General features: G+C 38.3%; 1 protein-coding gene across 2 annotated transcripts; it reads left to right on the forward strand.

The window, feature by feature from the left end:
- The first annotated feature begins 1,799 nt into the window (after positions 1-1,799).
- PTPN4 (protein tyrosine phosphatase non-receptor type 4) lies at positions 1,800-114,201 on the forward strand. 2 transcript variants are annotated; one of them, XM_064717783.1, is made up of 27 exons: positions 1,800-2,540; positions 41,517-41,671; positions 48,747-48,854; positions 51,701-51,743; positions 51,840-51,918; positions 55,581-55,625; positions 55,867-55,919; positions 57,910-58,030; positions 59,099-59,186; positions 59,935-60,023; positions 65,256-65,319; positions 71,319-71,491; positions 75,131-75,199; positions 81,861-81,995; positions 83,319-83,477; positions 89,097-89,256; positions 92,156-92,239; positions 92,325-92,381; positions 93,671-93,827; positions 95,304-95,470; positions 96,922-97,012; positions 97,099-97,160; positions 97,914-98,060; positions 100,360-100,488; positions 101,928-102,076; positions 105,045-105,180; positions 107,643-114,201. In XM_064717783.1, the coding sequence occupies exons 1-27, from the start codon at positions 2,528-2,530 to the stop codon at positions 107,727-107,729; spliced, it is 2,820 nt and encodes a 939-aa protein (XP_064573853.1). In that variant the 5' UTR covers positions 1,800-2,527; the 3' UTR covers positions 107,730-114,201. The 2 variants fall into 2 exon arrangements, 1 of the variants encoding a protein (XP_064573853.1); XR_010440941.1 differs by lacking the exons at positions 101,928-102,076; positions 105,045-105,180; positions 107,643-114,201 and adding an exon at positions 99,634-99,752.
- The last annotated feature ends 2,215 nt before the right edge of the window (positions 114,202-116,416 follow it).

The raw sequence follows: 116,416 nt of genomic DNA on the forward strand, positions 1-116,416 counted from the left end.
GTGGTTTGGGTTGCTCCTCCATCACACACTCTGTTGAAAGCAATGTATTAATTATTGTTCTTCTCAGATGGAACATAACTGTATGTCTGACACAAACCATGCACAAGAAAATTATATGAAAATGTGAGAGGCAGAATTGGAATCTTAAGTGCAAATGGATTGAAATGTACGTGTGCAATTTGTGCCTAAATTTGACATGAACTTTTGAAAAAGAATTATCAGGCAACCAAGCCAACTCTGCAGCCAAGGATGCCTTTAATGCCCAGAGGAACACATGCCCTGCTCGAGAGGCTGGCAGCAGCTCACAAATGCAGGATACGGCGGTGGGATGTTTCTGCTTGCACCACAATCAGTCTGTCAACTACAGGGATGTTCAGGAAGAGCTGGAAGAACAGGAGTGCAACAAGGAATGACATTACTGATGCTGTGTGTATTATTTTGGGGCTTTATGAAATCATCAGTCTAGGAATTGTTCAATCTAGGGGAATCATTCACATTTCAAGCTTTGTCATCTTTTAGATTTTTGTTAATAAAATGTAAATCTCAACAATTTATGAGTGTTTTCTATTCATTATCATTAAGAAGTCTATTATTTAAAAGAGCTCCAGAGATTGTGATCTGAAATTTCTGCTTGACTGCTTTCCCCAAATTCAGTCTCACCCCTGATTCACATTATTCCTGAAAGAAGTCATATGGAATATCCTGTATTATCATAATATTCACTTACTACTATTACTTGTAATAAGGTTACAAGTCCTTGGATTATTTAGCCCATTATCATGGAAGGGGTATGACTGCTTTATTAAAAGCAATTGAGGGAAAACACTGCTAAGAGGGAAGGAGTATTTAAACAAAAGAACAAAACTGGCACAAGAACAATTTAGGCTGGAAATGTATATAAAGTTCGCAAACATCAAACAAATGAGATTTTAGAAAGCTTCCTAGTTAGAGGAGAACATGCAAACTCCTTCAGTACTATTCTACATCTTGCTATGGTTAGGAATTTAATTGTGAAATCCAAGAACTCATTCCCAAACACTGAACTCAGTAATCTTAAGGGTCTTTCCCAGCCACAATGATTCTATATATTCTATGTGTCTGTTACTCAGTAAACAGCTTGTGAGAGGTTGTATTTTAATAAGTGGACATTAAAGACATTTTTAACCAAACCCTTTCATACATAATGTAAGTACATCAAAGGACCGGGTTGTGTTAAACCACGTCTTTGAACGCAAACCTTCCCATGGGCCACATATGACAATGTTTATGTGGCCAGCGTGCACAAACACCTCATGCTCTGGAAAGCTCCGGCAAGGACCTACAGGCAGTAATGACCCTCTGGGACATTTGCAGGGTGAGGCTGGGCGACCATGTGACCAAGACGGAGGGTTACGACATTAACACATCCCCACTGCTCCTCTGTGGCTCATTTTTCCCTCGGAACGGAGCGGGCCAGAAAAGCAGCGTGCAGCTCCCACGGGCACAAGGGTCCCTCAGAGCACCCCGTCCCCCGGGCGAGCTGACGGTGGCGTGAACCAAGCCGAGCCACCGAGCGCAGCTCAGCGCCTCCTGCCCCACAGCACCGCCACAGGTGTGAGTGACGGATCACCTGACCAATCAGTGCTCACCGCCGGCTTCAGCCGTGGTAAACCCAGCCAATCAGACAGCCAGCTGCACTCTCGGTCCTGCCCCCTCCCTTTTACGGACACATGACGGACCAATAGAATGGGGAGCACAGCGCCCGCCCCCATCGGCTCTCGCGAGCTCTCGGGGGCCGCCTCCCGCCCTCCGCCGGGTGACTGCGCAGCCGCCATGTTGGTTGCTATGCTGCCCGCGTGAGGCGGGCAGGAGGGCGGCGATGAGGGGAGGAGGCTGCAGGTCCTCCCCCCTCCTCCCCCACGGGCGCTCGCTCGCTCGCCGGCAGGGAAGGCGCCTCCGCAGCGCCCCGGCGCTCCACCTCCCCCCGATCCCCTTTGCCTCCCGGCCGGGGCTGCGTGCGGGGCAGCCGCCGGTCCGTGCGAGGCAGTGCCGCGCCCCGTGAGGGACAGCCCCGGCCCGTGCCGCCCCTCCGGCCGGTCGCTGTGAGGAGAGGGGGGAAGGAGAGGCCGGAGGGTGGGGGTGTCCTCCGCCTTCCCCCCGGGGCTCCTCCGTCCTCTTCTCCCCCAGCTTTTTTTCCCTCTCCTCCCTCCCGCTCCCTCGGCCCAGTCGCTGCAGTACGATGCGGCGCTCGCCGCTGCGGCGGGGCGCGGGGCGGCTGCTGTCGCTGCTCCCGAGGCTGCGGCTCGGGCGGGCGCTGCGGGAAGACTGAGGAGGGGGGGGCGGCGAGCGGCGCCTCCGCTCCCGGTCTCGATCCCGATCCCGCGGGGGGGTGCGGGCGCTGCGCGTGCCCGAGCCTCTGCGGCGCGCGTGCCCGTGCGCGCGCCCGCGGAGGCGGGTTGGGGGTCGCGCGGGGCGGCAGCGGCGCGAGCGCGCAGCCCCCGCGCCTCTCGCCTCGGCGCTCCCCGCTCCATCTGGAACCAGGACGTGGATGGTACATGAAGGTAAAGGCGGCCGCCGGCGCGCTCGGGGCTCCGGGCTGGGGGCACGAGGGGTGCTGCGAGCCGCGGCCGTGTGTGTGCTGTGACCCCCCCGCTCCCCCTCCCGCAACTTCGCGCTCAGCTCGCCGCGGGCGGAGAGCGACTGCCCTGAGCCCTTTGGGGAGGGGGGGTGGCCGTGTGTGTGCGCTCTCCCTCCGCTTCCCCCTCCGAAAAAGCAGCAGAGCCGGCTCCCCTCGGCCAAGGGGGTGTGTGGGGGTGGGGGGGAAATAGCCTCGAGGGGAACGAGCTGCGGGGACAGGTCGGGGTCTCCAAAATGCACTGAACTCCGCCGAACGCCCGAAACGGATTTTTATTTTAGCGTGTTTAATAAAAAACTTTGCGATCCTGTGCTTTCTAGGCACATGTGCGCGTTGCCCTGGTTATGGGCAGGGAAAATAGGTTTGAGTGCTGTCGCTGCATTCCTCTGGTACATTTTTAGTGTCTCCCTCGAGCAGAAGGCTTGTATAATCGCTGTGTCTATATGCGACAGAGGCTTTTCGTCTACCTGGTGATGGGTTAACTCGTGCATGCTGTTGCAGCACCGGCTGGAAGAAGCATAGCGTCTTTTTCCTTTCAAAAATCTCCAAGAGCTAGTAGCTAAAACTAGATAGCTGCCGGTGTACGTGAGATGTTCCCACCTCTGGTCTGTTCGAAGGATATACATCGTTCGGATGTAAAATACACGTGAGCGAACTTTATGCTGTTATTTACAGCCATCCAGGACTTCCGTGTGGCCAAGCTGTTCCAATTTTTGAAACTGTGAGGTAGAAAATATTTGTGTGACTTGGTGTGTTACAGAAGTGCTAATGGATCTCAGCTGAAGGATAATTTTTAGGCTGCGGTGTGCACATACATTTGCTCACCCACGGGGCATTTCTCTTGCCCTGAGCTAAACTCAGAGTTCAGTGGTGAGGGGGTTTTGTGAGTGCACGTTTGCCTGCTTGTTTTGGCAAATAAGTGCTCTGTAATGTTGGGAGCCACCGACGTGTTCACACGCATGCAGACATGGTGTGCTCGTCACATTGGAAATGTGCGTTGCAGGAGTACAGGAACGAGTTACATTAGAATTGGTAAAACCATTTTTTGTTAGCTATGTATATTGTAGGAAAGTTTTCCAGTTCATTGCTTGAACATAATATATTCACTATTGTAATCTTATGGGTGCCATTTTCTTGACAATGGATTTCTTGCTTCACTGACCTAAAAAGTTGTTTTTACATATTGGCACGACTCTGGCTTGCACCATGTTGATAAAAAATGATTCTGGGTGATAAGCTTACAAATATGTACGTGTGTGTCAATATGTTTCCCAGGCAAGTTTATACTTTGTAAACTCAGAAGTGTACTGTTGGTCCGATTTTTTTGCTATAATTTTGTTGTCATTACAGTTTCTTTGTCTTTTTAGATGATGTGTGTGTTTTTAATTTTAGTTTTTCAGAGTCAGATAAAACATTGAAATACAAATGCATATTCTTCACAAGCTGAAATGTATTAAGTAATTTTACCTTTCAGTATGTTTTCCTTACGTTTGCAGTTAAATTTGTTTGGAATCAAATTTACCTGTTTAGAAATTACTTCGATGGTTACTTCTTGTTCAGCAAAATTGTCCGTGGAATGTATTGTTTGTTGCCATGCTTTACAGTTCTCATGTCCTGTTAATGTCTAATTTAGGATGTACATAGCAGTATTGATTGAACACCCTTGCTAAAAATACTTCCAGGGTTGGGTACACTTACACCATAGTAGCAGGAAAGTTCAGCCAATACTGTTTTTCTGTGACTAGAATTAATTCATTATTAGCAGCTATACTTTTAAAACATGAATAAAACCCAAAATCCTATAATCTTAGAAGTAATGCTAATGGCTCTGTGGAGTGGATGAGCTCTCTGTTAATGAGCAGGGTTCATGCAGTGCTATTTACATGTCACTGCCATTAGCATATTTGAAATATATGGTAAGTTAATACTCAGGGTACATCATTTTGGCTCAGATCCTGCAGTGGCCCCTCTGTGGGCAGATGGATCCACCTGCACAGAAGTTGCTGTAGGAACTTGAGCTCCAGCACTGGTTCAGGAGGCATCAGGCCTGTGTTTGTGCTGGGCATTGCTGTGTGTGAGTGCTTGGTGTTTGTGTGGTGGGCATGCAGAGCTCCGGGGCTGGCAGCCTCATACAGCAGTGTGTGACATGATTGTGGGGATAAAGGCACTTGTAAAAGATTGCTTTCATACTGTAACAGCACTGCTGAAACAGCTCCCTTTCAGCATCTGGGGGCTCCATTTCACTGGGCCGTTATTTATGGTTGCTGCTTTGTAAGGATTTTGCTGAGCGTACATGGGAGCTGTGTGCCTTGGTTGGTGTGCGCATGTAGAAGGTGGGATGCACACCAAAGGCAGCCAGGATGGGTCAGCCCTCAGCTCACCTGTGTGGGAACAGGAGCAGCTTGCTTGGGGCAGTTTAGCTTTGGATGTAGTCAGTGGGTTGGGTAAATGTCTTCTTAAAATTACAGTGGATTAATAGTCTGTTCTAACTTTTCATCTGGTCAAATCTTTAATTAAAACAAGCAGTAGACATGTGCATGGCTTTTTTTGGTGTTGGTATCAATGTTAGACTATTTTCCCTAAACTGATAAATAGTGCATTCCTATGGTTTGTCTTCTTGGGTCTTCTCACTACCAGTAGTTTGATTCTCTGATTGCTCATGATTGTGCCTTGCTTCTCCCCTCCCCCAGTTTGTGTTTAAATTTGGTGCAAGATCATATGAATCCCATGCCTTCACATCCTGTTTCTGTGTCACCTCACTTCCATTCTCACCAATTAAAAAATGGCCAAACAAGAGAATCTTTCAGCAGATGGTTGACTGTGCTTTTTTTTTTTTTTTAAATACAACACTTTCACTCTGGTGCTGTCACTTTTCATTAAATGCCCAGACAAAATTCTCATGGGTATTAATGTCCTCCAACCTAAATAACTGTAAAAATGGTTTGTGTATGTATATAATATGGAATTGTTCATGGGGGAAGGTAGGAACTGTGAAGGTGGAAGAGCAGAGGGAGGGGAGAATGGCCTGGGCAGGAGACAAAACCCAAGGAGCTCAGCAGAGTGCTGGTAATACAACAGCAGGTCTTTACTGGCTGCACCAGCTGTTCATATATGCTTGTTTGGGAACAGAGGCTGTTTTTCCTTCAGGACTTGTAATCCCCTGAAGTAGCACAAAAACAATTTTTTCTAGGCTTTTGAAAACCTTCACTTTCTAAAAATTTTGGAGCTCCTTCTAAGTCTATATATATACACACACACATATATATATAATTATTACAGTGTTATATATGCAGGTACACATTCAAAATCTCCATCTTTATTTTGGAGAATTCCAGAATTAGAAAACTATTGCTGTTTGCTATTCACAAAATAAATTACTTCAAGTTTATAGCAGTTAAAGTGTTCAGAGAAGTTTTATTGATGTGCTGACATACTAGAATCAGGGTCCAGATGTGTGGGTTAAAAGAATCTGGTTAACAGCACACTGAAGTGTGTGCTGGTTGTGTGCAGTGTCCCAGTACATGCACAGAATGTTACAGCTGGTGGTCACAGAGATTCTTAGTGGGTCACACAAACATAACTTGATGAATTTCTCTTTGAAATGTGAGAATTGAGGCAGCTCCTCCTTTCTCAGCTGATGCACCTTCAAACAAAGGCTTGGTAGGGTGATGCAATTGGGCCTCTCTTGGCACCCTGCTTTGTCTGACACTGCAGTTACTCTTGGACAAGTTTCCTGTGACTATTGGATGATAAATGCAATTCCAGTTGTGTGGTTTATGGGACACTGCCATCTCTACAGTTACACGAGGAAGGGGAAATGGCTAATATCCATTTTAAAATAAACAGTCTTTTGATTATGAGTATTTATGACCTGTAATGAAGAATGCTCTGGGAAATATTTTTCCTGATTGGAGTGTGAAGTGAGCTCTTCATTGCCACTTGGCAGTTTTCAGTCTGACCCTAAGATTGATGAGGGAGAAATAGACAATCCACTTCTTATGGCACATGCATTCTTACATTGCCTTTCTGGGTATTTCTTATCTTTTTCAGGGTAACTAGATTAGAGAATTATAACTGAATTATTTTGCATGACCAAAAGCCCAGATCTTCAATGACAATCAAATGTAGTGCTGCTAGAGATTAACATTTTCATACTTGGAATTTTTACTTTTTTAAAATTAGAGTGGTGTAGATAAGCTTTAAGGAGGATGTATTCAGTTCTCTTATTAGCCTGGATTTTGGACTTTAATTTAAAAATTGCTCAATATCTGCTAGTCAGAACCTTGTTCTACTGGTGCTTTTTCTTGGAAAACATCAGTTAAACTCTGAAGGTATTGAGTTCTATATGATTTTGGTATTTTGTTTGATAGTTTTAATAAGCCAATTGAAAAAACAATTAAATATAAGCTCTTTTCTGGTGTTTGTGAGAAGTAACAATTTTAATTGGTTTGGTTTTGTGCTGTTAACTGTGCTTGGATTAAGCAGATGATCCTCATTTTGTCTCCAGAAGGATATTCACTTTTATGACAGCTGAGTGTATTTTAGCTTTTCCTGAGTCCTTTGGCCAGTTTTTTGTGTTTGTGTACCAACATCTCTCTGACCTACAAATCCCCCACTCTCCCAAAAACCCACCCACCCAACCAAACCTCCAAGGAGTGTTTTGTGTCTGCTGCAAAAGACAGAAATGAGAAACAAATGATATCAGTAGTGCTCTGAAGCTTGTGTCAGTTACTGAGTGCAATGAAAGTTATGTAAGTGGTGTTTTCTTCAATGAGAAAACGATTCTTAGTTAAGTTGTTTGCTTTTTTATGTCAGGTTTGAAACCAGCAATTGAAACTGTATCTGCAGCAGATCCTGGCCATGCAGCAGCTGCTGGCAGAGCCTGCTGTGGCTCCTTTGTCCCAGAGATGGGCTGGCATGCTTTGGCTGGGAGGAGGTGAACAAGCGAGATTTCTGTGGTTTCTGGCCACAGTGGAAGGTGCATGTGCAGAAGAGTCCAAGTGGGTTTGATAACCCTGCAGAGCTGTGCTTTTCAAAGGAGAAATTCAGTGTGACACCCCAGAGCTTGTGCTCTCTTGTATGTGCCAGCAGAGATGCAGGGCTGAAGTAACTCCATGCTTAGTTCAGGCTTGACTAGAACTGGAAATGTTGTTCATTCCTGTCCTTCAGGTAGAGAAATTACCACACAGTCAGTAAGAGCACCTGGGAAATACACCTGTAACTGGAAGAACAGTTATTGCTGCTGATGCTCTCTGAAATTCCAACTTAGCACAGTTTTGTATCCAGGCCAAGAGAGAATTTCTTGATGGTGCTTTCCCTTATATTTTCCTAGGCCATGAAGTTGCAAAATATATTAATTGTAATTAAAGTTCTTATAACTGATTTGAACAAAAAAAAAAAAAAAATCAAAAATGTAATGTATTTCTTTTGGTACTGAAAAAAAAATGCTTCTCAGATTTTACAGCTTTGATCCAATGCTTTTGCTTTTAAAAATGACCATTTATGAGGAAGATCACATAATAAAACTGAGTTTGTTTTGTTTCTATTAGACTTGTCATTGAATTCAGAGATGTTTTTGGGGAAAAAACCTGCAGTCTTCCCATGAAAAAATTGCTTTGGAGAGAGTTAAAATTAACATATGTCACTTTGCATTTGTCTGTCTTGATACGTGCAACAAGCTTGTGGTGTCATCTGAAAAAGTGAGACATATTTTTGTCTTTTGATGTGTAAATAGGCTTAAAGATGGCCAGTGCTGATGTCCAGTGATGTGTTGCATTGTAAGTTGTTTTTTCCCATACAAATTGTGTGTGTGCACTGCATATGCCAGTTTTGCATTGTCTCTGAGCTGCACAGAGCCTCAGTACTGCTCTTGAAATGTTTTTCTGAGTTTATTGAGTGCCCGTATTTAGAAAAGCTTTACTTTGGGAGAAGGGATGTGTATCAATTTGTTTGACTTAAAAATAAAATTTTATGGAACTTGGCATTTGAGTTTGAAATCTGTGGCCTGTAAGCTCCAAAGTGTGAGCTGCTATTAAGGCTTGCCTTGGAAGAGGCCCTTGCCTTTCTGCAGTTGGGATTGGTGCCACAGGCTGCTTTTAGTGCTTGGGTGCACATGAGGCTGTGGATGGGAATCCTCACCTACCAGTCATTCCCCACTTGCTCTGTTTTAGGCTTGTGTGTTGGTTCTGTAAGGAGAGAGTGCATCCTGTCAGCTCGTCCAAGTGCACCTGCTTTCCAGGGAGCAGATCTCTTGAATATTTGCAAGGGTGTAGTATTTATGAAAAGAAGGTTTTGAAAGACTGAAATGTGTCTGCCTCTAAAACTGAAGGGGTGTATCATCTTTGTCTAAGTTGGGATAGAAAAGAGGGAAAAGAGAAGGGCAGCTGCCCTGCAACAATTTTAAAGTGTGTTGGGTTTTGGTAAACATAATGAAGAAGGAGAGGTAATTTTTTTTTAATTGTCCTTGAATCTCATGACCTGTTGTGAAGCTTGTGCTGAAATAACTGTGGCATGCACCACCACAGGAGGGAGAAACTGAAATGCAGAAGCTGTGTTACAATGGAACAAACACACCAGATGGTTACATTGTGGGGTCTTACCTCCAAGTGATTTGAATTTTTTTTTGGGCTTATTTGTTTGCTGTGGGCTTAAGTGAGAATACTGATTCAGATTCTCCAGTACTGAGAGCTGGTGCAGTTGCTGCTGGTTATGGTTCTGTCACCTGTTCTCAAGTTTGCTACACATGCAGCTGGGTGAGGAGGGACAGAACATTAAGGGTGGCAAAAGCTTCTTACCTTTCTTAACCCTTCCCTAATTAACATTTTACTTCTCCTTTCATTGTATGATATATTAAGATATACCATATAAGTCAGATGTGTAAACTACTCAGGCTGGAAGTGGCCTTAGATATTCAAATTTGGACTAAGGAAGTAATTTTGGAGTTTGTTGTTGGGAAAAGGTTATTTTTGCTTTGCTTTTCTGGGTGGTGTAATGTGGCTACAATTTTTTGGCACCTTCACCTAATAGGTTTACTGTTACTTAAGAGAATTATGGTATTGGTGATACTGTCTCTTCCCTTTTCTCCTAGTATAGATTTGAGTATTTTGTTCTGCAGTTCCTGCATCTGTCTGGGGAAGTGACCATGTGAGTGTGCCTGGGGAGGGATGCACTGTGGTGGATGTTCCCTGGGTTCTTCTGGTAATGCTGGTTTTGACTTTCCACAATCCCCATGCTTGCAGAAACTCTGGATTATGTTCAAGCTTTTCAATAGTTAAGTAAATTGTATAGGATTGAATAACAGACAAAGATATTAATTAAAATCTCTCTGCTTTCAAAGACATGCCACTTGAAGGATGGAGAGCTGTGCAGTAAGAAAATGAGGTGTGAGTAACCACTAAGGATGTGTACATACAGTTACACTTAGAACAGAATTCCTCAGCAGAGGGCTAGAAAATAGATTGAAAATGAACATCTGACAAAAAGTCCTCCAAGAGGAAATTCCTGCAGGAGAACTTCATTCTTGAGATTAATTAAATGCAAGATTAGAAATTCTCTAGATAGCTGTAAGCTATTTAATAAAACTGAAGTGAGCAATTAAAAGGCTCAGTTGTAGTTATTGCAGAAGCATTGCCTCCCTTCAGTGATCGTGCTGCTGTCCCTCCCCAGTTCCAGATGCTCTCCCTCCTTTTGCAGGAAAGCTGCATGGGAGCTCATTAATGCTGGCTGCTTTCTGCAGCATTTTCATAAAAAGCATCCTTCTCTGAATAAGGGTCATGTGGATAATAACTTCTTTGGCATTGGAAACACATACACAGTCCTGAGAAAACAGAAATAAAAGTGCTTTGTAGAAATTATACTAATGAAATGTATGTGAGAGAGTAGCTTGAAAGAGAAACCTGATTAACATCTGAAACTTCAGCTCGTGTTCAGCCACCTTTGAATAGAACTTATGTTGCCAGTGAAGCTGCTTTGTCAAATCTCTGTTTTCTATTTCTAAGTTACATTGATGTAAGCATTTTCCAATCCACCTCTCTACAGTATTTTTTCCCTTTGTTTGCCAGACAAACAGATTCATTCTAACTGTTGTGGGAAATGATTGTAGCTGCTCTGGTATCTGCAAAAGCCTTTCTCCACTGTAGTCTTTGATATTCATTTGAATATATTTTGTGTTGTGGTGTGCCATGATAACTGTGTGTGCTCCAGCAGCTGTGTGCAATAACCTGGGATGTGTTACATGACCAGAGATCCATCCCTCATCAGATACTAGTGGGTGATAGCAAATGATGTAATTGTGTTAGGGACAAAGATGTGTAACTGCAGATTCAAAGAAGTTGCTGTAGTTCAGCAGAATGAGTGTGCCATGAGTAATTAGGAAAAATAGAAAAAAAATTAATATATGTATTGAGTAATGCTGTAATAATAATAATTTTAAATTGCTTCAAAATAAGATACTACTTAAGTTGTTGAAGAGCACTCTGTGGTAAGATTATTTTAGAGGTGCTCATTACTTTCAATGAGAAAACAAAGGTGGTTTCTATTAAAAGTAGGCTGATACAGAAGTTCTGAAGATAAACTTATTAATATTACTATTTTTCTGCTGTACACAGAAAGCTACATTCTAAAAATCTGCTTTCCAGACTTAAATGTCTCTTGTTAGTACTCAGAAAAACCCACAGTGAAACCTTTTCTTTTGGCATTTTATAAATATCCTTATTTTCTTAGCATAATTAACATAATATACACTTTGGATATATCTGTATGCATAGTAAGTAAAATATCATCATATTGGTGGTGGATATAAAGATAGAGTGATTGCATTTTAAAATTCTGTAAAATAAAACTATGTTTTACTATAGATTATATTTCAAGATTATAGCAAGTAATTTAGAAATAATGTCTGAGAAGCAAATACCAGTGTTTATGCTTCCTCTTCAGGAGTGATGGGGAAATGTATTTTGAATATTGTTTTTGTATTACACTTATTTTCTCTCAAGCCATGTCATACATGCTCGCACTTCAAAAAACGTTGAAATGTTCTGTTGACTTTTTGAAACTTTTTGGCAATGTGACACTCTCCATTTATTTTGTCCCTTGTTTAAGAGTTTTTGTGTGTGTTTTCAAAAGCACTTCCATTCACCATTCAAGGAATTCAATAGAATTCTAATAGGAACTGCACATAAATAACTACAGAAATCAATGCTTCAATTCAGCCAAGAGTTTTTTTGTGACTTCAAAAGCCACAAGAGCATTTATTATTAGAAACACACAATTGACTTTTCTTGTATTATCATTTTGCATAGTGATTTGGTTTTTACCACCACAACAAGATGTTTGACAGTTTCATTTGAAAATGATGTATTTACATTCAGCATTCCAAAACAGTGTAATTTTTATCTTTTCTCTCGAGCTCTATTCATGTTATTTTGCATGTTGAGCTCTGTGCTAAGGTTGTGAGTGAAATATTCACTGGTGGGTTTTTCCTCAGAGATCAACCAAATGTTAGGCACAATCTCCTGTTCTTATATTGTGATGAAAATGTAAAAATTGTCTTCAAAGAGCAGAGTTTGATTAATTTTCATCTGTTCAACTCATGCAGTGTAAAGCATATCCTCTCCTCCAAAACACTCAATTTTCTGATGCTGGCAATCACAGAAGTGACCAACCTGTGGTCAGGCAGGGTTATGCTGGAGCTGCTTCCAGGCTCTAGTTAGTGTTCATGCTACACCTCAGGCTGTGTCATCTGGAACAGTTCCTTTGATCCTGAAGGTTTTAGGTGGGTTCTAGGAAGGGAGATTACCTTCAGGGACGTGGTTTGAGCACACCAGAAGCTTTAGAAAATTGATGTTTGTCTTTTGAGGTAGTCCAAAGATGATGTGATGTGAAATACAGCACTCTGTGTTCAGTAATGCTTTACTTTTCTAAAGGAGCCCTTTGAGGGGTGTTGCTCTTGGGCAGCTGGTGCAGTTCCCCTCAGTAATGGTGCAGTGTCACACCTGGGGTGGGGAGCACATCTGCAAGGGAGGAGTTTTGTTCTGGTTGTCAGCAGGCTACTCAGATTAATGGATTTTTCTGTGTTCTGGTTTTACTTTTCACTGTTGCTGATAATTCAGAGAGCCAAGGCAAGGTACCAGCAGGACCTTTTAGATGATAGCTGCCTTTCCCCACCCTCCCCATCTCCTAATTCCTGCTCCCCAGACAGTCTGGATCTGTGTGAGGAGAAGGTGTTAAGAGCTTCTTTGTGGAATTGCATCTTGAGAACCAACTCATGCTGAGGCTTGCTGCCACCAGCACAGTCACCTTGAGGTGCAGCCCCCCAGTCCCCTCCTCAGCTCCCTTGCTGCAGGAGCAGCTGCATGGTTTGGTGCTTGGGAAGCATTTCAGCTCAGTGGGGATGGAGGGAAGCACGGCCTGTCTCTGGTCCTTCCCTCTCCTGACTCCTGGAGTGGAAACTCTTCAGGTGAAATTTCCACTGCACCCTGACAAGTGTTTTGCTGGTGATGAGGGAAAGAGGGGCAGGGTAGAGTATGGTGAGGAGCAAGATTGGTACCACAGACAATATCACAGCTGCAGAGCCACTGGTGTTCAGTGTTCTCGTTTGGAATGATATGCATTTGGGATTTAATCCTGTCATGGTGTTACCTTAAAAAAATAATAAAGTGAAATGAAATTAGATCTTCTGTTGGTTCCTCAAAGTTCTTCCCCATTTCCTTTTCCATTTCTAATTCAGATTGCATTTGAGTCAGCTGCTTTCATCTTGACACTTATGTCATTCAAGGATCCACAAAGTTAGTATGTTAATGTCTGCATTTCAGCTGACTGATAGGTACACCAAAACCTATCTTAATTTTGTCACTGCAACATGAAGCTTCTTTTAATTTCCCAGGCTGTTCTGCATTTATCAAAACAAGATAATGGAACGTTGCTGGCACAATTTGTAATCTTAATGTTTAAAGTTTATTAAACATGACTTTTTTTCTTAAAACACATTCTTGCCCTTCCTCTGTTCTTCTAGGTGCTTTGAATGTAACAAATTTATAAGCTGGAAGAAATAATCATGAGCATTTAAAAATAGTTTAGTTAGGGAAACTTGGTTTTGCTAAAGGGCAAAAAATAATTTTAAATCTCTCTAAAAGTAAGCATCACTCGGTATTTTTAGGTTTATCTGTGTTCTGTTTCTTTATGAAAAACAGTTCATGGCAGTAAGCAAGATAAACCCAGTACCTCATGTTTTATTTGACATGGGTCAAAAATTTGTGGGTATTATCAGTCTTCTTTGGCAGTGCTGTTCTTAAACAGCCAACCTCAAATATATCAGAAAACATTTTGATACATTTTGCATGAAATGTTTATAATTTGTTTTGAATGCAAGAAGAAGAAACAGAAGTGGAAAAACCAGAGAATGCCAGAAGTGGTAGGAGATGAGGATGACTTGGAAAGCAGCAATCTATCCAGCTCATGCAAGTAGGTGCCAGAAAACCTGAAACAGGGATATAATAAAATGTAGTACTGGTATGGAGCAAGAAAGAAGTTATTATTTGAAACAGCATAGTGTATTTCATAGCTTCCCACTGTCAGGTAATCCCTTTTATTGAACTTTGTTTAGAAGTATATACAAGTGTACACCTTGTTTGTGGAACAGGTAGTTAAAAATGTATCTCAGGGACAAAAATACGGTCCTAAATTTGAGCTAAATCCTTCCCTGACCACTTTACTGTGTTTTGTACTTGTCATCCCTTTTCCAGAAGTGCTTTCTTCTGCTAGGGCAGGGTTTGTGAGTGTGTTGCACTCCTCCTTACCATAATAAAAGAACTGAATCTAATATCTAATTGATATATCATTGAATGTCTTAGTAAGCATTCTATCAGCTATATATGGATAACAATTGTTTCAAAGTGTTTGAAAGCTGTGATACATTCAATTCCTGTGGTATTGTATGAAGTAACTGGACTGTTGTTATTTGAGCTGCATCTGGGTTAGGAAGCTTCAAACCAGGTCCCTTTGAGGTTTTGCAGTGCTGAGAGTCAGGAGGGAGGGCCTTGATCTGTGCCGTGGGCTGGGCGCCTGACTGCATCCTCAAATGAGGAATTCCCTCTCTACAACAGCATGGCACAGTTGGTTTATGTTTGTGTCTTATGACCTACTAAAAATATTCTCTTGCCTTCCCACTTACCTTCTAGGATCCTTTTCAGCAGAATTGGTGTACAACCACCTTGTATGCAATTCCGGTATTTTGTAGTGAATTGTGCCTGCTTGACAGAGTAAAGAAATTCTCCAAACTTATGAAGGAAATGTATGTTTTCAGAAAATAGTTTTCTTTTATTATTCTGGATTGAAAGCTGAACATCTGAAGCCACTTGCCTTGATCTTTTTTATTTTTATTTCTTGAGGAAAAAGATTTTGTGGAGTCTTTTTATGCATCTTAAACATCTCATGTATAAAAATAGAGGGAAGCAGAAAATATCAATACATATGGAACATAATATTTGAACAAGTAAGAAATAAATTAATGTCATGTGACAGTTAAAAACTTCTAATTCTTGACATCGATTCCTAAGCACTTGCAATTTGTTATGGAAAGTAAATTTAAAATATTATTTCAGTGTCAGTCTCTGTTTTAGAAAGAAAACATTGATCTCTGCAAATCATCTTTCAATTTGTAACCTGTAGCTAACTAAGCTGTCTAATAGACAAGTACACCTAAAAATATATGGGGATATTTCTTCTCCTTTCCCTATGCCAGTTAAACATTGGCCTCTGTGTATAAATATTTTTCTTCTGCAGCAATTGCAGTTCCATGCCAGGTAGCCCCTTTGCAGAAGATGTTAGCTCAGCCATGCATGGTTAAGCCCATGTCCCCTCAGCTCTTCTCACTGCTGCATTGCCTGCCATTGACTCTAGCAGTAATACATCCCTTGAGCACTGCAGATCCTGTGAAACACAGTTATCTATGGCTATGCAGATTCCAACATGCACTTAAAAAATAGAATTATTCTAAATATTACGCATACTTTGGCTTCTCAAGGGAATGTGTACATTCACTGGCAGCTAATGAGTTGTATTTGTACATCAGAAGCTCAAGAGCGTGTGTACAGGTGGGGCTGCTCCCCACACCTGTGGGAGCCTGCAGCGCTCCTGGAGGGAGGTTGTGTCATCCAGCTGCCTTTGCCTTTGTAAGTCCAGTGCCACCATCTCAGTAATGTCGTGATCTTCTGTCACCAGGGTGTGACAGGGCTGTGTGCTCATTGCTGATGTGGATTGATAGGTTTTTGATTGGCATGGTGCAGCAGAAACAACCATGCAGGGGCTCAAGCTACATTTAAATATCTGTTTGAAATAATGACAGATGTTTGGAAAGGAAGGAGCAGATTATGTTTTCTCTCTTCCTTCAGCTGCTGGTGGTTTTCTGCTTTACCCACAATAGGTCTTTGGAGTGTGTCCCTGTACAGTTACATAGCATTTTCAGGTGGGAGAAGATGTATCAAGCAGCCACATAATCAACTTGGCCTTGCCTACTCACCCTCTGTTGCCTGAGCTGAGAGCTGTAAGCCAGTTCTGTTGAATGCACTGGTATGAAACTCTTCATAGCACAACCTCTGTTATTCCATACATCAGAATAGCATTCTTTGTTTTTCATTGGCAAAAGTGGCAATCATTATGTCCAATATGAGTTTATCTATTTGGACTTGGACCTGTGCAGGATAAGAAAAATTGTGAATTAAAAGTCTCGACTCCATCAGTGTTCTGGCAAGTGGTAAAACTGAATGCACAGTAAGAAACTTGAGTGAAAGTTCTGCTGCAGAGACTAGTTGTGGGAAAATGTATTAGCACCAATTACAACAGTCTTCCTTTTTGGAAAGGTCTCCAAAGTCATTGATGAAGATAAAATGCAATCATTCCCGTGGTTGTGTGCCAAAGATGATATGCTAAAGGGATCATAGAACTGATGCCAAGTTCTGTGGGTTTTAAGAATTGCTTGTTAACTAGAGGAGATTTTTTTTTCTTTGAGTTGCATAAATTAACCTTTTTTCTAACAATTCATCTTTTGTTTATGTGTTACTGTTCCTTGTTCATTTGTACTGTCATCGTCATTCTCCCCCCACCCCTCATGCTCTAGTCACTTTTCATACCACAGGGGGAAAAATGTTGCATCCAAAGGGCTGGCACAGTTATCAGCACGTGCTGCAGATAAGAATGGGAGTGCACTCTGGGATCAGATAAAAGATCCGGAACTCAGGAATCCTGACAGTGATGAATAACATCAGACTCGTGTCCTGTATACAGAGAATCTTCCTTGGTGTAACCACATACAACTGATTGTAAATCCATTCCTAGGTTTGTGTGGTTTGAACATGTAGCTACTCATAGCTATAACTTTTATTCTGTGGAATATTTAACTATTTTTAAATGTTCATTGTAAACCCAAACACAAAAGCATTTCTGGTATCTTTCAGTTAAAGAAATACTGGGCTGAAAAAAGAAGGCACTAATGTGTTATCTTTTAAATAGAGTGCATTGTATAAGCTTAGTGTTCATTTTCTGAGCAAAAGAAAGAACGAGCATAAATTTGAAATTGTGAGGATCATGTTGTTGATACATATGGATGTAACTATTATAAAAGACCTTATTCTAATGCCAGTACCTGATAAGAACAGCAAGAGATGTATGACCAGTGTGGGCTGCTGCCACTGACTCACTGTGTAATGACAGGCAAATTACTTGGTTTTCTGCATCTTGTTCTATTCCTTTATAAATGAGAAATAGTTTCCCAGTAAAACTCTGAGATCATTGGATAAAAGGAGATATTTTTTGTACGCCTACTGAGTGTATAAATTTGAAGATAGAAAGTGCAGCAAATACCAGGTTCTGTGCAAGTCTTTTTACCAGTACAGACACAGTAGGGTGAGTCTTGCTGCTCATTATGGATTGTATTAAGCCACGTTGTACTTTTGAAGACCCCTTAATGCACAAACAAAACTAGGGGTTTAGGTCAGATTCAGCACTTCAGGGCATATTCTGTTCAGAGTTAAGTACAGCTTCAGTAAAGCTTCTCTGCTGTCTGCATGGGTAACTCCCATTCCATTTCCTGGGATACGCCAGACGTTGCACCGCCTTCACATGAAGCAGTACAGGGAGCCCTTTGACAGTGAGCTACTCTAATCTCCATCACCTCTGTCATGTTATGTCTTTGGCTGCAATTTCATTTTGGGTCCCTTCATTTTCATAATGTTTTGGAGAACTTGACCTTTTCAGAATTGTCTGTATTAATACTATAGTCTTAATCTTTCCCCTGGCACCTCCTGAAACAAATTAGTGATTCAGACACCACAAAACAAATCACATGCCACTTGTTTCTTCCCAATGATTCTTCATTGTCATTGTTTGCTGTATTGTATGCAAGTCCTTGTGTGGTCTGTGGTGAAGGGGACCTAAATAAGGCAGGAAATTTTAAGGGAGGTCTGTAGCAGATAAGTAGGGAAATGATGCAACAGTTTCAGGTATATATATAAAAGATTATTTGGATAAACATGAAAGGAAAGGCATTATTTCAGCACTGACATATGGAAATTAACAGGTTTGATGTGTGCTTTGTTTTTTTAATAAAGTTGTACTTTTATTGTGATAGTCCATAGGTACCTATGGAAAAAGTGGGAAATACGTGAAATTTCTGGTCTCCAGTGCTGTTTTTGCATCCTCATCTCCTTCCATTCTGTTTGTCATCATTCTTAATTCCTTTTTAATTTGCTCACTTTCTTAGATTTTTTTTTCATCACACGAAATGCTTGCTTTGGCTTCATAACTTAAAAAAAAATCCTGTAGATGATTCCAGTTATCACCCCATTTTATCTGGTTGTGTTCTACCCCAGATTCAGGAAACGCACAGTCAAAAGCTTCAGTTTTGAGTTTATCTTCACATTTTCCTCACCTTTTCAACATTTTCCACCCTTTTGTTCTTTTCTTGAAAAGGCTTTTAACTAAATGGAGGAGTGAATGATACAGATTTGGCTGGATGCTCATACCATTACTCTTTGCCTTGTTTTGACCATGAAGGAAGCCTTCCTCTCCTCATGGCCACCTGCTGCCCTCCTTGTGCTGCTGTTGCTGCTGCACAGTGAGTCAGATTGGGGAATTGCTCTGACTGAAGAATAATTTTGCCAAAATTGTGTTGCTTCTTATTTCCCCACTCTGGTTTACCATATGGCTGTACAAATGGCTATGTCAGCAGTAGGGAGAGGATGATGCAAGGCTGGAAGCAAGAGGCCAAACTCAGGAGTGGGTCAGGGATGCTGTGTTAGCTAACACTGCCAGGTTATGTCAAAATAAAAAGAGTTTGTCAGAGTAAAGTCTAGTTGTCAGTGATACTGTCACATCCTACTTCTAGAATTCCTGTACTCTGCTGCTTTTTTCCTTAACCTCTCACCCTTAGTGTTTGACATATTTTCCAAAGCTCCTTGTTTATCTCTTTCTTAGAGTAAGTGATCAATAACAGCATTAATAGAAAGCCTCCATTTCTCAGTGTGCACAGGAGGTGGAGCCTGTTGCCCTCAGTAGAGGTTGAAAACCTCCTATTTGAATAATTTGTGTGGACATCATTAGTTAAACCTGTACTGTCATTTGTACATACCCATAAAATAATTACAGTGAGGTTTAGACTGATAAGCTGTTTGAGTTAGACATGTGTAAGTTAAAAAAAATTATTTAAATCAGTGGTTCTCCAAATCAGTACAGTATGGTACCTGCTTATTGTGAAATTTGAAAAACTTTAGCCATGGTGGTAGAAGCATTGGTAACAAAAAAAATGTAATGCAACCTAACCTGCTTTCCTAGTGTCTTTCCAGCAGTGACTGGATATCTTGACAACAAAATATTTCATGTCCCTGAAATTAATCACAAGCAAACCAACGCACTAAATAATCCCTTCCTTTTCCTAAGTCTGCAGAGATGCACTTCATTACTTTGCAGTCAATTTTTTAACAAGCAGCATGAAAGTGTTTGGTGTTTTTTCTCGTTTCTATGTTTGTTGGGGGATGTTAGTTTTACTCCACAGATATTAAACTGATGCTGAAATGATCTGAATATAAGTTACCTGCAAATATGATAATTTTCCTGAACTTAGGTTAAAGTGCAGGAAAAAATATGAATTCCCCTCTAAATGCAATTCTGCATGCTCCCATGTAAATAGACTTGTTCCAAACCTGTAAGTAATGGTGTGGCTACAAGTGTTGAAGTCTCAAAATGGCTCAGCTGATGTAAGAGTTTTTCCTAAAAATTAATGTATATTATGTTCCCTCTATTCTAATACTTTTTTGGAAAAGAATAACAGAAAAAGTGGCATTGTTTAACAGTGTGATGCACACCATGGAGACAATTTCTGCAGCTTGGTGTGTACAACTTTCCAGAAAGAAGTGATATTAGTTAACCTCTGGTCAGTCATATGATCTATAGTCCATTGTCTTGTCCATGCCTTCTTTCTGGCTATCATAATCCCAATTATTGACTTTGTAAATTTCCATTTGTTTCTATACAAACAAATCCATGTTTGGTTCTTTCAAAGACTGAGTAAAACAAGAATCTGAGCTTAATGCACCGAAACAGACATGAGCTCGCTCGGGCTACACACAATCATTCAGTATGGGGTTTTTTTAGTAAATAGGTCATTTTCCCAAGTTTAATACCAGGAATGGATGCATGTGATGAAAGTGAACCACCAAATTCCAGTGTCTTGAAGTATAATCCCAAATTGGAAATAGAAAGCAAACTGTCTGTGGCACAGAAGGTGTAAATAAATATGACGTTTTGTGGGTTCCTCTCTAGGTCTTCTCCCAAAATATCCTCTGGCCTTGTTATGTGCACACTTGGGGATCTGATGCTCAGATCATCAGGCTGGCAGCACTCCTGTGGGAGCTCTTTCCATCACCTCCCTCCTGTTCTCAGTAGTTGTGTAATGTCTTTTTAGCCTGTGTCAGTTCTGTATTGCTCTTGCCTGCTGATAACATAGATCCTACTGCCTGCTCTTTTCCATAAGCCCTTGAACCCTGTACTTTTTTCCCAGCTGAAAGGAAGGCATGATCTTCATTCAGGAGTTGCTCTCAGATTTCTCAGGTAATACTTTGCTGGATCTGCTGCCAGTGGAGACAATGGTTGTGTTCTCTTTACCTTAATGTGACTGACAAATTTTCAGCTATTTGTCTCCTGTTGCTTTGTCTGGATTTCATATAGCTCCCATAGATGTTGTGGTTTTGTGTTTTTATTGGTAATTGTTCTGAAAACAGCAGTTAAGTAATAGCTCTCTGATCATCTCTAACTCTGATATAGTTACTCTGGAAAGCAATTTTTTATTCGCTTAAACTCTCAACCACATTCAATAGAAAATTGAAAGAAACTTCTTAGTGAAGCCAACAAAACAGGAAAACAAGCTAACTACAACAGTGAATTTTAGATAAATGTTCAAACACCTACAATTTTAACACTTTTCTCATCCCTTGTGGTTGAGACTAAAAATTCACCAGTCCATGGAACTGCAAGATGAGATGTAAGAACCAGATTTGTAGTGGTATTAAAACTTGCTATGTAATGGTGGCATGGCTGCTCCTACTCCAGCTGCCAGCATCTACCTATATCATTTTTCAGAGGGGTATTACAGTCATCTTATAAAGTGGCTTAATAGAATATATTGTGGCAAAAATATCAGTGGCCAGTTGTAGATTTTTTGAGTTATTTTGCCATCGTGACCACCATGTGACAGAGATGTCCAGGTAGTGTAGCCTCTCTATCTGTTAAAAAACAAAGCCTACCACAAAGTATGCATAAGCTGTAGGTTTGGGTGTATGTGTTCTTGAGTTACTTATTTTGGATTTCTTGAGAGCTAGATGAGATTTTTCTGCACTTTCATGAGCTCTGTCAGCACTTGTTCAGTCTAGTTGGCACCTTTTCATTTCTCTCTGTTTTTTTCAGCAGATTTTCTTACAGAAAGGCGGATGATCTAAGACTGTGAAGAAATTCTAATTTGTGTTTCTCTTTATATACTTCCAGAGGACAGATGGACACGTCTGTTATTTAATAATGCTTATGTTACATCCTTCATGAGGAATCAGAATAGCTTGTAGCAGTCTGCCTGCCTGTCAGTAGCAGACAGAAGCTTCTTGCTGATTTTGTGTTAAATAACAGGGATTTCTGCTCTCTGGGCTCTAGGTTTCAGAATTTGAGAACAGAAAATTCTCAGATGGGCATTGTAGATTGTTCATACTCTTAGCTGCTGAGAAGCTCCCTCAGATATTTTTGGGTGACCTGGTAAATAGGCATGCTGTGCTGGTTCTTGGAGGGTGGGAGCTACTTTTCATAAGGATAATGTGGTGATGGTATTAGGCTCTTTACCATTGCCTCTCTCTGTGATGTACATAACATCATGCTCATCATTCTTAACAAGTTGCCAGAGCACCCTGACACCAGTTTCTGCATCTGGAAAGGACAAACCTTGATACGTTTCTCTCCTGAATAGTCAGAACTGAAGAACTCTTCAGATACTCTTCAGCTTGAGGCACCCTGCCATCGAGTAATGCTGAAGGAGTCACTGCCTGGCACTGGCCACCCGCTGTTCCATGGGCAGTGCATGTTCCTGGCAGCCTCAGTCCAGTAATTGTGGGATCCATCTGGAGCTGCATCACTTCTCCCTTGGCTTCACAGACTCCAGCTTTGGACCCACTAACACTGACTTTGGAGGAGAGGACCTGTTACGGCAGTGGACAGAGCCAAAACTTGGCAAACCTTTACTGGACTGTAAAGGGGCTCATTCACCTGTTGGTTTTTACTCTCTTTGCAACTTCCTGCAGCTACCAAAACATTTCCAGTCATGGGTCATCAGGATCTGCTTCCTGTGATCTAGGGAACAAATTGTGTCTTGTCACGTCTTTCCACAGAAGGTATTAACAATTTCATGGTACATTGTCATTGGTGCTAGTGTGCTGACAGTTCTGAGACTCTTGAATTCTCCTGTCATCCCATTTCAACAACTGCATGGTTGTACCTAGGTAACTATTCCATATGTGTTTATCCATGGCAACAGACACTTGCTCAAGTGTACTTGTTCTGTAGTCAGTATTGCTGATGCTGCTGGTGGTGATGCCTGGAGTTCAGAAGGATTGATTCAATCTGGACTTTGTCAGACAGAGTGCTCTGCATAATCATAATGCAAATATGGTGGCTTCAGATGTCATTTTTTATTCTGTTTAAAAATGTTGTTTCTATGTCTGTTCCCAGGTTTAACCTGTAATGGGAAAAGAATACTTTCCTTTTTGTGGGCTGAAGATTTTTGCTTTTTCATAATATGGCAAACTTGTTCATCTCTGTCACTGAACCACTGATTGTGTCAGAGAAGACATAACTGGGAAAACTGAACTAAGAAGCCAGTGGTTTTGGTTTGGTGTTCTGCACTTGGTGAGCCTTGCTATTCTGGGCTGTCCTGTACATCTTTGTGAAGAGGAAGCTTGTTGCTAACTGAGTTTACAAATGCAGTTTTGAAAGTACTGAATTTCCTAAGGTCCCAATTTAAAGTACTTGTTGCAGTGAAAGGCCCGAGTCCCCAGAAGAACTGACTCTGATCTCGGATACTCTGATGAGTCTGTCTTGCTGTTTAGAGAGAAAGTGACTGTGTCTCACTGGTGAGTGTGGTGGCTATGGCTAGTGGCTTTATTTTTGGAAAATAGCTCTTCTGAGCATTTCTGGGAGCATGGGGAAGAGCTTTGTGTCCTCAGAGGAGCATAGTGCCACTGTTCAGAGAGACCATTCCTGCTGCTTCCACCTGTGGCTCCTGCAGCTGTTTCTAGGGGACCTGGGCTGTGCTGCAGAGCTGCCAGCAGGGAAAAGTGCATGTGAATAGACTTGGGAAATAGCAGAAATGTGTTGCTTGGTTTTCTTTGTTAATGTGCACATTCCATATCCTGCCATATGTCGCTCTTCTGTAGCCTTGTAATTCTGGGATGCTATAGATGGAAAGAGTTTGGGGAAGCTGAGTTTAATTACAAAAGAGTGCCTAAAGAGGCAGGTGTGAGAAAGCCATTTTGGGCTGACTGCAGGGGCACATGGATGAACAGAGTTCTTAAACACAGTGCCCAAGAGGAGCAGTGTGGATGTGCTGACTCAGCTTGTTGCCTTTTAATGCCATGTCCATTTGTATGTTGGTAGACTGCTCCTTCTCAGTGCACTTTGTACAATATTTTCACTGTAAAGATAGGTGAGTGTTATCTTTTGTCAGTCTGTGTGTCTCTTCACACTTAGAATCTTGGAATTGTTTAGGTTGGAAAGATCTCTAAAGATCAAGTCCAATGGTTAGATATCTAAGTCCAGCTTGATAGGTAAAAAGCTTTGTTTTTAGGTATCAGAAAACTTAGCAGCTTTACTCATGTCACCATCAACGTGTTTGTGCATGTTGAGCATAAACGTGTACTTAATCAGTTTTCCTTCTGGGTCTTCTGTTTTGAAAGTCTTTTTTTTTTTTTGAAGGAGGTTATCCCTAAGCATTACAGGCTTGACTTAATTTTGTTGGTGAAAATGATAGAAAAATAAAACAGAGATTTAAGTAAAAATGTATGTATGTAGGAGACTGCTAGGGTGAAATAACTTTGCTGCATGTTCTTCATGGATTTTTGTAATGGTTTGGAAAACTTTCTGTACTGCATGTTAAAATGTGTGAAATTTAACAGCCTTTTAATGATTTTTGGTAATGCTGCCTATTTGATTAGGTTGCCATTTATCCCTTCCATTCATAACCACATGGAAAGCGTGTCAGGAGAATGCATCAGACGTCTGTGCTGCTACTCTGACTTTAGATGTACCTGGCAGCTCTGTGTTAACCTTGGGAGTGGACTTGCCATGGCTCTTGTCTCTTGGCTACAGTTTTTCTTATTGCCTTCAGGCAGACCTTGTTTGATTTTCTGTGCATTTTTGGGACATTCTTGTGATTTCTGTTGCTGTTCCATCTTCTGTACCCACCCCAAAGGAGGAGGGCATTGACTAAGCCAGAGGAAGATTGAAATGTGGTTAGGGAAATGGACAAAATGTAGGAAAGGATTTGAGTGAGGAAGGAAACTGAACAGTTAGAAGGGGGACTGTTATAGCCTTGGGAAGGAAAGAACATACATGGAACAGATCTGGAGTATTTGCAGGAAGTGAATGGTAGAGAACTGATGGTTGAAGTCCTGAATTATTACCCCTGTGGTTTCAGCATGGCTACCTCAGCAACCTGGCAATCAGTAACCATCAACCTGTGAATGTGACCCATGTTTGTACCTGCCTATCCAGGGAAAACAACAGGAGCAAAAGCCAGCCTATTTTAAGATTACTTAATATATTGTTTAAATTGCCTAATAATGTCTAATGACTTTTAAAGGACCCCATTGAAATGTCCAAAAATCTAAACTTAACAGTTTATGTTTTATGTTCAGCTTAACAGTGCTATCTCCATTGTCCATTGTTATCTGTTATTTCTGTCAGGAATCACAACGTACTTGCTAAGACAAAAAATCTTGCTTTTCATGTCAAATATTTATAGAAGAATGATTCTCCCAAGGGACACCATGTGTCATTATAAAACAAGAAAGTATATAGGAAAAAATTGTATTTTTTATATTATCAACTCAGTAGGCTGGTTTTTGACCATAATGGTATTCATAAAAATAACTTAAATATTCATTGTTGTAACTTGTTTTCATTTCTGTGCAAGTCTGTGTTGATACCTTTGAGCTTTTTATTGTGACTTTACAAACTCTGGATGTAAGCTAGAATTGTAGTGGGAAATATTAGAACTGCACTGTCCTTTATATAAAACAAAAATGTCTTGAGAAAGCTCTTTTAGAGCTTTTGGAAAGCTAAGCCAGAATTTTGTCAGAACTTGCTCCGCTCATTATTTTTGATGTTTGCTTATTGAATTGTTCTTGCAGGTAAGATTTCTCATTTTTTCAAGGTAGCACTAGTGGTGAATAACCACACCTGATGTAGTGGTGACATTTCTTCTAAGGACTGCTGGGAATTTGGGGCTGGCCCAGGCTGACCCGGGTGGAATTGAAGCTGTTCCTTCCTTTGACCATCAACAGCCTCTGCACTGGTGTTATTCAGAGGGCAGCCCTGGACAGAGTCATTTGTGCTCTGTGCTTTGAGAGGTGGAGGCTTTTTTTCCTTTTTCTCCCACAGCAGCTTCTGTTCCCTTTTAGAAAAGAGAAATGAATCTGTCCCAGAGTGTTGACTGCTTGGCAGTTAAGCAGAAGAAAAAGTGTTTAATGGTGGATTTAAAGGAAAGGTATTTAAGGAAGTGGTGATTGTACTTGCTGGCAGCTTCCCTTCCACTGCTTTTGTAGACAACAGCTAAAAATCTTTATTCTCACCTTTACCAAAAGGATAAGAAGCTGGGAAACTTGGGTGCATTCTGCAAATCTTTTTCTCTGTAGGGACACTTACATTTATAATTTCTGTAAAGAGTTTTGAAGTTTTTTGGCTTTGCAGGCTTGGAGGAACTTCAGAGTTCATTTGTCAGAGATTTGTATCTTCACAAAGCAGTTCACACTGCAAGTATGGGTCATGGAGATCCTTGAGAACTGTAATGCTGGGCAGAAACTTATCTACTGATGTAAGTCCACTGCTGTGTTTGGCTGTACCACAATTACACCTGAGGATGTAGTTGTGTCCCAGATTTAAGGACTGCAGCACCGTTTCTGTGCTTAGTTCTGACCAAGGAGTTACTGCCATCTTTCATAGTAATTTAACATCAGCATGTCTGCATAAAGCTCGTATGAATTACCAAATGTTGAAGGTCTACTATCATGAAAGTACATTGACTTGTGTAACTGAGATGCTTCTCAAGTAGCTTTGGAGTCAGGATGTTGCCCCGTGTATAAAAATAACAAACATGATACCAGGGTGAGTTTCACACTCTGACAGTTTCTTGTGCTGTCATTGCCAGCAGTAGATCGGCTGCTTGAAGTGTGTTCCTTGCAGGCTTTTGGAAATTGTGGGATGTTTGTTTTTCCTTGCAGATTTACATTACCTTTTTCCTTGGACTATGAAATTCCTTTCTGGTATTTATAGTGTGCCCACTTCACTGCAGACAGGCTCACTAAGCCTTGCTTTGGGTCTCTGCTGTCAGGGTTTTGTAGGCTGCCACATGCTTCCAGTCATTGTTAGGAATTTGAAACGGAGAGAGACGTGCAACATAATCACACGTTCTTAGCAACTTTGTCAGTAGAATGAAAGAACTGAGAGCCCTCGGTTCAAATCTGGCATTCAGAGCTGCTGCCTTGCAGAGCCCCTGGCTCAGCAGGGCTGGGGCTGGGAGTTGAGCACTTGCCTGAGGCAGCAGAGAACTCAGTGCAGGGAAAATGGGACAGCCCTGCAAAGTTCTGGGTTCTGACAGCCTGGGGACTGGAACTGCTTCTCTTGTCTTAGAATCTCTCTTACCTGCAATATAGTGGAACAGACTATCCAAATGGGTTTTTTCTAAGCATTTTGTAAAGCTGCTGTGTGTTGAAAGGTGAATTAGCTTGCATACAGGGCTTCTAAATCAAGTTTACAAGTTTAGTCCTTTGATTTAAAAAAGAGTGCTATGTCCTTAGTTTTATTATAGTGGGAAAAAATTGTTGAAGACTAAAACATGGCAATCTCTCCTGTATACAGATGAACAGTAAAGTTCATTTTTGACAGTAATTTTCTGTGCAAGTACAACGATTCTCTGGCATAGAAAGCTAAATTAATCACTGGATTAAGACTTCTTCTGAGAGTAACTATTGTGCTTGGATTACTTTATTCTGAAGAAGTAGATGTCAGTTATAGGCACTATAGTATAAAAGTTCATTTGTGTTACACTTACTCAGAGTTTAGTGACTAGATATATAATCTTCCCTGACAGCATGATTTTCTTAGGATTAGGCTTTATTGAGAAGAAAAAAAAAAAATTGGTCAGGTCTTTCATACCACAAGTTGGAGAAAATTTGAAGTGGTTACGTGGACTTCTGTATTGGGCTATGGTTACAATCAAGTTGGCATTTAGAACTCTTCTAGGGGAAAAAATCAAAACCCAAACTTGCCCCCAGCCTCTTGGCAGAGACATAACTGTGTGCTCTCAGCTGCAGCACATGAAAAGGCTCGAGGTGAGGATTTGAACCATACTGCAGTTTTAGTGACAGAAAACATGTTTTTACAGGATCCTTCCAGCCCTCTGGTTGTCTTACAAGGAAGAATAAGAGGTGATGTGATCGCTGCCACGAATGATCAGTGCCAGTGAGCCCTCCCCACACTGGTGTGTGGCAGGAGCTGTGTGCTTGTGTCCTAGCAGGGAATCACCTTGGCCAGATGAAAGGGAGGTCTTGGGAGCAGCAGAGAAGTAAATGCAATTGAAGGCCCTGTGACATGCAGGTGAATAAACTGCATTTGGGATTTTGTTCTTGCTTAGAGTTGGTAAATGCATGAGAGAAAACATAAATAGCAGTGTGATTAAATAGTAGCATGACATGAGGCCTATAAATAGCCTTTTATAATTTTGTAGTACTTTCTCCTTTTAATAGCTTTTTGCTCTTTAACTTCAGCACACACAAACTCTGCATGTGTGGGTTCAATTGCCCTTATTGGTAATGTTTTATTCCACTGGAGTTGTGATGTTTCTTTTATTGCTTTGTTTTCAGTTGAATAACTGGTCTGTACCATGGTTATGTGCTGTTTTCTCAGCGGATGTGAAACTTGATACTGAACTGAGTCAATATCATAAACAAGCATTAAAGCCTCTGTGTCTTCCTGAACATGAATGCATTAGAGGAGATGGTAGAAGTTGTTTTCCTTCTAAAAATAAACTCAGTAAATAATAGAATAATTCGCTTCAATTAATCTCGGACCAACCAAATTGGAAGTTTCTTGCTGGTTCTGAATGGCAGCCGATTGTAGAAGTTTCCAGCTCCAAGCAAAATGGTCAGGTAATTTTTCTCAGTGGGTATTTTATTAAATTCAAATACTAGATGGCTCTTACTAGATGGCTTTTTCTTTATAGAACATGTATACTCTATACCTGGAAAATGATTTGCTAATATGCTAGTAAAAGAAATCTAACTTCTAATAAAAGGTTTGAGGTTGAATAGATGAGAGGTATAATGAAGAAAAAAAAAATATATATATATGCAGTCAGTGAATTTTGTTTGTCAGTGAATTTTAGTTTCACTGGGGTATCATGGTGTCTTCAGTCTGCAGCTATAGTGCATTATAAACTTTGTGGTTTTAGCTCTTCCTCCTTTTCCAATCGTATACCTTCAACTTTGTGCCTTTACTTTTTGGATTAATGTAGGGATTTCTGCTCCCCCTCTCCCCACAGTATATTCATAGTTAGCCATGACAGGGTTATGTTCCTTTTCACACCATTAATAGCGTCTGCTATTTTTGTTAAGTTAATTTTGTGAAAACTGTCAAGTATTACTGTGTAATTCTATAAAGAACAAAAGCTAAAAGGAAGAAAACAGTCATATTCAGAAACAAAAAAATTAAACTTTAAGCGGGTTTTTGAAGTTTGGTTTGATGAACCCTGGTAAGAATTACCAACTTTTATGTAATTTTGGATCTTGTCTTTCCTCTTGCATTATTCCCATTTTTCTTTACAGATGTTTCTGTAAATTTGTCAATTTATTTTCAAGAGAAGGAATACATCCAAAATGAAAAGTATTTTTAGATACTCTTAGAAATATGCATGAAGATCATTTATCTTCTTACTTATGTCCAAATTTGAGAGTAGTTTAACAATTTTCAAACCTCTGAATGCATGAAGATGAGTGCAGGGGGCCTGCAGTCTGCCCTTAATGTGTAAGGGTGTCATAACCCCTGACAAGGCTGAGCCTGTTGAGGTCAGTATGCCACAATTTTGGGAAACTTTTGATTTGGCTCAGAACTTCACTTTGTAAGAAGTACAGATACAATTATTATTAAATGGATTTGTACAATTTACAAATCTGTGGAGTACAGACATCTTTAAGATACTTTGCTAAAGAAACTAAACACACAAAAATGTGATTTTATATTTCCTGTTCAAAATTCCATTGCATGTGAATGATCATAAGATTTGATTGCTTGAACATCATATGACAATGATATTTTCATTGTCAGATTCATTCAGGTAATTTTGAATTTCTAATCTTGATCTGGCTTGAAAATGGAAATTTCCTCTTTAGAAAGTCCTTTGAGAAGAGGTGGAAGTCAGAAGAAAAACTGAGGTGAAGTTGTGAAATGTAGTAAATAAATAAATAAATAAATAAAAGGAGGCCTTAACATTTGGGATGATGTAAAATAGGATGGTTCTTTTGCAGCTGTGCAGGTGCCTCAGCTAAACTGATGTTGCCTCGTGTGGGGAGCTCGTTGTTGCAGTCCCTGTTTGCTCTGGGGTCTCTGCAGAGCCCATCCCACAGCCAGCCAGAGGTGCCCTTGTGTGGGGAGCTCGTTGTTGCAGTCGCTGTTTGCTCTGGGGTCTCTGCAGAGCCCATCCCACAGCCAGCCAGAGGTGCCCTTGTGTGGGGAGCTCGTTGTTCCAGTCCCTGTTTGCTCTGGGGTCTCTGCAGTGCCCATCCCACAGCCAGCCAGCGGTGCCCCTGTGCTGCCTCGGCAGCCGCAGCGCTGGGGAGGGGCCGAGTGCCCGCGGTGCCGGCAGGGTGGCTGAGGCAGGGCCAGGATGGGCTGAGGTCACTTTGCTGGGCAGCCCTGCCAGAAGCCATCCCTTGGTTTGGTTTCTGCTGGAGGAAGAAGTGGAGTTGACAAGCGTTTTCCAGGCAGGTAGCCAGACAGGCATTATTTCAATGTTTCCTGCAGAAAATCGGTGGGCTTTGGCAAAACTGAAAATTTCCACGTGAAAATTTCTATTTTATGGAAATGGTGTTTCTGATTAAAAGCTAATCTTGATGGAAAGTGTCCAATTGGTTACACTGAGCCATAGAATTAGCATCTGCTGTGTTTAAATCTATTGAAGATAATTTGGCTTAGGTTTAGCAACTCTGAACAAAATATACACAGACAACTTTTCCTCCCCCTGTCTAATACCTCAGTTTTAGTGCCAGCCAAAATTCAACTTGAAGTTGGCTATGAGTAGAATACAAGCTTTTTCTGAGTTTTGCCAGTTTGTTTTCAGTTCAGACTGCCTTTAACTTCAAAGGCTTCACAGCACAGGTGCCACAGCTGGAACTGCAGCTGCTGTTCCACTGGCTGCTCTGGACTTGCAGCTCCTTCAGCGTGCAGCAGTATTGATCTGTGGGTGCTCAAGTGCCTCATGGCAAGCCCACGGATTTTCTCCATCATATATTTTCTGTCAGTGTTGTTTTCAGATCATTGTGGTTGAGGCTTGTACCACGTACAGGATGCAGTGGGACTTGGTGTTCATTTACAGTTGCACCAAATTAGAATGTGTAATTTTGCATCATTTGGTGTTTTACCTGTCTTATCTGCTTAATTGTGTACAACTGTTGAGGACCATCAGTTGCTATTTGCATGTAACTTTTCTCTTTTTGATTTCTTAAATTGTGTTAAAAAACCCCTCTTATTTGTTGATGGAAAAGCTGAAATCAAAACCTAATTTTCACTTGCTATATTTCCTCGATTCAGGGTGTGTAGTTGGGTTGTTGCTCAAATTTAGAGCTGTTAATAATTAGTGTCATGAAAGGACTGTACTTGGTTATTCTAGCTACAGGCAGTTGTGCATTGTCATTAAAAGCTCAAAAATTTAAAAGACTCCTTTTATATATTGAGGAGCTTTAGCTTTCTACTAGGTCTGTGGAGAACTGTAAAGTCTTTTCTTTAATAGGTGGAGAATTTTTTTAAAAGTCATATTGCAAAAAGGAATCAAATTTAATTATGCTTTGAAACCTTTGAGGAAAACTGACGGAAGAAATTTGGATTTGGGGAGTTTTGAGGTGGGGGTCTATATTCTCCCTCCCCTTAAGCAAGACATTAAATACTAAGTTGTTATCACCTGGTGCTTCTGAACTTACTGATTTCAGCCCTTTTTTCTTTTGATAGGTAATATTTAGGCTTCCTGATCTTAGAGTTGTATCAGAGCCAGATTTCCCTTTAATGAAAGATCTATTTAAATCTATTTAACCTAGATTAAGAACACGTTTTAAAAAGTACTGGGGATTTATTTTGAGAAGTCTCTATCAAGATATTTTAGTAATGTTTCGTTATAGTCTTCATTTACTACATCTTATTATAGCTTTGAGTCATAAAAGCAAGAATAAGAGATCCAGCTCCAGGAATGGGAAGAGAGAGATGTACTGATCATCTGTGTGAAGGTCATGGATTACCATTTGTAATGCTACCTTCAAACAAGGGCAGGTTATGGATAGAATCAAGTTTAAAATAATGGAGGTGGAACTCACCTCCAAATATCATGAACTGACTGCTGCATACTGGCAAACAAGGAGGTTTTATGTCTTATAAATGCATTTGCATATTGGTTTAATTTAGACAAATTTTTGAATATAGGAGGATAGTTGAAATCACCATTTAGTGATATTTAAACACTGCTCCTCTTCCTGTTCTTGTTTTTCCTGGCAGACAAATCCTTTACTGACTGCTTCAGCTATCTGCCCTTCCCACAGGGTTTGGTTGGCTTTTTCAAAAATCAAGTTAGATTTAATCTTGTCCCCTGCTAGCTTTGCTGTTTGCACCCTCAGTGGCTCGTTGGGAGTGCGGGTTGCTGCTGCCGTGGTGTCTGTGCGTGTTTGCTGCCTCCCTGAAGCGGCCACAGCTGTGCCCCGGGGCTCTTCCCTCTCTGTGGGCTCGCTGCCTCACAGGCTGGCCCTGCTCGAGCTGCTGCTCGCCATCAACTTGTGTTTGCATGGAACAGGCCTTACATGATACCAGTGTTGTTACATAAAGGCATTTCTAGCCTCAGCTGCCTTCTCTCTGTTTCTTCACACCAAGGTATGACTCCCTAACCCATTCTGTAAAGCAGTCTCACTGTGATCAGGTGATTCCTGAAGATCAGCTACAGGCCATCGCTTAATAGGGGGATAGATGTGCTCTTTTTTCTGGTCCTTAAGGTGTGTAGGGGTGTATTGCATATTACAGAGAAATTTTCTGTGGTTTTGCTCAAAGTAATCTCTGAAACCTCATGTGAGGTTCTTCACACATCTTGTTCACATGCATGTGTGACTTGTTCTGTAAAACCTCCCTAACCCTGAATAGCACCTAGAAATGAAAAGTCTCCAGGTCAGAAACAAAAGAGCTGCACAAATTCATGTGATGTTTCCACTCTGATTGTGGCTTCAGTGTGTCACTTGCAGGACAGATGGGTTTGTGTTGCTTGTGAATAACCGCAGGTGCTCCCTGGGAAGCTTTGCCTAAAGGCATGTGCACTCCAGGCATTTTTCTTGTGTTGTGTGAAAGGTCTTGTCTCTTCTGCAGTATTGTTATCATCAGGGCAGTGAGTACTGAGCCATGAGCTGGCAGGAATAGCTGGAAGGAGGCTTTCTGTTGTCTTTGCATTTGTTCACACTCTGGCCCCTAAAACTGATGCAGTGAAAAAGGAGATGGGGGCCCTGATGAAGTAGGATGGGGTGGGGGGGAAAGGTCTGACTGTTTTAATCCTAACTTTTTCCTGGTTGCAGACTTTTAGTCTATTGGTTGAGTTTCTTCAGCCTCTCTGACAATCCAAAGCTGTAATGTATTTGGACAGGTGTTCACTAAGACTAAATTTGAAGCTTAAAAATGGGTTTGAACCATATTGAGCTGTTTGGAATGTATAAGTCTATTTGCCTGTTTTATTTTTCCACTTCTTTTTTCTTTGCTAAAGAAATTTTAATCTTCTCAGGCTGTTATCTCATCTAGAGTCCTGGATAGTGAGGATGGAAAGGTTATTGTCTGCATGTGAAACATGACTGATCACAGAAAGTGCTCAAATAAGTTCAAAAGTTCAAAATAATGGTCAGTGTTGATGGTGTGGTTTCTAAGAACTCTTATTTATTAATATTGCTCCTAAACTGGCAGTAGGTGTTGTAATCTCTAACTAATGGATTTTATCTTGCTGTTATGTGTTTCCTGAAATGTTGCATACAGGAGCAAAGCAGATACCAGTCTTCTGTACTCTCCTGCTTCCAACTCAAACCAGAGAAAGGGATCAGCTGAATTTGAGAGGCTTTGTTGTGAGTGTGGTGCATGCAGTTCAAGCATAGTGAGTATTGACATTTAATTAGATAGGAGTGTCATTTATAATAGGCTTCTCTGTTAGCTGTGCCCTTCTTCTTGGGGGCAGGGAGGAGCAAGGGAGGGAGTTGTCAAATTGTCCAAATAGTTTATTTCTCAGAGAAGACAGTAGTGCCACCATACTGTCTCACTAATTTGCTGTGTTCTGGTGTACAGCCTCCAGCTGTCGCTAACAGATCCTGTGTAGAGTGATTGAACACTCATTAATTATTATTTTTATGTTAGAAAGTATGAAAATCTGGGCGTGACAGAGCAAGGTATTTCATCTTTAACCTTTGTCTCTATCAGTAATTATGTGATTATAACAGTGAGCATCTTGCTGATATCACACAGCAGTTGTTCAAATTTGAAATTTCATTCCAGAGAAGTAGATAAAAAGCATTACTCAAGGAGGTCTTAGTTTAAGTAAAATCCTTGAGTAATTTTTTAACTGAGAATGCTTATTAATTTAGGCACCAAGACTGCACTGAAATCCACAGCCAACCCTATGAAACCCTCATGTTCATGAGATGCATTAACAGTCTTAGAAATTTATCTGAGTAAGTGGCTAGAATATTAAATCAGTTCTCTGCTATTGGCTCATGTATAGGAGAAGCTGATGGTGGAGGAGAGGGGCTAAATTCAACTTCTTTCCTCTCAGCTGTTGAAGTTTTGGCCCAATATTTTCAGAAACTGTCATATAAACTAAGAATTAATGCTTTTTTTGTTAGATTTGGCTCTTCTCATGACTGAGGATGTGGGAAAGGAGGATGTCAGAGTAGCTTATGCATTGAAATGCAGGTGAGATAATGGATGTTCTGAAGAGAACATGGTATGTTTTTCTTGGTGACTTTGGGACGTGAAGTAGGACTTTCCTTTACTGTTCTATACTTCTGGCATCCATGAGGGATTTTCTCAAGCAGCTCAGTGTCTGCAGATAGCAGAGATCTTGGAGGAATGTGTAGAAGCAGCTGCAGGTGAGCTCACCTTGTGTGCTGTTTTTGCACAGGAAGCGTGGAGACTGCTCAGTGGCAGGCTGTGAGGGAGGATGCAGGAATGCCTGAGCCAGGAGCAGCAGAGTTTGGAGCTGGCAGCTGCCAGCCCATGCAGGTACAGGCTAAAGAGCACGGTCTGGTTACCCACCAGTGCAGAGAAGCACTGGGGGTTTGGGAGCTTGAGCTCCATAGCTCCCAAAGGCATTTCTTCTTGTATCCACTGCCCTTCCCACCACTGTTTGGGAGCACAGTAGCACTGAAGGACCAGTGGCTGTAGTTACTTTGTATGGTCAGAGTAATAGCTGGTCAACAGTAAAGATGTGATATCCCTCTCTTTCAGTGAAGCTTTAGGAAAAGTTTAATGAGTGGCCATATGATAACTTTTCAGAAGTATATTATCTTCTGTCGGGTTTTCGGCTGTTTGAAGGGCCTGGAAAGGCCCGGAGTGGCCTTGGGGCAGCCCGCGTATCAAAGGACGAGACGAGGCTTCAGTTCTTCTTTCGGTCTTTATGTTTATTAATTGTTTATCTAAAAGATTTTCTCTCGGCCCGACAGAGCTCTGCTCAGCAGCCAGCCATGAGCACACTGTGCCGCCCTCCGGGCGGTCACCTCTCTTTATACCCAAAGTTACGTGTACAATATTTATCATTTTTCCCCAATACCTTTCACCCTTATTGCCCGGTGCACTTTTAGTAATGACCAATCCCAAAGTGCCACCATCACCACAGAAGATGGAGGAGAAGAAGAAGAAGGACAGGACACGCCCCAGTTCCTCCATCTTACTTCTCTAAACCCCCCTGTACATAAATCCTAAACCCTGTGTCTCACCCTCTAATTAACCAATCCCTTCACCATTCACCCCGGTGAAACCCTCCTATCCTCATACAGGTGTCATCTCCTGTGTAGGATCAAAGTCCAGCCCCCAGACACTTCTGGAACATTCCAGGACTCCCGAGCCCCCCAAGGGTGGTCTCGGTGGCCCGGCACCTCAGTCCTGAGGTGCTGAGATCCCACAATCTTCCTTATGTAGAATGATATATAACTGATATTAAATAAACTAGAAATAAAACAAAAGGGTTTGATAGAGCCTGGAATCATTAATGATGCTGTTGCCTGGCTAGAAGTCTTCCTGGAATCCTTGCACCTGTGACTGCAAAGTGAAATAAGTCAGTGTTTACATATCAACTTTAATGATACTTTCCATTATTTGGTCAGCATAAAGCAGGAAGGAATCACAGAATCTTAGACTATCCTGAGTTGGGAAGGACCCACAAGGATCATCAAGTCCAACTCTTGTTGGAACAGTTTCAGGATTGTAGTGCATGGGTTGATTCACTTAAATGAAAATGCATTTCTGCTCTGCTTTCATTTATAAGCAATGTCCTGAAGCTGTGTACTGCATCAGAATGGCTGAAAGCTTTCAAAACAAATTTTTTAAAGACAAAAAACAAGTCAAGAACATTTTCTTTGAACTTGATGTGGAATTCCCTCAGAAAGTGCATGACCAGCTAATGTTTAGCATTTTCAAACTAGTTTGGATTGAAGCATTTAATGTAGTGTCACTAATGTGTTTTCAATAAACCTCTGTGAAGATGGGCTCTAGGTGTATCTCAGTGTTTATCTGAATTGCAGTATGTTGTATTATTCTGTTTAAACCTTCATAATTGTCCTTGTATGTCCAGTACTTTTAAAAGGATTTTTTTTTGTTATATATATGTATATATATAATTAAGTTGTCTGGATAATTTTAGTAACAATGGGGTCTGCATTTTACTTAATATATTCAGCTGCATCATGTTTAAGGATGTGGGTCTTCTTTGAGTCTGACCTACTTTTCTACTTCTTGTAGGAAATTGATGTACTGTGTTAGACCCAAATGAGCAGGTGGGCCACAGTGCAAATCTGTGCCTTCTGGGTTGCTAAAATACAGACTCCTAAACAAATGGAAATCTGACAATGCGTGAGCTTCTTTAGCTGCTTTAGATGAGCCATGAAAAATGAAATTTCTCATGTCCTTGCATGCACATGTGCATACAGTAATGTGTTAAGGTGGTTGTTTTTCTGTGCATTACATCAAGAGTTCTTTTAAAGAAAGTTCGCATCAAGTCAGCAAATTGGCTGCGCTCTTGGATAAATTAAATTTCAGTTAATTACCTGCTTAACCAACTGCTTATTTATTAAGCTGCTTAAAATCAGTTAGTTTATTGTATGCCCAAGCAAATTGTCCTTATACTGTATGCATTTACATAAAAGAATAAAGGAGGCTGAAAATTCATTGTGAAGCTTCTGTGTGCTCTTTAGTGCCCTAACCAAGCCAGTATTGCAGGAATGTTCTGCCCTTTGATAGGGAACACTCCCTGGAATTGCTTCACCACTTGAAACCTGAGCTCAGGCAGGAAATGTCCAACGTACTCCCTCCACAGACCTGAGAGGTAAGTGGAGTTACTTTGCACAGTTCTGTCCTTCTCCAGTTGCTGTAGCAGCATGTTCTTTAGATTGTTCATTCACATAAATATTACATGCTTACCAGAAGATGCTGAAAAATTATAAGCAGAAAATCATTGTATGCAAAGATTAAGTCTGGTTTAAATAATCCACTTACATGTATAAAAATATTTTAGCATTAAGTGGTGGTGGCACTGCCCACAACATGGATATGCCCACACAGTAGTACCTTGCTTAAGTTAGCCTGCTGTCTAAGCCAGATGTTCTCAAACTGGGTTTTTTTTGTTAAATCTCAGCTTTTTTTTTTACTCTTATTTCTTTTGGGAATGCAGATTTTACTTTGGAGTTTAAAGCAATCCTCTGGTCTGTACTAACATTAGCTATAATATTTTTATCGCAGAACTATGCAATGAGTGTAGCTGAATTTCCATCAGATTTTCTCATTTTATATATTAATATTTGTTAGGAAATCAGCTGTAATTTGTAACCTTATGAGCAAGAACTAGCCATTTCACTATTAGTAAGTTTTCAAAATACATAGCAAGAATGGCTATATGTGTTTGGGAGACATAATACTGTCTGTGTTCTTGGTGTATGTGTTTCTGAAAGAAAGAAGTCACAAAGATGATATGGGTACAGTTTGGGGCCAATTATGTTGTAAAACAAGTGTGTCAGTAAAACAAGTGTGTCAGTAAAACAAGTGTGTCAGTAAAACCAGTAATTGCAGGGTCTATCTGTGCTTAACAACCATGTCCTTTTTGTTAAGTGTACATGGGCTGATAGAGGTTTAAATATGGGTTGTGTGCACATGATTGGCCACAGAGCAGTTCTGTGTAATAACCCTGGCAGGTCTTAGAAGGAGGAGTATTTTTGAAAGTGCATGTGATGGTGAAGGTGTTTTAACATATTCCCTACATTCTTCCATAGTTTCTTTGCTGACATAAAGGACAAGATTAACTTGGAATGTGGCTTGCAGAAGACAGTCAGTCTTTTGTCACCCTCCTCTCTATTAGTTTCATGGCTGTTTATTTGCATTTTGTAGGTGCATTTCAGGATTTGAGTCATTCTACTTGTAAAACTGTGCTCTGTATTTGCAAAACCTCTTAGTTTCATGCAAGAAACTTGTCTGCTATGAGATGGTGGTTCCTATTACTGTGTATTTTACATGGGACATAGAATATAATGTTTTATTGCATAATCTGAAAGTACAAACCAAAATTTCATAAATCCATGAAGAAAATGTTCATGAATGACTGATGTCCAGCATGGTGGGACTATGAGCTTCACACCAGGAAGATGCTAAACTCTAGACTGGAACAGCATGAGAAATGTGTGTGTCCTATTTGTTTCCTTAAAGAGAGTGGAGAAGGCATTGCCCTTCCAGTCTGCAAGCTACATCAGCTGTTGTTCTGGCCCAATATAGCTGCTCCTGTTTCCATAGCAAACTCATAATACAGTGCCTCATTCTTGAATTTGATCATTTCACTTATGTACATTGAGAAAAATCCAGTCATTGTCTGTAACTATGCAATATTTCTTTGTTTGGCTGGAGCAAAGATGATCTGTGTTACAGCAAGCACCTTGGTAGATCTGCAGGTTGGGTCTGTTGAAGGGACAGAGTGAATGGTTTCATGGTGATAATGGATTTTGAGGGTCACTAAGGGATGATTTTCTCTTTGCTCACTCGGATTTGTTGCTGTGTCTGAAACCCAGTTTTCTGTCTAGTTTAGGGCAATGATGAGGAAGGAAAAGGTATTGCTGGTTTTGATCAGCAAATATGACAAAAATAGAGGAAATAACAGGAGAAAAATTGAGACTTACCTTTTTCTTCTCTTAAAACATGGTGCTTTTAAGATTGTTTTCTAGTTTTAAACAAGTCCTTTTTTCCCCTCTGCTGCAAAACTATGCTTTGTTGAGTTAGACTCTCCTAGTTCACTACCAAATGCGTTTGTGAGTACTGCAGTACTTAAATTTGAAAGTTGAACAGTCCTTTGTGCACTAGTGTTTGTATTTGTGGAAAAGCACTCTGAAGATGACACTCACTGTTTCTTGGTTCATTTGTTACTTTTTCAAATCCTGGTATATTACACTTATCAAGGGGTTGTTTCTTTGGTATGGAGAAACTGGTTTTAATCAAATTGTGTGTTTTCCTGAAACCTGCTCAGTTTCAGCTCAGCAGCAGATACTGTCCTAACATTTTGGCTGTAGTTATCAGTTGTGTAGCTGCACTGATAATGCCAACCTTTATGCCATTATGACTAGTGAGGCTTGTAGATTGTGTCTGTGGCAAAACACTGTTTGGGAAATGTTACATGATTGGCTTGGATCAGTGGTATGGAGGTTCAATTCCTATTTGATGTTTAAAGGTTTTCTCCTGCTTTTTATTATTGAGGTCTGGAGAAGGTAGAGCAGAAGCAGCCTCTCATTGAGGAGTTGTCAGATGGACTTTGTTTGTAGGGTATACTTGAGAGTTTTAATGTTTTGACACAATTTTTCATAAATTTTTAATTAAGACATAGTCATAAATTTAGCAGCTGGTGACTTTATCTGGTGTCTGTATCATTCAGTTTGTCTTGTTGGTTTAGCAAAACAAAAATAAACTTGCTGTAGTTCTACATGAATACAGCATTTCAGTTCTGAAGCCAGTGACTGAGTAGCCAAAATAAAAAAGCTGTCTGGTGAGGAAGCAAGGTACTAGTTAATCTGAAAATGCTGAGTAAGTCAAAACAAGCATTTTGCAAGGATGGATGGCCATCAAGCAGATTTTTGTGTGTCTCAGGTGTGTGGTCATACTTAAAGAGCTGAAGGTGTGATCTAGAGAAGCGAAATACCTCAGGGATTTTGAGGGCAGGTGCTGAGGAGGTGTCTGCAGGCAGTGGGAAGAGGATTGAACCGCCAAGTCCCCGCTTGGTTCTTGGTATTCCACTTTCCCATGAGAGCCTATGTATCTGAGTTACCAACTATTTAGGAGGGATTGATCTTTCATTTCTTGCCCCTCCCTCTTCATTTATGTACATTGGAACAGAGATACCTCTTATGATCCATGCAAGCTCTCTAATCACTGCTGGAATGTTTGCTGTCCTCTGCTGAATTGTCCTTTTTTTTTTTTTTTTTGTCATCATATGCTCCTGTCCCCCTCCACAAATGTGAAGTTAATATGTAGATGTGTTTGAAGAGTTCATAATCTTATGCAAGATCAGGAAAATCAATCACTTTATATTCAGTTTTGAATGTACCTGTGTTCTTTTGCTACTCTTAGGGTATTTTAATTTTATGTCTCAGTATATTCTTTGCTTAAGTTATGAAACTTTCTGTTTGCTTACGCCCTTGTCAAAGGATGTAGAAATAGTTTGCTGAGTGTGTAATTAAGTGAATCACAGGCCCTGATCCTGTGAGGCACTTGAGAAAGTAGCTGGTATCATTGGATAGAGCTGATAGCTTCAGGTGGGCCCATAAGGACTTTGCTGGGCTGGGGCTGGATGATAATCACAAGAATCTTAGATTAGAAAAGTGGAAGTCAATTCTTGCATTCCATTTATCGGCTCTCAGCACAGGGTGTACACTTGTGATGGTCATGGTTGTTTGATGAGAGGATGAGAATTGTTTGTGCTCCCAAACTAAATGTGTAAATCCAATCAAATTGACAAAGACAGAAGATTGGGTAGTTTGACAAACATTAAACTATTCGTGTTGTAATTTAAAAAAAGGGAGGGCGAAAGAAACGGTGCTAATGTTTTTGTTACCACTATACATTCTCATATTTTGTGATTTTACAGTAAATGCACAGGCCTTGCAGAATAATGCATCAAAGTCTGGTTTGTTTGCTGTTTTCTTTTTCTCCATAAAGCTTTTCATGTAAGCATTTTTTGCTGTTTAGCACTGAAATTAGTTACTTAATTGCATCTAATATCAGGAAGCTAGTAGCCATAATGCCTAGCAATTACAAAGCTTTGTGAATTGAAAAGGTTGTTGTGAATCTTTAAAAACAAACAAAAAACCCAACGAGAAAACAGCAAACCCACAAAACAACCTTAAAATAGAGAGGGTGTGGACAATGGGCAGAAAGTAAAGGACTGAGTATTTTGGTATAAGGTTGTGTTGTAGCATGTAAGGCATTGCCTTCTTATTGGCTACTGTGAATTTTGTATTCACTTTTCTTCTGTCTCTAATGGACTTTTTAAATAATGGACTTGCTGTCTTTTCACCTTTCTTTGAAGCGAGACATTGTTGCATTTGCATGTTTTGGCTCTTTGTAACCGTTGTGTTGGTTTTGCCCGCAGCCCCTGTGTGGACAGTAATGACCGCACGTTTCCGATTGCCTGCTGGCAGAACCTACAATGTCCGAGCGTCTGAGCTGGCACGAGACAGGCAGCATACGGAGGTGCTCTGCAACGTTCTTCTCCTGGACAGCACTGTGCAAGCGTTCAGAGTCAATGTAAGTCCTGCTCTTACTGCACACCAATAGCTGCCTTATTGCAGATCAGTATCTGCCCGGTTTTCGGCTGTTTGGATGGCCTGGAAAGGCCCGGGGTGGCCTTGGGGCAGCCCGCGTTTCAAAGGACGAGAAGAGGCTTCAGTTCTTTTCTCGGTCTCGGTGTTTATTAATTGTTTATCTAAAAGATTTTCTCTCGGCCCAACAGAGCTCTGCTCAGCAGCCAGCCATGAGCACACTCCCTGCCCTCCGGGCGGTCACCGATCTTTATACCCAAAGTTACGTGTACAATATTTATCATTTTTCCCCAATACCTTTCACCCTTATTGCCCGTGCACTTTTAGTAATGATCAATCCAAAGGCCACCATCACCACAGAAGATGGAGGAGAAGAAGAAGAAGAAGGAAGGACAGGACACGCCCCAATTCCTCCATCTTACTTCTCTAAACCCCCTGTACAAAATCCTAAACCCTGTGTCTCACTCTCTAATTAACTATCCCTTCACCATTCACGCCAGTGAAACCCTACTTCCTCATACAGGTGTCGTCTCCTGTGTAGGATCAAAGTCCAGCCACCAGACACTTCTGGCAACATTCCAGGACTCCCGAGCCCCCCAAGGGTGGTCTCGGTGACTCGGCACCTCAGTCCTGAGGTGCTGAGATCCCACAAGTATCCTGAGCTTGCTTGCCTTTTCTGCGTTTGTATGGCTGCAGTTTGACTTGCAAACAGTGTGAAGTAGAGAAGAGAAGGGGAAGTTGTGTTCAGGCAGGCGTGCTTGTACACGTGTGCAGTTACTGGGAACTTAGTCATTCTGGCATCCTCTGTCATACTAACACATCTTCATTTCAAAATCCAGTGTGTGGAGCATAATTTATTTCTAGTAATTCTCTTCATGGATTAAAGTTGTCCAGTGGAAATGGAGGACAGTTTTGCCATTGAGTTGAATGCAGCTTTTGTTCTGTTACATTCTGGTTTTTGTATTTTGAGCACGAGTGAGGTGGAGTGGGAACTCTTCCCATAGGTGTATAGCTGGCTGTGTTCAGTCACCTGTATGGTTATACTTGGTCACAGCTGCCATCATCCCTGCTCTTTGCTTTCCCCAGATAATGTTATTGTTCTGTGATTTCCCTCACTTCAGCTCACCACCTTCTACTACACTAATGAGAATGACAGGAAGGAAAATGGAAAGCTGGTTGCTGAATACTGAGAACTGTTAATGGAAAAAATCAACAATTTTTGCACATGAACCAGAATTTAAAATAGGTTATTCATCCCATTTTCTAATAAAAATGTTCACGATGTTGTGTATATGTTACACAAGTGCAACCCTTTCTTTCAGCTTCCTGAGGGGAAACAAAACCCATGAAAAATAGGTAAGGACCTCACAAGAAAACATTAAAGCATTTAAACTCATGTGTGTGTTAGAAGAACTAGAACTCAACAGGAAAGAACCTGTAGGTTTTCCTGTAACAGTAGAACTCTGCTTTTACTTTGAGAGCTATAGAATTGATGACTTATATAGAGAAAGGTTGAATAATGTGATGGTGAAAGTTAACAGGTGGCATAATAATTGAAATTTTTCAGAAGGAAATTGAACTTCAGCAAATGGAGTGTAGGAGTATCAAATAAGGCTGTGGCACTTCAGATGGGAAGTGAGGGAGAAAGTGAAGCAGTTGTCAAATCTATATGGACAAATACAATTCAGACTATTTGAAGAAATTCTAATGCTCAGTAATTATATTGAATTCTGATACACAGTGTTCAGCAAGGATATTGATATATTTGAATGTTTCAGGGAAGATTTGTGAGAGGGATTGCCTTTTTCTGTTCTGTAATCAGTGGTTAGAGCCTGCAGCTGCTGATCATAAGTGAAAGCTGTTATCTGGCAAAAATTTGCAAGGATCCAACATCCAGAGGCTTAAGGTTCAGAGGCAGATCTGGTGGTTATTTGTTTTAGATATGTCAGTCAAGATGGAAGGGTTTAGGATATTCTCTTGAGGCATTTTTGTAGTTCATTCAAAAAATACTTAATTATCCTGGACTTCTGAGTAGTAAAGTGTGGGAATTTTGGGTGATGGAGCTGAGGGACAGATTTTTAAAGACTTGAATTTATTAACATCAAAACTCCTTTCCCTTCTGAGATAATTTTTTCTATATCCTTTCCTCTTTTCTGTATCTCTTAACTTCTCATCGTTGCTAACATTTCCCTGTCTATACTGTCTGCCAAAAAGCAGTATGTGCAAAATGTAGTTGGATATAAAGCATTAGAAGTGCATAAGAAATTTTAAAGGTTGTCCTCTTGCCTTTCAGGTGCATGAGTTTTCCATTAAAGTATCTGTCTTGTGTTTTTTTTTCTTATGAAGCAAGTAAAAATAGGGAAGAATAAGGAATAATTGTTGGGCAGTAGGTATGGGAGATGTGCTTCTTTCTGATCTAGGTGTTCAAAAGCTGTACATTTTTAGAGGATACTAGTGTCTGTAAGAAAAGCAGAATTGCCAGCTATAAATCCTCAAATGTCTGTTCTGTCTCTCCCAAGAAAAAATTATGTAATATGTTCTTACCACCTCCCTAGTGTACTAAATATTTTAGTTGCATGGATCATGCTTTACTGCTTAGACAGATCAGCCTGCAAGTTTGTCTATTAAAACTGAGTCTAGGGAATAAGAAGTTCCTTGGTGCTGAACATCTTGATCTCCTGTCTTAGCCTCAATCTGTTTTTTCACAAATAGGGAGTAATAAAGTATTCATTTGTAGCAAATGTAACCTACATGCCATACAGGTTCTCAGGTTTTATAGCTTTGGTTTACTTTATTGTGGTTGACACTATACTTAGCCATAAATATTTATGGACTTGTTTTCAAAATAGGAAGAACAAAGATAACATCAAATAAATTAGACACCTTTTTTTTTTTCTTTTTTTTTTCTCCTGGTGATTGCTATAGGTATTTTGTATGCTAATGATTGTAAAAATCATCTGGAGGATGCAGTGGTGTGTTAATAAAAATGTACTCAAATGCTATTTCTTCTCCAACCGCAAAGTGCTGATCACAGACAATGTCTCTTGATAATTTATGTGATGTTCTAAGTTCACAATTCAAGCAGCCCTTTCCATTGATCTGAACAAAAGGCACCTTTGTGCTAAGCCTCACCTTGCAGAGAGCGTAACAAATCAAACCAGATAATCCCCATGGATTGAGCCAGAGAAAGGCAGCACTGGTTCCAGGCAGAAGAGTCAGTTGGAATTAACCTGTGCCTGTGTTTGAGGAGTACAAAGCCTTTCTCTAAAATGCTCTGCTTACCAAATGAAGAAATCCTCCTTCCATCCTGGAAAGCAGATTTCAGTACAGCACATAGCTGGAAGAAAGAAGGCTGATGTGAGTTAACATGATCAGGATGATTTGCATTACTGTAAAACTGTTTCTTCAAGATCAAATTACTTTAATTTGTTTTAATTACTTGTTTAAATACCTAAAATTACATCTTTTCCATGCAGGCTGGCTTACTTACATTCCCTGAAAGCCAATATGTCAAGGTAGATGGGATGGGTTGTTCTGTGAGAAATGCTAATGATCATGGACAAATGTTTCAATTTGGAGCCTTCACTATCCCAGAACTTCAAACTTAATGAATTTACACTCTGATGGAAGCAAAATATAAAAACCTGTAAAATAACTCAAGCTAAACAAGAAAAGAACAAACCAAACAAAAAACCCCCATACCACCCCTCTGTAATTTTAGATGTTTTTAGTAATTTTTAGTAATTTAATCTTCAGCATTACTTTGATACTTGCACTTTTTTCTTTGACCAAAAAAAAAAAAATTAATTAAAAGAATAGTATCAGTTGTAGAAGGAAAGGAGAGAGTTGAGCAGTGCTGGGGAGTGCCTCTCCTGGAGCATCAGCCCAGGCGTTGTGGTGAGCTGCAAGGGAAAGGGTTTGTGTTGCCAGTAGTGAAGGAGCAGCACAGCCTCCCACAAATGTGTGAGCAGCAGAGCTGTGACCCACTCCAGGGAAGCCCAGAACCTGTCATCCCCTTCCTCTGGCATCAGAAATCCAAATTTTTCTGGGCTGACACAGCAGCAACGTCTTGTGGTGTTTGCTGTGGGTGCAGGCAGTTCTGTGGGCAGCAGCAAAACCCGAGTGTGAGCAGTGGGGACTGAGGAGAGGTGGGAGCTGGTGAGCAGCCATCAGAGCTGTGTAATGTGTCACCTGCAGGGGTCTGCCCGAGGTTTCACACATGGTGGGTGTGAACAAGTGACAATCCTTTTGCAATTAAAAATTAATCTGGATATATCTAGTGATACTAGATATATAGCTCATAAAATAGTTCATAAAATGCAGTTCATGTATTGATGTCTAGTGTCTATGTCAAATTTGGCCTAAGAGGCCAAAATTTATGACTCATTCTGCCTCCAGCAATAACTAATAAGTGCATATAACCCTCTAATTCTTCAATTCAGAAAAAAATGGACATTCTTGTGTCTAACTCTTGTGACTTTGTCTTAGATAGTTCTCATTTTTCATACATGTTATCATTATTTCTTGTTCTATGAGGAAATAATGTTTAACTTTAATCTGTAGCAACAAAACAAGTTTCTTATTATGCTCATTTACATTTATTTGGTTTGCTTTTTTATAAAAAACCCCAGATATTTAAACTTGCTTTCATACTTTTCATATTTTTGAGCAGCTGTTCAATGTTATGATAGTATTACAAGTATTTTGGATCTTTCTCAACAAGCAGAATTGTGACCTTCACCTGCTTTGGCAAGCTGCAACATCATTACATAAATATCAGAGATGGGTTAAGCTAAGGTCTGGTTTTGCTAGATGCTTATCTTTATTTTGCACTAAGTAAAACATTGTGATCCAAACAAATGCTTCATGTTGAAACCTGTCTTCTCTTACCAAATTTGCTGCTCAATTGCAGGAAAAATACCTTCCTTGTGGTTGTGGAATGATATTCTGTTTCTTAATTCAAATTGATCAGCCAGTTCTAAGCTTTTTCATTAGGAAACATTTGTTCAGGTTTTTAAGAAACAGTGTACATTGGCAGGATTAGATTGGAAAAAAGCTCCAGAGATGGTATCTGCATGCTGTTGGAGGAAGTAACATGTGAGCTGTGGTAATTGCAAGACTAAACTTAGGTTCCAGACATCTCCCATTTTCTGGTAGTTACTGTTATAAGTTCTTAGTTTGTGTTCTTATTTAAATCTACGTGGGAAAAATGCCAAGAGGCAATTAGTGTTGCCATGTAATTTTAAAATTAGCTTTATTTGCTGTAAAAACTGTACTGATTATTGGTTTATTTCAAAATATAACAGAAACCTTCTAATTTAGTAAAAATTTAAGTGACTATATTTGGATTGTATATAAAAATGCCTTATGCATTTATGCTGTTGTACATTTATTGTGTTAACATCTGGTTTTTTCTTTGCTTGTTTTTAGTGATTTGTAAAGTAAATTTTTCAGTGGTGGACTTCTTATCAATGGTGCTTCTACATCTTCTCTGTACCATTTAAGGAAAAATAAGGTCTTTTGCAAAGTAAATACTGGAATTCTTAGGTCACTTCAATTTAGCCAAATTTACATGGGACCTGAAATATATCCCTTATGTAATTTCAATTTAAAGATATATGCAAAGTTATGGGTATGATTGTCCTCATGGGATTATTTCAGACATAATTTGTGTATAATTATTCTCTACTTTTTTATTATTTTGAAATTATCATCATTCTTGGAGTTTTTAGGCTCAAACAACTGCCTCTGACAGTTTATTGAACTTCAGTTGAATTCAGTGTAGTTTCATCTGAATAAAAAAAGTAAGTTTTGATAGGATGCTCTTAGATGTTAACAGATATCTGAAGGTAGATGTGTAGATTTTTCTCTTGTATGGGTATTAATGGAATTCTTGCAACATTATCTTGATCTTTTAGCTGCATACTTCCATTCCAACAGCTGTAAGGTAAACTGTTATGTAATCTGTATGCAAACCAGTGTCCCTTGGGAGCAGAACAGCAGGGATTTTTGTTCTAAAACTCTAAAATTATTCTTACTGCCAACAGTAAACAAGGCAAGATGTATCAAATCCACTGTAGCTGCAATAATACTTGGCACCTAGAAGATTATTAGAAGCCTCTCTGCTTGGTGACAGAAAGTAGAAAATCTGGGTGGAAAATGTATCAATCATCTTTTTTACATTTCTTCTTGTTTGACAGTTCTTGCAGAATTTTGCTTGTCTTTTGTATTTCAAGGTGCTGTGACACTTTTAACTTCTTTGGGAAACTCCCTTCAGATTTCACCAAATGTATTTATTGAGTCCTGTCATAATGGCACACTCAGAGTTTCAGTTACTGTGTTGGCAGTATTTCCAGGTTAGGCAAAAAATTGCTGTGTACTAACTACAGATTCTTTTTATATCATTTTGGGGGTAACATTTGTCCCTGTAGTGGAAATCAAGATTGTTCACTTGACTCTGAAAAGAAGTGTGATGCTACTCAGTTACCTTGAATTAATTAAAATAGAGTGAAGTGCTGTCTTAGAATGTATGTAAATGATAGTTCTTGGTTAGGTATTTGGCTGTTTCAGCTGTCTCTGCCATTAAACTCTAGAAACATTTTCAACATGCTGGTTCATTTAAAGTCAGGAATAGATATTGAGATCAGGAAGGATATTTTGTGTAGACCTGTATGTTTGACTTCAGTGACCCAAACAAGATTCATGTTTGCACTGAGTTCTTTATTAATTCCTGACTGGTTTTTTTCCTTTTCTGCTCTCCTTTTAAATATCAAATTTGGCTAATGAAAGGCTTTCAGAAATAATCATGTAGCTAGCTGAGAAGTGAGAAGTTCTTACTGTCAGAAAATGACAGAGAAGAAAAATGATTTCCTTACATATGTTTCAAAAAGAGATGAAGCTCGTTTAAAAATAGTGCTGCTGGGATACACTTTGTGATATTTTAAAAAGTGCTGCTAGAGCACATCTGAAAGAATTGATATGTGCTCTACCTGCCTGAAATCTGTGTGTCCAGTTATATATGTTTCTTGATTAAAGAAAAGGTCTGTATTTTTTCTCTGCAGAAACACGATCAGGGCCAAGTTCTGTTGGACGTAGTCTTCAAGCATCTCGATTTGACAGAGAGAGATTACTTTGGTTTACAGTTGGCTGATGAATCTACTGATAACCCTGTAAGTTATCCCTTATAAAACTCTGTTTTATAAGCACAGTCTTTAAAACTCATAATCATGTTCATCACTGTGGTTTGTGTTATTTAAAGAGAGGTAAATAGAAGCCGTTGCAAGATTGTGCCATCCTCCCCAGCTGTGTCATTTGTGAGGGCCTCTGTCATCTTTTATTGTAGTTATGATAAAATTGCATGTTAATGGTCCCAGGTTTGGAGTAAAATATGGTGTTCTGTGCTTATGAAGTAATATCTTAAAAGGATATTGCTTGTTTTGTTATATCTGTTTACTAGATTGCATTATCATTGTCAAAAAAAGTGAATCTGTTTTAGATTTGTGGTTGTATTTGTCATCAGGACTTACAGAATAATGAGGGGGTTTTAGATTGTTGTGTGTGAAGTTTCTGTTACCTGTTATCAGATACCTGGTGATCTTTCAGTAGTGCTTGGTATGGTCCAGTATCTGACAAGGGCAGTCATCTCATCAGCTTGGACTCCCTTGGAAATGAGTATTTACAACAGTTCATGGGCTTAATTGAAACAAAATTCTACACAACTGAAACGTTGTAAATCATGAGTAGAAACTAAGAGATGCAAATGTAACATTCACTGCACTAGTTACAGTGGTACTGCTGGGATCTTGATTGCCTCGAGAGCACTTCTTGGATATTTTCTTTTATAAGTATCAAATAGTCAATACTTGTTTTGCAAAGTGCAGTTTAGCTAAGCATTATTCCTTATAAGACAGTTCTTTACCTAATTCTTATTGTATGTGCAGCACAATGATGGGGTCAAAACTTACTTCCCAATTTGTGCATCAAAAGTCAGCCACATTCACTTGTTGACAGTTTTGTTAAGACATTGATGGACTGCCTCTGAAATATTTTTATTCTAAACTTTGTTTCAGGCTTAAAAAACATAGGCAAGCAGAAGAAAAGGCTGAATTATTTTTCATCTTTTTAAAAGTATTTAATTGAGTATTGCTCAATATTTCACTCAACATTCAGAAATTTATCTGGCTTTCCAAAGGGTAGACCTCTAAGCTCTCTTTCTTTTAGTTTATCTCTCTGGGAGCAGCTGAGCACAACACTGTAATACAAGGATCTGATTAAGGGTTAGTCTGAAGCAGTGACTTAACAGATATTTGGTACAAGCACATACTTTAAAGATTTTTTGTTTCATCTTTTAGTTTCCAAATATTTTGTCTCTTCAGCACTATCTAGTTGCCATGAAAACAATGTGTCAGAGCTAAAAAGAAATATTACCCATATTAGTCATGCAAGCTTGAAGAATGCATGGGTTTGAATAATTTCAGGTCTTGATACACATTTGCTTTTGCACTTGGTTCATTTGGACAAGGAAACCGTATTGGGTTGACAAATATTCTAGTTACTTGTGAATTAATACAGCAGAATATTGCTAAGATGTAGTTAATGCAGCAGCAGGTAAAGATGATGAGGAAAAGGGGATTCTGCTAATTGAGTGTGAAACCTCTACCATTGTGTTTAAACATGGATCTCATGAATTGCAGAGCCTTTGTGGTTTTTTATAATACTAATATCGAAGGAAAAAAAAGTATCTGTTGACATGTTTTGAAAGATTTTTACATAAATTACCTATATATCCCTGGCTAGAGTGTTCTTTCTTTTACATTTAGTTTTAAAAGTGAATTGATCCTGTAGGAGGCTTTTTTTCCAGGTATTCACACTCTTGAGGCTGTATCAAACACTCTTGACTTCCTCTTGAGCTAACTACTGCAAGGATAGAGCATGTGGATCTAGTCATCATTATTTGTTATTCCTCATGAAAAAATCACTAACTTCAGACTAATGAATTGACAAAAATGACAGGACTAACTTCAGATCTGCCCTGTGTGTTAGGGAGCTCAGGTACCTGTGTGTTTGGTTCCTCCTCCCTCACCTGAAAAACTGAAAAGCCCTGTGATAAGTGTGAGGGAGCTGCAGGCTGTAAGGGGTAGGTGTCTGGCACTGCTTAGGAACTGTGCCCATATAACGATTGCCTGAGGCTTGTGGGCTTGCCTTGCAAGGCAGCTCAAGGAATTGAGCAGTATTTCTACCAAAGATAGACTTAGGAGGTACCTGGACTGACTTGGTGTGTACAGAGACTGCTGGGTTGCTGATGGGCAGTGGTTTAAACAACTTGCAGAACTTTCCAGGCAGTTGTACTTTTAGCTGAAATTTGCCACATTGATTTTATAAAGCTCTGCCTGTACACAGCAGTGTTCTTTTGCAGAAATAATCAATATTTGGAACTGTTCAGTAAAATTATTCTGTAGTCCTTAATCCAGGAGGCTGAGTGCTGAGTCTCTGGCTTCCAAGATCCAGTTAGTGATGTAGCAGTGCTGACACAGGCTGACAGTTTGAGCCAGTGGGATCACTCCCTGGATGTGGCACTCACAAAATCCAGAGTCAGAAGTACTGGAAGTAGTTAAACAAATTACTTCTGAGTTGGGTAAATGAAGCTGCTTACAGCTCTTCACTAGGTTTGGTGGTTCTTCTTAAAGAGTAGCTGACAGTTGTTAAACACAACATAGTTGGGTTCTGACCTCGCTCAGGCTCCTGTGACCATCATGGAAGCAACTCAAAGGGGAATTACTGCTGTAAAACAGATATCTGGACAACACAGGTTAATCTTGGGGAAAGAAGAGCAGTAGCAGGTGTTGATGATAGTGGCGATGTCTCCAGAATCAGTAACAAGCCTGTGTATGCCAGTGAGGCATTTTAGTAAAAGACCAAGTAAAAAGTAGTAAAAAAGCAGCAGTTTCTTGATGTATAAGGCTGTGATTTGTACTTTGTTTCTCTGAAGTTTGTGTTACAATTTGTCTCTTTCCAGAGGTGGTTGGATCCAAACAAACCTATCAGGAAACAATTAAAAAGTGAGTAATGTATGTATTTCGTCAATTCATCTATTGTTATTATGCTGTTTTTCCAGGGTGCCCTGATTAATTAGAAATAACTTTTCTTGACCATAGGAGGATCTCCTCACAGTCTGAACTTCAGAGTTAAGTTTTTTGTAGGTGACCCAAACAAGCTCCAAGAGGAATATACAAGGTAGGTCTGGTTGCTTTGTCAATAAAATACTTCTCTAGAACAGTCATTAATTTCTTTAAGGTATAACATGGAATTTTTCTTTTAACTCATTTTTGTTGTATGTACAAGCTTCTAAGTTTTGTCTAATAATTACAGATACGAGCTATGCAGTTGTACCAAATGAGTATAACAAAAAGCCTCTGTGAATAAACTTATGAATTTATATGCAAAGTGAAGTAACTATATGAAGCAGATGCTACCAAGTAGAAACAGAAAAGGGAAAGTAGAGAAAAAAGGTAGAACTTAATCCCAGTATTTACCAATAAGTACAAATTTATAATTCTATCCTTCCAAGTGGCTAAAAAGTTGCTGAACATTCTGCATGTTTTCCTCCCCAGTTTTGTACTTAAAACTAACAAAATGAATCTCTGTGGTTGGAGTTGTAGTTTGACTCACGTAAGTTTATTTTGATAGCAGTGTGTTGAAATCTGTTAAAGAAAATGCTCAGTGTGAATCAAAATCAGAGGCTTGTGAATTGCAATTAGTCCCTGAAGAAATGGCTCAAATTTTCCATATTTTTAATTACTTCTGGCCCTCTACAGAAATGGCATGAATTGACAGATTGGAATTTTTGGATGTCAGCCATTCTGAAAACAGGTCAGCCCCATTCAAAAAAATTATTGAGGATTGCTTTGGAAACCTGAGTACCAAAACTGTGACAATTTGAGTCCACATTTGTTTATCATTGCCTTTAATTTGTCATATTTTGGACAAAATTCTGCACATATCTATGCAGACAGAATTCACTAAAACGAATTAGAGATTCTGCATGAGACTTTGTTTTACTGAAATATTTACTCTAGGAAAATTTGCCAATTTACTCTATCAAAATAATGAATAATGAAAAACATGTTTTCTGAATCAAAGGAAAATATGTAATATTCCTGAAGAGATGAAAAAAAGGATTCATGTTGATCCAGGTGAAGTAAACCATAAAGAAGGAGAGAACTGGAGAAGTGCTATTCTCTAAATACAAAGCTATAAATACAGCTTTCTTTTAAATGAGAAATAACGTATGGTTTCTGTATCTAGGTCAGCTCTGCCTTTTTTGCTAATAGGCCTAATTGCCCCTGAGAAAACTCATTTGTATTTGGAATTATTATAAAGAGAGAGAGATTATCCGTGGGCTTCTTTGGAGTGAAGTTAGGATGCCATGTCACAAATATGGGTTCTTTCACATAGTCAGTATTCCCACCTCAAAAAAGGGAAAGAAAAGAAAGTGCAAACTTCTGACAATTCCAGCTGAAGCTGAGCCTGCTCCAAAGTGCTCAGTTTTTACAAATCCTATGAGAACAGAGGAATGACTCAACACATGAAGCAGCAGGAGGAGCTGTCAGGGAAAGGTTCAGTGTCTTGTCAGCTCTCTGTGCATTCGCGTGAGCGAGGCAGGTTTGAATGGCCCGGGTCAGCAGAGGTCAGCAGGAGCTCAGTGTGTGCTGCAGAGCTTTGCCTGCAGCTTGGCTGGGGAGGGAATGAAGCTTCATTAGTGCTCCTCCTGGCAGGGAGAATTGCTTATTAACCTTGACTCCATTAGCAGTAATCCTGTCCTGCCCTTCTCTGGCTATAGCTGTACAAGCAAGATGAAAACATGGGCATGCAGTGCTGCCTTTGTTGCTTTAGTGCAGTCTGTTGTTCAGGCTTTTGCAGATCTGCTTTGCCAAAGCTTCTATTGATTTCCCATTTTGCTCAATAATATGTGAGGCTTCAGTGTCCAAGCTGGTGATTGGCTAACCAGCCATTAACCTCACTGTTCACTGAAAACAGTGCACAGAAGATGGATTCTGCTTGGTGTCCCTTAATCAAGGTGTCCTTTAAGTACCATGAAATATTTCTAGTAAAGCTTTATACCAAAAAAATCCAAATAAAATGGAAGTGCAGCTGTATATTTGTGAAGAGATGCTCGAAAAAAGCATGTGAAGCATATCCATTTAATATATAAATATAACTTGTAATTTATTGAATTTATTAATCAGTAAAGAAATTTGGTTCATCTGTTTTTTTATTTCAATATGCATTTTAAGTATTTGAAATATTTGAGATCTCTGAAGTCTGGAGAATGTCTAAGTTTTAACTTCTTGAGGTTAATGTCTTTTAAACAAAGCTTCTTGCCTTTTTGGTCAGTTAAAGCATCTGTAGATGTTTTTGTAGGGATTGAGCACATGGACTAATCTTTTCTTGTCAGTTCACAAATGTTTTCCCTTATATTCTTACAAACTAGTTATATGTGTTTTATATGTCTATATATAGACATATATATATATATATATAGCTTTCTACTGTTATATAACTTGTAAATAATTGGATTTCTCTGTGAATATTTGTAAATGTTTGTAGATAATCCACTTTCTGGAGACTACACAGTTAGGAGAAGTCATGTTATGTGTAATAAAGTGATATATTTTGGCTTTAATTTCTTAGTTGAAGTTGTTGCTGGGAAATAAATATTTAATATTTAGTGCTTTTCATATGTAATATTGATGTTTGTAATGAATGGGTATAGCCCAGCTTTTGAATCAGAACTACACAAAGAAAACCAGGTGATTATTATAATAGTAATAGTGTAGGGTTTAAATTTATAAGAAAGCAGGAATGATGTTTAAATTTGCCACTCAGTGACACTTTTATTAAAAGATTTAAAAAGCAGTGGAGACAAATTCTACAGCAGCTTTTATGTTCTGTTCCAGGGATTTTTATTCTGAAAGTTTAAGCTTCTGCTAATATCCTGCCACCTTGATAAATCTTGTTTGGTACCCCACTGAAATCTCTAGTTCAGTGAAGCTTTGTAGCAGGTGTGATTTGCCACTTAATGGAAATGTTATACTTTTGTCAAATTTTCTAAAACCTCTGAATGAAATATGAAAGAACTAAATAGAATATTTGGGGTTTGTTGGAGAAACAATGGAAGTAATTTAGAGGGAAATTTGTGTATACTTTCTGGCTTGTTGGAGTTTTTAAGAAATGGTGTTTCTGGTGCTCCTGTTTGGTGGGAAGCAGTTTGTGTTTTATTAAAATATTTGTCTGTTCTTTTTGTTATATCAGTCTCCTTCCTGACTTGAAAGAGTGGGCATGAAAAAGCTGGATGAATTTCTAAAACAAGCTTTTTTCACATCATAATTTAAAGAAAACTTTAGAAGCTCGAGGAAAGTTAATTGAGAGGTGTTTGACATAATGGAGTACTCAACTTTAGTAATAACAATGTAACTCCAAAATACTAAAAATAATGGGTAAAAATAATGAATATAAATGAAAACACAGCAGTATCAAATATTCAGAATAAATTAGTTCTACCTGGAGTACAGATCATTCTTTTGAGGGTACCTCCATACACAGATGCAAACTGCAACTTGTTGCTGCTGTATAAAGCAGGAAAAATGTGAAATTTGTAGCTTTTTAGTAAAATGTAAAGTATAACTTCATAGCCTGTAAGTCAACTTAATTTACCAACTTGTATTAGTTTACTAAGCAAAGTTTCATTTCTTTCCTATTAGAGTTAAGGAAATAGCATGCAAAATGTCAAGTGTTAGTTTTACACTAACTGATAGCAAATTATATTAAATCGATGAAAAATGATGGAATATTTTTAATTTTAATTGTAGTGTTTTTTGTTTGCTTTTCTAAATAAGGTACCAGTACTTTTTGCAAATTAAGCAGGACATTCTTACTGGAAGGTAAGACATTTTTCTTGTGTTAAACATTAAATGCAAATCTGGTCAACAAAAATTCATAATGGGAGATTTTACCTGCAAAAATAAAAACATATTAAGAATAAATCACTGTCTATGCAATGGAAGTGTTTATAATAATTACCTGTCAAATTTGTCCATAGACTATAAAAGACTAGAGTTTTCAAAACCAAATGTCATATGAAATATGTAATTTTATTTATTTATCATTTTAAAAACAAAACAGATTGCCCTGTCCTTATAATACTGCTGCTCTTCTGGCTTCCTATGCTGTTCAATGTAAGTATAATTAGTGTTTGTGTACTTGTTAGTACTGAAATATATAAAAAGTCTTATTGATTAGTTTCTAAAGAATGTACTTTGTATAGTATTATACTGTGCTGTTTGTGGGCATGGTGCTAATTTTCTCATGATTAAGGACATTGATTGGTTGTCCTCCCCCAGTATGTTTTGCTGAATTGGATATGGAAAAAATACTTAAAGCCACGCTGTTAGAAAACCCCAAATCAATACTCTTTAATTTCTGTGCATTCTGAGGCATGGAATTGTGGCCTTGAGAATGATACTAAAAAGTATTTCTTAAGACACTAGAACATTTTTAACATTCTATACAGTGAACCTCCAAATAGGTGTGGAAAAGGGAGTTCTGGTCTTATCTGGCCAAAAAGTTCAATACCTGTCTTCACAATTTTAAGCCACCCAGTGAGTAGATGAGTCTTGAAAACTGAGATTTAGTTTTCTTGCACACTCAGTTTTTCTTCAAGCTGAAATGAAGCAATCCCAATATATTCACTCACATTCATGTGTTTTTCTACTCTTGAAGATACTTACATCTGCCTTAGTATTTTGTATACTTTGTACATACCAGAGAAACAGTGTCCATGTTAATACTTTCATAAAAAATATATAGTAATGGTAATGTCATGTTTTATGCATGGTTTGCTCAGTGGTCACCTTTTTGTAGGTCAATCAATAGAACAGTCTCAAACAAAACTCCCACACTTCAGCTGCCTGAAAAACATACTGCAAATGCTGTCATGCCATAGGAATTAGTCTTAGAAGAGATGAAGTATTTGATAACAGGAACTTTGAAAACTTGATAACATATTTTTGGGAAATACTGTAGAAGTGGTGGGTATGCACAGTGCATTGTATTTACATTTATCCATGACATCCTGCTGCTTCTAAGTTTGCCAGTGTGCAGAGCTCTATCTAATGATTGCTGTAGCTGCCTAGTAATAAACTTCCTGGATTCTTTATAAATACATGTAAATAGCAGATCTCAGCCTCTACTCTTGGATTTCAGCAAGGAGTGCATTCTCTTATGAAACCTGGTCCAATTTTCTAGTTTCTAAATTATTTAAAGTAGGATCTGTTTGTGGTGATGCAAGTGACCTTCCCTTCCTTTCCTCATCCTCCTGCTCCATAAGTGCCTTCATCTGCCTTGTCAGTGCTGCTAGGCCTGCCCAGGACCCCAGACCATGATATATTACTGTTATCTCTCCTCTTTTCATTTTATGTTTCTTATCTATCACTGTCGATCTGCTACACGGATTGCACATACTTAAAGCTGAATTTTTTTCTACTGTGGTTAGAAAGCTTCAAAGAATTTAAGCAAATGTTGTTTATATGTTGTTTTCTGACAAATGTGATTGTAATCTATTTCTTATAATTTCAAGAAAGTGTTACAAGTTATGTAAACACACTTTTTAGTAGTTTCAAGTAGAACAGTTTCAATGTAGGTGTATGTATGTGTACATTGTTTCATACATACAATTGAATGTACAAAAAATATTTTTCTAATGCTTCTGAATGTATTTTGGTGCAGAATGAGTAGCTGGACTTTGCAGATCTTCATAACAAAATAGCAGTTGTAGTGTTAAAAGAATAAAATTGTGTAATCACATGAAAACAAGCAAAAGTAAAATAGTAAGAGCAAATGGAATACTTTCCTATATATATATATATATTCTACTTAGTGCTAGCTGTAATGACAGCGTTTATGGATTAATTTGTCTGTTAAAAATTAAACACTTTATGAACTTCCTTCATAAGTGCATAATCAAAGCTCTCTCTAAATAATCTCAATGATATTCACTGAGAATGTGACTGTTTATTCAAAAGGGAGAATGGGAGTCCAAATGTCTTCTCTATTTTTCTTTGCTGTGGATCATAAATTATGTGGGAGCAGACTCATGTGAATTTGGGGGCATTGCACAATGCCAAATACATCAGTAATAAACAATAACCTCTCTTTTTAATATTTTAGCTGAGCTGGGAGACTACAACCATTCAGAAAACTTGCCAGGCTACCTCTCAGAATATTCTTTCATCCCTAGCCAGCCTCAAGACTTTGAAAAAGAAATAGCAAAATTACATCAGCAGCACATGTAAGGATTTACATCAGAAGATACTGACTTTGTCAAATCCTGACTGCTGATGCTGTGCTATTATACAAAACAAAATAGTGGTTTTTCTTAAAGGTTTTGGGGTGGGTGGGTTGTTGGGTTTGTTGGTTGGTTGGTTTTGGTTGTTTCTTTTAAGATAATGTGATTTTTTTCTTTTTCTAGACTAAATACCTGTATAATAAATAACATTGATGGTTTATACAAAATATGAATATCTAAATTAGTGAAATAATGAACATGTTAAGTTAAAGGTTCTCTGAAAACAGTATTTGTGCATATTATGTTGTATAGTAACTTAGGCAGATACATTTTCTTTAAGATTTTTTTTTCAGTCTTTGGGATTGTTCTGAGCATAAGGGCTTTGTTGTCATGATGCTCTTTCCAGTAAAAGAGTTGCTTTAGAAGCAACAAAGTCCTTTTCTTCAATATCTGCTCTTTCCTGTACACGAGTCTCTGACCTTTCAGAAAGAGGAAAAGGCAATGAAGCAATGGAAAATATTTTTTTTCAGTATGTAACATTGTGGTACTTTCCAGTGATGGTTCCTTCCTATTTTAGAACTTAAGTGCCTTTTGTTAGTTAAATGTAACAAAATGTAAGCCATATTTATAAAACATTTGCTTGATCAGGTCATTTTTGCTTTCAAAGGTACAGAATGTTGCATTAATTTCAGATAAAGGCTTAAAAGTTTTTCTTAGCTGTGTTAAAGACACTTGGGTGAGTTGATGGTAGTTTAAATTACCAATTCCAAATACAGAACTGTAAAACTAATTTCCAGATTCTAGGGCTCCACAAACATTTAAATTATATAGTACATTACAATAAAATATGTTGTGAGCTCTTGTCAAGACTTCTGTGTACTTCTGGAAACATAAATACTTTTCTGTTAAAATTTTGGAGTTACAGTCTATTTATCATAAGAAAGGAAATTCAGATTTCAGGGTGGGGATAGAAGTAGTAAAATGAATGCAGATTTTCTGTCTGCACTCACTTGGGGAGCCTGATGTGGGAGGTGGTGTCAGAACATTTCTGATTTCGCTGCTTTCTTTCAGAGGGTTGTCTCCTGCAGAAGCAGAGTTCAATTATCTCAATACAGCACGTACCTTAGAACTTTATGGAGTTGAATTGCACTATGCAAGGGTAAGTTTGGATGAACTAGGGTTGCAATGTAGAAATGTATTCCTCTGAGATTTATGGAAAAATACTTTTCTTTTTGTGAGCCTTCCTGGCTTTTGCTTACAAGAGAAAATAAGAGAAAAAAATATGATACTGTTAGGTGCTTTACTGGGATTTACTGATTGAATATCCACTGTTTCACTAGAGAGAGGGCATTTCTTTGCTCCTATTTGTGCTTAGTTATCTGTGTTAATCAAGTTGAGCTTTGTTGCCTTGAATGCCATATTGAGAGTTCTATAGCAGGTGCTTGATTAGAGTGCAAACATATTTCAAGAAAAAAGTGCTACTTAAATATGCTTGCAATATTGTTTGTTTTAGAATCTCTCTTCTCTGTGTTCTGAGATTGCAGTTTCCTTTCAGGGAGGAGTTAAAGTTGCTGGTTGCTTTTAGTGCAGCAAATGCCAAGCTAGTCTATTAGTGCTGCTATTCTTAATAAATCAGAATACTCTCATATTTGTTTCATCAAAGTTGGTGAAAGACAGAAGATCCTACTTGGGAAATTGAAATTTTTTGATAGCTTGTAAGGAACTCAGAGCAAACACTCAGGTTTGTCCTAAAGAGGAGGGAATAATTTAATTTCGTATTTGTCTTATTAAAACACATTTCCTTTCACATTATTTTGTGTATTTAGACAGAGATGAGAATGAATATATATGAGGTTTGAAAAGATATTTATAATGTTCTTCAAATAATTTTCTTTATTCTTTTAAAGGATCAGAGTAACAATGAAATCATGATTGGAGTGATGTCAGGTGGAATACTAATTTTTAAGAACCGTGTACGAATTAACACCTTTCAGTGGTAAGGACAGCTGTTTAATGTTTTTATTTGCTATTTCAAAATATTTTTACCACTCTTTAAAAGACTGAAGTTTATGTTGTTTTGTATCACGTTGAAAATATTTATGTCACGTGCCATGGGGAATTTAGTGGGGGGTGGGGAGGGGTTTGTCCTGGTCTGCATGCTGTGCTGTTAAACAGCTTTGAAACTCTAATGAAACTGTAATGAATTTCAATACTCTTTTTCTTCAGGAGTTTGCAAGCATACTTTAACTATATAGCCAGGGCCAGTGTGGTGGGCTAGCTTACAGTCTTTAAAGAGACAGGTGAATTGAAAAATATTAACTAGATATTGACTGCTTTTACCTCTTTTGTGACCTTTAAATTAATTGTACTGTGTGCTTGCAATTTAATGTAGTTGTGATACTTGTGAATAACTGAGGTGGAGCATTTAGGATGTTGTCATCTCTTCATCTATAAATAACCATTTTCATTATATTATCCAAAAAGTGCATTTACTGTAGTAAATCTTTTAATCTCTAAATTCTTTAGAAGTACTCTCTAACCTCTGTGGTGCTCTGCAGAAGTTCTGTCACCTTTCTGGAAATGCCTTTCTTAGTTCCTGCAGAAGTAACCTTCCCTTGGTTTCCCTTGCTGGTTTGGAGCTCACTTTGACAGCCTTATTGCTTGTGTTGCTGAGTTGCTGTAGCTGCATTCTGAGTGGGTGAAGTCAGTCATATAAGATTATCATAGCAGACATTCGTTCACCAGGCACAAAAGCTGTTCGTTCAGGAGAAATTATCAGAACTGTGCATTTGCTACTGATTTTGCATTTTTGTTTGCTGCTGATGTGTGTTTGATCTTTTCTGCAACCCAGTGAATTTCTGAGATATTCTGGTTTTCTGTGCTAGGCTTAGTCTCAAGGTTCATTGTAGGAAGTTATATATTTTGTGGTTTACCAAGCTGAGAAACAGTGTCATTGGTTGAATTTTAGTTCATTTTTTCTTTCTCTGCAAAAATCAAGCTATATCAAAGTGTTATCTGCAGCCGGTACAACTGAATGTGGTGAACATTTTTCCTGTATGCCTTTGAAGAAAAGTAAGGCTGAGACAATTACAAAGCATTTAAATTTCCAATCTTCATGGTCACTGGCTAAATTAAAACTGGAACTTGCAGTGATAAACCTGGAACTACTGTACCAGTCAGTCAGACCTGCCCTTATAGTAGTAACACATTCCAGGAAAGATATCCATCATGTGGTGAGAGTTTTGAGATGTTGGAGCCATTTCTGGGCTAAGGCTGCTTTACAAATGGAATGCTGTAATAATCAGGAAGGTTTTATTTCAGTCTGATTTTACTGCTGTTATTTTTGGGAAAACAGCAATAGTAGAACTAGGTTCTGTAAATCACACTGGTAAATTACTGAGTACGTGCAATCTAAGTCATAATTAAGCTACACGTCACTAATGGAAGTTGGAGGTTTCTCTGAGTTCTGCTCCGTATTGTTTGCATGCCAGGGATGCTGATCTAAATTCTCTTAGTGTGTTTTTTTTGTGTGTGTAATTACCTAAACAGTTCTTCTTTGTATTCAACCATATCAGCTGACACCAGGGATAATAATTTCTTGCTGTGAAGACTATAGTTCCAACATAATTGGTCTTTACAAAAAAAAAAAAAAAAAGGAACCACCCTTCCCCATTTCACCCTGTTAGAGGCTTTCTTTTGCTAGGAGTAATAATCTGAAATACCAATTTCTACAATATAGCTCAATAATAGACATATTACTCTTTCTTTCTATCCATAATCATGCTGCTGCTCTTGTGCCACTAGTACTGATACTGCTTCTTTTTGCTACCACTTACTCTTGCTCCTATGCAGCTGGAGCTCTGTAGTGTCTTCCTAGTGCTTTATAGGTGTAGTAGATATTTGGATACCTCTTTTTCAGTACTCCTGAGTTTTGAGACAAGTGAGAGGATAGAAGTGCATGTACATGGAAGGAAATATTTAACTGTATTGCTTAGAGAAGACTCAAGTAAAATGTCTTTGCCCTCTCACTCTCAAATTTGATATTATATCTAAATTGCTTTTTGTGAACCTTTTGATCATGGGGAAAAATGAAACAGGAGGAAGACAAGAGAGGAATAGAGGAAAAAAAAGGACATTGCCTTTTATCCATGTGTCCTAACTTGATCTTCCTGAATTCCATATAATTCTTCCTTTCCCTAAACTTTGCTACCAGGCACAGAGACCTGGGAATCCAGGGAGATTGAAGACCAAAGGAGCAGATCATGGAGTAGACCAGCCTTTCCTTGGTTACCAGACCACCTGTTCAGCAGCTGGAAACGTGCTTTCCTGAGCCTGGTGTTTGTGGTTCTATCTCTGGAAAGCTTTGATGCCTTTTGCATCCAGTGCCAGTTTTAACTGTAGCTGTGCTGTGGATCTCCTGGTTTTACCCCTCAGTCATTAGGTGGTACTGTGTTCTTCCTTGCTCATCTGATCCTGCTCACACATCTTGTGCACTTCTTCTTGTGTTTGAGCCCAATCAGCAGTTCTGAGTGCATCTTGGCTGGCCTCTTTTTATGCTTGCATATTTTCTAGCACATCAGGATTGTTCTTGATTGAGAAGATTGTCCTTTAGGACTGACTACCTGTTCCCCTGACCCAAAGGCAGCTTCCATGGGATTTTGCCCACCAGAGCTCTGAACAAACTGGAGTTCTCTCTCCTGAACCCATGATTTAGTCTTCTGCATCCTTCCCCTTCCTTTCAGATCTTTAGCTTCACCATCTCCCAGCTGCTGGAGGCCTTTTTGTCTTTGGCTGTTAAATCTGGACTATCCTTTAATGTTTGTGAGTTGGACTGCCAGGAGCATCTTCTCTGGGTGACTGGGTCAGAACCTGTGTCCAAGAGGTCTTGCTCAAGAAATGTGCTGGATTGCTCATGTCCTGCCTTATCACCTCCCAAGGGCTGGGGTGGCAAAGCCCTTGTGAGAACCAGGGCTGGGGATCAGGAGATTCCTTCCACATGTTCAAGGACAATCTGCATTTTAGACTAGGATTTCAAATACCTCTTCATTTAAAAGGATATATTTTATTATTTAGGATGTCTGAGGTAATCAGACACCTTTCCTGAGATGGGAAATCATACCAGGAAAATAATATTGCTGCCTTTTCCTTTTTCTCCAGCATTGCCAACAGTCAGAGAGAGGAAGCATGGACAGGATGCCTTTCCCTTGGGCTCAGTATGGATATGCTCATTCAGTGCCTAGCAGGGTATTAGCACTGCATAGGAACTCTCTCATCTGCTGTATTTTTTTTTAAATAGCTGGGAATCAGCTTTGCTGAGTCATTTCTTTGTACTTGAGTGGTGGCTCTTTTGAGTTGAGTTAGACCTTATTGGCTAATGGTACAGCTTTGAGTCTGTTCCAAATGGTTTCAGGCTTAAAAGGCAGCTGACCTCACTCTGTAAGCCTAAATTACAGGATGACATTAAAACCCTGTATGTATTATTCTCCTTGAGTTTGTAAATTACCAAGGGTAGTAATTTCTTTAGCAGAAGAGGAAACCCCAAAGAGTGAGAGATAGTAAATGTTTTTATAAATGGAATAATTGCTAACTAAATCTGATATGTGTTTGCAAAGTGTATGGGACTTAATTTTTAGAAAAGGTATATATTAAAATGTTCTTTTAATTGCCCTGTACACCAAAGTGTTAGAAAAAATTAGTAATAACACATTTGTTGATTAGCTGCAGCCTAAATAGTCTATTTTTTTCCTGTTTTTCCCACAGTCAGACTGTTAATAATCACTAGTGTATGTCCTATCCAGCAAACATATGACCCATCCTACATTATCCTTAAGCAGGTTTTTGTCACAGGAGGTTCTAAGAAGATTGGTGCATTGCCAGGGGAATAATGTGATTTCAGTAGATAAGATATAACTCACCTTTAAGTGTCAAATCCTTGAGAAACTAACTCCAATAGCAAGAATTTGTTAAGAATTAAAAAAAAAAAAACAAAACCAACTAACAAATAGGACAGTTATTGCTGCTGCTGCTTTTTTTAAAAAAATGTTTTTATTGTTAACTGTTAAACTAATGGCAAGGCTGGGAAAAAAAAAGAAACGGGAAAATATGTGAATAACCATAATTTAAACACGAATATTCATGGAGTGTCTTTATGTTACTGCAGATAAAGACTCTCCCACAAATTAGGACATCCCACATAGGTTCCTGCTCTGAATAATCCCCTGGAGAAAAATGTCTTTATTTGATTTAGTTAAGAAGATAATTTCTATATACAAACATGCAACTTAGGTGTCTGTTAATGTTTTGCTTCTCATCCTTCCTGGTCTAAAGGGGTTTATATTCAGCAAGTGATAAATATGCAAGTATTCATTCCAGTCAGTTTGCAGTATTTTATCAGTTGTTCATTTTTCAAGTAAAAAAGTTACTATGTTTTTTTGTTTTACAGTTTGAACCTCACTTTTTTACTTGACCAAAGTGATACTCCTGTATATTTAATAAAATATATTGACTATCCTCATATTACATTTCTTTGAAGAAGTGTGTCATTAGATTGTGATGAAAATACAGCCAGTCTTTTCCCATTTTGTGTAGCTACTATCAGAGTGACCATCCAAAACAGTCTGCAATGAGTGCCAGTATTTTGTATGTTTATAAATAACCTGGAAGGTGAACATGTCTGTAGGCAGATTTTTCCCTTTCATGTGTTATTGAAATTTTTTTTCCTCCTAGTGATGTGATAATTTTTTTTTTTAGGGTTGTGAGTCCTATCTCTGTGCTTACATCTTATCTTAACTATTTTACTAAAAACAAGTTCTGGTAATATTTAAAGACATGTAAGAACATAGAGAAAGAATGTTTTTCAGGGATCAGGTGAAGTTCAAAGGATTTTTTTCACATTCTAAGGGATAATGAAAGCAGCCTGAGAAAAGAGAACATCTGCCTGGAATGACCTGAGGATAGAAAAGCTCTTTGGGCTTTGGAATGGGGAAAAGATACCAAAATTAGCAACTGCCTTGGGTTTGGGATGTAAACAAGTGAATTTGGTGGATAACATAAAGACACAGCTCATGAATTTCAAATTATGCAAACTATTTTATATACTCTTTGATACCTTATTTTTTTTGTCCATATGTTCTCTCTAGAAAGTATATTTTCAGTAGGTGTATTTAAGCCTTTAACCATGATTCAGTATATGAAATGTTTTAATATTGTGGGTTTGTTTTTCATTTAGGTTGAAGATTGTAAAAATTTCTTTTAAGTGCAAGCAGTTTTTTATTCAACTTAGGAAAGAACTGGTGAGTACTGTCTTACATTTGATCTGAAAGCAATGACATTTCTGCTACTGCCTGTCTGCGTTATACTGCTGATACTGTGCTGATTATTTGTTTTTTCTGTAATTAAAAGTCCAGTTTCACCAACATTCTGGCTCTTTCATGTTTCAAATAGGCCATTACAATGCTTTATAAGTTTTCTTTTTCATTTGATTTGCCTTATATTTTAGATACTTCTAGTTTTACATTTGTATGCAGGAAATGTAACTTGTTTACGTAAGATAAATGTGGAAAAGGTTGAAGGTAAATCAATATTATATTTAAATTTCATGAAAAACCAGACTCAACGTAAAGGTAGTGCTTAGTGCTGCTTCAGTTGTATATGCTTGTAAATTAATGTTTGATAAACATGTTGATTTGTATTATTCAGATTTGGTAACACATGATGACTTTATTACTTGTGTTTAAACAGAGGAGATAAGAATTCCTTTGTAGTTTTAAATTACATATAGCATATTTTTATGCCTACTTCTGAATTTCTTGTGAGAAGGGTTGGAGCTGAATTTTTCACTGCTTGAGTTGTGTGTTTTCTACCCCATGAAGCAGCACAGGACCACTGAGCATTTAATTCAGCACAAAATTGATTGTTCTGTGCCCCTGAGCTTCCATCACAGACACAGCACTGGGGAAAGATGGAGGAATTTATTAAAAATATGAGTATGTGATTAACCTGTCAGATTAGTTCAGAGGTATTTTGCAATTCTTACATGAGAAAGGCTTTGCTGTGAGCATGGTGAGACCCTGGAGCAGGTTGGGGATGCCCTGGCACTGTTCAAGGCCAGCTTGAATGACCTGGTCTGGTGGGAGCTGGGTTGGGATTGGATGATCTTTAAGGTCTCTTCCACCTCTTAATGTTCTGTGATTCTGTGCTTTGAAGACCCGAAATGCATGGTTACAAATGAGATATAAAAGATGACTCTAGGCAGAAATGCCTCGTGAGTACTGTAAGGCTGTTCCAGGTTTCGAGACAATGGGGTTGAAGAAGAGAAGCAGCTGTTCTGTCAGGTCAGGCCCATGGCTGGTGACTGCCACTAGTGCTGAAAACAGGAGTATCTTACAAGGAGTATCACACGTGCATCTTAAAGGCAGATCCTTCACAATCATGAAGTGAGCAGGTCTGTCAGTATGAGCAGACATCATGCAACATGAGCAGAAAAGTAGTGATACAGAAAAGGTGGAGGGGGAATGTTTTATTGGGCTGACACAGCATTTTTGTAAAACCCCACTTGAACTACAGGTCTCTTCTCAAAGGCAGGCTGAGGTCAAATTTTGTCATGATACCAGTGTGTGTAACTTCCATTACAGTTGCAGGAAAGTTGTATTTGCATGTGAGGTGAGAATTTGGGGTTTTTTTGGAATTCAGAAATGATGGACTGCAATTATTATGGACTTAGTTGTTTCCTAAATTAGAACTTGATGAAAATGCTGTGGTAGCAGAGTTCAGGACCCTGAAGATTAAGATACCTAGATATAAAATAGGATTGGTACTGTGTACTTGAGTATTTCCTCTATTTTCTGCAGAAAAGAAACCTACTTATAATAGAAGGTAATACCAAGATAGCTTTCTCATCTTATTTCTCTGTTGTTTTTTAATACTCTACATATTGTTTCTTGCATGAGGACGTAGTTTATATAATTAATGTAATTTCTCATCTGAGGCATCTTATCCAAGCTGACAAATTAAAAAGCCTTGTAGTGTTTTTCTTTAAACTCTGTGTATCAGATGAAAACTGGTGGCAAGAACTTAATTTTCATTTATTCCAAATCATGAATATCTTAGGATCAAAGCTCAAATTTGGCTTCCAAAGAAGTAATACTTAAACTAATTTTTTAATCACAGCTAATATTAAAATTATTGTTTCCAGAGTTACTTTCCCTGTCTAGATTCATAGGATAGGATTCATCTCACCTATATTCAGCTTCAGTTAGGTTAAAAGAACACATTTTCTGATATGTGATACTTGGCTCACCAAAGCTCATCATTACATTTCTTCTGTAATAATCACATGCAAAGGCTGAAACATCTTGCCTGAACAGGAAGTATGTTTTAGAATGGATTAAGTTGTTCTCTGGTGGTATATTTTTCCTTTTGCTTTTGTTTTCTCTCCCATTAACAATAAAGGGAGCCTAAATGACTCTCTTTAGGCAGCAGAAACTAGGTGAAGTGACTCAGTGATTGCACATTTGGTATGTAAAATATCTCTGGTCTAGTGCTTTGAGTGCATATTTTAAATCACCTATTTACGATATGGCAGGGGAAATACATTCATGGTATGCTGATGATGTGTTTCAAACTGGTGTGTAAATATATAACAAATTGTACATCTGAGAAACTGCATTTATTTGAATGCAAAGCTGAGATGCTGTAGAACATTAATTAGTGGACTTGGGAAAGGAATTTTCTGTTGTTTTTTTTTTCCCCAACTGTGTTACATACACTTTGATATAATTCTAAAAAGATATTTTTCAAATACTGCTAATAAGTGTTGAGAGCTTTTAATTGCAACTGTCCTCGAAAGTGCAAGTGCCTTATCTCATAATCGCCTATTAAATTTATTCGCTGACTTGGCATAGCTTAAAGGCAGCAACATAAGTAAAGAATTATTTGCCTGCTTTCATTAGATTGTATCAGTGTTTAAATAAATCACTTAAATGGAGGGAGATGAAGCAGTTGAATGTCACAGTCATTTTCCAGTGGTAGTATAATACAATCTTGAGTGGAAGCTGGTGGAGTATTCTGACAATCATATGGCTGGAGCTTATATCCACTGGAGTAGGTTTTTTTCCCCCATTGTTTTTTATGATTTTATGGGGTAGAACTATGTTATATGTAGAACTTCTTCATCCAGCATTAGAAGCCACCTGAGCCATTACTTCAGTAGCATTTTTCTCCATCGTACCGTACTTTCTTCTGCCTGCTCTGTATGCTGCTTCCCTTACATGCTTTGAAGCTGCTTAAGAATAATTCAGTAGTTTTATTTTTCTAGATGTTTCCCTAAACTTCTCTGGTTGTATTTAGTTGCACCCTTGGCTGTAGTAATATCAGTAGCCAGCATCAAGCTCTTAATGCCATCCAGCATGTTTTTGTGATCTTGATTCTTTGACTGCCAAAGAAGCTGTTCAGCATTTTCTTTTGCTCTTCAAGAAGGTAAATGTCCATTGAAAAATTACCTGAGTCAGGAACTAAACAATATGATAGGTTTCTGGCCATAACTGAAACCTGGTTTCAGTGAGTGGCCAAGAGAATTGATTTTATTTTTTTTAATTATAGGTTATGTATATGAAGTTTGTGCTTTGAATTTTGTCTGACTTTTTTTGACTGACTTTTAGAAAGAACTTGGTCTGAAATCACAAGGTGGTGCATGGGCTTATCTGCCTGAGTACATACTAGATCTTAAGTAGCACTGGCATTCATTAGATGCCTACCTGACTGCTGCCTAATTTATAAAGCACAACTCTGTCTCTCTGAGATAGGGTAGGGAATTTCTGCTTTTTTTTTCCCCTGGGATTTTTCCTTGTTTAGCCAAAGTAAAAGAGTAAATTTTTCAACCCAGTTTCTTTCCTGAGCAGCAAGAGATTGGAGCAGTGCTCTGGAGTCACTGTTTCAAAGCAGGCAAAGGTGGGTTTGAATGCATGGCCCCACTCAAGGTGCTGATTCAAATACTGAGCTGTTCTGTGTGAGAGCAGCACCAATACCCAGGCTGCTTTTTTGTTGAGTTTGCATTTTTAGTAATAGGAATCACAAAGGTGACTTGGACTTCACTCTATTTGTCTTACTGTAGTTTTGTGCTGGGGCCCAGATCTTCATTACCAGTATTGCATCCCAGCTGCTTCACTCTTCCTCTCCATGGCAAGCAGACTGTTTTCCTCTCTTTAATAAAAACCACAGACATAATTAGTAAGATAATAATTTTGGAGCAGAATCCTGCTGTGACTCTCTGACACAGCAGACATAACCCCCTGAAATGCCTGCATGTTATTATCAGACCATAGAGCATGCTGCATCTTGCTGGAGCCTTGTGCTCTAAAAGCATTCCTTGGGCTGCAGGGCTGCAGTAGAACTGTCCTGTTACTTTGTGTGTTTTCAGCTGAACTACCATGGGTATTACAAATGTCAGCCTGGGGTCCTGTGCTGAGCCCACATTGGTTCAAGCCTGCTGTTTCCAAGGAATACAGGGGCAGCCTTTCTCTAAATCCAGCAGTAGAACCAGACCTTGCACCCCAGAATCATCAGCTAAGATGAATTTCAAGTGCCCAAGTTACACTGGAATATAACAAAACCTTCAGGGGTGAATAGGGGAGGGATGAGTGCACTTAGGAACCAGTATCATATATTATTCTTTATCTTAAACAATGTTTCCTAGCTGTAATTGAGATGAAGGGTAGGGTTTGAGGATCAGTTCTCCCCGCACTGCAATGAAAGCTTTAAAAGCTGTGAATAGAACTATTGTTAAGGTACCTTTAAAGCTCTAGCACACCAAGTTCCTGTGAAAGTGCTGTCTTGCATTACAATGAAGTTGATCTTGCTGCAGCTCCTTCTCATCTTGCCATACCAGCTCCTCCTTCATGCTTCATGTCTGATCTACTGATCAGATGGTGGAATGAGATGCAGATCAGCTCGTTTCTGGAATACAAACTAGGGGAAACAGCAGGTTATGTTTTTTTTCCCCAACCCATAATTATAATACTTTGAATGACATTAAATACATGATCACCAGCTCATGTAACTTGTCAGATTTTCTTTTCCAACTGTTTAAAAGGCTAAACAGAACATGAAAATTTGCTACATCATGATTACTTGTTGATAGAATCTAAAATTTTAGCTGTTTCATCCTTTACTGGATCCAGGTGAAGGCAGTCCATAATTGTACCTAGTTGCTCTCTTGCAGAATAGTAATCTACCTTGTTTATATCGTTTGACTTTTAGGTTGTTGATAAAGCCTTTTATAACTGCATAGATAATGGGCTTAATTTCTGTTATCTTGTTTCTGATTTCTGATTTTTAAATCGTTCTGTTCTCATGTCTAGAAAATACGGGGAACAGTTGGCAATACTTGGAAATTAAAAACAGATATAAGTAATCTTTGTAATTGAATTAAAATATCAGGATTTAGTTTCTTGAATATAATTTCTTAAAGTTCATCAATAAGGAGTTAGAATTTGCTGTTTGTTTTAAATCTATTTTATTTTGCTCTAAATTTGTCCGGTGGCTGGAAATAGTGTCATTCTTGTTCCTGAATGCAACACTGGGGGAAGAATTGCAGGTCTCTGTGCCTTGGTTTCTCAGATCTGAAGATGAGCAGACCAACAAAAGCTTAACTTGGAAAAGGACTTTACTGCTAAGTTAAATCAGTTAAGGTGTGCAAAATGTTGGGGAGAATTTAGTACTGTGAAGAGAAAGAAAAATGCCGCTGATATTTCTGGACCTACAGAGGTTGTTATCGAGCTCTCTCAACAGGCAGAACAGCTTAGCTTGCTTTGCCATTTTGCTTTTTGCATTTCCCAGGAATCTAGTCAATCATTTAGCAGTAGAAACTGTCAGTTGCTCTTGAGATCGATACCTGTTCCCAATCTTCAGTTGCCACGTGTTCATGACAATTACTCATTTTAGCTGTAGTTTTGAACAGAGAGGCACATTGTCTTTGAGCTCCCAAATCATGGAATTCTTTTCATGTTGTTTGGGTCATACCTTTTAGACTTGTTTCTATATAACTAAACAGACTGTTAACCTTTGAGCAGGCTGTTTTTAAAACAAAAATAACTCAGGGGAACAAAAAAAATTCTTTATAGAAATTGTAAAGGCATTTCAAAAGGGTTTGTTACATATAAAGTTAATAGAAAATTAAAGTCCCACTTCAAAAAGCATTATTTAAAAAAAAATACCCCAAAGCCAACAATATTTCTTAGTTTCAAAAAGAACTTTGAATAATTCTTATGTGAAATACATTTTTCTCATTTTTTAGCATGAATCCAGGGAAACATTACTGGGATTCAACATGGTGAATTACCGAGCATGTAAGAATTTGTGGAAAGCTTGTGTGGAGCATCACACGTTCTTCCGTTTGGACAGACCCCTCCCGCCTCAGAAGAACTTTTTTGCACATTATTTCACTTTGGGTTCCAAGTTCCGGTACTGGTAAGTGCTGATTTAAAATATATGGGAGAAAATATGAGTAGTGAGCTTGGGGAATGATCTAGAATCTATATTCAGATGTAATTCAAGTAGGTTTTGAATCCTGCAACTGTTCCCCTTCCCTGTTGGCCTGAGTTTCAAATTTTTTAAGATAGCTTGAAAATACAATTATTACATTATTAGTGGTCATTTTTGCACTAGTGCTCTGAGATTGTCTCCCAAGCTGCATTTCTTGGCCTGTTTTCCTGCTGGGTTATGTTTATCTTAAAAATGTTGTCTCAAAATTTCAAAGTCTTTGACCTGGTCTTTTTGAAAACTGTTGAGTCTCAGGTACTGCATGCAGCAACAGCAACAAAACAGACCTAAATAAATACCAAATAGAAATCACTGAAAAGAAGCTTGTACAAGTAAAGCTCACTTATCTACATGTATACAAATAGGAATTAGGTGAAAACAAAGGATGTACATGTTCTGTACCAAACCCAGAACTTTAGAAAATGAGGAGGAAATTAAATCCATAACCTCTAAGGATGAACTTAAAATAATAGGCAAAAAGCTTGGAGGTGCACAGAATGAATGTGGAATAACTATAATCCCTGTAATGCTGGAGTGGGTGGTTTTGGGTTTTGCTGGTTTATACTTTTTATTTAAAAGAAAATATTTCTGTTCAGTGACTGAATTAACTGTCTCTGCAAGTAATGCAGAATGCCAGTGGTTTAAATCATGCCTGAAACAGAGAATAACAGAGCTGCTACTAATCATCCATCTAGAATGGCAGTAGTGTCTGTGACGTACAAAGGGACATGATGAAAAGCTAGAAAACAGAATAACAGGCTATTTCTGTCACACTTGTGAATTGCATAAATGTATAAAGAGGAAAGTAATTCAGTGGCTAACTGTTTATAGCATCTGTTTTTGACCAGCATTCACAGTACCCGTTTGAGAAACAGCATTCTATGATTTCAACATTGAGACTTGACTCAGTGTTGCTGTAGAGAATTTCAGGAAGCTTTTTCATTTCTGTAAAGATTTTGAATCTGAATCATTGTGGTTACTATTACAGCTCTTTGATGATGACATCCAACTTAAGTTAACATAAGATGAAAAGGGAAACTGCATAAAAACGAGGAAGGTCATTAAAGTTGCTGGAACAGCCAAAAGGCTGGAATTTCTGCAGGTGGTTTGAGAGATTGTTGAGAGGCAGTGTAACAGGAATAACATGGCCCACAAAGAGAGGTTGAGGGCACTAGGCTGTTTAATCTGGTGAAGAGGAAGCAAAGGGGGAATTCAGCAGCAATCCTAAAGCTACTTCAGGGGTGATGTCAGTACTGATGGACCCCAGGTGCTGGTAAGAGGCAGGTGAGATTTCACCATGAAGATTCTGGATGGACATGAGGCAAAGTGTTTAATTTTTTTTAGAGCTGTGTTGCCAGAACAAGTTACCTGGACTGGCTGTGGGTTCTTTGTTAGAGGAGGCTTTCAAAAGTCAGCTAGACAAAGCCATGGCCAGAGATGACCTGGTGTCAGCAGGAGATTGGACTAGAGACTTCTAGCCAACATCTGTGTGATCAAAAGGAGTCAGTAAAATACAGAACTAACAGGTCTAGACAGAATTATCTCCACTTTTGAAAGAAATTGAGGATACGAAATTGTTGAACTATTGAATTGTTACGTAATTATTTCCAGTGGTCTAAAATACTTCTAAGCATCAAATGTTAAAGAATATTTAGGATTTTTTTTTAATAGAGCTTCCAAGAGGGACCTAGGAGATGGTTAGTGAGCAAAGGTGACTTCTTTACACTGCCATTGGGTTTTTCAAAGTGGTTCTTATAGTATTCCTCACCAAATACTTGTGAACAAACATGAGGAGTTTTACTGTGTATTAGCATCTCTTTTAACCAGATGGGAAACAAGCAGGTTCCTTTTCCACACTGGAGGGAATTTACCACTGCAGTGATGCAGAGTTTTGTAGTAAAATCTGAAATCAACAGTAGGTTTTGGTGGCGTTTCACAATGAGGGGTAAATGGGCAATAAAATAGTAGATCAAGTTCAGTGCTGAAAAAAGAGAAAAGAGCAGGAGCATTCTCTGAAAACCTAAAATCAGTTATTTGTAGCAGTTATAGAAGGACAAATAGAATGATAGAATTATTTGAAAGGAATATAGGCAAACACAGCCAACTTACTGCTTGTTGGAGTTTAAAATGTGTAACCCCATGAATTTCGCCGGCAGCAGGAATGGAAAATTTCCTGGGTTTGCAGCATGGCAGAGATTGGAGGGCAGCTCTGGGCACTGTTGAGTCCAGTGCCCTGTTCTAACAGGATCCACTGTAGCATGTAGCCTAGGAGCATATCCAGCCAGGTCTGCATGTCTCCAGGAAGGAAAACTGCACCATCTCTGAGCAACCTGGTGCAGTGTTAAACTATCTTAAAGTAAAAACTTTCTTTTCTCTTGGTGGGTGACGAGGCTGTTGTTTTGTAGCCCTGTCCTTGCTGCCTGCGCTGATTAAGATGTCTCATATTTCTGTTTGTGCTCATTGCCTCTTGTCCTGTCTCTGGACTCCCTTAAGAAGCATCTGGCTGTAGTTTTTACTTTCCCTTTGTGGCATTTGGTCCTCCTGAGCCTTCCCTTCCTGAGGCTGAGCAGTCCCAGCTCCCTCAGCCTTTCCCCATCCATCAGATGCTGCAGAGGCTCAGTTGTGTTTGTGGCCCTTTGCTTGACTTGTGGAGCTCTGGAACTCCACCAGGCATTCCAGATGTGCTCTCACCTGTGCTGGGCAAAGCTGCTCTCCAGCCAGTTGGCACTCAGCCTGTGCAAGGGGTTATTCCTCCTCAGCTGCAAGTCTTTGCATTTCCCTTCACTCAATTTCATGAGATTGCAGCTGACCTGTTTCTCAGGTCTTCACACATCCACTCGCTCTGTAATACGAAGGTGGAAATAGCTGATTCTTTGCTTTCATTATGTAAATATCCCTGTAGGAGGCTCTGTGCTTGTTCTGAAGTTATTAATGGAGAAGTGGCTGCAAGAGTGAGTGTTGCTGGTATCTTGTCACCAGTTCTTAAGTGCTGATAGATACTCAAAAATGGTATTTTTTTCCTAGAAGAGAAATGATGAAATATTATTAAGAATCTTTGATTTGACACAAGACATCTGGTCTTGTATGAAAAGTCAGCAAGTTCCAAGTCTAAACTTAGTTTTGACAAGTTGCATAGAAGAATACAATCCTGATGTGCTTATCATGTAATTTTTTGTTATTTTGCTAAACTAAGTAGCAACTTAAGTTACTAGCAATTCAGTGAATAGTTTAGGAAGAGCGTGGAAGAGATGCTGTAAATTTTTAACAGTGGCTATAACAGGAACTATTATTATGTGTTACCCAGAGATCCAAGCAGAAATTTCTTATTGCTTTGGATAAAAAAGCAAGCAAAAGGGAAAGTTTTTGTTACATCTAAAATTATTTGGAAAGAAGACCTACATTTCTACCAAATGCTTTCTAAGGTTATGCTGTACTGAAGCTAGGGCAATTGCTTGAGCATGACTGAAAACAGAATTTAGGCATTTTGTTGAGATGGTTTAATTTTTAAAAAGAAATTGCTATTTAATCATGTTGGATTTAGTGGCTTGATTTTGTTTTGCTTTCCAGTGGGAGAACAGAGGTGCAATCTGTGCAGTATGGTAAAGAAAGAGCAAATAAAGACAGGGTATTTGCAAGGTAAGTAGTTTACATTCCTTAATATTTCCCCCATTTATGTATTTTAAACACTCAGGATAGCCTTCAGTCTGCATAGTTTGTTGTTACCTGTATTACTCTCTGTGCTGTTTTTATTACAAAGAATGGTCTCCTGCTGTTAAAAGACTCCATTAAAATACTGAGTTAATGGGTATTTTTGTCTGTAATAATATCTTGCAACTGTACACATGTGTTTCCTTTAGAAATAAGTACAGTGAGTCTTACTTGTGAGAGCAGCTTTACCACTGTAGTCTCTGTGAGGCATTTTACTATGAAAAGTGAGCTGCTTCTGAAGGTACTTGGTCACAGAGTAGTTGGCTAATCAGGAATATATTACTTAATTTTCTTCCAGGTTCCTGAGCAGTTTTGTGATTACAATGAAAGATTTGAAACATAACTTTAGTTATTTCTTCAGAAATTATGATGCTGTTTTCCACCTGCTGCATCCACCTGGCAGTTTGCTCTGATCATGAATAGAATCCTTGTGGGGAGGGGGCAGCCCTGTCCTTTTTTTCTGCTTCTACTTTTACTGAGGTCTGAGATGTCTTTTAGCCCCTTAAGGAACTCCAGAGCTGAAATTCACACTTGGAGACTTCTAGTAGTGAATCCAGCAGAGTGCCTGCATTTTCCAAGTGCCTGCAGACACTGTTCCTGCAAGCATTGGTGAATTCTGCCTTGATTTCCTTCCCTGTCTCCACCCCTTCTTTCCCTTTTCTGTGCATTAGAATCTCCTCTGGGTTTTAGCTCAGCCCACCAAAGATAGATAGCTGCATAGTAGGTTTGGGGGGCAGAAATGCTGGTTCAACAAATAGATACTATAAAACCATTCTTTTCTGTGTATAGCTGTTTTTTACTCCATTTAATTTGCTTTGGAAATGTGAGTTAATTTAGATTTTTACTTGGAGCAACTTTGTTTAGTACTCAGGAGACTCAGCACTGTGACAGGTGAGCTTCACTTCACTAACTGATAGTTGTGAATCAGTTAAAAACTGTTTTTCTTGGTGCACTCTAAACTTGGCAATTCCCCACAAGTCAAGAGAGTGGAGGAGAGCTGATACTTTGTGTTGAGAAGTATTTTTATCATTTCAGAAACTCTTATGCAGTAGATGGCACTCTTCCCTTTGCAGCAAAACCCAGCAAGTTCTGCTGCAGGTCACTTGTAGTTTATAAAATATAGTTGGATAAAATGGATGAAGTCAATAAAATCAAAAGCCATGCTGGAACTGTTCTTATTTTCATAAATCTTGGCTTCTTTTAGTTAATAAAATGCCTGGCTCTTCCATCCTCAGGAATTTTATTTTCTGTTGTTGCTTTTTTATTAAGAAATAGAGCATTTATCCACATATTTTGTTTCTAAGTGTTGATGATTGATGTCTGAGGCATATATGTTTATATCAGTGAAATGAAATAATGGTGTATTGTAAGAAATACATCTCAAAAGGCTTTTAACAAATCAGCTGCTTCTTCTGTCTTCCTCATGACAGTGTGCAATTAATTTATTTTCAGTTTTAAAGACCTTTCATATTTTCAAGAGTGAAAAAAGCTTGAAAGAGAAAACATTTCTAGAATGCAATGTTGTGCAAGAAACTTAATTTAAGAACATTAATTCTTTGTCTTCTAAACATTTGCATCTCAGGTTGACATGCTGAGTAGCTGTCAGCCCTTTTGTATTCATACAGAAGATAAATTTTGTTTTCTAAGATTTTCCAGCTATAGTGTGGGTTTTATTCCTGTAACCTGCCTTTCTTTTTCATGGTGTGTCTTTATCAGGCAAAGTCATGGTAGCACTGAACAGCTTTTTAACCTCTCAGGCAGTGGGATTCTTTTGGTGGCTTTTCAAGGTCTTTCTTGAGAGCTAGGTGGGCACATGTGTTGAAAGAATTGCTGTTGCTTTTCTTATTATTGCATAAGAAGATTAATTCAAGATCAGTTCAAACAACACTTTCAGTGGCTTTTTGTAGAGTTATCCAGATTTACAGCTGGATTTCTTTACAATACCTGATTAGAAACTGCCTTATTTGAATTGATGCTGTTTAAGCAAACCTTTGAATCATTTCATGGTGAGAAAATGAACATGGAGAATTACACAGAGATGTTACTGGAGTGATCTGTTTGCTCTAAGTTGGGAAATGTTGATTGCCACAATAATGGCTACCTGCTCTGGCCTGTACACGTTGAGTGAAACGTGGGTGCAGAGCACAAGACAGGGAAATAAAATTTTTTAACAGCCATTTAAATAAAACAAGCAATTTTTATCTACAGGAAGCAGACTTAGCTGTTTGTTCTCAGGATTTTACTTTAAAATTAGCTGAAGGATTTTTTTTTTCTAAATTGTAGAAACCTTTACATTTAACCTTTAAACATGGAATTTTTATTATTACTGTGAAGGATATATTCTGTAATAAATCTCATACATTATGTAGGTGCTGTTTTCTTAATCTTCATGCAGCACTAAGTTCAGCATTCTGAAGACTGTTGTTGCAGTTGTTTAGGTTTTTTGTGGGTGTTTTGGTTTTTTGTTTGGTTTTGAGTTTTTGTTGTTGTTTAGGGTTTTTGTTGTTTTGGAGAGGTTTTTTTACAATTTTCATTATGGTTTTACTCTTGGCCTCATTTATTGCAGGATATTCACAATCCATGAAACCTCATAAGAATTCTCAGAAATTAGTAAAAGCACATCATAAGAATAGAAAATGTTCAATCAAGTCATGAATTGAGAGAATTCTTAAAGGGTTAGGGTTTCTCTTAGAGTCCTTGCAAAATATTCTGGGGCTGCTCGGTTCTGGTGTGCACGGGGGGCTGAGAGCAGGGACTTGGAGTGAGAGGGTGTCAGTCATTTGTATCTGTAAACTGGAGTCTCTGTTTCCAAAAATTCAACCTTGCTTTAATTATGCACTTTTTGAGGTCTATTAAATAATTTCTCAGGTGCTTTCAATTGCTTATGTCATTTGTGCAATGTACCTTGCAGATTTGTGCATAGTTTTGCCCTCTTGGTTGGCAGCAGTATTTGTCAGATTTGCTGAGAAATGTGTTCCCTGTACTCCTTGTCAAAATACAAAGCAAAGCTGTGGCTTCAGGTTATGTTTCTTTTTGGAACAGAGATTATTTTTTAAATTCCCACCTGTATTCCCAAACAACACCTCTATTCTTTTCCCACCTTGTGCAAGGTTTTAGCCCTTCAGCTGTGGATGCCAAACAAATTCTGTATTTGAAGGCTTTTCTGTACTGTAGCTGAGCTAATATAATGTCATGGGTTTTTTTAGTTGCATTATGTAATTCCATCCCTGCTACTCAGTTTTGAGTGTTTGGATTTATTTTTTGTATTTGCTGTAACTTTGCAGCTCATAAGACTTGGGGGCAGGTAAAATTTTCAGTTTCTGTCGCTACTCAAATAGATGGGACTGCTTCCAACTTTTAGGAGTGTCTCTTCAGGTGCACCAAAATTAAATCTGGAAATGGCTTTTTCTGTTAACTATCAATGCCCTGTGCTGGGTGCAATACAAGCATCCAGGTTGAGCAGAGGTGAAATTTAAATTTCAAAAATGTCAAAGTTTTATGCATCTTAGTTCTCCTCTCCTATCTACACAGCTGCGCTCTGGCGTGAGAAAATTATTTTAATATTGCTAGAAGTCAGAGATAAAGGACAAATTTATAGGTATATTTCACAATAAATCTTAAATGTTAATTAAAAAAAACCTTATTGTTGGTTTAGAAGTGTTGACAGGAGAACTAAAATTGGCACAGCACTAAGAAGTTCAGTTCTGCAGTGTGGTAATTTTTTCTTTGAAATTTCTGCAAAGACAGGAAATTGGGGCAACAAACACGAGTGGGTGGGGACTCTGAGGTTAGACTGTTAATAAAATAATTGAGCTGAAGCTTTGGTGATAAACACTGCTGTTTATCATGGTGGTGAGGTGATCTTCTGAAAGATCAGACCCTATCCACAATAAAAGGTGAGTGCTTTCTTGACATTGGACGTTTTCATAGGGAAGATGGTGATGCTTTTCTCATTTGTGTTCCTTTGTTGTATTGATTGAGGAAGTTTACATAAACATAGTTACAGAGTTGGCTTAAGATACAAAGCAATGGGGGTTTTTCAAGCAGTCAAAAATGTAACTGTTGGAAAAACTTGGATTTTTTTCCCCGCCCTATATGCTCCTGTGTCTCTCTTTGTAATTTATCTGGTTTCACACAGGCAAGGATGGTGCACTTATACTGTTGTTGCATGTTAAATAAAGAAAAGCCCCACTTCCAACTTTTCTACATTCCATTTGTTGCTTTTTCACTGAAGGTAAATGAGGTTCAGTAATTGCCTTTACATGTCTGTCAGCAAATACTGCATCTGCAGTCCTGTACCTACCTAATTCAGCATTGCTTATATTACGTTCTTCTACATTTTTCCCTCAGACTCTTCTTTGGCTGGTAGTAGAATCCACCTCTTGGCCAAGCTGGCTCTTGGTGCTCATCTGCTGGCAGCAAACAGATGATTAAGTGTCAGCAGGGTACTGCTGATCAGAGCCCTGATCAATAAAATAACAAAAGGCTGGAATTCGACACGCATTTCAGTTCTGCTCTTTCAGTTTTATGTTCCTTTACTCATTCAGAACTGCTTGCATGTGCATGTTTGTGAAGAAAGATACCAAAGTGGTTTGAGCTCACATTTGAAGTAAATTACAGAAATTGGAATTTTGGTTTAATTGATCTGACACCAAGCTAATTATTTTTCAAATCAAATTAATATTCCTTAAATATAGTGAAGTGTGCTAAGAAACTGGATGTGCTTCTCTGGAGGAATTAATTGATATTTCCCTCTTTTCAAATATCAATGTACTATTAGATTTTTTCCCCAAGGTGAAATAACAGCTGAAATAGTATTATTAAAATGGCCCATCTCGCTTAACTGCCTGAAATTTGTCAGCTATTCCTCAGTGAGACTTTAGAGCAGTAAAGCAGAATGCAATACATGTTTAGAACTGCTTGGTGGGGTAAAAATAAAAATAAACCCTCCACAAGAACACCACCACTCCATCAGTACCAGACAGTATTGACATCTTACTTATTTCTGTCTATGAAGATTATTCAATAGAGTACTTGATTGGTTATTGTTGTAGATTTGTTTGGTAATGTTAAGGACTATTGTCTGCTCAAGGTGGGGACTTGCATTGAGTTTTAAGTTCTCTGAGAAGCAAAAATATATTTGTTAGCAAGTTTCCCGTTTTCAGAGGATGTAGTTTGTGTGCAGGTGGTTCCTTAATTTCTCAAAGTTCCTTCTTTCTGGAGTTGCTCTTTCAGTAAACCAGTAATAGTGATGAAGATAAAGAAGTTACCATGTGTCACAGGGACAGTGAAGGGAGAAATTAGTTTTTGATATGAATGTATGGAGTTGCTTATACAATAATATGTTGTCACCTCATTGCACAAAACTGGAGAATTTAGTGATAGAATATGAAGGCAAATGGAAATGAAATTGTTATATCACAAAAGATTGAAGTATCACTGGAACTAGAGAGGGTTGATTAATGATACATGAGAAATCTGAACTATGTAGCACCATGAAAGCAGTAGAAATAAAATAAAAACCTAGTAACACAAAATGTACAGGACATGTATGGATTGTTTAAAAGTATTTTTGTTGTTAGCTGAAGAATTTTCAGTTGAAAACAGCAAAATGTGAAAGTCTGGGTATGTTTTTAGTTGCAGGATGAGTGAACCATCCGATGCAATGCTAAGAAAAAAACAACCACAGATGATTCATTTGCTGCTTTCCAATATAAACTGGACATGTATTTCAGGAGAGATTGCAAGTATGGTTTCATTTGTGCTTAAGAAAGAGGTGAAAGAAGCAGCAGGAGCTTGTAGGCATCCTGGAATGACCAGAGAAGGGGAAGAAAAAGTTTCGTTAGAGGGCAACAAGTAGAAAGCAGAATTCCTTTTGTATAAAAACACTGCTGAGAATGACCTTTAATCTGAAGGACATTACTGACACAAAACCAGATGAAGTTCTGTTACCCACAAAGAAATTTAAATAGTTAAATAATATTATTGCATCTGTCTGGCAAGTGACAAGGCATTTTCTGGGAGAAAGCCTGTGGTCTTGATGGAAATCCCTGATGTCTGAACAAAACTTTGTAACTCTGTTGCCGTGTTGTTGATTACCTCACTTTCAGTTCTTGAAATTCTTTGGGAGTATTTTGGCCTGATGTTTTTGCTGCTTTATTTTTCCTGAGGTGGCTAAACAGTTGTGTTACCCAGAGAGGATTTTTTTACTTGTTTTTTTTTTGTTTGGTTTTCTTCTACGTTTATGAAGTTCAGATCTCTCAGTGATTATGCTGTTTGAGTCAGATTGTCTTTGAGGCATTAAAAAGTCTAGTGAGTTCAGATTCTGTCTTGCCTGTCTCCCTCACAGCCAACAGTAGTTTATTGGAATTTCAATGGCCTTTTTTTTGAAAATACATTAAATGAAGTACAGTAGATGGAGAAAATACAGAACTGCCCATGTAAATACAGCTGTGCATTATTATGTTTCCTTTCTTACATATCATTTGGTTTCCTGTGATAGAACATCAGTTTCATTGTGGTGAGTTTTATATAATTTTGTTCTTACATCATACAATTTTTGGTCAGTCATTTGACTTTCTTCTTGTAGATCCCCCAGCAAACCCTTGGCACGGAAGGTGATGAGTGGGATGGATTGGGAAGTGGTGAGCAGGAACTCGCTGTCTGATGAGAGGTTGGAAACACAGAGCCTCCCGTCACGGTCCCCCCCTGGAACCCCAAATCAGTGAGTGGCATCCAACCTTCTCTCATCCAACCTTCTCTCATCCAACCTTCTCTCATCCAACCTTCTCTCCCTGCCAGTGAGACTCTGCCTCTAATGGCAGTGACCTACTTGTGTAATAAAGGGATTCGTGTGTTATGTAGACCAATAGCTTCAAAAAATATGTGCCAAATGATTCTCTGTAACACTTGGCTTCAGATTAAAAAAAATTGTTTTAGGGATGAGTTTTAGGTGCTTCTCACTTTTCTCACTTGACCTATAAAAAGTGTAGGATGTGTCACACTACCCTGAATTTGAGAGTTTGAGTTTTCTCAAGCTCAGTTAAAACTAAGTTATTAATTTGGTGTAAAAAAGACCCTGGTAATAAAATCTATGTGATATTTTAAACATAATTTATTTCACTTAATACCACTTTTTTAAATATTGGGGAAAATTACTTTATTGGAAATCCTTGCAGGTTTATTCCTCTCAATTTTTGTGCCTTTGCTTTCAATGTTCACTCTTCATATGATAGAGCCTTCTGTTTTAAGTGAGTGAAAAAACATTGCTGATTTCTTTTGGAGGGTAACCAATTTTCTCAGTGTGCTGAAACTTGCTTAAGAATCAGTATTATTCAATTTTGTATTACATAAATGACAAGATTTTAAGATTCTACAGCATATTATTCACAAGATCAATGTTGTAAATACCTGTAGCATTTAAAAATTACTTTAATTACTTAAAAATTACTTAATTACTTAAAAATTACTTTAAAATTGTGTAATAATGATGCTTAAAGCATAATATACTTAATTCATGCATGTTTAAAAGAATTTTAATATTGTCATGCTAGTTTTGAAATGGGAAAATACTGGATTCCAGAAATTATAAAACTCTCAGTGCAAAGCTTATGATTGTTCTAGGGGAAGATGCAGGGGATAAATTGTTCATCTTAAGAAATTCAGGTGAAGTTCTGCCATGAACAGAGTCAGGATTTGTCTTCTTAGGAATCTATTTTTCTTCTTGTTGACTGGGCTGCTGGCTTGTTCATTGGAGCATAATGGTTTCAGGCTTCTTTAATTAAAAGTAAATAAATTATTTCAATAGCCCTTAATGTTTATTAAAATAATTTTTGAACACTTAAAGAAATGAAATACACGTTGATCTGACAACATAATTGTTTCAATGATTTTTGAAATTTTAATAAAAATATGTGTACGAACATGTGCTTGCACTGAGAGGAAATAATTTTTTTAGCATCCCATTTTAGTGGGTGGTATCAGAAATGTAGCTTAACAATAGAATTGTTATTATTGTCACATTGCACTGCTCTGCTTGCCCCCTCAGTCGCAACTCTGCCTTCACTCAAGAAGGAGCCCGGCTGCGACCCTCGTCAGTGGGACACTTAGTGGATCACGTGGTTCACACCTCCCCCAGTGAAGTGTTTGTCAATCACAGATCTCCATCCTCCACCCAGGCCAACAGCATCATCCTGGAATCATCCCCGTAAGTTCTGCTCCTGTTGTGGTGTGTTGCAATGTCCGGTTTTAAACTTCCGGGGCCCTTCCCATGTGTACCTATCCCTTCTCCCTTCCCCCTCACCCCTTGCTGAGTGTGCCCTGTCAATCAGGCTAACATACCAGCAAGGCGTCGTGTGATTCGTCGATTTCAAAGGATGCTCCTCAGGCCTGGGGGTCATTGGCCTGTCTAAGTGTCATCCTCCCTTGAGACCCTGCCTCCTTCACCTGGTTGGTAACTCACCTGTCCCCTCCCCTTCCCCTGTCCCCGAGCTTATAAAGTTAATGAGACCATGCAGCCGGCATTCTGTTACCAGCAGTAGCCCAGTGCAGACCTCTGTACTCTTGGAATAAACATCTGGCTACCTTCTAGCAGAATCCATTCCCTTTCTCTCTACCATCACCAGAAGCTCTCTCTCCTGAGGAGAACGGAGTCCTGTCTTGTGCCCCGCTGCACTCTGCCGCCAGCCAAGGTATCTCTGGGGTAAAACACCGCAGTGCTGCCTGTGGCCCAGCAGCGAAGGTCAGAACTGGCCTAGGCACCATCTAACTGGTTATATTGGGATACATATTCCAATATGCTCCCACCAAGCCACTGTGGCGTGCAGGGCTGCTGAAGGCAATCTGAGATCCTGGCCTTGAAGAATTTATTGCTGAATGTGGGGTCAGGGAGAGGCAGGCAATCTGATAAAAAGGGGTTGTTATTTAGGGGTATTAGGGTAGGTCTTACTGTGAGAAAGAGCTACAGATACAGAGCTGAACACCTGTGTCTGTCATATTCCAGATTCAGCATTACAATACCATCCTCACCAACACAAGCTGTGGGTTTGCTGTCATGTGACCATCTGGATGTGGAACCAAAAGTTGGGTTTTTGATGGAATTGAAGGAAAGTTTTAATTCCCACAAGTCTGCAAATGTTGCTTTTTTGTCAAGGCACAGAAGTGAGATTTACAAACTATGTACCTTTTGGCACCCGGGCATTTGGATGTTGCTAGTATTGTTACAGAGTTAATTTTTAATTTTTTTAAGCTGACACTTAGGCTTGAAAAATTAGCTTTTTAGTCAGGCTATTTTTTTTTTATAGAATGCTGAATATTCTTTATAGTGTAAGCTTGCTTACCATTGGATGCAATGGGTGAAATAAAAACTATTATTCCATACTGGGTCCAGAAGCAAGACAAACAAAAATCCCCATTGAGTTATTCAAAGATACTGAAATACTCAATAAATTGTGTTCAGAATACAGATTAATAAAGAAACATATTTCAATATATACCATTTTATCACTGGCACTGTACCCTCTTAGTATAGCTGATAATGTAATGCCAGATATGCCCTCATAGTTTTGTATCATAATCTCTGTTAGCAGGGAAAGCATACAAATGGTTTCAGGTGATAACTCTAAAGCAGCACATAGCTAATTACATGTTTACAAACAAATTGTATGTCTCAGGAAAAGTTACTCTGGAAAACTCTTTAAACACAGTTTTAAAACCTTGCTTAGACAGACTATGCTTTCAGTTTTAACAACTCTAATTTTTAGGAGGGAAATAGAATACAAAATTTTAGAAGTTTTCTAATCTAGCACATGAGGCTTTTTACAATAGACTACAATATTTACAATTTAACTCAGCTAGTTACTTAACTTTCAGGGTTATGTAATATTAATTTGACGTAGGCGTGTAAATTCTCCTTTTTTTGGTGGAATTTTAACATATTCACATGCCAAAGGGCTCTCAGAACTGGAACAGATGAGAATCTTTTCTCATATTAGAGTTTTGTTGTCCAAAGGCCACACAGGGTCAGGTTCCTTCTGTTGTAAGACTTCCATCTGAAGTCAGTTAAGAGAAATCCTTACTGAATGACACAAGGACACAGTGAAGAAAGCACAATTATTAAATACTCTCTTTTATTCATATGCCTTTACTTGAAGTTGTACAAGATCTTCCTGAGTGTTTAGGATTTGTTTATTTAGTACTTGTTTCTTGAGTAAGTCACCATAGAAATGAGTCTTAGAAAGAGAGGAAGTGGTTTTCTACAACTATGGCTTCTTTTTCATGTTTTTGCACTTTTTATGCCCAAGCACTAAGTGTTAGGGGTTTCCATTTTGGGGTTTTTTATCTCTTGTTAGAAGCTTAAAACTAAAATGTAATATTCCAGTATAGATCTCTAGTATAAGATACTTTTAAGAATGGGGACATTGACTTTCAAAAATATATGAATTCCATTAAGGTCTTTTGAAGGTTTAAGCTAATGTTATTGATTCAAGATTTGCCATTTATGAAGGAAAATAGTTGACATGAAGTTCATAGTAGCTATATAATTTTAAACTATACTGTTCTACAGTCCAAAAAGCTATTTCTTAATCAATTGGACCTTTCTGGTGGAAAAGATTTGAGTAGTCCATGTGCTAATTTGTCAGAAACTCTTATTTATTGATCAAATTTATATGTGTGCAAAAGAGGGGCTAACCTGACTGGCAATAGGTTTGGTGATCTTTTTGAGTTTGGAATCAACATAGCAAAAGAAATTAACAGTTTCCATGCAGTTCAGAAGGATATTATAGTTTAGCTAATATAACCTTTAATTGCACATCTTTTCTCCATCTGCACATCCTATTCAACACTAAATGGAGAGATAGTGCTTGTAGTTCCCTTAGCTAATTATAACCTCAAATTCCAAAAGCACGTGGTAAGTGTTTAGTTTAATAAATTTATGGGGGTGTGTATGGAACTTTTGCTAAATATATTAAAAAGATCAGACCGGATATCTGTAACAAAAATACCCAAACGTTGCCAGTGCCAGGGTTTGTATGTTATTTTATTATTATGTAAATTGCTGAATTCAGTAACAGAGAGCTGCTTTGCCTGCAAAATAGGCTGCTTTCACTGCCATTGTCTGAGCATTCATAAGGAAATTCAAAGCTGACTGGGCAAATATAAAGCACTGAAGTTTATGCCCGAGGCTTGATTGTTAGTTCTCACAATTCATTATGCTAATATATTACAGAACTTGCATTGCTGCTTGTAAAATGCTCATTTAAGTAACTTTTCAAATCCTTTCTTTAAGTTTGTGTGTTCAGTAGGAATTTACTTGTGTTTGTTGACATGTATGTACAGACATCTAGTCAAACATCAGATCCATCTTCTGCTTTTATCACAATAACTGCTTTTGTGTTTCTATTCATGTTTTCTGTTCCTTTTTTCTTTGGTTCGAAACTCTCAGGAGCAATTGTTTTCAGGAAAATACATAACTTAAAAGCCTGAGTAATCTGTGCTGGCCAAACTTGAATGAATGAATGCATAGGCAGCTAAAAATCTCTGGGTGACCTTTGTAAGTCGATGTCTAAATAGTTTATAGCTGCCTTGCAGATTTGTTTTGCAAATGTTGACAATCATCATATTTTTCTCTCCACAAAAATGAATTTAGAAAAGCTGCTTATCTTGAAAAATGAAATGTGCTCTTTTTTCTGTTACTTGCACTGAAAAGTGTTAAGAAATACTATTTTTCTTTCCCAACTGTGTTTTGAACATAAGGTTCTTCAGACATCAGACTGAATAATTAGTGCTTTTTTTTTTCTTGTAACACTTCCTGAAAAAAATATTTTCTGAAAGTTGAAATAAAGCAGAAAAATAGAGAAAAATATTGTTGGGATCTTTTAGAATGTGCTGTTTTCTTTCATGCACTGACAAAAATGTTACCAGTTTTGTTTTCTAAGACTATTGACTAATTTTTTTTAAACTGAAGCAGAAAATGTTTGGCATTTCAAGTGAAGTGTTCTATTTCCCAGTTTTCATGCTTTTTGAAAAAGGTTCTTTGTTTTTTTTTAATCCATGTACTCCATTTTGCTAAGATTTTTATTTTTGAACATGTATCTGGGATCTGCCTTTCTTGAATTGCATAGAGACAAATTTTATGGTGTGAAGTTTGATGTGTGCCTTAGGTTTTCAGATTTGCAGCAACTGAAACCTTGTGCAGTCTCATACTGAGAGTCTTGCCCTGCTAACAGTTCACTGAGACAAGACTACTGAACACAGCAGGGCTGCTCATGTTTGTGTCTTTTGGAAGGAGTGATGAGTTACCACTCCAGCTTGCTGATTGTCGGATCTCAAGATCTCAGTCCTGAGATGCTGAGCCTCCGAGACCACCTTGGGGGGCTCGGGAGTCCTGGAATGTTGCCAGAAGTGTCTGGTAGCTGGACTTTGATCCTACACAGGAGACGACAGGGATGAGGGCTTCACAGGGTGAATGGTGAAGGGATTAGTTAATTAGAGGGTGAGACACAGGGTTTAAGATTTATGTACAGGGGGGTTTAGAGGAGTAAGATGGAGGAATTGGGGCGTGTCCTGCCCTCCTTCTTCTTCCTCCTCTCCTCCATCTTCTTTGGCCACGGTGGCACCTTTGGATTGGTTATTACTGAGAGTACACCGAGTTATAAGAATAGATGGTATTGGGGAAAAATGATAAATATTGTATACGTAACAAGGGGTATAAAGATACGTGGCGGTCCGGGGGACGAGACAGTGTGCCCATGGCTGACTGCTGAGCAGATCTTTGTTCGGCTGAAAGAACATCTTTTAGATAAACAATTAATAAACATAAAAACCGAAAGAAGAACTGAAGCCTCTTCTCGTTCTTCGATACGCGGGCTGCCCCAAGGCCACCCCGGGCCTTTTCAGGCCCCTCAAACAGCCGAGATAACCGGACATCTGATAATGAAAGGAGCAGTGTCTTCCTTTTGCCTCTGCGAGTGTCCTTCCCTCCCTGCATGGGCCAGCCCTGAGATAAACTGGAGGACCCAGGCTTGTCCCAAAAGTGGCTTTGATTGCTTGCTGTAAGCTGCCTTAGCCAAGGGAGGAGGACCAGTTCTTCAAGGAAGCAGCCAGGGATGTGGGTGAAAGAACAGACACCCTATTTTTGGTGGTAGCTTCTCTTTAGATTCAGCTGTAACCTGGAAGTTCATTCTTGATGGTTTATGGATCCGGTATCAGTGGGCTGTTGTCTGAAATTTTTAAATGACTTAATAGCACCTTTTCATGGGGTGCTTGTGGAGGAGACAGATCCTGCTGGTATTTAGAAACTGGCATTCAAACCAAGTTACTGGGAACTGTGAGCTTGCTGCCCTTTTGAGCCTTTCCAAATGTTCTTTTTAATTCTTAAATATAAATCCCTATAATGAATGATGAATCATATATTTATGTAATACGAGTTACAGAGTTTAGCTTTTATTCCAAGAGGACTGACAAAAGGAAATTCACCATAATATACAAAAACACAGAAAACATTTGTATTAATCTACAATGGAGTGCTAGCAGGTCAGAAGTAATGGGTTAAAGCATGTAAAACCATTTTTAAGAAGGTTATAGGTAAAAGATGAACTTGCTGGTTCTGTGTACAGTTACTTGTCGAGAAAAATGCTGCAACAGGTGCAAACATAAGCTGCCAATATATTCTACTGCACTACATTTTGAGGTTCTAAAAATACCTACAGATAACCATCTCTCAAACTCTTGAGTTTCTTCTAGAGTTTTCAGTTTATTTGCAGCCCTGAAAGAACTGTCAATATCTCATGATTGTTCCACTTCATATTTCTATTTTGGTATTTAGATCTCAAGAGACTCCTATAGATGGGCAGCCTCCAGCGTTACCACCCAAACAATTTAAAAAGAACAGTTGGAACCAAATTCATCATTCACACTCCCAGCAAGAACTGGATAACCATATTAATGAAACTTTTGATGTTCCTGCATCACCTGAAAAATCCACCGTAAGTTTTTTGATCCAGTTGAACCATTCTGCTTTTTATCAGAATGATGGTCCTGTTGTACCATGGGCTTGGTTCTGAGGCATTTCAGAGCTGCTGTGTTTGTGCTTTACCTTGCAGCACCACTGTCCCTTCACTGGCTCCTGCTGCTTTGGCTCTGGCTGCTGGAGTAGTGCTTTGTCAGTTGATAACAAATCACTGCATCGGGATGGGTTTGCAGACGTTTTGATCATTAGCTTTTCAGCACATGCAGAAATTTCTGCCTAACCTCTTCTTTGAGAAGTCATTTGCCAAGAATTTTAAAGACATTGCAGGTGTTTAATCTAGCTTTAGCTAAAAAGCTAAACCTGAAAATGCCTACCAGCTTCTAAAGTAGTTTTATCAGGAGAAGCTTCTCGAGTCTGTGGTTGCATTTCTCATCAGAATTTCCAAGAAAGAGAGTATCTAGAGGCCTGTGATAGCAAATACAAAAATATCACCAGTTCTTTTTCCATAATCAAGCATGTGTGAGATGAGTAAGATAGTCTGAGTGAGGAGAGATCTCCCTGATCACTTTTGTGGTTTTTGTCCTTCCAGAAGTTTTCCAGTGGTTCTAGATGTTGTACCAATGTGAACAGTAAATAGAACAAGAAATGTGTTGGAGAATGGGGAAACATCCAGATGTAGCAAATACTGTGTAAACAGTTTTGTCAGCCTCAGGCATTCAAAATTGAGTCACCTCCCCAAACTGATATTTAGAAATGCCTTAGTTTGGTTTTTTTGCATCCTGAACTGTAAATCTCTGGAGTTCTGATCTCTCAGGCCTTACAACAAAGTTAAGATTTCCATAAAGCCCCTGTTTCATTTCATAGCTGGGGTTCTAATAAAAGACTTAAAAGTGGAAGTTTTCAGTTTTTGAGTGTTTTGGGAATGTTGTAAATTTTTTTTGTTATAATTAAATAATGAAACAGAATTTGTAACAGCTTTGTCTTCAGGCAGTGCTTACCTGAGTCACATTAAAGCACTGTTCTGTTTTGAAAGATAGCACTACTTTAGTCATCAAGTTTTTCTGCCCTGTGTTCAGTTATCTTTACCAAATTGACAAAAATAACTTTCACTTGTTTTTTTAACTCCTTTTAGTTCTGCAAAACCAACACAGCTGTGTGAATGAGCTGGTTTTTTTCTGTGAGCATTGTCAGTGTGATTGTTCGCTGTGCTGCAGTGGGACACATTTATGCAGGCTCACTGAAGGCAGCTCACTGTTGTAATTGAACATCTAATTTGGTCTGCTGATGACTTTTTATTTTGGGGATTGCAGAAGAAGGAACATAGCATGATTGAAATTTTTGGAATGTTGCTTTGTTTCAAAATTGCTTTTTCTGACCAGAATTCAGGTTCCTGCACTGCTACAGTCTTCTGCTGTTCCATCTCAAATATTTTAGAGAGTACCCCTCACCAGTTTGACTTCATAAAACTGTTGAATTTTCTTTGTTGCATGTATGGAGGGTCTGTGTTGAAAGGTAGTGGGACACATATGGGAATGACAACTTTTTGCTCCATCTGCAATCCCTAAGTGTCCAGTCTGAGAAGGTCAGAAGTACTTGAAAGTACTTGAAAACAGGTGTGGTCAAAATCCCTTCAGTCAGACACATTGAGGATGGCATACAGTCCTCTCTGCATACTTGCATTACAAACTTCTGCTCAAAATAGCATCTTAAAGCAGGAAATTAGCATTTCCTTTCTGTCTGGGAAATGCAGTGCACAAAAGCTGCCAAATGCTGCAGGTGAGCCCTTGGTAGATGTTCATTCTGTCTGATCTCCCACACCAGTGAGCATAGGCTGAAGTGATTGGCATATGATCAGGCTTCATAAGACCCTTCCATTTCATTAATATCTCTTGTGCCATTACTTTCCCAAATTTTTCACTTTTTCATTACTATGAATACATTTGGTGAATTTTGTTTTGTTTTAACCAAGAACAGAAGACACCTGCAGCTGAGTTAACCTCTAATGAGCCAGCTTGTGCAGACTTCTTTAGCCTAGTGAAACTCCAGGTTCTGAACTTTCTAACATATAAAAATACTTGCTTTTCTAAGTTCTTTGTTTATTTTTCTGAGTATGAGTCTTCTGCTTTGCTGTAACTAGTAACATTGAAAACTTTCTTGAAAAACATTTCTTTTTTTACTTTGCATTCTCACTGGAGAAACTATGGAAATGCTAGCTAATGTTCAGTCTGTGAAATAAATATAGATGGGAACCAGCTAAAAATCACTTCAATGGCACTAAGTTGTTTTTTTTCAGATTAAAGAGGTAGCTAATATTCCTGAGTTTATTGGCATCTCCTTTAACAGTGTTGTTGTCATCCCAATAAAACCAAGAAGAAAGCAGCTAAAATTTTCAGAGGTGAATCAGTGCAGAGCATATGTCACACCACATAATCCACTAGACTGAAAATGGAGCAAGGGATAGGGAACCAGGATTTCCTTGCTTACTGCTGGCATATTGCAGTTAAAAGAAACAAAAGGACATCTTCAATTATCTTGCTTTTCATTGTAATGCATTCTTATTGCAGCTCTTCACTGTGGTCGTAATTCAATTAAATTTAAAATTAATTTAAGAAATTTCCATTTAGTAAGCTATTTTTATTAGAATTATGGAGCCAGTTAGTATTTTCTAATATTCTTTCTTTCTTTGAGCTTACTTTGACAGAACAGGCCTTTAAATTAGTTATGTCCAAGACTCTTAAATGTGTAATTTTTCTCTTTTATGCAAACCCAAGATGTTTGTGTTCTTGCTTGATATTTTCTCAAGTGTCCAGGAGCAGTTATTTGATAAGGAAACTGCAGAATTATTAAATACAATATCCTCAAAATTTAAATGTGAACAAAATATATGCTAATATAATATCATTTTTGTCCAATAGCCCAATGGTGGTGTCCCCCATGACAATCTTGTTATGATCAGAATGAAACCAGATGAAAATGGAAGGTTTGGCTTCAATGTAAAGGTAACAGTACATTTATTCCTTTTACGTTTATTAAGGTTCTTTTCTGACATTTGGGATTTCTCACTAACTTAATTTGTTTTTAAAGGGCGGATATGATCAGAAGATGCCGGTAATAGTGTCCAGGGTAGCTCCAGGAACACCTGTAAGTTATCAAAAAAGCAGACTTAGTAGCAATATCTGTGTACCTTGAAGGATGTACTGAAAATTATAAATTGTTTTCTAGCTGACTATGAAAATTAGGTTTTGCTGTAAAGTTACCAGAACAAAGCAAATTACATGCAGTAAAAATTTGGTGGGGCTGTATAACATATTTTTAAAATATGTTAAATCTTTAAAAGTATGTCAAATCTTTAAATATGTCAATCTTTAAAAGTATTTTTTTCCTGCTGAAACAAAGTTTAATTTCTGAAAATTACAAGGCATTACAGATGCTCAGTATGTACTGGTACTTGAGCTGTTCCATCCTAAAAATACTTTTACTTTATTGCTTTTTTTAGATATAGACATTCAGTAATTTCACATAAATTACATATTGAAAGAGTGTTAAAAATAACTAAAATAGCAAATGTCTTCCTTCAGTGACAGATGTAGCTGAGTAAAGCCAACATGTAGATTAAAACCAGACATTATGAATCATTCACCAGGTCTGATTGTGTGTTGTACTGATGTTTAGTGACTATAAGAGTGTCTTCAAACTAGGCACAATATTTGTCAATTTATTGCCAGAAATACTGACCTGGTATTCAGCTGACTGGAGTCAGCTCTGTCAATAGGTGTTAGAGTGGAGTTAACCATTTATTTGCCTTTTTTTTTTTTTTTTACTCTTTGAAAGTAATGAAATGTTTGCTGAAATAATTCTTCATGTATCTTGTTAATTATTATCCCTGAAATATTTAATAACATGAATAGTTTTGGCTTTAAACATTCACTCTCTAGGGAGAAGATAGTTGGTGATGGCTTGTGCTCTTTCTTTTCTGCAATGATGTTTAGACTATGGTTATAATAATAATTTTTATCACCTGATTCCTTTCCCTGGGATTACTGGGAGTTGTGCATTGTTTTTTGCTATTACCATTGCAGTATTTCAGACCTGAAGCATTTAAGCCTGTGAAATTGATTTAGACACGGTTTTGCCATGTTTCTCCCCTCCCTGCAAAGACAAAAACCTCCTGCTTTTTAATTGCCTGTACAAAGGGTGATTCAAACATTACAGTGCCAGTCACCTCCCAGCTGCAAATGGGAATGGCACTGCCTGTGGATTGTGTAACTCTTGGATTTATCATTTAAATACAGTGCAGCAGCCATAGCAACAGGGCTGTAAGGATTGGAGAGCCCAAGTATAGTTACTTTATTTAAGTTGTTATTTTAAGGTAAGGAATTGGTAATGGCTTGTGTTACAGATGGTTTTGTTTTTTTCCCTCAACCTTGCAGGCTGATCTGTGTGTCCCTCGTTTGAATGAAGGGGACCAGGTTGTCCTGATTAATGGCAGGGACATAGCAGAGCATACCCACGACCAAGTTGTGATGTTTATTAAAGCCAGCTGTGAGAGACACTCAGGGGAACTGGTGCTCCTAGTTCGACCCAATGGTGAGTGGCTTGTGCATCATAATTAAAAATAAAAATCCACACCCTGCTCTCAGTTTCTAACCTCCATTTTGTGTCCTGGCATGGAATGTGTAACCTGTAAGAAATAACTCCCTTCCCTGAGAAAGAATTGCATCAACACAGTGTATTGATCCCATAATCTAAGGAACTAAGTGTTGCAAAACAATAAAGAAGTTAGGCATCAGATATTTCTAACAGAGAGCTAATTCAAATTTTGTTCTCACTCTCATTGATAAAAATGTCCAGAAAGCTATATGGATATTGAATATATTTCATAAGGTTATTATTATACTCTTAAGGAAAATTTAGACCAAACACAAACAAAAAAATCCCCTTACCAAATACTCAGTGTTTGGGTGACATTGGAAATCAATACATATAAAATCCTTCCATATATTTTTAAATCAATCCAAAACCACTGGTAACATTTCTACTGAGGAGTCTTAGTAGAAGTGCTAAAATGCAGTCTAAGTAAAAGCTTATGTAGTGTATTCACAAAATACACTGTTGGATCATAGCCAGCAGATGGGCACTGGATTTAATTCTGCTGCACCTCCTACCTACAGTGGAGTTGGAGAGGAAAAAGCAGAGTGAAAAATATTGACATTTAATTGGAACAATTGAAATTACTTTTGCAGAGTACCTCATTCACCTCATAAATTTTTTCCCTTTTTCACTAATTTGCACTCCCCACTTACATGTGCTGTCATTCTGTGTATAAGTTCTCTTGCAGCTTTTGTGTGCTTACTTTCTTTTCAGACAAAATTATGAGCTTTGTTTGCACATTTTCTAAAACAAACTGTCTTTCCCCTTGCATGTGTTAATTATCTTTGTATTCTGGATAATAACATGTAAGTTGTGGAAGTGAGGAGTTGCCAGTTTCCTTCTTTGTAGTGATGTAAAGTAATTTAAAAACAGGCTTTTGAACAGCATATATCTGTTATGTGTAGCAGAGGATGGGTATGATTTCTGAGCTTATAGGCAAGAAACCCATAGAGCATTGACAGCTTTATAATGCCATGTATCAAATGCAATTTTCTCAGGTGGTCTGCACATCTTGCCCTAATTACTGAAGCCTAAAATGAGTTCTGAGTGAATTGTAAGCAAAATATAAATGCAGCTATAATGATACCAGAGGCATGATGTGAGAATCTGAGATTTGAGAGTTATATCAGACAAGGCAGGGTATAATGTGAGTTTTGATCAAAGTTTTACCTGTCAGTGATGGGCTTTCACTTAAAATTACTGTTGAACTAAAGAAAAAAATAGTTTTGTCATGGATTATAATGATCAGTAAAGGCTCCCTGTCCTTGCTGATGGGGACTAAAATCAATGTGCTAATAACTGTGGATTTTTCTACAGGAGAAATGTGGTAGTTTTGCTATTTTAAATAAGTAACTTATAGCTAACTTTAGTCAAACAGCATCTTCAGAGCATTCATACCTTTTCTTGTTGTAGCTGTCTACGATGTTGTGGAAGAGAAGCTGGAGAGTGAGCCTGATTTTCAGTACATCCCTGAGAAATCTCCCCTTGATGGTGTCCATCAAGATGATAATGCTCTGAGGGAGTCCATGATTCAGTTGGCAGAGGGGCTCATCACTGGAACTGTCCTGGCTCAGTTTGATGTGAGTACTGGATTGCCTGGAGCTGGGGGCAGGTTCCATCTCTTTTGGGACAGCAATTATTTTTAAATGAAGCAGATTTCAGATAAATTTCAGTACAGTCAGCATTCTTTGGGAAAACAATTGCCTTACACTCTCAAAAGAAAAATAACCAAGGGAAAAAATCAATCCTGTATTGTATGTGCAAATTAAGAATATCTAATCCCGGGGTTTAGTTTTATAAATAGTTTTATTGATTACTTACTTACACTTCTTGTGGTTATCAGGGACATGCTAATAAAATACTTTCATAAAGATGAAGGCTGAAGAATGTGTACCAAAATATGTGATCTGTACTCAGGCCTTCATTCCATACCTAAGTTGCTGTAGAAACTGAATGACACTGAGCTGTTGACATTCTATAGGCATTCTTGATGAGGGAAGGTGAAATAACCAATGGAAAATACTGCCCTAATGTTAAAGGCTGATGTAACTGTGTTTTTTATAAATGGTTGATTTTTACTGACATATTTCAGAACAGTGGTGCATTTTCTGTGGGGCATTAAGCTGCTGATAGCCATGGGCATTCTTCAGCACTGACTTGTGCCTTGGTGATATCCCTCTTAAATGCATGAGATCAGGTGGCTTAAAGCAGGAAAGAGTAGGTTTGTAAAACACAGCAGGGCAAATTCTGTGAATTTCTCACCAAATAGAGACCTAGCATTGTGTTTTGCAACATATATCTATAAAATACATTTTATGTACTAGTCTTTAAGAACTTTGGTAAAATTTCCTTTTATATTTAGAAAGAGCAGATTTTTTTTTCTAAATTATTAAGAATTCTGCTTTAATTCAAGTTTTATTCTCCCTAGCAGGTTCAATGTGTAAAAGTTTTTTAAACTGCTTTTTTTGAATCTGGATCATTTCACTAATATTTTTTGTAGCACAAGGGTTGTGGCAATGCATGACTAAGGCATGAAAGGGCAGGAACCTCTCAAAAGCAATTTTGTACAGGAAAAGTGCAAAGTAACCAGGATTTGCTCTAAAGTTATTGGAATACAGAAGGACATATGGGGAAAAAACCAAAAATTCTACCTGAAAGAAGTGCAATGTAGGTTGATGCCTGTACACAACATAATCTGCTTGTCCCAAATGACCAAGTGGGATGTCCATATCAGTGAGTTCACTTACCACTATACAAAACTACTTTTTTTCTGGATTAATGTTCTAGTGGAAGATTGAAATTTAATGTTCATTTTGTCTTTAACCAAGTTTTGGCTACATCTTGGTCATTTTCAGTGATCCCAGAGCATAACTAAATTTATAGTGCTTTATTTTTAAATGTGTTTTCATGTTTGTGGAAACTACTGTTGCTCCATAGTTTATGTTCTAAAAAGCACCTCTTTTTAGAGCAAATAATATAATAATGAGACTATTGCATTTATTATGTTCTGACCATCAGCTTTGTCTTTTAGCAATTGTATAGGAAAAAGCCTGGAATGACAATGTCTTGTGCCAGATTACCTCAAAACATTTCCAAAAATAGATACAGAGACATTTCGCCTTGTAAGTATTGCTATGTCTGTATGTGCTCTGAAAGTATTTTACTGTGCTTACTAAATTAGTAACATCTTCCTGAATTTTTTCTTCAGATGATGCTACACGGGTTATTTTAAAAAGTAATGAAGATTACATCAATGCAAATTATATAAATGTGAGTAGTATTTTTCAGAAGTGCTTCTGATATTAAGTTATTCTATGGTTTTTCTATGAAAAAATTAATTTTAAAAATCTTTTTTCATGAATCTAGTTCAGGCTGGAATACTAAGCCTCTAGTCAGGTGATTTGAAATTTCCTGTAGATATATTTCCTTCCTAATGTTTGGTGGCACATCTTTTCAGAAATGTTTCCAGTCTAGCCCTGCATTTAATGTGAAAAATGCAAACTGAAGCCAACCCTCTCCAGAGCAATTAATTCTTCTTTTCTGATTACTTTCCTGACAGTTGTGTTCAACAACAGTAAAGTTTAATTTGGCATCAATTTCTTTTGTATCTTATTTTTTTCATTGTTAGTAACAGAAAAATTACAGCTACTTACTTTAATGAAAAAAACTCCAGATATTAAATTCTGAGATCTGTGTTTTAAAAGCTAGTGTCAAAAAGCCACAGAGCAAGAAATAGTTGCACCTGAATTATTTGCCAACTGCTCTGTAATATCTGTTTTCACCCATTAATCTTCATTATGGCAACTATATGACTGTCAGTAAAGTGTATTTGAATCTTTGTAGTAATTTGCATGTGAAACACTTAAAGAATTTTTATCTGTGCCAATTCATATTTGCTAGCCTGTAAGAAATAGAATTAATGTCATGGGTGCTTTTTTAAAAATTAGTTGCTAAACTGTAAATGTCTGATGCCTGACTTTTATTTGCTGTAGGAATTGAAATAATGACTTTGTCTTCTTTTAGATGGAAATCCCTTCTTCCACAATAATAAACCAGTACATTGCTTGCCAAGGTCCATTACCGAACACTTGTCCTGATTTCTGGCAGATGACGTGGGAGCAAGGCTCTTCCATGGTTGTGATGCTAACAACTCAAGTAGAACGGGGCAGAGTAAGTCAAACATTTCCTTAAATGCCACTTCCATAATCTTCTAACCAGCTGTTGGTGATTAGCCTTTAAAAAATTAGAGGAATATATTGTGATGGCATATAATATGTCAAGGGGATAGTAGGAAGTAGTTTTAAACTAGAAAATTATAGGCAGAGTAGATACAAGGAAGAAATTTTTACAATGTGAGTGGTGAAGTGCTGGCACAAGTTGCCCAGAGGTGGTGAATGTTCATCTCTCTGGCTGAAGGTCGTGTTGGATGGAGCTCAGAGTAACTCAGTGTAGTTGGAGAGCTCCCTGCTCACTGCAGGGGCTGGACTGGATGGTCTTTAAAGGTCCATTCCAACCACAACTGTTCTGTCAGTCTGTAACTGTTTTTCATAAGAACAGTGCATTCCTACTTCTTTTGCAATGATGAGTCTGAGATTTTAAACCTTCTGGTGTTGTTAATGCAGCCAATAGTTAAACTTTGTTCAGTCCTGAAATGCACTTAACTCTTCATGTATTTCCTCAAATACTTTCAGTCTGCTTTGTTAGATTCCTTATTGTAAAGTAAAAAGCATCTAGAATTTAGCTTCATGCAACTTTTGTTCTCCAAACTTCAAATGAAGGAACTCCAAGAAGTTCCATCAGTTTTCATAGAGTACTTCTTTGATATGTAGTGAGATTAATTTTTAAGGCAGCCTAATACAGCTTTGTAGGGTTAATATCCCATGCCTGGATGGGTGTCTTATCAAGGATTTTCCTGAAACTTGAACTCTAAAATTTCCCATAAAATATTATTCTGTTATAAAGATTTGTTTAATCATGTGAAATAATCATTGCCCTTTAATTTGTATATGAAATGTGTTAAAATAGAATACTAGTAATAGAGTAATTAAGAGTTAAAATTAGTAAAAATAATTGTGTGTGGTGCTATAAAAAGCCTCAGGTGAATTTTTTTGGCTTGTTTGGTTTTGGTTTAAGCTGTAGTTTCTCCTTAATAGCTTTGGATTTCATGCAGTTCTATCCTTTGGAGATAGGCAAAACAATCCAGTGTGGTCATGCACAGTGTAATTCCTGAGTTACTGGTTTAGTCTGGAGCATTCACAGTAGCACTGGCTGGTTAAGTGTGTGGACAGAAATGACTGTCTGCTATAATTCAGTGTAGTGGAATTCCTCCATATCAGGGTTTCTTTTGAAGATGGATTTATAATGGGTTTTGGTTGTTCTGACCAACTTGGACTGTAGTTCAGCTGTCTGTATGTATTCTGACTTTTTAACAACCATATACTTGCTGTGAGGTCAGGACTCTATATAGAGTTAAAATAATTGAAGGGAAGTTGCAGTGGTTTTAAGCCATTTTTCAGTGACTCAATGTTTGCATGATGCTGCCTGCTCCCAAATAACCATGATTAGAGGGAATTTCAGTACAAGTGCCCTTTTACTTGGAGTTTTCTTTGCAGATCTGCTAAGAACAGACTTGCAATAGCAGTTCTCTGAGGTTCCCCCACCCCTCCAATAATGATATTTGTGGAGTTCTTTAGAGAGCTGCTTAATAATGAAATAAAAGGCCTTATCTGTCTTATACCCATAGGCAGACTCCCTGCTCTAAAGCTGATCATGAGGCTTCTGACATCACCATCCCACTGCATGCCGGGATGTCTCAGTGGAGCAGGAAGTCTGCAAATCTGGCTGCTCTTAAAGACTCGCCAGGTGGGTTGCAAATGCAAAAGTACACTTGAGCTGAAATGACCTCTGTCATTAGGCATTCAAACCATATTTCAGAAAATCACAGTGTTTGAAGTTTTTATTCACTTTTGAGGACTTTATTGGGAGTCCCTGAAGTCCACCATCCTCATCCCCTTATTTTCTGCATTAGCTTAGCAACTTTTTTGTTGCGTATTTCCCTTTTTTTTTGTTTGTTCTTTTCCCATATAAATGTACTTTGAGAAGATCAGATTAGGATTTTGGAGGTCAGAAATATTTATAAAGCAGCATCTTTGTCAGTCAAGTGTTAAGATGGAATATTTATAGATAAAGTCTTAAAAAAATTGTAATGGAAGTTAAAGGCTTCCATCTTCAATTAAACTAACTGCAAGAGCTGGTGCATGTGTCCTCTTGGAAAGAGAAACAGGAAATCTTTGTGACACTTTATTTTATAAACAGTAATTAGGTAACAAAGTCTGTTTGGTAAGTAATTAAACAGTGTTTACAAAATGATCAAAATAATCTGTAACAAATAAAGGTATAAAAACTAGAGGAAATGAAGATTATACTCTGAATTTAAACACAGGCATCTTTAAAAATGTGTTGACCTTAGGTTAAATGCCATCAGTACTGGCCAGAGCCATCAGGAAGCTCATCATATGGGAATTTTCAGATTACCTGCCATTCAGAAGAAGGAAATCCTGCTTATGTCTTTCGAGAAATGACATTGACTAATCTGGAGGTAAAATCTTAATATATTTTCATGTATTATTCTGCAGAATCCTTGAATACTACCTAAAACATGCGTAGATTTTCTTTTCAACTTGGTGGCATATCCATATAAATGAGACTGTTTATTTCTAGAACCCTCTGGAAAACTAATTGTCATGTACTTTCCTAGGAGAAATTCTGTCCATAAAATAATAACAAACTTTTCATAAGTGAAAATATCACTGAGATTCATTTTTCATAATCATATTAATTGGATCACATGAAGGATATATCATTTATCCTAAAAGTTTTTATTGGTGTATTTCATAACCAGGCCAAAGAAAAAGAGTAATAAAAGAAGTTGAGAAACTTGTTATTCCCTTGATGTTTTCAGAACATGTGAGACATTAGAGGTGTTTCATCATCACACTGGTGATGAAAAGTCTTTGTAGAGGCAAATAGTTCTTAATTCCATCTTGAACAGTATGTGCTAGAAGATGGAAGATAAATCCTGCTGAAAGATGAATCTGGAGTGGTAACTACATGTAAACAAGGACCTTTTTGGACATGCACTGCACGATTTTCAGGGCATATGTAGTTTTCAGAGCCTTCCCAGCCAGCATTTCAATGTCAGAAATGTTTGGAAATGAGTATCTGGAATTTAGTTCACGTAGTTATTTCTCACTGCTTGAGTTACCAGTTGAGAAGCCAGTTTTTAGAGAGCTGCCTTTTAGTCAATTTGCAGTTAAAATTCCTGCCCTGTGTCCTGTTGAGACAATTGCTCATCTGCTATCAGCCGTGGAATCTCTGTAAATGATTCAGTGCCTAAAGGCTATTTAAAGTGCAGTAGCTCCTCTTCTTTTGAAATTCGACTCTGGTTGCCCGGGCTGTCCCCTCCCCTAACCAGAGGCCGATTGATTATATTTGTGATACCACAGCAAGGGCCGGGAGGGAGGGGGAAACAAAGTCATTGTGCCTTGTAGGTGTAGGTGGGTCAGATCAAGCCAAAACACTGCTGCTGTTCACACAGGGTCTGAAGGAAAGGTTTTGTGTCTGATCTCCCCTCCTTACCCCACTTCTGTCATTTGATCTTGTAAGATGCTATCTCGTTCTGGTAAATTTGGTTTGCTAAGAGTATGACCACCTTATTGACATCTAGTGTTCAATTAGATTGCTGGTATCCTTTAACTGTTTTTCTATTACATGCTCTGTAATTTTTTTCACCTGTTGAAGATGCAAGCATTTTTGGATTTCCTTTGTTACGTTTAAGAAAAAAAAAAAAGTAATTGTAAAATCCAGGATAACTGATGGTTAGCTCTCACAAAGCACTGCTAGTTGCCTGAAGCCACTTTGATTATGGGTACAAGTTGCTATAAATGTACTATTGATTTTTTTTTTTATTATTGTTTTTGGTGCTTTTTAAAAATGGGACTAGAATTACCCTTGCTGAAATTTCATATTTCTGATTAGAAAGAGGAAAGCCGCCAGCTGACCCAAATCCAGTACATTGCATGGCCTGACCATGGCGTTCCTGACGATTCCAGCGATTTCCTCGACTTCGTGTGTCTCGTGCGAAAGAAGAGGGCTGGCAGAGAAGAACCTGTTGTTGTTCACTGCAGGTATCACATTTTTTTCCCATTTTATTAAATCATCAAAGGGAACTTTTTATCATCAAATAGCTGTTCTGTGCTTTGTTCCTGAAATAAATATTTAATAGTATCTGCTGTGGGGATGACAGGAAAACTCAAACCTTGAAATAAAACAAATATTTAATGTGGTAATCACATTTCAATAAGCAAAATTTTGAATAGCAACATGTGTTGATCTGTTCAGGCATTTTGCTGGGATGTTTTGGGTTTTTTTTCCAATTTAAATGCTTGTGGTAACAATCTACATAATAATTCAGGGAAATGGCAAAAGATACTTGCTAACCATGAGAAATAGGTTCCTGTTCTACAAAGCTCTAGAGTTGCTGTGTTAATAATCCATAGTGGAAAATGTGGGTGGTTTATTAAAAGATCAGTTAAAACACATTTTCTCTCAAGTCTGCAGTCTTAGGCTATGTGGTATTTTGATACTTACATTAAGATGAAACATTTTTCTCAACAATTTACCTTTGTCATGAGTTAAAATAACTGTTGTTTAGATCTTTACATACACATGAAATGTAATTTTTCTTTTCCTTGTGCAATACTTTGTTATAGCATTCTCCGTTCCTTTAGTGAATTTCAAGAGCTTAATCAGTTTAAAATACCTGATTGGCAAACTAGAATAATACCAGTTGTTTTCAAATGAACATGTGCTATCACAATTCTTGGGGAGCAGTTCTGTGAATATTTGACCTCTCAATTCTGAATACTCCCCAAAGAGTCAGTGTTACTGAGAAGCTGAGAAGTGTTAGGGATAAAACAAATTTGAAGACGACAAGTAAACTGGACATTTATTGAAGGAGATGAAAGAAAAAGAAAAATACACCTTGTGTATCAGAAATTGTATTTCATTAGTTCTGCTCTCAAGTTCTGGTTTATGCAGGTCAGGGTGAATCTGACTGACTAAGGAAACTAGTACCAGAATGCCAGTGTCTTAACTGGTACTGCTTCTCAGCTTCCATTATTGATATACTTCTGGTTAATATGATTGTGCAAAGATGGTGAAAATGGCAGCCAAATACACCCTCTGTTATAAAATGTGCAGAAACACTGGAAAAACAACATTGGAGAGTAGGAACAGTTTCATTCATCTCAAGGAGGCACCAGTTCAGCTCCAAACTGATAATTTCAATGTGCAACTGAAGCTTTATGAAAAATTTATGTTTCACAGAAGAAAAGAGATGGATTATCACAGTTGAACATAATTTACCTAATTGGCCCAACTTGGTGGCTGTTGGGAAATATAACCAAATTCCAGCAGGGAGTCAAGCAGAAGGAGCCCAGGTGTTCCTCCATATGGTGCATGCAGTCTATTTTTAACATCTCTTCAGTATAATGGGACAGGACATTAGTGCAACAACATTTGTTTTCAGGACTAAGCCACCAACTTCAGTGTGAGGAATCCAAGTAGCTAATAGAAAATTATTTTATTTTGTACAATAGTAATAATTTAAAAACAAAATGGTCCAAACCCATAGAGATTATAAAGCAACCAATACCTTAAGGAATTGGAAAGGTTTTTGTTAGATTGAGCTGCATAAACCACTAGTTTCTGATGTTGTGTCATGTGGTTATTTTTATCTTTACAAGCTCTTACTAGTTTTGTTGAACAGTTTCTGATTCTTGTTCTAGATGAGATAGGAACCACCCATCCTGTCCATGCCCTTCATGATTTTCATGCCCTGTCTCAGTGTTCTACTCTGTCAGTCAGTGTTTGCATTCTTTAAGCTGAAGAGTCCTCCCCTACCTCATGTGTGTCGTAGGGAAATGATCACATTTTCCATCGTTGTTGCCCTCTGAATCTTTTGAAATTGTAAAATGAGTCATTAGGTTCTTTGACAGTTACTGTTTGTTTGTGCCTGGATTTGATAAAGCATTCTGCATTCAAGTTCTATACATATAAATGCTAGAAGTATAAATATTACTGAATCATTTTATATAACCAGCACATGTACAGCTTGTCTTAAAATTCTTATGACATCACTGAAATATAGAGTAGCTTTAATGCCACCTCCTGGACAAAGATTTAAATAGTAGTTTAGCCAGAATTAATTTGAAGTAACTCTTTAAAATCAGAACAAGTGACTTTCAAAGTTTGAAATGTTTATATTAATCACTTAAGATCCAAATAATTTGATTTATTGTATGAGTTAGGATAATGCCAGCATTTCAAAGTATGTATTTGTTCCTATATTCCAGTATGGAGAAACATTTGTTGTCCATTTCAAAAATGCAACATTAATTGAAAGATTTGAAACTCTTCATTCAATTCAAGGCTAAATATTCAGTCTTCAAGGCCTGCCATTTATGGAAAAGCCTATGTGTACATAAAACAAAGTAGATGAATCTTTAGATTTGTTTTATTTTTAAGGAAAAAATATTTTTCTGTAAGCTCTCTTGATAGTTTTTCCATTCTGAGATGTGTATGTTATGGTACTTCCTTGTCTTGAAAGGGATTGCTATCATGTATTCTTTTTAATAACAGGAAAACAATCCTTATTGTCACCCTACAGAGGTTTCTAGTAATTGTTGTTTTACTTGGAAATAGGAAGGTATGCATTGCTTGAAGGACATGAATCTGATTTTATTGGCCCAACATTGCAGAAACCATTTCAGCAATGGTCCAGCTGCCACAACGTGTCCAGCTTGCACTGGTGTTTTGTTGTCCCCTAGATGTCAGCGGGGTTTGTAAGGGATCCTGGCACACATCTGTCAGTTCAGCTCGGGGATTGGCTGGGTCAGGCACTTCCTTTGCTCTGTTCAGCCAGCACTGAGGCTGCTTCCAGACACAGGCACAGCCAGTCCTGTCCCTGCCCCAGCACTATGGCAGCCACAATGGGCAACCCTGAGAATCCAGGAGAAGGAAGCTCTTTAAGCACGAGCTGTACTCCAGACACTTGATTTCATTTTCCACTTGGTGTTTCTGTTGCTGTTGCAGTGCTGGGATTGGCCGGACAGGGGTTCTGATCACGATGGAGACAGCCATGTGTCTCATTGAGTGCAATCAGCCTGTTTATCCTCTGGATATTGTGAGAACCATGAGAGATCAAAGAGCCATGATGATCCAAACACCTGTGAGTATCATCCCTGCTGTTCTGGGCTGCAGAACAATTTCCTGTGATCCAGTCATACTGCATGGGTTTTTAATGCACTTGTTGATCAAAATGCAGAGATCACCTTTATCCAGTGTAGCTGTAGCCTTGGCTCCAGGTAAAAATAAATTCCTAAGGCTATTGGAAAGGAGCAATTCTTTAAATTTCTACAGAGAAAACTTGAGAAAAGGGCAGCAGCTGTTTCAGGGATAACTGGCAAATAATGACAAAAAGGTCAATTTTAAGCAGTGTAAAAATCACTCACAGAAGAAAGAAGGAGCCTAATTCCAGGTGTTAAGAATGGGAGTAGTATAAAAGATAAACACAGAAAGAACCAAAGTATGCAAGAAAAAACTTTGGTGATGAAATTCAGTGATTTTATGATGCCTTAGTTGTAATGGAAACAAGCCTTAATTATGCTCTGTAAATGACTTAAAGGGAAGTTATCAGAGAAATAATATTTGTAAAAATCAGTATATTAAATCTCATGTGAGATGCATCAAAGCAATCCTAAGTACCTCCTTTTTTAGTCTTAAAAAATAACTTACTAAAGGATTATTTTGGGGGTTTCATACCTTAAGATACCAGAACTTATCATGCACCTGTAAGGTTTAGGTTTTGTAAGATAATTCATGTATTATATTTCAGATTTGTAAGAGTTTTAGAACAGATTTTGAGACTTGTTATTCTATCAGTCTGGTATTGCTTATCTCTAAAAGCAGTTTAGTGTAGTGTTTACATTTTTAGAAAGTTCCTAAAAAGGGTGGAAAGTTTGAGTGGTGTTGCCTTTCAGAAAGAAAAAAAGAAGATTGGATTTTTGGTTGTTCCAAACTTCGGATAGTTGCAGGGTTTTTTATTTTTTTGAAAGAGTAATCATGAGTAATTAATTGGTGTAGTTTTACTCACAGTATAAAGCATTTAGAGAAAAAGCATCTTGAAGGAGAAAAGGCACTAGATCCAGTATTGAATCACAATTACTTGAAGGTAGTTGCTGTAGTAATTTTCATGTCCCCGCTGCTGTTCCTTGAATAAAATTTGAATAAAATTTTTTTGTTCTTCAGAGAGTGTTAAAGCTGACAAAAACTATGTCTCCATTTCTAGTAGTTCATCAGTCATTCAGTGCTGCTGAATTCGTGTTCCAGTACTCATGTTTCACTAAGAAGTTGTATTCAGGTAGCACAGGAAGGATGAGAAAGGTGATGATACATGAAAAATAGCAAAGGATGGCTCTTGCTGTTTGTGACAGCTCTTCAGGATGGATAGCTGTCTCTCTAACATATGTAGAGGGGGAGAAAGTGTTATTAGTAAAGGTAGGAGTTGCAGTGGTGAGAGTTTTAACTGCATTTATTCGCAGTATGTGCTCAATATTATCTGGTGTAATATAATCTAGTTTCCTAATTTTTCTTAGAAAACAAAAAATGTCAAGATTCAGTGGAAAGCGGGTGTTTAGTGCATCGGAGGGAGAAGCTCTAATAAAGCAATTGGGGTTTTTTAGGTTCCGTGCCCCTCCGCCGTTCCCGCTCCTCCCCGGCAGTGCCGCGGTTCGCTCGCTGTCCGCGGGGGGGCGCTGTGCGCGGCCGCTCCGCCGCCCTCGGGGCGCGCTGGGGACCAACGGGGATTTACCCCCAGGAGAGAAATGAATGTTTCATATACACCCGGCAGGATGGCAAATAATGGCTCTAGTGCTAGATGTGTTCATAGGTTCATCTCTCAAGGTCTGACATCACTAACTGCTGCATAGAGAGGGCTGTTCCACAACACTGACAGTGCAGCTGTGCTGCAGTTCTAACCAGCATAGACTTGTTGTGCAGGATGCAGTGTGAGTTGTGGTGCTTTGCATTTATTTCAGTTTGTTTTCATTATATTCTAATTTGATTACTGTCGGGTTTTTTAACTCTTATTTGAATAAAACAAACTGTTAGTCCCCTCTGTGTATGCAGGTGCAATGCCTTGAAGAGTTCAACATTATATAATGTTAAGAAATGGGAGGTTTGGGTTTTTAAAACATGAAACATTTCTTTTAAATCAGATTCTGACAGGGAGGTGCCAGTAACATGCCTGAGTTAATGTAAGTATGAAAAAGTGCTTTGAAACTATGGCTTCTAAATCTAATGGCATGGAAACCTCAGGTCAGTGAAATTTCAGCAAGGAAATAAAGAGGAGAAAATTGCTAAATAGGTGATGTTGTAATAATAATACTGGGGTTTTGGGTTATGACTTTCGGTATATATTTCAAAGTGCCATTCATCCTATTCTTCTGTTGAGAAACAAAATGCTTTCATCTAAAGTTCCTTTTGGATTATGTTTCCTAAACTAACTTTGAAACACAGTTCTTGGCCTGTCAAGAGAATGGGGTGGGGAAATCTTAGAGGCCTTTTCTGTTTCCAAATGACATTTTTCAATTACATTTCTTTTCAATTTACTGAATCTACTTTCCTTTTCAGAGTCAGTACAGATTTGTATGTGAAGCTATTTTGAAGGTGTATGAAGAAGGATTTATTAAACCTTTACAAGCATCACTGCATAAGTAAAGAGCAAAAAACCTATGATATCAATTGAGGAATCCTGTCCTCTATAATGAACTGGCAACATTCTTTGTGCCATAATACTGCTTGCAGGAAATGATAGTGAAGTACAGCAAAGAATTGACAAAGGACTTTGAAAACTTCAGCACTGTTGCACTTTACGTTGAAACAAAATCAGTCTCTGAAACTCTTCTAACCTTCATCTGTTTGAAGACTTTATTTTCGTGATTTGCTCCGAACAAACCATGGACTGAAAGAACTGATTGTGTTCAGGGTAATCGCTGATATTTCATTGTAGTGCCATATACTGCGCTTCTGGTTGAATTGCTACAAACAAGGCTTGGAATTATTTCACTCTGTTTTACACCCATGTCTCTTAAAATGAAAAACAAATGAAAAAATACACTAAGCCATGGTCTTTTTCCAGCGCTAGGTTTATTTACTATGTACAGACTCTCACAGTTTTGTTTTTTACAACATTAGCAATATTGCCAATACTAGATAGATACACACTGCCTACTGATGCAGCACACTTTGTCCTACACCCTTACTAGAGACCAGCTGGTTGTTAGAGGAGAGCTGGCATCTGTTAACCCAGCAGTAGCTGCATAATGCCCACTTACCAGCATCTTGTACAAAATAATAACAATAAAAAATTTAAAAAACCAACACATAAATAAACAGCATTTCTTTGGCACAGCTTGTGTGTCATACACTGGTGTATTCTGATTTGTGTGACTTCAGATTATGTGATGGGAACTAGTGCATGCATTATGTCTTAACCCCTTAAGTGCCTTGAGACTTACAGCGTACATCCAGTGAAAGGCACTCATGATTCCATGGGGGTGGTATTGTCCTGTCATATTTATCTCAATGGGTTCAGATTTTTTAAATGGCCCTTGGTGCTTGGAGTATGTTACCACAAGGGGTCATGGAAATACCATTCCCTCTTTTGTTATACAAGTACCTGTGTGCTACTGTCTGTAGCAAAAGCACCTCTGCCAACTTACTGAATGAGCATTGTATGCTGCTGTGCTGTAATTATATCAAAAATCTGACACATTCCTTCATTCCTTCCAACTAGTAACTTACTAGCATCTTACTACAAAATGCTGGCAGGTCATTAGAAGCTGATACCTTGTTTTATCCTTTTATTGAGAATAGCTATTTTACTCGATTAGACATAACTCTTTAATAGCACTGATAATTAAGTTGAACTTACAATCAGATGTGACTAAATTCCATTACCTTCTAACTAACCTGTTCAGTCCTCATAGTTGATTTCAAGCCATGTTCGTACAGGTCTGCCTTTTATTTTATTTGTTTGGAGGGGAGAAGGGAGGAGAACACTATGAAGTTACCCCAGAACTTAATTTTAATTTCATAATGACCCCAGTCGCCTTCTGTTATGCTTGTGCAAAGTTGTTCCGGTTGGTATGGGTTGCATCTTATTTAAGTAGGTAGAAGATTTGTAAGAAGTGTCTGTCTGATACAGTATCTGAGCTCATTCTAAAGATGCATAAGTGTCCACATTTTTAAATATTTTTCTAGTATAGGAAAAACCAAGTCAGAAGCAAGGTACCCAGTGTAATATACTGTAAGAAAAAAAACAGTCACTTACTTGACTGCCCTCTGACAGCATAACTTTGTGCCCTCTATTTAAAAGTTTTAATTTATTGTATTGGTTTCCTGAAAATGTTTATCCATTAAATTTTGTTGTAAGCTATATATATAGCATAGAATTTAAATGGAAAGTTCTACGCTAAATAATTTTTAACTATTGAAGAATTATATTGTATAATATACTTTGTTCTATGGACATTTGAAACAGATCAGCTATGAACTATTAAATGAAAAGGGATTCAGGCAGTGTGAAATCCTGGCTTATGACTTAGTAATGAACAAGAACTACAATGCCAAATGAAAGAGAGTTTTAAATATTTTTAGAAAACAAAATAATATTAGGAGGGCTGTGGCCCTGTTACTTATATTTCTAGATTTGATGCTGAAGTCAATGTTATCCCTCAGTGAAAAATAAATTTTACAAGAATCTCTGGATCTGAACTGAACTGAAAAAGAGTAATATGGTAGCTTTAATCTCAGTTATATTTTAAGCCATTTGCAACAAATAAAAATTCTTTTTTATAATTCTTTAACTCCCATGTGATGAGGTCATTAGCTGAGTTACTGGCTAGTTAGAAGGTTGTATTGAACTCAGCACTTAATGTCCAAAAAAAAAAAAAAAAAAATCGTCCATTATACTGAAAGAAATTTTCTTCATAGTTAAGTTGTAAACAAAAATAGCATTTGCCCTGTTATCCTGAGGGAAATCAGAAATGGAGTTTATGCAGCATTACATAGCATTGGTATATCACATATTTAAATATTCTTATGTAAAATTACCATAGCAGTTCAAGTTCAAAAGCCCCATTTATACCACAATTAAGTGAGGGATATGTATTGGTCATCTGTCATTACTGTTTTGATTACAAACACAGGCAAGAATAATAGATCTCCTCAAAATTTTCCTCTGCACTGACTTGTAGTTTATTAACTTGCTGCACTGGGGAAAAAAATTGAAACAAAGTACCTATTCTTAATGAATTGGCCATTAGCAACTGAGTGGCTTTTGGCTTCTCCAAAGCCAGGATGAAGGTAACCAAAAACTGCTTGGGAAAGAGAATAGCACTGAAGCCTTTCTGCAGCATAAATCAGTCATTTAAATTTTTCTACCTGTTGTGGTATAAATGGCCTTTCAAATATTTTTATATGGCCAAAAAAAGCAAAACTGCTTAATATTTTACTTTGGGTTATGAAGATCTGTATCATCCTTAAGAGTTTTTTAAAGAAGTTTTTGTATGTTTCATGCTGTACAAAACATGAATGTATCTTTCAGACATAATGACTTATAGACCTATATGTGATTGGTGTTATGACTGTTGGATTTTATGAATAATTATTTTCATACCGTTTGATTAGGAAAAATGTTGGGTGGGTGTGGGAAAGAGTATGTTTCTAACACTTCCATGATGCAAATCCAGTTAAAGAAAAAAGAAAAGTAGTTTTCATTGTAAATAAGAGCAATATTATGACAAATTTGTGCCAATGTAAAATGTTAAGATTTTTTGTTTTACTTTTAGGTTCAGATTGAAAACTACCACTACCATCTCTTGTTTAAAATGGATTTGAAGGGGGTTTTTTAGTAGAAAGACATGGGGCTCTAGTGGGGGCTTTAAGTGGTTTTTGGGAGCATTTTTTACTTTTGCTAAATATGAAATAAGATACAGGTGTTATTTAATAACCACCTACAGACTGTCAGCCAGTCCACTTTGAGAAATACTGCATTAGACATCCCAGGTAACTGAGAGCTGAAAATTTCATTTATCATGAACTTGGAAGCATTTGGTATTTTCAATCACTTGTAGGTCTTAAGAAGTAAAATATTGCTTTTATGCATTTTATTTTATCTATTCTCTCCCTGTTATGAGAAAGAGAACACTGGGGATTTTTCTCACTAGATTTAATGCTAGCTGACATTTCTTCCACATTTCTCTGTTAAATCTCAAAAGCTTATATGCCATATAGATAAAGCAATAACACTTCTTCTAGAATATCTGATTACAGTCTGGCACACCATCTAGTAAAGAAAGGGTGAGAAAGCAGTTGGGACATTAAGGAACATGAGGAGGTTGTTAGGGAACTTGTGTAGTTGGCAACTTTCCGTGGAGACCTTCCAAAAAGCTTCATGGTACCTGTGGGAGGGCCAAAATGCTGCAGATGTGCTGCAGTTGTGCTGCCCAGGGAAACAGGACAAAGGGAAGGTGTGGCACAGAGATGTTGGAGCTCCAGGCATGCTGTGGAGCTGAATTATGTGATTTTTTTATGCTTATGCAGTGTGTGCAGGTATGTGGGTGATGTTTGGTGGCTCAGGGAATTAGCATGAGCCTGAAAAGCTCTACAGATCCACCAAACCAAGCAAAAGAAGGTTGTCCAGTACATGTGCTGTAGTTTTGACTGTAGAGCCACTGTGCAGGCAATCAGCAAGCCCCTCAGCCCTGAGGATAAAAGGAGTGATGTGGTTATGGTCCACATGAAAATTTTGCATATTTGGACTTCCACCAAGTAGAGGAATGATGTCCTTTAATATCAGGTGCAGTCTTTTTTGTAGCTCACATCTCAGGTCCCCAGTTAGCTGAGTTGGGTGTATTTGCCAATTTTAGTGTACCCATCTTTTTTCTTGAGACTGAAAAAGTTCTTTCCCATTGCTACTTCTAGTGCTAGGATCCAGTATGAAGATCTGGTAAAAACATATTCATTGATTAACTGTGGATCTTGCATGAATATGCAGGTATTTATAATTAGTGGTGATTTGGAAGCTGTTAGAAGGAGGAAATGGTTGGTTTGTTTCAGTGTAACTGTTCTGTCCAGTCTCTGTTATCCCACTGCACTTAGGCACTTGTTTGTTTAGAAGTCTGCAAAGAAGGCCAGTTCCTTATCACTGGATTTTACCTCTGTGCTTGTTACTCCCACAGGTGTCTATCTTTTCATAGGACTTCTCCTGCTACAAGTTTTGATCTGGTGCATAAGCTGTAAGTTCTGGCTATTGGCTTTGGCATGTTTTGCTCATTGAGATTTCAATGGTAAAAAAGAGACATTAGCAACTTTCTCAAAAAAAAGCTGAAATATTCCATTTTTAAAATTTAGACATTTTGATTAGTAGCCTTATTTGAAAAAGCCACTAAAATGTCTGATTCTAGTCTGCTGTAGGAAGACTGATGGTTCACAGACTGGCTGGCAGCTTGTTAGTTGTGCTATTTCATATTTAGCAAGCTTACACATTTTAAAGGATAATTTTTTTCAAAGTGTTTTGATGTTTGAATAGTAGCACTTTATGTCATGCTTACTACTGACTGAACTATTGGACAAAATAAATTGGGTTTGGAGAGAGATGCTTAATGGGTTTCTGTACAGAGATGATTTGGCTTACACCCTGGTACGAATGCTTGCTGTTCTTGCAGCCATTTCTTGTTGATTGTTCACGTGTTTCTGAGGGATTTTCAGAAAATAGATATTAATAAGATAATTCTATCATCTCAATTTTCCTGTCTTAATACAAATATGACGCCTACATTTGGGAAAAAAAAACCAAAAAAGGTGCAAATAGAAACTTACAGGGTACTTGTAAATTTATGCGATCTCTCTCATCTAGCTGCAAATTAGCTATGTTTACTGTAAATGTTTCTGCTAAGCATTTTTTTAACATTAGATCAATTACCTGGAAATCAGTATTCTTTTTTTTTTTTTTTACTTAACTTATTTGAATTTTGATAACTAAAGATAATGCACAACAAAGTTTAAGGAAGTTGTCACCCTTTTGCACCTAGGCCAGGGGCCTGAGACATGAGTGAGAGGGTTAAACAGTTTATGTTAAGCTGTTTTGTTCTTTAACTAGAATATATCCACAAGGACTAGACTGTAAATGATCCAGTGCAATTATCTCATTGCATTGGGGCACCACAGTAACAACCCATAATAATGTTACAGGAAAATTAAGGTAAGAGAGTGAAGGTTTTATCTTCTCCAGTGTATCCAGATTTGTTTTCCATTTGGTTTGCTTCATTTACCAGTGATCCCATTTTAACCAGTCAATTTGGCAGGGCTGTTTGTGTAAGGTTTGGGGTTTTTTTCTGTAACAGGTGCTATACTATGTGTAAATACAAAGGGAAGAGTATTATTTAGTTCCATCATTAACAATCAGATGGTGGCAATATTTTTGCCAGTTACTTCTGGTAATTAATTTGCATTTCCAGCTGTGGATTTCAGTTGTCAGATTTCATCTCAGTTTCATACTGCTGAATGATGGACTGCAATGTGGAGTAAATCATCTCAGAGTTGAACAGCTCTTGCATTGTTCAGACTAACTCTTGTGTATCTTTATTAATACTGGGGGGATGCAAAGGCTCTTCCCATAAGTAGACTTCTGCCTATAAATTTGTTTAAAAGCACATGAGGGGGAGGGAAAAAACAAACCAACAACCTAAATGCATCATCTTGGCTCAGCAGCAGCCAGGGGGGTTGATTAAAAACGATGGAAACCTGAAATTGGTCAACACTGGACAATGTGAAAATAAATTCAGCTTTTGTCACTGCAGCTACTGTATGCTTTAAAGGGCCTTATGTATTTGTCCTCATTTTGATAAAATTAAAATTCTTGCCATTAAAATTATACACTAACTTCTACCGAAAACCAGCAGTTCCCAGGATAAATATGCTAATTAACATTTAACAAGTCTTGTTTTAGTCTTAAGTAAAATTTCATTCTATTATGTGAAAAAATGCTGTTATGCATATTTTGTGGATATATTTAATTTCAGTTGACAAATAGTTGTCTAGGTACAGACTTGAAAATATATATATAGTTTACTTGTGGATCTTAATTGTTTAATTGCAAAATAAAGATGTGCTTTAGTAATTTAAAGTTTAATTTTTTTTTGCGATTTTCTTGCTACTGTACACACAGTTTTGCTGTGCCACATTTATATGTGTCTGGTGCCAGATAATGTTCACCTTGTATTTTCCTTCTTGACATTGTATAACATAAATACACCCCTGTGGGTTGTGCATTAGAAGAGGTTGCAAACTATCAGGAATTAAGTTGCTGGGTTAAAGCATCAGCCCAAGTTTTTGCCTGAAAATATGTAAATACTGCAAGATCTGCTCTAATGGAAAAATAACTTTTAAATTACCTTTTATGCAGTGAGTGTATTTGAGATAGTGTTCAGTAGAGATGATAATCTGATAAACATGATAGAGATGATAATCTGAGGGTATGATAAACACTGATGTGAAGAACAAAAACTCCAGATGGAAGCTTGTGATGAAGTATTTGCTGCCACAAAGTGAGGGGATGTTCAAAACAAAAGTGGATAAAGATAATGACAGGACTTAGAACACAAGACAAAATTCTTGGGAGGGATGAGTGTCTGAGACCCCTGTATGTTCTTAATTCCACTGATAAATACAGGACTTTAAAGTGAGGACAGGGTGTTTGGATTTGAAGTACAAAAATATAAACCAGTGGGAAAGCACTTTAAGGAGAAAAACAGATGTAAGAAGAGGTTTTTCAATAGAAGGAGATTTGTTTAAACTGGAATAGGAAGACTGGATATAAGACAAGTAGCAGATAACACAGCTGAATGTGTACTGTGCACACTTGGACTGTATCTGAGTAGCAAAGAGCCAGGAAGAAGCAGGCTGTAATTACAGGAAGAGTAGCAAGAGGGTGGTGTGAATTAGAAATTGCAAAAATGAGTAACTGAGTCATTGTGTCACTAAAGCTACAAGGACATAACCTTTGTGAATGACTGAGTGGAAAGAAGCTCAATTTGAGGAATAGTTGAAGCTGGTTAGAACATTTAGGGACAACGTCCAAGAATTAGGGAATTCCCTACAATTCTTTGTCATATGGTGGGAGAATGTGAACTGCTGTAGACTTAATAGGCAGGAGACTCCCATTTGCCTGGCAGATCTCCACTACAAACTAAGCGTCTTTGATATGCAAACCATTGGTGAGTTGATCTGAGAATTCATCAGATATCTGCAAACCCTCAAGATAAATTAATTTTCCACATTAAATATAGTAAGATTATGTATAGTAGTGTCTTTGGGAACTTTATTGCAAACTCCCACAGGTATTTCATGACAGGCTACTGAGAGCAAGCATAGTCCCTGCTCCTCTGATAAAAAGTATATATCTAAATTCCCCCCCGTTTTGTAATCCACTTTTCCGAATAAATAAACAGGCACATGAATGTGAATCTCACCTTTCCTCAGAGCTCGCCCTGCTCCTCCCAGCGGCAGGAGAGTGGTTGTCAACCTGTTACTTCGTCAGCAAATGGTGGGCAATTACCTGCCAGCTTTTTTAATTTTTCCCCCATTTAAGTAAATGACATCAAAGGAACTCGATGTATATTCAGGCACTGGAGCTGAGGTATTAATTAATGTGGATTTCGTGATGCTAATTCCACTGCCTGGCAGGGACTGACCGGTGTCAGCCCGCAATTCAAAGCTGAGCATAAAAAATGTTGTGTTATCTTTAGCCCAATATCTGCTCTCCCAGGCTATTAGATAGGCTGGAGTCCCAGTAATCCCGGGATTTTGAGGTGTCTGGAGCTCCTTTACGTCGAGCTTTGTCACTCTTAGCAGACATTACGCACGAAAAGTTTAATACTGCTTTTCCTCAAATACTGACTTAGACACAAATTTATATTTAATAAAAAAAGCACAGTCTAGTGCAGCCCTCAGTAATTGCTGCCGAGGAGCGGGGCTGGTGGCCCGGGCTGGAGTGACTCGTTAGAAGAGCGATGGAAGCGCGGGGCACCGGCACAGGCTGGGCGGCTGCATTTGAAGTACAAAACTGCATTTTGTAGTCGCTTATTTCAGTGTATAAATATGCACTGATTTAGTTATAATAGTGTATAATATACAGTTAGTTCAGTGTATACATATTAACAGTGTTCGCTTGTAGACGGCTCTGCTTGATTTAATACACTGCTACTGCTGCTCTTTCAGGCACTGTTTAAAGACAAGATTTTCTTAAAAATTTTATGATTTAAGCGCGCGTTCATCTGAAGGTTCCAGTTATCGCTGGGCAGCCGAAAGCTGGTCACAGTCCTGGCCAAACCACCGAGGGG

The sequence above is a fragment of the Zonotrichia leucophrys genome, chromosome 7 (genome assembly GCF_028769735.1).
Source record: "Zonotrichia leucophrys gambelii isolate GWCS_2022_RI chromosome 7, RI_Zleu_2.0, whole genome shotgun sequence".
Taxonomy (NCBI): Eukaryota; Metazoa; Chordata; class Aves; order Passeriformes; family Passerellidae; genus Zonotrichia; species Zonotrichia leucophrys.

What these genes read in the sequence shown, in the direction of transcription:
- PTPN4 (XM_064717783.1), top strand. An exon ending in TGCAAGCGTTCAGAGTCAAT is followed by an intron (nt 41,672 to 48,746) that starts GTAAGTCCTGCT and finishes TTTTCTCTGCAG; the next exon opens with AAACACGATCAGGGCCAAGT. An exon ending in CGAATTAACACCTTTCAGTG is followed by an intron (nt 60,024 to 65,255) that starts GTAAGGACAGCT and finishes TTTTTCATTTAG; the next exon opens with GTTGAAGATTGTAAAAATTT.